The following is a 141428-nucleotide window of genomic DNA, read 5'->3' on the forward strand; positions in this document are numbered from 1 at the left end:
TTTCTTTCTCTTTTTCTTTCTTTCTTTCTTTCTTTCTTTCTTTCTTTCTTTCTTTCTTTCTTTCTTTCTTTCTTTCTTTCTTTCTTTCTTTCTTCCTTCCTTCCTTCCTTCCTTCCTTCCTTCCTTCCTTCCTTCCTTCCTTCCTTTCTTCTTTCTTTCTTTTTTATAGACTTTTTTTAAAGAAATTTTATTGAGATACAGTTAACATACAATAAACTGCATAACTTTAGAGTGTACAATTTGGTATTTTTTTTCTTATGAGTAATGTATATATGGCAATACCAATCTCCCAATTCATCCCCCCGCAACCCTCCCTGCTTGGTGTCCATATGCTTGTTCTCTACATCTGTGTCTCTATTTCTTCCTTGCAAACCAGTTGATTTGTACCATTTTTCTACATATGTGTTAATATACACATTCTAGGGATAAACCTCACTTGATCATGGTGTATGATACTTTTAATGTGTTGTTGGGTTCTGTTGGCTAGTACTTTGTCGAGGATTTTTGCATCTAAATTCATCAGTGATATTGGTCTGTAATTTTCTTTTTTTGTAGTATCTCTGTCTGGTTTTGGGATCAGGGTGATGGTGGCCTCATAAAATGAGTTTGGGAATGCTCCTTCCTCTGCAATTTTTTGGAAGAGTTTCTGAAGGATGGGTGTTAGCTATTCTCTAAATGTTTGATAAAATTCACCTGGGCATCCATCTGGTCCTGGACTTTTGTTTGTTGGGAGATTTTTAATCACAGTTTCAATTTCATTACTTGTGATTGGTCTGTTCATATTTTCTATGTCTTCCTGATTCAGTCTTGGAAGCTTATACCTTTCTAAGAACCTGTCTACTTCATCCAGCTTGTCCATTTTATTGGCATATAGTTGCTTGTAGTAGTCTCTTAGGGTGCTTTTTATTTCTGTGGTGTCCATTGTAACTTCTCCTGTTTCATTTCTAATTTTATTGATTTGAGTCCTCTCCCTGCTTTTCTTGATAAGTCTTGCTAGAGGTTTATCGATTTTATTTATCTTCTCAAAGAACCAGCTTTTAGTTTTATTGATCTTTGCTATTGTTTTCTTTGTTTCTATTTCATTTATTTCTGCTCTGATCTTTATGATTTCTCTCTGTCTACTAACTTTGGATTTTGTTTGCTCTTCTTTCTCTAGTTTCTTTGCTGTAAGGTTAGACTGTTTATTTGGGATGTTTCTTGTTTCCTGAGGTAGCATTGTATTGCTATAAACTTCCCTCTTAGAACTGCCCTTGCTGCATCCCATAGGTTTTGGATCATTGTGTTTTCATTGTCATTTGTCTCTAGGTATTTTTTGATTTCCTCTTTGATTTCTTCAGTGATCTCTTGGTTATTTAGTAGCATATTTTTAGCCTCCATGTGTTTGTGATTTTTATGTTTTTTTTTTTTCCTGTAACTGATTTCTAATCTCATAGCGTTGTGGTCAGAAAAGATGCTTGATATGATTTCAATTTTCTTAAATTTACCAAGGCTTAATTTGTGACCCAAAATGTGATCTGTCCTGGAGAATGTTCCATGTGCACTTGAGAAGAAAGTGTAATCTGCTGTTTTTGGATGTAATGTTCTATAGATATCTATTAAATCAACCTGACTTAAGTGTCATTTAAAGCTTGTGTGTCCTTATTAATTTTCTATCTGGATGATCTGTCTATTGGTGTAAGTGGAGTGTTAAAGTCCCCCACTATGATTGTGTTACTGTCGATTTCCTCTTTCATAGTTGTTAGCATTTGCCTTATGTATTGAGGTGCTCCTATATTGGGTGCATATATATTTATAATTGTTATCTCTCCTTCCTGGATTGATCCCTTCATCTTTATGTAATGTCCTTTCTTGTCTCTTGTGACATTTTTATTTTAAAGTCTGTTGTATCTGATATGAGTAATACTACTCCAGCTTTCTTTTGATTTCCACTTGCATGGAATATCTTTTTCCATCCCCTCACTTTCAGTCTGTATGTGTCCCTAGGTCTGAAGTGGGTCTCTTGGAGACAGCATATATATGGGTCTTGTTTTTGTATCCATTCAGCCAGTCTGTGTCTTTTGGTTGGAGCATTTAGTCCATTTACATTCAAGGTAATTATTGGTATGTGTGTTCCTATTACCATTTTCTTAATTGTTTTGTTTTTGTTTTTGTAGGTCCTTTTCTTCTCTTATGTTTCCCACTTAGAGAAGCTCCTTTAGCATTTGTTGTAGGGCTGGTTTAATGGTGCTGAATTCTCTTAGCTGTTGCTTGTCTGTAAAACTTTTGATTTCTCCATCGAATCTGAATGAGATTCTTGCTGGGTAGAGTATTCTTGGTTGTAGGTTCTTCCCTTTCATTACTTGAAATATATCATGCCACTCCCTTCTGGTTTTCAGAGTTTCTGCTGAGAAATCAGCTGTTAACCTGATGGGAGTTCCCTTGTATATTACTTGTCATATTTCCCTTGTTGCTTTTAATAACTATTCTCTGTCTTTAATTTTTGTCAATTTGACTACTATATGTCTTGGCGTGTTTCTCCTTGGTTTTATCCTGCCTGGGACTCTCTGTGCTTCCTGGACTTGGGTGGCTATTTCCTTTCCCATGTTAGGGAAGTTTTCAACTATAATCTCTTCCAATATTTTCTTGGGTCCTTTCTCTCTCTCTTCTCCTTCTGGGACCCCTATAATGCGAATGTTGGTGTGTTTAACGTTGTCCCAGAGGCCTCTTAGGCTGTCTTCAGTTCTATTCATTCTTTTCTCCTTATTCTTTTCCACATCAGTGATTTTCAGCATTCTGTCTTCCAGGTCACTAATTCGCCCTTCTGCCTCAGTTAATCTGTTATTGGTTCCTTCTAGTGTATTTTTCATTTCATTGTGTTGCATATCTCTGTTTGTTTGTTCTTTAATTCTTCTAGGTCTTTTTTAAGCTTTGCTTGCAACTTTTTGATCTTTGCATCCAGTCTTTTTTCAAAGTCCTGGATCATCTTCACCATCGTTATTCTGAATTCTTTTTCTGGAAGAGTTCCTATCTCCCCTTCAATTAGTTGTTTTTCTGGGTCTTTATCTTGCCCCTTCATCTGGTACAAAGTCCTCTGCCTTTTCATTTTCTCTATCTCTCTGTGGCTGTGGTTTTGAGTTCCACAGAATGAAATACTGCTGATACTGCTTAATACTACTGTCTGCCCTCTTGTGGAGGAAGCTATCTAAGAGGCTTGTGTGTGCTTCCTGATGGGAGGCACTGATGGTGGGTTGGGCTGGGTGGGCAGAGCTCAGTGACACTTTAATCTGCTTGTCTGCCAATGGGTGGGGCTGTGTTCCCACTTTGTTTGTTGTTTGGCTGAGGTTACCCAACACTGGAGCTCACAGGCTCTTTGGTGGGGCTAATGGTGGACTCTGGGAGGGCTCACACCAATAAGCACTTCCCAGAACTCCTGCCGCCAGTGTCCCTGTCTCCTCAGTGAGCCATAGCCATCCCCCACCTCTGCAAGTGACTCTCCAACACCAGCAGGTAGGTCTGGTTCAGTCTCCTATGAGGTCACTGCTCCTTCCCCCTGGGTCCTGGTGAACACACTATTTCTGTGTGCCCTCCAAGATTGGAGTCCCTGTTTCCCTCAGTCTTGTGGAGGTCCTGCAATCAAACCCCCTGGCTTTCAAAGTCTGATTCTCTGGGGATTCCTCTTCCCATTGCCAGCCCCTCAGGTTGGGAAGCCTGACATGGGGCTCAGAACCCTCACTTTAGTGGGTGGACTTCTGTGGTATAACTGTTCTCCAGTTTGTGAGTCACCCACCCAGTATATATGGGATTTGATTTTAATGTGATTGCACCCCTCCTACCATCTCATTGCAGCTTCACCTTTGTCTCTGGATGTGGGGTGTCTTTTTTGGTGAGTTCCAGTGTCTTTCTGTCAATGATTGTTCAGCAGTTAGTTGTAATTCCAGTGCTCTTGCAAGAGGGAGTGAGCGCACATCCTCCTACTCCGCCATCTTGAACCAGCTCCTCAGGCAGTTTTCTTTATGAATCACTCTCACAATAGGAATGTGAGATGTTAACTAAACTTATTGTGGTGATCATTTCACAATATCTATAAATCAAAACATCATGCTGTATGCATTTAACTGATACAGTGATGGATGTCAATGATTTCTCAATAAAACTGGAAAAAAGAGAAAGCGAGAGGCATGATCCTTTCTGCTTTACAGATGGGAAGCTGAGGACTAGTGAGGTCAATAACTCATTTGCTCGCTAAATGGGTGGTGGGACCGTCCTCAGAAGACAGATCTGAAGCCTCAGCTGAAGCCTTCACTGCAACACGAAACCACTGAAGTATTTTACTGATACTTTAAATAAATATGATCCATCTACAGGAAAAAAAAAAAGCCTGTAAGGAAATGCAGAAAATAGAGCAAAATCTTCTCTCCTGCCATATCAAAAGTCCCATAAAGTGGAATCACTGACTTTTTTTACCCAAGATCTAGAAACAAGCCTGGGGCTAAATGAATATTTTTTTAATGAGTGAGCCTTTTGGTGATGGAATTGGGTGACTTTCATATTCTTTGTAGACTTTGGCTTCTCTTAATTTCTCATAAAGAGCATGTATTTTTTTATAATAAAAACAATAAAACATTGTCAAAAAGTAGAATTATTTAATTGTATATGTAAAGCAAAATAAAAGCTCGTCCAGGTTGGTACAGTAGTTCCAGTCAAGAGACACTTTTAAAACATAAAGGCTCGCAGAGTACTGAATCTGATTCTCTGATGGGGTGGGGCTGAAGGTGCCTCTGACCTGTCTTGCGTGTGAAAGCCTCAGGTGGGGAGTAGAAGGTACTCACAGTAAGACCCAGCTGGTGTGTGCTGGAAAGGTGAAGCCCAAGGACATTTTAGCCAGACTTTGAAGGGGTCTGCTACACCCACTGATGTTGGAGACCCTACCCCTGGCTCTAGAACAGTGCTTAGAACTTTCTGGGTGTTTTATAAAGACACATTTGCAGTATGAATAAACAAGAGAATTGAAGTATATGGCCAGAGTTCCTTTTTCACCTAAGAGGCATCCAGTTCACTCTTGGCTTGCACATAAATTACTTGGCTGTTTACAATTATCTGTCACACACTAGAGAAGAAGAAACAACCCCGGGAGACTCATATTTTTGGAATCTATCACAGACTCTGTCACAGTAGAGCCCCCCTCACAGAGCTGTGGTGGGAATGAAATGTTTGTACATGGGCAATGTCGATGCAGTGCTTGGCCCAGAGCAAGGGGGAGAGAGAGAAAGAGAGAGAGAGAGAGGTTTTAAGGAATTGGTTCTCTCATGTGATTATGGAGGATGGCAAGTCCAAAATCTGCATAGTAGCCAATCAGGCTGGAGACCCAAGAAGAGTGGACATTGTAGGTCAAGTCTGAAGGTTGCCTGCTGGTAGAATTCCTTCTTGCTCAGGGGAGGTCAATCTTTGTTCTACTGAGGCCTTCAACTGATTGGATGAGGCCCATCTACATTATGGAGGGCAGTCTGCTTTACCCAAAGTCCACCAATTTAAATGTTTATCATCTCCCCAAACACCCTCACCAAAACACGCAGAAGAATGTTTGACCACATATGTGGGCACTGTGTGGCCCAGCTAAATTGACACGTAAAATTAACCATCGCACACGTCACGTGTTGGTAGGGAAGAGGATTGAGCACCACATCCTTGGGTTGCTTGGTTTCCTTCCTGGAGTGCAAACCTTTGACCTTGGTGCACAGACACCTGACTTGTATGTCCAATCTCAAGAGTCAATAGGCAGGAAAACGTGCCCTTACACACATGAAAGTAAACGCCTCTCACCATCAACTTTGGAATCGTGCCAGCTCATTGCTGCAATCATAAAAAAGCCTACCCTGGCATCTATCTAGTGAAGGCGCCACATGTTGTGGCACCAAAGTTTGTGAGATGGCACAGCTCACCGTGAGTTTGGGCAGATGGGCTTGGTTAAGTCTGCAGAGTTGAGCCGGGTGCCTACTGCTTCTCAGTCATTTCCCGGGCTTTTACTTACCTGTGCCAATAATCTTCTTGTTTCATGGGTCACTGCCTACCTCCCTTTAGCGTGAGGGACCCTGGACCCTCAATATCCTCCATGGACACCCTCTACTAAATGGAGCCAGGCCCTCAACACCCTCCACGTACACATTCCATCTCTGCTTCTGCCGTGGATGTGCTCAGTTTTGAGCCATGCGCAAGCATGGATCTTCAGGCCTTCCGCCCTCTGGTTATGCTGCTGACCTACTTCCTCCACATTTTCTAGAACAATCCACCTCACTGGTCCTCTCTCAAGTTAGCTCCTTTACTGAGCTACTCCTCCAAGCTGCTTTTGCAGCCCATCCTCAGGCCTCTCCTTTTTTGGAGCTTGGGTTATAAGTGGTGATGCAAATGGCAAGCTCTTTTCTTGGGTGTTTGAGCATCCTTGTTAAAGGGGTGAAAGTTCTAGCCCTGAAGTGACTCCTCTGGTAGTGGATGGGGTTCCTTCAGGGTCACATTGTTCCCAGAGGAGAACACTTTAGTTGTGTCCTAAACCCCACCACAGAGGCACTTTTTGTGCTTTGGTGGGGCCAGGCCTCTTTCATCCAGTCCTAGGCCCCTGGGTCTAATGGTGTCTCCCCAGGTGGCTCTGGCTTGGTCATGTCATCTCATGCTCTGCAGTCAGTACCCCCTGCTCCATCTTTGGCCTCCAATCTCATTCCTGGCCTTGTGTTTTCAGCACTGAGCCTGGGTTCTCTACCAGAAGGGTTTTATTTCACCCTTTGGCCTAGTCTGCTCTGGGTTGCTACACTGAACTAGCCCACCCAGGCAAGGTCTAGCCTCTTGGGTATCACTCTTGGGTCAGCCTGGTTGGCCAATTTCTTTGACAGCTGTGCCACGGCCTCTAGATCTGACTTCTCTTGTCAAATGTCTGGTTGCCATCGGACCCCATGATCCCATATGTCCAAGGCAACTCACAGCCAGTTAGCTAGTTCTCTAGGCCCAGCCTCTCAAACGCATGCACACACACACACACACACACCATTCTGTGTGACTGTCCTGTCTTTTCTTCCCCATCAGGTTTACTTCCTGTCCAGTTGGAGGCAATCGTAACTCCCTCATAGACGATTGTTATAAAGGTGAAAAGAGACCAGAGCATGGAACAGAGAAGATGCTGCCAACATATTTGGGATCTTCTGCCTCTTTGGGTACCCCCTTTCCCCTTGGAGCTGGGTGAACACATGGAAGCCCTCTGAGGTGACTGTGGGTACTGACCCTCTTTCCAACCTCCTGTCTGTGGTGAGACCTGCCTGCGGGAGTTAGTACGGCTCCTCTTGTACAGATGAAGGGACAGGCTCTGACTGCTGGCTGGGCAGGAAGTAAGGCTGATGAGACAGCCACCGATGGAAACAGCTCCTCCCTGCACCTGCTCACCCCTCTCAGAATTGCTTCCCTGCCTACATCAGCCTTGTTCGAGGACAGAAGATGCCCCAGCCAAATGTCTCTGGAAGGCCAGCTTCTTATCCCACTCTGTTCTTGGACAGAAGGACAGCAATGACCCGTCCCCAAGCCATTCCCCACCACACTTCTCAGGCTCAGGCTCTTTGATGCACAGTGTGGTGAATTGTATTCATTTTATTCACAACCAGCTAAGTTCCTGTGCAGCACAACCTGACCCCACCTCTACTCAGTTTTGGGATTTAAGACTTTGCCCACAAAGAGGTCTCTTTGAGTCATCTGATCTTCCACAAACAGCAAGAAGGGTCTGTTGAAGTTCACGGCCACGGGTACCTCCTTCATGTCCACGGGGACCTTCCACATGTCCACGTACTTGGCTGCATCCGTGGTTAAGCCATGTTCGCTCACCTCTATCTCGGCTTGATGCACGGCCTGGAAGAGACAGGTTCCCTCTAAGCTCTGGGAGTGAACTCACCTGGCTGGCCCAAGAACAAGCCAGGGTGGTATGCCCAGCGATCTCCTGTGGCCAAGACAGGGAGGCAGCCTCCCTCCACGGCCGATGGCAAGTTGGGGAGAGCTGGCTTTCATTCCTAGAAAACAGCCTGGGCTCCCAGTGGCTGGGTTCGCCATTGAAGGCCAGATTCCCTGTGGGTGGGGTTCATACTAGGGTTGGTAATTTTTGAGTTCAGACTTTTCCAGCATGGGGCAGACAGCTCAAGGTGTTTGCATGTTTAAAAGGGAGGAAAAGGGAATAAAACACAGAGGAAGGCTGGGTGGTCTGAAGGTTTAGCAAAAAATCCCATAGTATGACTGAGAGTCATTTCCAACACTTTCAAGAAGGATGTGATGAGAACTACGAGGGGGCTAGTTTTTCTTGTCTCCATCCATGCAAAGGCAATTTCCCCTCCATGTAAAAATGCTTGTGCCAGAACACGCATGTCAGCTCCTCTGATCTGCAAGAGGCCTGCTGCAGAACATGGCCATGACATTGTTTGCATTACTGGTGATGGTTCAACATCTCTCAAAGCCAGCCTAGCCCCCAGCACTCAGTGCACCCACCTGTAGAACCCACCTGCTGGGTGGGTTCTGTTTGAATTGGACACAGTAAGTGGTGCTTACACCCGTTGGTTCAAGGGAAGAACTGCATCCCCTTGGGGTCCCAATCCTGGGAACTCCATCCGATGTCTGTGAGTGACAGGTCCCTCATCTGTCAATTAAAGAACAGGACCCCTGCCCTGTCCCCGCCCCCAGGATCATTGGGAGACTCAAGCTAAAGAAACCATGAAAATGTGCTTTGTTATTTGTCAGGTGCTGTACCACCGTGAGGGATTGCGATTGCTGTTTATGTCCTGGGCAAATTGTTACAAGGTGGCCACAAAGCAGCCAGCCAGTTAGTGACCTTGGTTGAGTTATTGGAGGGCAGTCCCTGTGCCCACCGGCATGGGTAAAATTATCTCATAAATAAATGCTCTCTGGCATCTGGATGTCTAACTGGCATCCCGAGTTTAGCAGAGCCAGTCTCTGCCTGCTTCCCCAAACCACTCCTCTTCCATCTTTCCTGGCTCAGGCATTGCCTCCATCATTTCCCAGGCTCCAGTTTACAAACCCGACTCTTCCCTCCCCACTCCTCAGCTCTGTCTTCAGAAGGCACACAGAGCCTTCTCACCATGGCTAACCCTCCCTCGGATGCCCAGTGCCGCCTCCTTACCTCTCACCTGGGTTACCCGCCAAGCTTCCTAATGGGTCCCCCCCTCCCTCCAGGGTCATTGCCTATTCTCCATACTGCAAAAAGTGGTCTTTTGTAAAACACCTGTCTGCTCATGTCGATCTCAGTGGTCTCCCATGTCAGCCAGAATAAACCCCAGTCCTGTCCAGGGCCTGGGAGACCCTCGTGACCTGGCCCTGCCTGACTTCTGCCCTCACTTCCTACCAGGCTCCAACTCACTCACCACTCTAGCTGCCTGGGCCTTCTTGGGTTTCCTCAAAAATGTCAGGTTCACACCCTCTCAGGGTACACTTGTTATTCTCTTTGCCTGGAACACATGTCCCAGGTATGTGGCCCCTTTCTCCCTCCTGCCCTTCCTTCAAGCCTTGGCATAAAGGCCAACCCATCCATTCTCAAGCCTGCTCACTGCACCCCAGTGTGCTGTTCCCAGTTCTCTGCTTTGCTTTCTTCACAGGAAGTATCACTGCTGGACATAATACGCATCTGTCTGTTGGCGTGCTCACTGTCTGCCCCTCCAGACTGAATGGGACATCTGTGAGAGTAGGATGTTGCCTGGCTGGCTCATGACTTCACCCCCAGTGCCTCCAGGGCTTGATGCAATTACTTCTGAGTGAGTGAATGATGAAAGAACCCCTAAAGCCCAGGGCCCCAGGCAGATAACTATAACTGCTGTATAAAAACAATTGTTTTCCAATCAGGACTGTGGTGGATAAAACAGAGACTCTAGAAATTGTCCCACTCACCTCCAATTTAGATAGGGAAGCCTTCTTTATGATGCTCCAGGAGTCTGCTGTTGTAGTAAGCATACCTTTGATGTGAGTCTTGAGAAGGAGATGTTTTAAGTTTGTTTTGGAGGAGATCTTGAACTTGGGCAAAACTAAGTGCACCAATCTGTTGAGAATGAAAATGACAAGGAAGCTGAACCATGTCCCTCTCATGAGGTCCAGAGGAAGCACTTTGCTTAGGCTGAAAGACCTCTTTCGAGTAAAAAGGTAACAGAAGCATTTGTTCTCAGTGCTGGCTTGTGGGGAGATTAAAGATGCTGGGGTATGAGCTGCAATGCTGAATTTTCAAGCAACCACTTACTCAAAATACACCTTACTATTTAAACAATTCCCTTCACAAGCTCTCTATGCAAGAGAGGGTGAGGGTCAGACCAAGAGCATTCAGCCCTGAGTTCCTCCAACCCTCTGTCTGGAAACAGGGGCTTAAATTGGGCAGTGACCCTAAACGTGGTGAGGGAGATGGAAGGCATGAAGTCCCCTTGCCACAGGTAGAGCAGAGGGAGTTTTCACAGGAGAGGAAGTTCCAGCCTGGATGACAAGCTTTCGAACAGAGAGGACTTCTCCTTCTACAGATCAGCAACTCTATGACTAAGAGAGAGTGTCAGAAAGCGTAGAGCCAGCCCTCTCACCCAACATTTTGGTTGCTCACAAACCAACCCATTTTAGCCTATGTCAATGCGGTGCTGAGTTTCTGATTGGCTAACAAGCCATTCAGTTGGGTTCCTCCACTGCTCTATCTCCTCTGTCCCAACCAGGAACGCTGTGGGAGAAGATGGCAGATCCACACTGCTGTGGCCCTCAACTGTCGGAGTAAACACCATTTAGAGATTTCTTCCCAATCTACACATTTATTGCCTGAAGACCGTCCTCCCACCCCTGCCACTAAGATCAGTGGGCCACTGAAAATTGTGCTTTCACTATTTAACTTATCCACGTGTGATTGGACCTTGGTGGACATCATACCCAAGCTGGGTCAATTCAATTCTCTCTTCCAGGAATATGTAATTGGAACTGAAAGATGCTAGAGTTAGCATGGGGTGGAGCATTTGATTGAATGGAAGAGAGCCATGTCAGTCCACAGTGGTCTCAGCTTGAAATTTACCTGCTTAGGCTCCTTCTCTGCCCATCATACCTAATTAAGAGCCCTAATTAATCCTCCACCACTGAATTCTCTGTTGTCTCTACTCATTACCTCCTTAGCTTTTACTACAATTTGAAATTGCATATTTGTTAGTTGACGTTCTATACCTTTTCCACCAGACTGAAAATTCCATGATAACAGAGATGTGTTTGGCTAACTATCGTATTCCCAGCACTAAGCAGTTTCTGGTATGGAATAGATGCTCAGAAAATATTTTTTGGGTGAGTGGATCATGTGCTAACGTGTGTGTGAAAAGCTGGTTTGCTGAGCTACAGAGGTTTGAAGCAAGGACTAGTGACATCAAGAGAGATGGGATTCCAGGTGACCTTGCTGTCCCTTGTTCCAATCCCTCATGAGACCTGGCTGTGTTTATTTCCTGGGGTTCCATGAAATTCCCATGTATCTTTCCAATAAATTCCTCTCCTTTCCCACCTTGAGCTTGTATGAAGTGGGTTTCTGATACTGTACATGTAACCTAAAGAACCATAATTAAAAGTTTAAGGGACTTCTGGCTGGTAATGGGATTCAGGCTGCTACTCTTCCTCTTTGGTTTGTTTCATTTTCTACAGATACGCTAGGAAATAACCAGATGCAAAACTCCACCCCCCCCCCATAAGGCTTTTGCATAGAGAAAGTGAGGGCCGAGCAAAAATCCAATAGGAATATAGAATGTTCCTCCAGAATAGCATACCTGAAGTCATTGGCCTTCTGAAGTCTAGCTCGCTTAGCAGTTATCTCTTTTAGAGTAAAGTTGAACTGTCCTGCATCTGGGAGCACAAGAATTATGGACACATTTCCTTTCAAAGGCATCTTAACCATGGTAGCAAGCAGCTCCTCTGAGCGGCTGTAAATCATCCGTTCTGTCTTCCTCATCATGTCCACCTGCACTTTGGTGTTTTTATTCACAAAGAAGTCCTCCTTCTGCGTGAGGTTGGTCTGAAAAGCTCTTTCCCAAATGCCTGGGGGAATCAGGAAGGAAAAAGTCAAAGAGTAATCTGGTGGAAAATTTATCACCATCCCCAGGTTTGGGGATCCCAGAGGTCAGCGGCTTGGGAAGGAAGTAGTCTATTTACGGTGATACCTTGATCTTAGTGAACAGAATATTTAGAATTCTAGACAGTGCAATGGAAAGAAAGGCAAACACATGATTTTCAAAAATATTCACCATAGGGTATCTTTAAATCTGTATTTCTCAGAAGATGTTTACCAAAATACCTGCCTCTGGAACTAGAACACCCAGAAAGGATTTTATCATCAAATAATTTAGGAAACTTTGACCACAGCATCCCTTCTTTGAAAATTCCCACTACATTTGAGTGTATTAAGAGTTCAAAGAAGTTCTTTGGTAAAGAAATCTGTTTAAAATTTATTTAACATATTCAAGAAGGGAAACTTTTCATCTGAAAGACACATACCTGCGTACACAGGCACACCCCTGTGTGAAATCCTTTTTTAAATAATGTACTTCCCCAGTGGATTTTAAAAAAGATTCAAGATACACACAGTTAAAAAACCCATCTGTCACCCAGATTGATGGCCATCTGGTTTGGTCTAGAAACTCTCTGCAAGTGTTAGCCTTGCTTCTGACTCTATAGCTAGGCTTATGGTCCTCTCTGTTCTGTTTTTACTGCTTACCTTCTAAAGAGCGATATAGATAAAGCTTTTGAAAAGCTTTAAGAGGGAATCCTGCCAGAGAGTTCTCTGAAACATCCAGAGACATGATCCCTCCAAGATCATTTGTGGAGTACTTTCTATGTCCCAGACACCTAGTTTGGAACTGTGGGTCCAAATATAAATAATGGTCCCAGTAGCCTGAGCAAGCATCCTGTGGTGCAAAGCATTGTTTTATGAGCATATCCTTCACCTATCATGCAAAGAACAAACAGTCTTCATGTCCTGCTAGGAACCCTGTTTACTCCACAACAGGACACCTATTAATTGACTCATTCAAAGCTGAAATTTCTTGAGCTCAAGAAATTTTCAAAATGTGCCAGGTACCATACTAAGTACTGAGGTTATAGCAGTGAATAAAACAGAGGACCTCTGTGTCCTCATGGAGTTTACTTTCTAAGGGGGATACAGAGAGAAAAGCAACCTGCCACGGTAAATGATTAAAAGTATGATGAGCATTAGGGAAGATGCAACTAAGGAGCTGAGTGTTAACATGGAAGGACTTCCTCTGGAAGGCCAGGGAAGGCCTCCTTGAGGAGGGGGCATTGAGGTGAGTCTTAAAAGAAGAGAGTGCTCCATCTGGCAAAGAAGGGGAAGAAGAACATTCCTAGGGAAGGAACACCATGGACTAAGACAGGAAAAAGCAGGATGCATTTAAGGAAGAAGGGAAGGTCATTGTGGGCAAAGCATAACAATGAGCGGGATAGAGATGAGGAGACACTGGAGGCATCAGCAGGGCTCAAAGCACGCGTAGCCGGGTCTGGGAGGGATTGCATTCCAAGTGCAAAGGGCGCCATGGAAGGGCTTTAGGTGGGGGAATGATGTGATTTATGTTTTAAGAAGATTGTTCTGCCCTTTTAATGGAGAAAGGATTGGAGGCAGGCACAAATGGAAACAGAGTGATTAGACAGATGGGGCAAGTCATCTAGGCAAGAGGTAGTGGTGGTCTTGGCTATGAACGTGGTAGACCAGATGGTGAGAAGTGAACACATGCCAGATGAACCATGCAGGCAGAATCCATAGGACTTGCTGTGTTCTTGGATGTGGAGGCTGAAGGGGAGGTTTTGTCTGGAGAAGGTGGGTGGATGGCACTGTGATTCTCTGAGGCAAGGAGATACAGGGCGTGGTTGGGGGACTGTGTTCAAGGATATGTGAAACATCCCAAAAGAGATGTCAGTAGGCAGATAGATGAGTAATTAAGTCTGGATCTCAGAAGAGGTGGTCCAGACTGCACCTAGAGACTGGGGAATAGTCAGAGTACAGATGGCATTTGAGATCGTGAGCCCAGGTGAGGTGAGAGATAGTTTGAGAAGTCAGAAGAGGAGAAACCAGCAAAGGAGACAAAAGAGGCATGAGCTATGGGGTAAGAGGAAAGAGGGGGAGTCGTTGGGCAGGGAAGATGGAAGGGGATCTGCCTTGAAGAGGGGGAGGGGACAAACACTCCTTCACTGTGATGGGAGAGGAGAGTGAGAGGAGAGGTGTGTGAGCCTTGGGCAGCACAAGGAGGACACGCTGTCTGAATTGCTTTCTTGTCCCCATTCTGGCAGGAGGAGAGACCATTGGCTGAGAGCTCCTGGAGGAAAGAGACTGGTAATAATAAGTGGAGGAAGAGAGTATAAATAGATGCTCGTGAGTGGTAACTCTGATCCCACCTGAAGAAACATGGGCAATGTCAATATCTGTGACCAGGAATTTAAACTGATATTTTAGACACCTGGTGTTTGACCCTGAATTCAACACTGGACATAACTTCGAAAAGCATCTTATCTCACGCTGATTGACCTTACAAGACAAGTGAATTAACCGATGATCATGCCTCTGCAAAAAGATTTCTTTTTCCCTTTTTTACCAGCAAGAATCATCGCCTTTTACTCCAAAATGTCTTAAGCACTGCAAACGAGATGACTGAGAGGAGAAACACTGAAAAATGCTAGGCAATACAATGATATCAGAGTCAATTAAAAAGTTTTGGATCTGCTGGCTTCTGGGAAAATGGGATATACTGACAAAAATTATATTTTGTCTGACTTAAACCTTTTAGGAAATACAAGGGCAAAGATTACCCCAAATGGAACTTCATACACTTAATAAACCTCACCTTTGAAGAAAATGTAGTTGACAAGACACAGGACGGTCTGAGGGTCCAGGTGGGTGATTACGTCTTTGATTTTCTTATGTATTTTTTCAGCCACATAGTGGTTGATGGCCTTCTTGGTTTTTTCTGTATCTTTAAAGTCAATCACCTGGATGTCCACTTCATGTACCCTGTCTATCTCCTGCAGAAACATCTGGTTGATCTTCTTGTTGTTATTGATAAAAAGAATGTTCTCGTGCTTCAGTTGCTCCTGCTTCACTAGCTCATGCTGGTGCATGTCCAACACTTGGATTTTTCTAAGGTGAAGTCCCAGATCCTCAATGAGGTTGGTGCATGTTGTGGATTTGATCCCCAGGGAGAGGGTGGCCATGGCGATAGAGATGGCCACGGGGGAGAAGATGATATTCTCTCTGGGATCCTCAATTATCAAAGCCCTGAACAACTCTTGGGCAAATGCCTTAGAGCCAGCTTCCATCTTCTGGGAGAGAGATGAAATTTTCTTTAATAAGGCTAAGTTGATATCTTGTTGGGAGTCTTGTTGCTTTTCACAGAAGATACTATTAAAAAGGCCACAGAGGATGAGGACTAGAGACAGTGCCACATGCATTTTCCCGTGGGACATTTCTGCAACAATCCAGAGCTGTTATTGGGAGGAAGAGGTATACGGGTGAATATTCTATGGAATGTGTTCTCAATGGGATTGAAAAATGCTTATTCTTATCTGGGTGCAGTTCACCTGGGTGGGGTTGCTATTAGTCCTTAATTGGAGGATGCTAGCTAAGTCTAACAAGGAGAGTCTAATGAGGATTTTGGAATATGACTTCAGACAAATTAAAGATAAGTGACCTGATTTAGAAGGGTTCAGTTCTACCTCTAGCCTACACTGCAAGTGGGCCTTCTCCATCCACAGTGGGGTTTCTTTTACCTTTTTCTTTTTTCTTTTGCCCTTCTTCTTCCTTTTTTTTAAAGTACAGGGTTCATGACAAAATCCTGAAAAGTGTGAAAAGGAAAGAAACAAGAGGAGAGAAAGTGCAAAGATTGCAGAATCAAACACCTAAGAGATCTGTCCAGAAATACCCACATGGAAAGACAGCAAGTGTAATGCAATAGGGTGTGCTGGGGACTGTGGAAAATGGGCCATTGTGCTCAGGCTGAAGAGGCAGGTGTTACTCAGCTCCAGCTGTGATTAGTGGCAGTGCTGGGTCAGTGGTGCTGGATTTTTTTGTTTGTTTCTGAAGCATCTAGAAATCCAGATTTTTACATGAAAATTCAATCTTGTCAAAAGCAACTTGCTAGCAGCATGAAGCCCAGATGCAGACCAGCCAGATCCAGCTTGAGGGCTGCCGATGTGATTTCTAAAGTAAAGCCTAGGTGGTTCTCAGCTAACTTGGACATCAGCTGAACCAAGAGCCTGGCAAATGTCATCTCAGGATATCCTGGTCACCTCGGTTAAGCCTTCCCTGTATTCACAGCTACTGATTCTCACCTACTGTCAGGGAAAAATCCCTCTCTGTCCCAATATGTGCCCCCCTCCCGCCCCCTCATGATTGACTGAGACCAAAAGTCAGGCCTTGCATCTGAAGGGGGTGCCAGTGGTGGGATTTCTGGCCTCACCCACGGGAAAGGAGATGAGAACCATGACTTGAGTTTGTGTTCAAGTTTCACCTCTTTAGGGCAGGGCCATGTCCTCTCTTCTTTATTTTTCTATGATATCCATCTCAGCTCTGGGTACAGGGTCCACTTATCTGCATCATCACTGCCACCACTGGCATTTCTTGTCATGGCTACTGAAATAGCATCTGCTGTGGATTGAAGGTTTATGTCCTTCAAAATTCCCATGTTGAAATTAACATTATTACATTCAGTTAACTCTGAATGTAATAGTATCTGGAAGGAGAGTCTTTGGGAGGTAATTTGAGTTAGATGAGGACACGAGGGTCCCTTGGGTGTGGCCATATATTAGTGCCCAAATAAGAAGAGATGCCAGAGTGTAGGCTTTCCCCACTCTGTCCCTGTGTGTGCACCCTCAAAGATGAGGTCCAGTGAGGACACAGTGAGAAGACGGCCATCTACAAGCCAGGACCCTCACTAGAATCCAGCCATGTTGGCACCCTAATCTTGAACTTCCAGCCTCAGAGCTGTAAGAAATTAAATTTCTGTTTCTTATGCCACCTAGTCTGTGATATTTTGTTATCGCAGACTGCCACAACAGCATCTCCCCACTATCGATCTTTCCCGCCACCAAACTTTCTGGCCACCCTGTAGCCGGAGCGAGCTCCCCAACGTGTCAATCACTTCCTCTCTTGGTTCCCCATGAGTTTCAAGGGGATGGAGTCCAAATTCCTCAGGTTGCAGAGAAGCCTTGTCATGCCCTGGTTCCTGCCAACCAGACTCATGGTCTTCAGCAATCTGCCCCACTCCCTCATTGTCTCCTGCACGCCCACCCCTCCAAATGGCCCCTACCTCACACTGCCAAACATTGTTCCCCCAGACCTCCATCCTTCACCACTTCCTCCGTCCACTTCATCTGAGGTGGGGAAAGGGTGGTGAGAATGGAGGGCACTGTGGTTGAGGGAGGCAGGGAGTCAGAGGGGGCTCTGGGGTAGGGAGAATAGTGGATGGAGGAAATTCCAGAAAATATGCACACATGCTTATTATACTGGATCCTCCATCAACTCACCTAAGGCAGATGCTACTTGAACTATAGCAAAAGAGCAATAAGACACCTACCCATGTGGACCCTCATTGTCCCCAGGAGGAGACAGGTGACTTACCTTCCAGGGAAGCCTGCTGTTGTCTATTGCTGTTGTTCTTTGCATCTGTCAGTGATTTATTTATACTGCCGCTGGTGTAGTGAAATGGATAAACCCAAATTAATATTAACTTGGCCCAAAGATTGTGTTCAAATATTGTCCAGAGCAAACAAGAGCTGAATCATTTCAGTTCCCAGTGAAACAATGACCAAATTAGTGGATCGTGGTACTATTTGAGCTAATGTTCATTAAATTACTCATGTGTTATTGCAACAAACACTTACTTAGCTGCTACTAAGAGCCATGCTCTGGGCTAGGTACTGGGGCAACACGATGCTTAAGGCCTGGCCTCTATCCTTGGGGAGAACCCCTGACTTCAAGGACATCTTGGTTTTGAGGAAGAAACAAACATGTAAAAGGACTATGGGCTACATTTTGACTAGTTCACGAATAACACATGTTACCAGTAAAGGGCTGTGCGTGGAAAGAGAAGGGCACAGTTAATAATCTAGGACAATTAAGAGAGATTGAGTAACCTTTCCTTTAAATCTTAAAAAAAGTAGGCAGGTATCTACGTATTGTCAGGGAAGCCTGATGAGGGAACTGGGATGCTGGGGTGGGGTGGGGTTCCCTTGGAGGGTGGTGGTTGAGGCCGGGTTTTTTCAAGTCTAGGAGAAATTCACTTCTGGCATGGTGGAGTGAAGTGACTACCAAATCTTCTCTTCAATAGCAACTAAAGAGGTGGACAAAACTGTCAAAAACAACCATTTCAGTGCTATAGAAAATCCACCAAAAGCCCACAACAAACAGATAAGTGTTCATTCATGAAAAGTAGTAAATTCTGTGTAAGAACAGCATGAGTCTGTGGCGGGTGTGTCTGAGGGTGCTTCCACCCTACTCCAGCTCTGCCGGTGGGTGGTCTGACCAGAGTGGGGCTGCTGCTGCTGGAGCAGACTCACTTGCCTTGAAGCATTGTCAGTTAAAGTGATGATATTGGTGGCATGCAAAGGATGTGTGAGTGTGGGTGGGGGGCAGTGGTTCTGTTAGCCTGCAGTTGTGTTTGGAGCAATAAATGGACTAGTGGATTAGCAGGGGATTAAACAGGCAGTCCCAAGAGGTATGACAGTTACCAGGGACTTGATGAGCTCTCAGCATATGCCAAGTTCAAAGGAGCTTCTGCATGTGTGTAACAGAGTCTGGAGCAGACCCAGGCTACTCACACCTCCCTGGACCTTGGGGAAGTAAGAGAGAAAGGCGGAAAGTAAAATACAATGGTAACTGAGGTTTGAATGGGCTCATCAGCCTACATACAGATCTATCTTACAGATCTATCAGCCTACATACAGATCTATCAGCCTACATACAGAAAGCAGAACTTTTATTGGCTCAAGGTGTTTGAAAATAATTTCTGACCAATATGTAGCTGAACAATAAGCAATACAGACAGAGGGGTGACCTCTAGAAGGCAGGATTAAAAATAAAGAAAGACTGAGAAGAAACATCATTGGTCATAAATCACAGGGGAAACATACTTCACAGATTGAGTCCAAGCAAATTACTAAACAAACAAAAACAAAAACCTTCAAGAGGGAAGAGTCAGAATGCAGAATTACTGCTATATGCTATCTAAAATGTCCAGCATTGAACAACAAAAATTTGTGAGAAATGCGAAGTAAGAAAGTGTGAGGAAAAAATAAGTCAATAGAAGGGGTCTCTGAGTGTCCCCAGATGTCAGATTTAGCTGCCAAAGACTTCAAAGCAGCTATAATAAATATGTCAAAAGAACTAAAGGAATCTATGTTTAAAGAATGAAAGAAAAATATGAAGACAGTGATACAACAGATAGGGAAACTTAATAAAGAGGTAGAAATTATTTTTCAATGGAAATTCTGGATTTGAAGGTACAATAACTGAAATAAAAATTCACTAAAGGGCCCAGCAGTAGATTTGAGATGGTGGAAGAAAGAATCAGTGAACTTGAAGCTAGACCAGTAGAAATGATCCAATATGAACAGAGAAAGGAAATTTTAAAAATTGAAAAATAAATGAACAGAGCCTCATTGACCAGTGATATAACATCAGGCATACTAACATAAGTGTAATGGGAGTCCCAGAAGGAGAGGAGAGAGAGAGAAAAGGGCAGAAAAAATATTTGAAGAAATACTGATGGAAAGCTCCTCAGATTTGGTGGAAAAATGTTAATCTACAGATCCAAGAAGCTCAAAGAGATCTACAACTAGACACCATAATTAAATTGCTGAAAGTCAAAAACAACAAGGGAAAATCATGAAAGCAGCAAGAGAAAAAATAATTTACCACATGCATGGGAATAACAAAACAATTAGCTGGCTGGCTTCTAGTTAGAAACAATGCAGAAGGAATGCAGTTGGACAACATAGTTAAAGTGCTGAATGAAAGAAAATCCTGTCAACAGAGAATTCTATGCAGCAAAACTCCTCTTTGAAAATGACAGTGAAATAATAACATGTACAGATAAACAAATATTCAGAGAATTGTTGTTAGAGAACCTCCTTTACAATAAATACTAAAGCAAGTCCTTCAGACTGAAAGAAAATGACACCAGATGGTAATTTGAATCTACGGGAAGAAATAGTCATAAAAATGGTAAATATGTCGGTAAATATAGAGACTCAATGTATTTTCTCATTATTCTCTTAACTTCTCTAAATTACATAAGATTGTGTAAAGCAATAAATACAACGTGTTGTTGCATTTATAACATATATACACACAATATATATACAATAATAGCAAAAAGAGGGGGAGAAATGAAGCTGTACTGGTCTCAAGTTTTTATATTTTACTGAAATTAATACTATTTTGAAGTAGATTGTGATAAGTTAAGATGTATATTGTAATCCCTTGAGCCAACAAAAAGAAAAAAATTTCAAAGAGGAATTAAAGTGATACACTAAATTTTTTTACTCACCCACAAAGAAGGCAATAAAGGAGGAACAGAAAAGTAAAAAAGGCATGAAGGGGCAAAATGTGAGATATAATTCAAATACATTAATCAATACATTAGATATGAATGCACTAAACATTACATTGAAATGAAACCGACTGTCAGGCTGAATGAAAAACAAGACTCACCTATATGCTATCTATGAGAGACACAGTTTAAATTCTAAGACACAAATAGGTTAAAATGATGGGAAATGTTATTTAGGATAGTATACAGATTGGTCAACAAAACAGGTCTCACAATAAATTGAAAAGACAGAAATTGTGAGAAGTATGTTGTCTGACTGTGATACACTTACAACAGAAAGAAATTTGAAAAAGGCATAAATATTTGGAAAACTAACAAAGCACTTCTACATGACTCATGGTTCAAGGAAGACATCACAGGGGAAAGTAAAAATATTTTAAACTAAATGAAACAAAAATCAACATATCAAAATTTATGGGATGCAGCTAAAGCAGCTTTTAGATGAAAATCTATAAATTTAAATAGCTATATCTGAAAAGAAGGTGACAAGATCATTAAATCAGAAGAGAGGATTAGTCTTTTCAAGAAATGGTGTTTAGAAAATTGAGTATTTATATGCAAAAGTTAAACCAAAAAACTTATATCCTTACCTCTCAACAGATACCAAATTCAACTCAAATGAGTCATAGATTTAAGTTTGTATTAAAATCATAACATTTCCAGAAGAAAACAGAGGAAATTATCTTCATGACCTTAGTTTAAGCAAAGTCATCTTAGACTTGATGCCAAAAGCATGATCATACAAGAATAAAAAAATTGATAAATTGGAATTCATTAAAACTTTGGTGCTTTGGACATAAAAAAAAATGAAATATCTAGGTACAGACTGGGAGAATATTTTTGCAAAACATATATCTAATTAGAAACTTGTGTCCTGACTATGCAAATAACTCATATAACTCAATAATGAAGAGAAAAACAACCCAATTTAAAAATGGGCAAGACTCTATAGACATTTTACCAGAGAAGACATATGAATAGCTAACAAGCACATGAAAATGTACTCAGCATCATTAGTCATTAGGGAAATGCAAATGTAACATATGATGAATTACACTCCCAGTAGAATAGCTATAATAAAAAAGAAAATATCAATTGTTGATAAGGATGTGGAGAAACTGAAACCCTCATACATTATCACAGGTTGAAATGTAAAATACTGATACCTGCTACAACATCAATGAACTCCAAAAGCATTATAGTTTAGTGAAAGAGGCCAGACTCAAAAGACTACATAAGATACCATTTATGTAAGAAATCCAGAAAAGGTAAGTTTTTGGAAAGAGAAAGCAAATTAGTGGTGGCCTGCAGCTGAGAATAGGTATTAGGGTAGGCTGAAAATGGGCTTGAGGACATTTTTTGGTAGTTGAAATGTTCTAAACTGGATAGAAGTGATGTGCAGAATGTTATGAATGAACGAAAAATCATTGAATTATACAAGTACAATGGGTGGATTTTACAGTATGCAAATTATGAGCTAGTTTAAAAAGCTATTTTTTCAAAAAAAGAAAGATGAGCAGTGGCCACAGGCTTTGTGGGAAGGTTGATGGGCTGGGATTGCATGGACCTGAAGGTGAATACCAGAGCCTTGACTGGCGTCTGTGGGGCCACCTTGAGCAAGTGATTCATCTTTCTGAGCCTTAGCTTCCACCTCTGGAGGGAATAGTATCTATTTTGCAGCTTGTTCTTAGGGCTTGATGACTTAATGTATGTACGCAGTAGGCACCCAATACATGATGCTTTCCTGGCTGACATCTGACATTCTGTGGGGTTGAGTCCCCTGGGAGCCAGACGCTGTTCCTCCTGCCTGGAACCCTATCCCCACTCCTCCTCCTTCTCAGGCTAACTCAGCTTCTACCCACTCTTCAGGATTCAGCTCAGATCTCTCCTTGAGAAACCCTTTCCTGACAGCCACCCCTTTCTCCTTCCACCCGGCCCAGATTAGGCTCTGTGAACTCCCATCATACCCTGTGCTCACCTCTCAACATGCTGGCTCACAAAATATTGGATTCATTTCCTCCCAGCCTGTGAAATCTTTGTTGGAATAATCTGTATGTAATTCATGATTCTCTCCTTTGTGCTGGCACACAGCAGATGTACAAACATTCAGCAAATGAACAAATGAGTACATTACATTCCTTTGAGGGATGCTGTCTTCACGGACATCCCTCCTAAGGGCCATCCCTCTGTCTGTATGAAGTGGCTCCCAAGCTTGAGGTACTTGCTGGGAGGCAGGGGCTGAGCTAGAGGAGGGAGGGGCTGCAGCATCCAGCCCTCCCTCTGCCTGGACCCTTGTGTATGTTGAAGAGCAACAGTGGTCACCCCTGTGCCAAATGCCACTGAGTGTCACACCTGATCTGCAGTATCTCATTTAGCCCTCACAACAGTCACACCAAGGCAGGTAGTATTATTACTTTTCCTGTGTTAGAGCTGTGGACCCAGGCTCAGAGAGGTTCAGTAACTTGCCCGTAGTCACACAGCTAGTAGGGGACAGAGCTGGGATTCACACCCAAGTCTACCTGACATCATAACCGTGTTCCTAACCCAGAGTCCCCTGGCCAGTCATCTCTTTTTTGGTAACAGATCCTGGACTAAAGGGGTAGTGAGCAAATATTCAGATATAAAGGCTTTTTAAAATTCTTTAAATGCTTCCTCTAGTCTTCAGCAATGACATTATTTATCAAGAAGGGCAACATCGACCTCCTTTCTTAGGTAAATTTTATTTAAGTTCCTTGATACAGAGAGATTTTAATTTTTGGCTTCAACCAATAAATAAGCCCCGCAGTGTTTCATTTTAAAGCTGGGCCTCTGAACACATTTTCTGTGGGATCTGCTGAGCTGGGGGTGGGAGGGTATATTAGTACCAGAGATCAGCCCCACACGGGAGCATGAAAAGGCCCCCCCACCCCGGGTTGTAGATGGTCCTGAGTTCTGAGTGGGACAGAGGATGCTGGGCACACTGTGAGGGATGCTCTGGGGGCAAAGTTCTGCACAAATGTGTGCCTTTTCTTCTCAACTCCCAGCTGGGAAAAGAGCTAAAAAGAAATGCCTTTGTTGTTTTAAAATGTTCCTGATTTGGAAACAATAGGAGCAATGACATTAATGGATAGCCTGCCCTGGGCGCTGACAATTTGCAAGGCATTGTCCTGAGACTTTCGTTGTTGAGTCACATCACCACCCAGTGATGCAGGAACCCTGGGTTTCAACCGACCGACCGTGACTGCGAGCCGGAACTGGAGCATTTTGAAATACTCCCCCCCACCCACCCCGCCGCGAGCTTCACCCCCTCCCCAGGTTCGTCTTGCCTTTTCTCCCCCCTGGGCTGTGTTAACTGTCTTGCACGGGGGTGGAGGTGGGAGAGGTCACATATGCCACGTCCCCAGGCCCAGGTTTTCTGCCTGCCTTCGTCCAGTGCACTCGGGGGGCTTTCTCAGTGCTTGCGCCCAAGTGAATGCTTTTGAGTCACATCAATAGCTCCAGTTTCTTGTCCTAAAATTTCGTTAAGGGCCGTGTTGAACCATCACCTACAGTATCTCCCCCTCCTCCACTCGAATTGTAAACTCCACGAGGCAGGCTCAGTTCCTTGCTGCAGCCCCAGCTTCAGCGTTGTGTTTGGTCTACAGAATGTGCTCAATTTGCCTCAAGGCCTGCATGTGGAATTCACTGGGCAAGTGACTGGGCAGGTGGAGAAGCAGCACCCACCTAGAAAAGCCGGATGTTCCAATGTCTTGAGTGGTCATGCTTCTATGATGCCCTTTAAAACACTCCAACACAGACGTAAGGGAGGTGGCAATTGTTTTCATGTACATTCCAGGGATAGTTAGTTTGTTAACAACTCAGTTAAAACAACTGAGGAATCCCGTTACTAACAGACACTGCGGGGGACCTAGCCTTCAGAAGAGGCGGCTGCCATGCTCTGGCTGATAGCACCAACACCAGGCTGACCTAGAAAACCGGATCAAAAGCCATGTTAATAGTGGCAGGGCAAGAATAAAGAAGCAGACGTAGAGAACGGACTTGAGGACACGAGGAGCGGGGGAAGCTGGGATGAAGTGAGAGAGTAGCATTGACATATACACACTACCAAATGTAAAACAGATGGCTAGTGGGAAGCTGCCGCAGAGCACAGGGAGATCAACTCGATAATTGGTGATGACCTAGAGGGATGGGATAGGGAGGGTGGGAGGGAGGCTCAAGAGGGAGGGGATATGGGGATATATGTATAAATACAGCTGATCCAGTTTGTTATACAGCAGAAGTTGTACATTGTAAAGCTATTATACTCCAATAAAGATCTGAAGGAAAAAAAATAAGGCTAATGGATGGTGTGTAAAAAAGTGATTTTCCAATGATGAAATGACTGGTGTGGGAGATGTATGGATTGGCTAGAAGTGCTGTTTCTTTCTCTTTTTTTAAATCTTTATTTTATTTTTTTTTGGCTGTGCCTTACTGGCACACAGGGTCTTAGTTCCTCCCACTAAGGATTGAAACTGTGCTCCCTGCAGTGGAAGCATGGAGCCTTTCATGGACCACTAATGAAGTCCCCATTTCTTTCTGTGTAAAGAACTTGGAAAAGAAAATGTGACGCCCCCTGGCACATCTGAGGTGGTGTGGGACACTGGTGCCCCCAGAATCTGAAAAAAAAAGGAGTCAGAACAGCCTGCCTGGCAGAGGAGGGTGGGGGAGGGGGAGGAGGGAGGAATGTGGAGTGGTCTCTGCCTGACACCTGTGGCCACTGCACCCTCTGTGGCTCTGATTCTGAAGAATCAGAGTAAGGGAGCCAGGCCATTGGCATTCCCAACCAGCAGGGAGGAGGCTGAATGCAAGGGGTGTGTGTACGTGTGTGACAGCATCAGAGCCAGGAAGGCAGCAGCCATGACTATGGAAAATCATTGCACAGACTCCTCACAACCCACACCTAACCCTTCATTTTCCTGTTTGAGAAACTGCCCTGCCCCCCACCCCGACAAGCCCAGACCCCTTTCCTTGGACAATAACACCCTACACAGTCTGACTCCCTATACCTCTCTGACCTGGGTTCTGCATCCTAGCTGCAAGGGAGTCCTGCTGTCCCTCCAACACACCTGCTCCCTCTGGACTCAGCCTTTGTGCTCAGAGAAACACCCCCTCGCCGTCTTGTTTCCTTCAAATCATCTTATCCTGTGCCTTCACAGCACTGACCATTAACTGCAACAATCACATTTATTTATAGGTTTGGTTTTACAGTTGTGGTGGTGGCTGTCTGTTGCCCCCGCATAGGCTCAATTGGCCGGAGACCTTGTCTGTCTGGTTGACTCCTAGCATATAGTAGGTGATCAATAAGTTTGTGTTGAATGAATGGATGAATGAATTCTTGCAGCCCCTGAAATGTCACATATTAACAACCCACCACTGCAAGTTAGCTGATAAGCCATCTTTAGATGAAGACCCTGGAGGTGTATGGGAACACTGTTGCTGGCTAAATTCGCATTTTGGGTTTATTGAATTTATAACTGTAATTCTGCAATAAAGGTGACTGACCTATATGTCACCCTTTCCAGGGGCTCTGAGGACTGGAAATACACCAACCCAGAATTGTTCCCTGAAGCTACCACCCGGGAGGACTTGTGGGAGAGAAAGAAACTGGGGGTTAACAGGGTTTGGTTTGAGATGGGGGTCTCTGCTGCCTTTGATGACTGGGTTGAGTGCAGCTGTGCTGGGTTGGGTGGAACCTCAGAGCAGAAGGCAGCAGGCTCTTCCGTCACATCAGGGGCATCAGGCAGTGTGGATAATCACCTTCTGTGCATGTCAGTGCATCTTCAGATGACAGGCCTTTTCCCATCTAGAGCTTAGCGGGGTTTTCAGCTTTCCCGAGGAAGACCGTCGTCCTTTGTGGCTTTGCTTGTAAGCAGCAGCATGAAGGACCTACTGAAGGAGATGGTGGAGTAAGAGAAGCCATCCTTTGACTGGACTGTGAGCTTGGTGGCGGTGGCTGCTTTGGGCTGGGTCCCCTCCTCACTGACGTCTAACACAGCCCTGTGAGCCACCTGCCAAGGGAAAAGCAAACATCAGCAGGTCCCATGCAGACACCTTTATTTACTGACTTTCGGTGTTTCTCCTAGCAACGGGGCACCCCCCTTGAGAGGCTCCAAGGTGATACCTGGCATTAGGTTTGCTCAACTAACTGCAGCTGTTGTGGTTACTGGTCCGTCGGCTGTTAAACACGGAGTTCAATGGTTACAAATACAGACCGGAAAGACCTGGTTTGAGTCCCAGTTCTGCCACTTGTTGTTGTAAAAGTTATGTGGGTGCCATGTGCTTCTCTTTTCAAATCTATAAAAGGGTGATCATAACTGCATCTCTCCCACAAGTTTATCCAGTGAGTTAAAGACCGTACAAAGCAAGTGCCCATGAACTTGCTAGCAGTCCTAACTGCTACAACGATTGCGTGGGAGACCTGGGTTAGGAGTCACGAAATAGTGGATCCCTGCTTGGTCTTCTAGAGAAGAGATTAATGTACTGCTCAGCTGCAGGGGGCTGGAGAACTCCCGACAATGATAATCAGTGCTTTTCTTTTTCTTTTTTTTTAAATCTTTTTTAAAATTTGAATTGTAATCATTGTGTTTCATATGTGCAGAAAAGCATATCATGGGAAAGGTCCATCAGGGTCATCGTCTTCCAGCGGGACCTCTCTGCATTCTTTCCATGAACACCAGTAACAAAGATCCCCTTCTGTGGCCCAGGACCACTTCTGACCACTATAATCTCTTACCAAAATAAAATCTTGGGTCAGGAAGCAGAAACTGATATGTAGACGGGGCTGGGCAGGTAACCCCCATGAGATGAGGAGATGTCTTGTAAGAGCAGGGGGCACGTGGGGAACCCAGAAGGCATGCTTGGGCTGACTGTTTGGGCTCAGTGTTGCTGCGTGGGAACTGGGCTTGATGACTTGTTTCAAGAGAATCAGAATCTAAATCTTTAGGTCCAATATTTTACATTTTAGAAGTCAGCTCTTTTCCTCCCTCCATCCCTCCCTCTCCTGCCATCCTTCCCTACTCCCTCCCTCCCTTCCTTCTCTCTTTCTTTCTTTCGGCTGCAGACCAAACACAACTCATGGCCTATGAACAGCTCACACCAAGGTCATAGGCCATAGCCAACTCACAGTCTATGACCTTGGTGTGAGCACCTAGGCTTCAGGGAGGTGAGGTTGAACACCAGGGGGGACTGCTCACCTGCAGCAGGTTTGGGGCAGCAGCACTGCTTGCTGAGGAGAGGTCTAGTTCTCAGAGCCCTGTGGTTGGACCTAGGAACATTTATTTGAAGAGGGATAAAAGATACCTGTGTATCAGTGGTATGATGGCCATAAAGCCACGGCCTTGGCAGCCATGAGATCCAGCCCTACTTCTGTTACAGAGAAGTCACTTGGCCTCTTGGGGCCTCTTGTTCCTAATCAATAAGAGGATGGTGCTCCCTGAGCCAGTCTCTACAGGCCCTTCTGACTCAAGCTTTCATGCAAATATGCTAATCAACCAACTCACTTTGGAAACTTGCAAGAAGTCTTTCCTTGCGATTGCAGAAAAATCAGCGTTTTTGCCTAAGGCATTCTGGATGCCCATCTTTGGGAGGATGGTTTCCAGGTCATAGGAGGCAGAAATGGAAAATTTTGGAATGAACACCTCTAACCACCTGTGGGAAAGAAGAAAGGACAAGGTGTGATCACAAGCCCATGGTGACCATTCTAGGTGGCATTTCCGGAGACTCTGCTCTTCCTCCAGGTGCTGGTTGCTGCTGGAGGGATCAGCACATCCCAGACGGCCAACTCAGGTTGCTCTGGGAGTAAGCCTCCTGGATGAGCAAGTCCAGCTTTGAAGATACAGAAGATGAAAAATGGGCCCCCTAATGAAGTAGGGGGCAGAGCTGAGAAGGGGGCCCAGCAAAGGAGACCATGGCAGAGGCCAATGGGAGGCTCTAGGCAGCGATGGAAGTGTGTCTACCACCTGGCCCAGAGTGTGCCGCCCACTTGCTAATCCCTGAGAGCAGCAAAGTCTAATAGAACATTCTGCAAAGTTGGAAATATTCTCTATCTGTGCTGTTTAATATGGTAGCCACTAGCCAGCCCCATGTGGTTATTAAGCAACTTAAATGCAGATGGTGCCAAGAAGTAAATTTTTAAATAACAACATCTATTAACAGCAGCATAGCCCTAGAGTTTGGCCCACTTTTCTCTTCCTCTGCGATGGTTCTTCTGAATCAAGTGTGGATAGCTCACATTTACTGAGCATTTACTATGTGCCAGGCATTGTCCCAGGCACATTCATCAACATTATCTCCATTTTAAAGATGGTAAATCTCAGTTTTAGTGCTTTTCCCAAGGCCATGAACTTAGTGAGTCACAGAAATGAAAGCACAAAAGTGTTGGATGAACACTTAAATTCCTCATTCGGGGACTTCTTGTGACATCTAGCACAAGGGACAGCTCTATCTTCCCTGTTACTATCTCCTGCACTGGTTTGGCCATCTCTGTCTTCTCTCTGCTCTGTCTGCTGCTCTTTAGAGACCCCCACCTCTACCCTCAGTCTCCGTGTTGCCTCCTCTTCCTCTATCCAGGCCTGGCTGCAGTCTGAGAAAAGAAGAAACCTCTGAAACATCCTACTGTATCTCTTGATCCACAGTTTGCATCTTTGTGAGTGCTGTTTCCTTTACCAAGATGCCCTTTGCAAGCCCCTATGTCCTTTCCATACCTCATGTCCTATCCATACTTGTGGCTCAAATGTGCCACCTCCTTGAAGCCTGTCCTCAATCCCAGCTGAAAGTGATCTTTCTTTGCTCAGAAGCACCTTGGAACTCTGCCCACCCACTGACCTTTGTCTTTCTTGAATTACAATTATCCCTAAACTACATTTTCACTCCTCCTAGGCTGTGAGCACCTGGGAATGATTCTAACAATGCCAAGAAAACATGGCTAAGAGATTGTGCATAAGACTTTGACGTGACTTTTTATCTTGAGGTTAACATCCTTTTCATACTCCCCATAATAACTACAGAACTACCAATAACATTACGATTAACTAACATTTATTGAACACTTACTATCTCCCAGGCATTCTTCTAAGCACTTTACAAATAGTAACTTATTCTATTCTTTCAACAACCTATAAGTTTGATAATATTATTATCCTCATTTTATAGGTGAGTAGCAATGTTTTTTAGTGTGTGTGTTTACGGGATAATTCTATGGAATTCAATATCGGATTGGCTGATCGAGTGAGCTCTATCAGCACAGAATACCTATGGTAACATCATACTTTTGCAGTGACCTATTAGCTACATGACCTTGGGCAACTTGCTTCCCCTTTTGGAGTCTCTATTTCCTTTTCTGTGAATGGAGGTGATAACACTTCTCATCTGTCAGGTGATTGTGAAGTTCAAGTGAAAGCATGTCTGCACAGCCTCAGGTTCACTCTCCAGCATGTAGCTGGTGCTCTATTTGCAGGAGTGATTATTCAACAGCTGTTATCGTGACCTTTGCCTCATCCTTGGATGTACACTGTCACCTGATTCAGGCCACAGCAAATTGACATAGATACCCACCTCTTCTGGAGTAAGCGGCTCCACTTCCTCAGCATCCTGGCTGACAAGGCCTGTTCCAGCTGCCTCATCTTGCCCTTGCCAGGGGGGACAAAGAAGACCATGGTGTCTCCACTGTAATCCATCTGCAGCACAGAGCTGTTCAGCTCTGGATCCACCTCAAAAGCAAACTGTTCCACCTGGTGCATCATTAAAACGTGCACAGGGGTCCTTTTGCCCACCAGGAATGGAAAGCTTTAACTTTTATACGCGGGGTTAAAGGGCTTCTCCCACTTGGCTAGCACGAAGAGAGAAGAGAGGTCTTTATGTCAAAGTACAATTAGTGAGGTGAAGACAGCAAGAATGGTGAAGTGAGGGCCTCTGAAAACTCTTTCTTCCATGGAAACAATGAGAAAACTGCCTGCAATGGTCAGAATTAACTTTTTTAGAACTCTGGAAGTTAACCAAATGCTTTCAGAAAATTGAGGAACAATTTATTAAAGAAAAACAGCTAAATCTTGGTAAGATCAGTGAGCTTTATGGTATTTTAGCTTGCCCTAGTTCCATTTCCCACTCCCCAGCTCTTTTGTAGCCTGTGAAAACAATGGCCTGAGTTTGCAGTGAGATATAGCAGCCTGGCAGTCACTGAAGGGAAAAAATAGGGCTGGAACCCTAGAACAAAGTTGAGGACTGACACTAGCCAACTTCAAGACTTACTATAAAGCTACAATAATCAAGACAGTGTGTTATTGATAAAAGAACAGACAAATAGATCAATGGGACAGAATAGGGAGCCCCCAAATTGACCCACATACATACAGTCAACTGATCTTTGACAAAGGAGCAAAGGTAATACAATGCAGCAAAAAGTCTTTTTAACAAACAGTGTTGGAATAACAGACATCAATATGCAAAAGAAAAAAAAAAAGAATCTAGACACAAAAAATTAACTCAAAAAGAATCACAGACCCAAATGTAAAATATGAAACTATAAAACACCTAGAAGATAACACAGAAGAAAAGCTAGATGATCTTGGTATGGCAATAACTTTTTAGATACAACACCAAAAACATAATACATGAAACAAATAATTGATAAGTTGGACTTCATTAAAATTAAAAACTTCTGCTCCATGAAACACAATGACAGGTAAATGAGAAGACAAGCCAGACTGGGAGAAAATATTTGCAAAAGATACATCTGATGAAGGACTGTTATCCAAAATATAAAAAGATCTCCTGAAACTTAACAATAGGAACACAAATAACTGGACTTAAAAAATAGGCCAAAGGCCTTGGCAGATACTGCATCAAAGAAGATACACAGATGGCAAAAAAACATCTGAAAAGATGCTTCACATCATATGTCATTGTGGGAATGCAAATTAAAACAACAGTGAGATACCACTGCAAACCTATTCAAATGACCAAAATTGGAAACACCAACAACTCCAAATGCTAGCTAGGATGTGAAGGAACAGAAACTGTCATACATTGCTGGTAGAAATGTAAAATGATACAGTCACTTTGGGACACAGTTTGGTGGGTTCTTTCAAATACAATTGTTCTCTTGCTATATGACCCCACAATCATGTTCCTTGGTATTTACTCAAAGAAATAAAAAACTATGTCTACACGAAAACCTGCACATATTTTTTTATTTTATTTTATTTTTTTATTTTTTGGGGGGTACACCAGGTTCAATCACCTGTTTTTATACACATATCCCCGTATTCCCTCCCTTCCTTGACTCCCCCCCCTCGAGTCCCCCCCACCCTCCCTGCCCCAGTCCTCTAAGGCATCTTCCATCCTCGAGTTGGACTCCCTTTGTTATACAACAACTTCCCACTGACTATTTTACAGTTGGTAGTATATATATGTCTGTGCTACTCTCTCGCTTCGTCTCAGTTTCCCCTTCACCCCCCGCCCCCTCCCATACCTCAAGTTCTCCAGTCCATTCTCTGTATCAGCATCCTTGTTCTTGTCACTGAGTTCATCAGTACCATTTTTAGATTCCGTATATGTGAGTTAGCATACAATATTTGTCCTTCTCTTTCTGACTGACTTCACTCTGTATGACAGATTGTAGTTCTATCCACCTCATTACATATAGCTCCATCTCATTCCTTTTTATAGCTGAGTAATATTCCATTGTATATATATGCCACATCTTCTGTATCCATTCATTTGTTGATGGGCATTTCGGTTGCTTCCATGTCCTGGCTATTGTAAATAGAACCTGCACATATTTTTTATAGCATTTACTCATAATTGCCAAAATTTGGAAACAACCAAGTCACCCTTCAATAGGCGAATGGATTAAAAAACTATGGTACAAGCAGGCAATGGAATATTATTCAGAGATAAAAATAAATGGGCTATCAAGTTATGAAAAGACAAATAGGAAATATAAATGCATATTACTAAGTGAAAGAAGCCAATCTGAAAAGGCTACATACAGTATGATTCCAATAATGTAACATTCTGGAAAAGGCAAAACTTTGGAGACAGTGATGGGGGAGGTGGTGGGGGAGGTGAATAGGCAGATCACAGAGGTTTTTAGGGCAGTGAAGTACTCTGTATGATATCGTAAGATGACTACATATTATTATACATCTATTCAAATCCACAGAATGTAAAATACTAAGAGTAAATATAGACTATGAACTTTGGGTGCTATGGTGTGTCCATGTAGGTTCATCAGCTGTAACAAATGTACTTCTCTGGTGGGGGATGTTGCTAACGGAGGAGGCTATGCATGTGTGGGGGGAGGCGGGATACAGGAAATCTCTGCACTTTCACTTCAATTTTGCTATGAAACTAAAACTGCTCTGAAAAAATAAAGTCAACTTAAAAAAGCTATCAATAAAAACTTTTCCTGAGGAAGTCCAAAGACTTTATTTTTTTTTAACTCTTATCGGATCTTTAATAATAGACATTTTTAAGTGTTTTGCCATTTACAGAGTTATTGTTTTACCTAGATGCTTTTACAAAAATGTTCCTGAAGGGGTATATCATCTTCAAGGAGATTCATGGAAAGGAATTTTGACAAATACACGTTTCTAATAACCTTAAGACCATAAACCTGAACTGGGTAAGAATTTACAGAACTCTAAGGAAAAAATAGATTCATAAAACTGCTAACAAAAGATCAAGATCAACAAGAATTAATAATATGGGACTGAATGAGTCGATAAGGATGATTATGATTTTTGTGACTTTGTTTTATTGCTGGTTCTTTAATGTTTTGCTTTTCCCACATTTAAGGAACTTTTTTCTCTTAAGCGTCTATGACTTACAGTAATTTAGTAAAATATATCTTTGTGAACAAAGCTAAAACAGATCCCTCCAGAATTCAGAAACATTTAGTTTCTTATTTTCTTGACAATATAGTTATTTGCATAAGTCCAATAAAAATCTGTTCTCCTTGTAACAGGACACGACTGGAAACACTGGTTATATTACCAAAGCTTTGACGGGAATGTCATATTTGAGAGATGTGCAGAGACTCAGATATGATCCGACAGCTTTAAGGAGCTAAGGCTGACTTTAAGGAGCCAATAAAGCCCTTTGGGAAAACTGGCCTGGAACCTTGCTTACAAGATTACCAGCAATCTTACCAGGTGAGTAAGGAAGGTCACTTCCTGGCAGGGGCAGGAATTTCAGGATATTTGGGGGACCTCCATAAAACAGGATTCACTCAAATCTACAGGTATCGCCAGGTGAATCCGATGGTGTTGACCTAAAACAAAACAGCCAGTTATTTTACCAGCAAAATGGGTATATATGGGAACAGCAAAGAATTGCAATTTGGGACATACAACCTATGGCAAATCACAAGCAAATCCAAAGAGCAAAGGAGAGAACCATTCTTTTACAGAGGAGAAGGGGGAGCTGGGAGGGGCTGTTATAAACAAAGCATCCATTGGAGGAAACTGGGAATTTGAAGTGTAGTGGCTTTTCATTGGCTGAGTTGTGGCAGTCTCTCATTGGCTGGGCTGTTGCAGGGCAAGGAGAAATTCTTCCTTCCTCCTGCTGGGTAGTAAGTAGCAAACTTCTTCTGTTGGAGATGCAAAAGTATTTCCTGTTGGGTCTTCTGGTGTTGGAGGGTTGCCTGCAGAGGTGGGGGGCAGCTGTGGCTCACCACAGGGACAGGGACACTGGCGGCAGGGGCTCCAGCAAGTGCTCATTGGCATGAGCCCTCCCAGAGTCCCAGACAAAGACTTTAAATCAGCTATTTCAAACATGTTCAAACAGCTAAAGGAAACATATTTAAATAAAGGAAAGTATGAGAATGATGTCTCACCCAATAAAGAGCATAAATGATGAGATACGTTTTTAAAAAGAAACAAGTAGAAATCCTGGAATTGAAAAGAACACTAACTGAAATGAAAAAAAAATTCTCTAGAGAAGCTGAATAACAGATTAGAGCTGGCAGAAGGAAAAAAAATAACTGGTGAACCAGAAGACAGTGCCATTGAGATTATATAGTCAGAGGAACAAAGAGAAAAAAGAATGAAGCCAAGTGAATAGAGCTCAGAGACTGTGACAGTTCGTAAGGCATACCAATACGGACATAATGGGATCCCAGAAATAGAAGAGAGAGAAAAAAGGGGGAAAGATTATGTGAAGACATAATGTCCAAACATTTCTGAAATTTGATGAAAAGCATTTGTGTACAACATTCAAAACTCTCAACAATATCCAAATAGTATAAACTCCAAGAGATCCATAACCTAGACACATCATAATCAAACTTTCAAATGTGAAGCCAAAGAGAGAATGTTGAAAGCAGCAAGAGAAAAGTGATGCATCATGTACAAGTTATCCTCAATAATATTCACAGCTGATTTCTCATTGGAAATCACAGAGGCCAGAAGGTAGTTGGATGGCATATTCCAAGTACCAAAAGAAAAAAAAAACTGTCAACCAGGAGAATTCTATATTTGGCAAAGCTCTCCTTCAAAAGTTAAGAAGAGGACTTCCCTGGTGGCACAGTGGTTAAGAATCCACCTGCTAATGCAGGGGACATGGGTTCGAGCCCTGGTCCGGGAAGATTCCACATGCTGCGGAGCAACTAAGCCTGTGTGCCACAACTATTAAGCCTGTGTACCGCAACTATTAAGCCTGTGTACCACAACTACTGAAGCCCACATGCCTAGAGCCCATGCTCTGCAAGAAGAGAAGTCACAGCAATGAGAAGCCCACGCACCACAACAAAGAGTAGCCCCCTCGTCTCAACTAGAGAAAGCCCCAGAGCAGCAACGAAGACCTAGTGCAGCCAAAAACAAAGAAAAAGAAAAATAAAATAAAAATAAATAAATAATAAATCTTCAAAAAAAATAGTTAAGGATATTGGAAATTAGGATATTTTCCAATAAACAAAAAGAGATTTTATCACTAGCAGACTTGCCCTATAAGAAATACTAAAGGGAGGCCTTCAGGAAATGATGCTATACAGTAACTGGAACCCACATAAACAAATAAAGAACAGCAGTAAAGGAAATTACATAGTTAAATATAGAAGAGAGTATAAAGCATTTTTGTTTGCATTTTTCTCTATCTTATTTAAAAGACACCTGTATAGAGCAATAATGATACATCTATGTCAACAACTACACAACTTATGAAGATATAATTTGCAACAACAACAGCATAAAGGGAATGAGAAGGAATGAAACTATTTAGGAGAAAATTTTTCTATACATTAATCCAAACAAGACTGTTATAAATTAAGATACTAATTGTAACCCTTATGGTAGCCACTAAGAAAGTAATTAGATAAAATATTGAAATAAATGATAAGGGAATTAAAATGACACACTAGAAAATATTTCTTTAAAGCAAAAGATGGCAGTAATGGTGAAACTGAGGAACAAAAAGACATAAGTGTATACATATAAAAGAAATAGCAAAATGGCAGACATAAGTCACACCTCATATTTAATGTAAATAGATTCAACTCTCTAATTAAAAGGAGAGATTGGCAGGATGGATTCAAAAAATACATGATCCAATTATATGCTGTCTACAGAGCAGACAATAAGCACATGAAAAGATGCTCAACATCATTAGCTATTAGGGAAATGAGTATCAAAACTACAATTATATACCTCCTCATACTCATTAGGCTATAATAAAAAAGATAGTTGACAAATGTTGGTGAGAATTTGGAGAAATTGGAACCCTAAAGTGTTGATAATAGAAATTTAAAATGAAAACAAACAAAACCCCCCCAAAACAAACAAAAAAATGGTGCAGCTTTTGGAGAAAACTGTTTTCAGTTCCTCAAAACTTTAAAATTACCCTATTATCTAGCCATTTCACTTCTAAGAATATCCAAGAAAATTAAAAAATATATCTCCACAAAAAAGCTTATTCACTAATGTTAATAGCAAAATTACTTATAATGGCCAAAAAGTGGCAACAGCCCAAATTTCCAGAAAGTGTGTATGGATACACAAAAAAAGTGGCATTTTCATCCAATTATATATTGTTCAGCCATAAAAATAATGAGGTACTCATACATGCTCTATGACAAGAACAGACATTGAAAACATTGAAGAAGCTTATTTGACTAGGAAAAAAAGAGGAATAGAACATTAAAATCAAAATCAACCTCTCAGAGCCTTGCCTTTAAAGAAAATGTGGCTCACCAGGACCATGGCTGTCAGAGGTTCAAGATCTCGGATTGGGTTCACAACCTTGCCTTTGATCTCCTTCTCCACATAGCTGTTGATCCTCTCCTGGGCAGTGGAGGTGCTGGAGAAATCTGTAGACAAAACTTCCAAATCATATAGCTTCTTAACGTTGTCCAGGAAACTTTTCTGCAGCTGTATCTCCTTTTTGATGAAAAAGACCCTCCCCATCTTCAAGTCCAAGTCCTTGCTGGAGACATTGAGGGACTGGACCAGATGCTGGAAGCCCCGGCGGATGGCAGACTCTGGCGTTTGTGTGAGGTTGAACCCCAGGCTCCGGAGGATCTGGGTCTTGGTGGCTGAGTGGGTCCCAAGGGAGAGCATGACCAGGGAAGCAGAGACACTCATGGGGGAGAAGAAGATGTTTGGACTCAGAGGCTTCAGTACCAGCCTCCGGTACAGATGGAAGGCAAAGCTGGTATTACTGGAAACCACCTGGGAGGTGGGAATGATTTTTGTGGTAGAAGGGTGGGCAGATCCTCTGCTGGGGGCACATTGGAACACAGAGGCTAACGACTAAGAAAACTTGATACAAGGAAGATGCCATTTTGGAATGAAATAAATCTGCAAGAGAGAAAAGAACCATTGAGGGGAGGCAAGCTGAGGGTCCAACCCCTGAATCGTGACCTTGCAACACCCCACATTATCAGCAATAGGATGGGGACAAGCAGGACCGTTCACAGAGAGTAAGAGCCTGTAATCTCATTGGATCTTCACAACACCCTCCTAGTGTAGATGCGATTGTTGTTCTTGTTCTACAGATGAGTAAACAGACCCCAGAGAGGTGGTGTAACTAACTCCAGGTCACACAGCTAGTCTGTGTTCTGCCTAGGATTCTAAATCAGGTCTCAGATCCCATGATCCCAAATCCAAATCCCGGATCCTACGCTCTTTGCTTTTTCTGCTTCACAAACTTATTTTTTAAGAAGTGAGACAGTGAATCCAGATTGCAAAGTCCCAATCTTAGCTGCCAGAAGTGATCTCTTACCCTTTAGAGCTCCCTCCAAATATCCTTTGTCCCTTTTGTGTAGTGCTAATCATTTTCGTTTCTTTTTTTCTAAAGATTTATTTATTTATTTATTTATTTATTTATTTAATTTTTGGCTACATTGGGTCTTCGTTGCTCTACAGGCAGATTCTCAACCACTGCGCTACCAGGGAAGTCCGAGCTAATCATTTTCTCACCATGGCTGCCTCTCTCTGGTGAGAGGCATTTGCTGGTGTGTTGATATCCCTCAAAAAGTGGAAACCCAGAGCAGGAGGCTGCCTGCAGCTGCGGTTCTCCAGATTCCTGCTCCCCCCACAAGCCTCATCCCTTAGGACAGGCACTGGGAGGATTTTAGACTAAGTGACCCAACAGCAGTTGGAAACTCCAGTAGTTTTGGAGTAAGTCAGGGTTGGGCTTGTATCAACTCTGACATTCACGATGGGCACGTTTTTAACCCCTCTGGACTTCAGTTTTCTTTTCCTGCTCTGTGACGTAGGGCCAATTATCTGTACCCTGTAGAGCTGTTCAGAGGACTGAGAGCAATAGGGTCCTTTCCTGTGTTGGGGCAGTCCTCACGTGATAGCCACGTTCCCAACAACCTCTTTGTTGAAACTAAATTTATGTAAATTGGATAACATTTTATCATACCAAATATGACTAAAATTAGAGGAAACTATATGAGGAAACTTTTTGCTGAATGAGTAATTCCTTTAGGAAACTGCAAATTTCTCTCCATTTCCATTTATCTGATTTAGCAGTTTTTTGATTTGTAGCTTTGTGTCTGATTAGAGTTGAGTTTTCTCTCTAAGCTATGCTCACATAGATCCACCCACCTCCTGGACTCTTCATCCACAAGTCCCAAGCTGACTCGCTGAGCTATCCCCTACCCTGGCCCCAGTGGACATAGATCAGAGCTGCTTCTCCTTCATGGCTCTGGTGATATTGCGTTCTTCACTTGGGAGCGGGGCGGAGGGACAGGCTTGCTGCTGGATGTTTGTGACTGTGAGAAGGGATGAGGTTGAAGGCCAAGAGTGTCAGCTGGGCCCAAAGGGAAGGAAGTTGCTGCCAGGTACTGGGATGAGGCACCAGGGAGCACCGGGCCATCCTACCAGGGATCTGACCCCCATTCTGGGGAGGTCTTGGTGGGGTGGGGCTCTCCAGGGCACCCGTTAACACCCTGTGCCTCCCTGAGGGCCCACGTGCCCATCAGCAGACACGGCCTTGCTGGAGGACTTCGGACTCCATGCCCCCAATCCTGCCAAGTGGGGATCTTGGCTGAGTAGGGGCACCCCTTGAACTGGTAGCCTCTCAGTGGTGTCGGCTGATACGTGTCCCTCCCCATCAATGGCATGCCTCCAGGTGACCTCAGGCAAGTTGCTGCTTCTCTCTGGGCCTCTGGGAGGAGTTCTTAAAGGGCTCCTTCCTGGACAGTCTGGGCTCCACGTCCATGGGCCTCAAGATCAGGTCCTTGTGTTCTTGGAAAATCTCTGCAAAAAAGCTCATTCCATTGGCTTTTAAAATCCAATCTCCTGGGACTTCCCTTGTGGTCCAGTGGTTAAGACTCGGCACTTCCACTACAGGGGGCTCGGGTTCGATCCCTGGTCAGGGAACTAAGATTCCACATGCCTCGCAGCGCGGCTGGAAAAAAAAAATCCCATCTCCTTCCCCGCTTGGCCTCTCTCCTCCCAAACTCCTGTCCACCCGAGGCCGCGCCTGCTCTCTCCCAGCCCCACAAACACCCTTATCTCTCTGTGGTGACACAACTGTGGCCTGGGGGTATGTGTGCATCCTGCCAGGAGCTTCGCCTGATGGAGTGACAGGGACGCTCCGTCCTCCCTGTGCTCACCCCCTCTGGGCTCCTCCCACCCAGCCCCTACTGCCTTCATCTCACCCTCCACAGGCTCCCAGCTGCTCCATCTCTCACTGTCTCCCAGCCCTGGTCACTAACCACACTGCAGACAGCCTTAGCTTCCTCCAGAGGCAAATCTCGGGTGTCACCCACCTGCGTGGATTCCTCCATGGCTCCCCACTGTCCTGGGGAGGGATGCCCAACTCCTGGCATTCAAGGTCCTTCTCCATTGGGCCCCAACTTACCTGTTCCCTCCCCTCCCCCCCCAGCTTTATCCTGCAACACACAGCTGGTCCTGTTTCCCAGAAAAGGTTGCATTTTCCTCAGTCCACCCACCCTCCCCTGTCTTCATTTGCCTCCTTATCCAGCTTGGCTGTTAAAGAGCTTCATTTCATTCCCAATTCTATGCTCCCCGGGGCTGCTGTGTCTGTGACATGTACTTCTGGCGAGGCCCCAAACCTGGAATGACCCACCTCTCTGCTCCTTCTCTGCCAAGTGCTGCAGGGAAGGTGGATCAGCAAGGCAGGCTGGCCCACTATGAATTCACAACCACCCACCCTTATTTGCCTGGCAACATAGCTCTCATCAACCCACTCTCCCATGGACTATGGGGAATCTCTCAAACTTTTCCTTTTCCTTGAGATGAACTCCTCACTGTGCCACACACATATGTGCACACGCGTGTGTGTGCATGCACACACACACACGCGTGCACCAGAAAACTTTGCCTCCTACCTCACATAAAAGAGAGACCCTCAGAAAAGGGACTGCCTTCACCTCCCCCGTTAGACATACCCCTGCTTTCCCCAGCACCCCCCTCCCCCACTGCTTCTAAGGTCAATGTCCCTCCCCAGACTCCAGAAACAATGCTTTATCCCCATCTCAAGACCCTTACACCCCATCTTTTCTGGATTTAAACACTACTTCTCAACTGGATCCTTGCCACTGGCAGTTTTTAAAAAATTAATTAATTTTTTTTTTTACTGAAGTGTAGTTGATTTACTACGTCGTTAGTTTCAGGTGTACGGCAAAGTGATTCAGTTATATATATGTATATATCTGTTCTTTTTCAGATTCTTTTCCCTTATAGGCTGTTATAAGATATTGAGTAGAGTTCCCTGTGCTTTACAGTAGGTTCTTGTTGGTTACCTGTTTTATATATAGCAGTGTGTACATGTTAATCCCAAACTCTTAATTTATCCCTCCCCCGCCCTTTTCCTCTTTGGTAACAATAAGTTTGTTTTTAAATACGTTCAGATCTTGTCCATTAAGACAAACCACCACTAACAGCAACACATTCCTTTCTAGGTATTGCCCCATCTTCATCCTCCCTATCACGAACCAAATCCGCCAGAGCTATGTATTCACGGCCTCACCTCCCACTCACTCCCTGGCCCACTTCAGCCTGGCTTCTGGGTCCACAGAACCAGGACGAGCCCATGAGCGTACCCAAGTTCTCATCTTACCTGACTTTCCAGACTAAGCAGTAGTAAACAGAAAACTGGACAAAATATATGAAACAATTGAGACACTAAAAAAGTATGAAACAATTCAGACATTGGACAACAGGCAGAGAAGGGAAACAAATGAAGCAAGATCTATAATTTTTCAATTTTCTGCCTACAGGCACTCCCTGTATACAGGGAGGTGAACCCAAGGAAAACATGGCAGGTTTGCTTAGAAGACAGGCATCAGAGTTAGAGAACGCTGAGAAAGCTACAATTCGTGCAGCAAAAATACACATTAGCTTAAATCCAAAGCTAAGTGCTCAGCTCTGCACGCACAAAGTGAAACTCCACACGGTTGGTCAAAAACAAGAACAAAAACAAACAAAACCCCTGCTGTTAAGATGTAAGCAGAGCAATTTCCAGGATTCACATAGACAGATATAAGGAGATATTTAGGTTATGACCAGCCAGAGTGAAGAGACCTCTTGAACATTGTGGTATTCAGTAGACACCCTGGAAGTTCTGCATCTTGACATTAGGCTGAATTAAGTTTGGTTTAAATCTGCTCTAGGCACCCTAACAAAACATGAAAATATGCATTGACAGAATAAAGCAGTTTTGTAGGTAATTTAGTTCACTGTCAAAACCAATGTCAACATACCACAGAAGAAGACAACAAAACCCAGATCAAAAAATTGTAATGCCACAATGTCTGGCATCCAATCAAAAACTGTTAAATATTCTAAGATATTGGAAAATGTGACCCACTTCCAGAAGAAAAATTAGTCAATAGAAACAGAGATATGACTGAAGTTATGGAAATAACAGACAAGGACTTTAAAAAACTATTTAAATATGCTTAAATAATATTCTCCTGATGAAGTGGCAATCTTTTCAAGATCTTTTAAAGATATTTTAAGGCCACAATTTCACAAAGACATTTCGAATCTAACTTTAACATTATAAAATTTTTTCTTATTTATTTTTAATTAAAAAAACACCTCCCTCTGTGTATGCATCATGCTTCAAACCCATTAATAAGCAATGGCAGTGTGACACCAGAGAAGGGCAAGAACATGGAGAAATGCCAAGTGGGTGCTGCTGCACAAGCTCCTCTGAAAGCGCCAGTGGAGCAGGAGCACAGGACTTTCTGGCACCACAATATCTAAGCACAGGGGAGCAGCAGTCCCCTGGAGGAAGCTGAAATTCACAATGATTATCTCAAAATGAATCAAGGGCCTAAATGTGAAAATATAAAACTATAAAACTTCTAGAAGAAAACATAAGGAGAAGATCTTTATGATCTTGGGTTAGGCAAAGATTCCTTAGACATGACACCAAAAGCACAACCATAAAAGCAAAATCAATAAATTGGACTTCATCAAAATTTAAAACTTCTACTCTTTGAAGGACCGTCGTAGATGCCTCCCTACCAGTTATGTCGGGCTCCTTGCGGTCCTTTCTGGTGTCCGAGGTCGTCTGCTGGTGTTCAGTTGGTTCTCTGTGGGAATTATTGTGTCTTTTGGTGCATTCCCAATGCATCTGTGGAGAGGGATGGATTCCACGTCCCTCTACTTCGCTGCCATCTTTATTCCTCTATGAAGGACGCTATTAGGGGAATGAAAAGACAAACCAGAGACAGGAAGAAAATATTTCCAAGTCATATAATTGATTAAAACACTTATAACCAGAATATGTGAAGAACTCTTAAAATTCAGTATTGGGGGAAAAAGCCCTCAATTTAAAAATAGGCAATAGATTCGAAGATACATTTCACCAAAGACATACAGGTGGCAAATAGCACATGAAAAGATGCTCAAGATCATCAGTCGTTAGAGAAATGCAAATTACAACCACAATGAGATACCACTACCACTAAAATTAAAAGACTGATCATACTAAGTGTTGATGAGAATGTGGAGTAACCAGAACTCTCACACTGCTGGCAGGAATGTAAAATAGTACAACCACTTGGGAAAACAGTCTAAATATATGTCTTTATGTGATTCAGCCATTACATTCTCAAGCCATTGGAAAGCATGTGTCCACACAAAGACTTGTACACAAATGTTTACAGTAGCTTTATTTGTAAACAAATACTAGAAACAACCCAAAGGTCCATCATCAAATGATGATAAACAAACTATGGTATATCCATTCAATGGAATACTGTACAACTCAGAAATAAAAAGGAATGAACTATTAATAAACGCAGCAACACAGATGAATCTCAAAATAATTATATTGACTGAAAGAAGCCAAACAGAAAAAGAGTACACTGCATGATTCTACTCCTACAAGACTCTAAAAAATCAAACCCTAAGCACAAAAAGCAGATTAGTGATTGCCTGGGAACTGGGGATTGAGCTGGGGAAAGGCAGAATGGGACAGGAGGAAACTTTTGGGAGTGATGGCTATGTTCATTATCTTGATTGCAGCAATGGCTGCACAGGTGTATATCTATGTTTAAACTTATTAAAATGTATATTTTAAACATATACAATTTATTGTATGTCAAAAAATATGCTTAAACAATAAAACATTGATATAATGTGAGAAAAGTCAAATGCATGAAAAAGAATCAAATTGACCTTTTAGAGATGAAAAATTCAGTATCCGAAATGAAAAATTCACTGACTAGGCATGTGAGAAAATTTAAATTGTAGAAGAGGTCAGTAACCTTGAAAATAGAGCAATAGGAGCTATCCAAACTGAAGCGAGCAAACTGGGTGAAAAAAACAACAGAGTCCCAGTGACCTGTAGGGCAAAATCAAGTGGCCTAACATATGTGTGACTGTAGTGGGTGGGGGAGGACAGAAGAATCTTTGAAGAAATAATGGCCAGAAATATTTGTGTAATTTACCTTATATAAATTCTACCTAAGAAAAAAGAGACTAAATACACTAAAATGAAAGGAATGCAGCTCTGCCATTTCTTTCCCTATGCTGTATGATCACACATGATTGCCAGTCTGTCTAGATAGCCTTCTCCCCTCTCCCCACCTGACAAACTCCTTTCCATCCTGCCAGCTCCAGTTCCAAATCACCCACTCACCAAGTATTCCTGGATCTCACAAAAGTCTGCCCCTCCTTTTACAAACACTTGGAGCATACCACAGCAATTTACCTTCCTACGTGTCTGTCTCCCTGGTTAGATAGTCTAGACCCTGTGTGGCTTCCTTCAGGGCAGGGACTCTGATCAGGGAATGATGGGGAGAAGAATATACAGATGACGGAGGAGGCAGTGGGAGGAAAGGTGGGAACCCCCAGGCTCTGCTGACTCACCAACATCTAGGGACTTTTATAAGAGCTACAGTTGGTGAATGGTGGAACATGGGTTGACAACCTGAAAGAATATGGGATTTTCCAGTCTTGGCTAATTGTCAGGAGAGAATGTAGTCTTGTTAAAATTCAGATTCCCAGGCCCTGCCTAGAACCACGGAGTCAGACTTTCCAGGGAAAGATGAGAAGGCTTGGGAGTGGAGAAAGCTGGATACTCCCTCTCCTGATGACTTCTGCCCTGGCCCCAGAGAGAAGCTCTCCAAGATCACTTCTGGCTCTGCGCTCCTCAGCTGTGGAGGTTTTGGACTTCCTGGAAAGCAAAGGCCTGTTTCTCCCCAAATCATGAGACAATTCTTGCTGGATCAACAATAAAGCAGGGGCAGACCCCTATCTATGGTCCCATCAAGACGGAGGCTTATCCCAAGCCTGTCCTCCAACAGGGAGCATCTCCTGCCATGTCCTGGCCGCCCTAGACTCTTCCTTTCTAGGCTATCAGATCTCTTGCCTGCCGCACGTATCTTTATGCTTTGGTCCCATTCCTAGTTTATGAAGATCTTCATATCACTTCATACACTTTTCTCTTCCTATGTATATATTGAATGTATTCTTGCTGTTAACTGTGGAGCAGATTGGGTGCCTCAAGGCTGATCTTGCAATGCCATCTTAACCAGAAGTGACCCTTCAGAGCCTCCCAACAAGGACCCAACATTACTCACTGTGGACCTGAGCACCTGTCTCAAGGGGAGGGGCTCCCCAGAGCTCCTGACACCCTCTTTTGCTGCAACATTGCTCATTTCTTAGCCTGCCTGGATGGCCACCTGACTTTCAGGCATTTGAGCCAAGCTGAGGGTGGAGATGGGGAAGGAGGGTAGATCTAGACAGATGCCCAAGCCCTGAGGAGTTTTTTTTTTTTTTTTTTCCTGACTGTTCATCTGTTTCTGGTTGGTTTTGGAAAGGAGGTCTCTATTTCAACGTTATGAAACACACAGACTTCCCACTCCGGAAGGGATCTTTCTCCTGGGGGGGCCTTTTCCCCAGCCTATTCCAGGAATCTGTGAGTCTTTTGTTCACATCATGCCAAGAAAAACAACAGCCAAAATGTTAGCTGTGCTGGAAGGACACGCAGCTTTCATGGAAGAATACACAGTACAATTCCCTCCCCAGCCTGGATGCCTTTAACAGGCATCACAAATATGGATGGATACCTACCAGGTGCAAAGTTGATTCACATGCATCACATCATGTAATCCCCCTCAAATACCCTGTGAGATAGACAGGACGACCCCCACTTCACAAAGAGGAAAAACTAAGGTTTGGGCCCCATTAAGCGCCTTGCCTAATGTCACAAACCAAATGCAAGACAGAGCTGGAGTTTGAACTTCAGCCTGTCTGACGCCAGGGCCTCCTGCCAACCTCTAGCCTCTTGAAGCCCCTGCCAAAGTCTTTAAAGTGAAAGGCCATTAAATGCAGCACAGTATCTTGGGTTTGAGCCTGGAACAGACAAAAGGTTATTAGTGAGAAAAACTGTTGAAATCCAAATAAAGTTCAGTTAATAGTCATGTACCAACATTAGTTCCTTGTGTCAGATGTCTCGTGGTTATGTAAGAGGCTAACACTGAAGACATCGGAGTCAGGGGATGTAGAAACCCTGTACTATATTCACAACTTTTCTGTAAATCTAAAATTGTTCAAAAATTTAAAATTTATTTTAAGAAAGAAGAATGGCCAATCAGGCACATAAGTCACGAACACAATTCAAATTTGGCCGGAGACACCAGGGCGGGGGGTGGTAACTTCCATGAGCTCAGAGATTAAACAACCTCAAGTGCTTTCTGCCCGTGGCATGGACACACGCAGTGACAACATTCTTCCTTTACCAGCTCTCCTTCCTGATCTCCTCAAGGACGAAATCTCTCCTTGGTGCCAGCATATCTTTACAGCCATTGGATGACTGCTAACTTTCCTTTTTAAAAAAGTAGAGCAGGTTTCAGGTTCAGAGGCTGCAGGAGACAATCTTGGTGGAATTTAATCCCAGGCTTGGTTTTGTTGTATATTTTTACAATTAATTTTTATTTGTGTCAAATTTTTTTTGGTTTTCTACATATGGTTGTGATATTAATTTTTCTGCTTAAACAATTTTTTTTTGTTTTTTTAAACTGCGACTCAATTTAAAGATCAGTCTGGAGTAAATAATGGAATGAAAGAGATGGGGATTTGGCCACAATCATAAAAGTGGTTCAGGAAAGAATGAAAGTTGGGAAATTAAGTGGAAATGGAAAGCACGTTTCACAAAGAGAAAGGATGCCTTGGCTTTGGACTCATTGTCACACCTGACCACTGACGTGGTGACCCAGGAAGGTGGGAAGCACTCTCCTGGCTGGGCCTGAGCCAGAGAAAGCCAGCCATGGGACCCTAAGCTCTCTCCTGGCTTTTCCACGGTACCCTGTCTGGCACAGACTCAAATGCTCCAAAACTATTTGTTGACCAAATGAATGCATGGAAGAATGAAAATGCAGATAAAACTTTGAAGTCAGTTCTGTCATTTCCAACGTGAGTGTCAAAGTATTGTCTGAGATAGAAGGGCCTTGGGGCACCCTCCAGGGCCACCCCATCATGCCACAAATGGGAAATGGAGGCCCGGGAAGAAGGAGGTGTTTGCCCGAGCCACACAGTGTGCGGGAAAAGCAGGGCCGGGAAGGAGGGTTTCTCACCTGTGATTATTCTCACCAGCACGCCAGCCTGTCACTTCTGGTGTGTGACCAGAAGAATGACCTCAGCCCAGGCAGACAGGAAACCAGCCTCCTGGCACCTTGCGTGTGCTTGAAAAGCCATCTGCTCGGAAGCTGCACAAAGGCTTTCTGCATTACTTGGAAGGTCAAGTTGGATCACATCCCAGGGGACTTTTTACCCTGGGATTGAGATGTTGAGCACTTTCATCCTTGGCTGAGGCTAACTGCTCTCCTCTCGTCAAGTACACCCATTCGTGGGCATCTCCTGGGCCAGAAGACTCCAGACATGCATCATGCACCAGAGACCACAGAAAACAGAATCTCAGCGATGCCATCTTCCCAAGGAGGTGGACCTGACCACCACCAGTCCCTCCAATCACCCTGACCTGCTCCGGGCAATGTTCTTACGTATTTATTACTCGTATTGCTTATTATCTGTCTCGGTCTCCCAGCTGAGAACTACCACAAGGGCAAGGAGTTTGATATAATTTGTTTTCTGATACATCTCAGCCCTGGGAACAGTCCCTGGCAGAGTGGACACTCAGCAAATGTTGGCTGGGTGGATGAATGGATGGATGGACACACGTTCCAGAGTCCCAGCTCGGTGGCTTTCTAACTGTGGGGATTTGGGCAAATTAAGTGATCTTCTTGAGCCTCAGTTTTTTCATCTGTAAGATGGAAAGGCCACACTAAATTGAAGGTTCAGGTGTCAGAGGTTTGGGGAAAGGCCCTATGCAGTGCCGGGCTCCTGAGAGGCATTTAGGCAGTGCTGGTTACATCAAAGTCAAAACATATTGATTAGATGATGAGGTCTGTCAGTCCACAAACATGTGGCCTGGTAAGGTTTCTTAGAAGAAGTAGGAGTCGGCCTTTTCTGGAAGGTTGAGTAACATGCTGAAAGAAACTGGTGGGAGGGGGAGAGTATGGGGAACAAGGGGAGCGTCCAGGTGGGGTGGGATGGCAGGAGCAGAGGCAGGGAGGTGGCGATGCAGAGGGTGTGTTCCGCTCCGCAGACCCACATGAAGAAGCAGGCATGGCTGAGCCCCACGGCAGGCCGGCCAGGCTAAGGCATGTGGCCTTCCCTCCCCGAAGACAGGAGAGCTCTGGAGGGGGCTGTCCACGTCCAGAATATGGATGATTGCTGGGCCAGTCTTTCTTTTCAGCAAACACGTACAGAGCATGTTCTCCATGACATGCACTGGCCTGGACCCTGGGGACACAAGGACATCTAGTCTGCAGCCACAGGGACACATAACACATGGGTTTATCTGGGTCAGCCTCCAGCTAAATGCCTGCTAAAGCTCCCCATAGTCCTCCAGTTAGAGAACAGCACCCTCCCTGCAGCCCATGAGGCCCTGGCCTACCTCTCCAGCCTCACTGCCCACTTCCTCCTGCCTTATTTTGTTGCTCTGGCATGTTCATCTCATTGTAGTTTTTTGTCCACACCACCTTCCTACCCCAGGGCCTTTGCACATACTGTCCCCTCTGCCTGGTACAATTTCCCTCTGCTCCCCACCCCAACTGCTTCCCCCTCTTTTTTCCCCAGATAGAATTTATTTCTGTAGTGAAGAATGAAAATATGGCTGTGAAAGTAGGAAATCATGTGGAAAAATATTTAAGAGGTGCAACAGTCCTTTTTAAAGTTAATTAAAAGAAAGATGAATAAAGCAATAAGACATTAAGCTTCATTTCTATTTGAAACACTAACCAAGGTTTTATATATTATTAACTACATGAGGAAAAACACACCCATATGCAGTTTTAATTAATAGCTATGGTTCAAAAACAGACAGGCTCCCAGAGTTCAGAGCTTTTCCCAATTGTCAGGTTCCTAGGGCCTGAGCCCCCAGACTGGATCAGACCCTCCTGTGACAAACTCTTAAAGCACCTCATGACTGCCTCTCATCATGTTCACTAGAGCTCATGACTGTAAGTTTATGTGTGTTGTCACTCGATTCATGGCTGTTTTTTCACTGGATATTAACTCCATGAAGGCAGGGGCCAGGTCTGTTTGTATCAGCAACTAGCCCAGGGATTGCTGCTTCATAAGTCATTATTTCATGCAGGATTGCTTGTAACCCAGAGGCTGGTGGAAGGGAAATTCAGACCCAGGAGCCATCACAATTCGTGGAGGCGAGTACTTTATTGAAGGGCTGCTTGGTAGAGAAAATTCCATAAAGACGTCATAATGGATTGGGCATCGAAGGATGAGTAGGAGCTCGTTAGGCAGGAGGTGGGCATGCCCAGCAGAGGGAATAGCACCTTTCAACAAATGAGGGGGCGCTGAGGCTCAGAGGCTATTTATTATTTATTTATTTATTTATTTATTTATTTATTTATTTTTGGCTGCACTGGGTCTTCATTGCTGCTCGCGGGCCTCCTCTAGTTGTGGTGAGCGGGAGCTACTCTTCGCTGCGGTGCTCAGGTTTCTCATTGCAGTGGTTTCTCTTGTTGTGGCGCACAGGCTCTAGAGCGCAGGCTCAGTAGTTGTGGTGCTCGGGATCAGTTGCTCCGTGGCATGTGGGATCTTCCCGGACCAGGGATTGAGCCTGTGTCCCCTGCATTGGCAGGCGGACTCTTAACCACTGCACCACCAGGGAAGCCCCAGGTTCAGAGGCTTTACATGACGTGCCCAAGTCACCCAGCTACTTAGTGGCTTACCCTCCTGTCCCGTGTCCCCAGTGGCATATGTTGTGCACCTGAGCTGATCCCTGAGGGTTTTGATGTTCACCTGGTATCCTCCCACCCCCAGCCCCCAGGCTGGTGCTGAGGAAATGGTAATGGTCTGCAAAGTGCTCCACGAGGGTCTTTTTATCCCCGCTTCTGTGTCCCAGGTACAAGATCTCAACGTTCTCTCCCCCCGCCCCAAAGAGAGGCTGCTTACTCTGGTGCTTCTTGAACTTGGCACGTAGCAACCTGAACCAGCCCTATCCCTCCCCAGGCTGCCTTCCCTACCAGCTTGTGTGGGGGTTGGGCCTCCGGGGCCCTGGGAGTGCTCAGGACGGAGAGGAGGAGGTGCTTATTGAATACACAATACACACACACACACTCCAACCAGGACAAGGCAGTTCTCTTATCTCGGACTAAAGCTGAGGAATGACTAGCCCAGCTGCAAGGTCTATGTGGAAGCCCTCCCTTCCTGCCCCCAGACCAGGTGGCACAGTTGTCTGCTGCCTGAGGCTAAGCACGAGGACATAGGGAAGTCACTTTACCTCTCTGAGCGTCAGTTTCCACACCTGTCATATGAATGTCCATTCTAGCTGCCTGTGGGGTAGCTGTGACCAGAACACAAAAGGCACAGGGAGCTGTGAACTGCTAGGGGATGGCAACTGGTGCCAACTCAGACTTCTTCGTGCCAAGCCAGTGAGGATCCCCTCCTCCCCAAACACCTTCAGTATGGGCTTTGGGAATTCACAGCAGGAGACAAAGGAATCAGGTGCTTAAAGAAACCTCACCCTCCCTACTCTTGGCCCAGTGAACGTTGGTGCCCCCTCGTGGTCATAGGCAGACCCTGCAAGGCCATGCTTTCCAGGGCAGGTGCACAGACTCCATTCACTCTTCAGCTGAGCTTGCTGACAGGCTCAAACCCCAGGCTCTTCACTTTATGCCTGAAATAGTGGCTCTGGGGTCAGACAAACCTGGCATTGAGTCCTGGCTGCTGCTACTCTAGGATGCATCCATCTAACGCATGGACCAGCCCCACTCCTGTTTTGCCATCCTTCTGGACGCTGGGCTGAGCCCAGAGCTCCCATGTGGACTCTGTCGGGGAGATATCTGTGTAGCTCACATTGCAAACACCCAAAGTCAAGGGCTCACAAAGAGGAACTGACTTCTAAAGCAGTACGCTAGTTTCCTCGGAGCCCTAGAGGAGATCATTTTCTATTTCTATAGGGAAAGAGAGGCGCAGAGAGGGTATGGCTTTCCCAAACACACGTTGTTTCTAAGAGCTGAACCCAGGTCTCTCTCACTCCGAACCCCAGGTACTCTTCTTAGCTCAGCTTCCCCATATCATCCACCAACAGTCAGCAGACCTTGGGGGCGTTGTTTATTAAATCACAAAACCTCTCCACCCGCTTGGAGGGAGGGGAAAAGACCACGTCCAGTGGGTGGGGGTGGGGCATCTAATCCTGACATTGGAATGGGCAGAGAAGCGGCTAAGGGAGAAAAATGGTGCCCAGAAGCCAGTGGTGCTGCCTGTTTGGACAGTGGTTTGGGGAGCTTGTGATAATGTGAGGTTAGATGAAAAGTCCTGTGGTCACAGTCCCAGGGAGACAAAGCGTATTCAACCCCAGGACATAGCTGGGGTCTGTAGCAATTTGGATTTCCCCCTTATCTCTTAGAAGGATTAACGATCTTTCCAAGGAAGAGCAGGTTGTTCATTTCATTCTCCCTAATCATCAGCAGAAAGCGTTTGTTCATCTTGACCTCGAGCGGTGTCTCCATGGGCAGTGTCTGTGCTCCGGAGCCCGCAGCCGCTTCTGTGCCCTTCTCATCCATCTTCAGGATAGCCTTGTGCACTGCCTGCAGGAAACAGGAGTGAGATCAGTGCTTGTGAAGCCACTCAGGGGCCCTAGATGGGCGAAGGCCAGCAAGAGGTCCAGAGAGGGAAAGACCTCTGCCAGAGTCACCCAGTGCAGCAGTAACTTGGCTGGTGCCAGCTGCCCCAGGCCTCCTGGCTTTTCTGCTGTCATCACTGAAGGATACTCAACAAGCAGATGCAGCCTGAAGGAAAAAATGATGTAGGGGGAACATCAGCTACAGGGATGGAGACAGAGTGGGTCTGCTATGTTTCTTATGACTTTACAGGGAAGCGTCAATGGTAATAATGGCAGAAGGGCTATGCTGAACTTTGATGGAAGGGAGGTGGTGGCATCCCTGGCCCAAAGCCTCCAGTCCCCTCCACACTCCTTTCATCCTCCTGGTGGAATGTTAAGAGGGAGTCTGATTCCAGGGTAGCTGCTGGAGATGACTCAGACCCCAGATCCACCCAAAAGGCATCAACCTCTGTGACTAAGTAATCAACACTGGGAAATTGATGGGCTTCTGTGAAATATTGATACATTTCATTCCATTCTACAAAGCGCTAACAATTTTACTGGCAAGCCAATAGCTGATGTTTACATAGAGAATCGCAGCTATCAACACACCTGACTGCAGGAAAGAAACGGGCCACTGAACTCAATAAAGGCCTATAGGAAAGGGGCAGGTGGCATCGAATCTTTGTGCAAAGCCTGTGACAGGAAAACTTTTAAAAGCCATAAAATTCTATGAACCGTCTTTCCTCCTGTTGCAACCTGGAAAATAAAGTTGAGTGAGCGCCTGCTGTCAGCGCATCTTGACAACTCAGATCCCTCCCACTTTGGCTTGAACTTAGCCCAGCCAATCCCCACCCCCTAGGACTCCAGCCTTAGGCCATGCTGCTTTCCCGACTGGAAGATCTTCCCCACACCTGTCTCTGCTTGCTGAAATCTTCCCCGGTCTCAATGCCCTTTGAACCTAAAAGTAGGGTTGCCAGATAAAATACAGGATGTCCAGTTAAATTTGAATTTCAAATAAATGATGAAATTTTTAGCATAAGTATATCCTATGCAATATTTAGGCTATATTTATACTCGAAAGAAATTCATTCATCGCTTATCTGACACTTGAATTTCGCTCATGTCCTGTATTCTGTCTGCTAAATCTGGACACCCTGCGCGGAGTGGTCCTCTCTGACTGCCGCCAATAGGCAGGTGCTCAGCCTTGCTGGAGACCACGGGGTGCTTTGCTTGCTTATGTCTACGTTACATAGAAGATGTTCACAACTTACTCCTCACAAACCAGGGTCGGTTCTAGGCCTGATGAACATTCCACGCCTCCATCCATTGTTTGTAGCATTGAATCAACTTCCAAAGTAGGACCAGGAGATGGATGGCTCCGATTTTAAAGACTAGGAATGTGAGGCTTGGGAGGTTACGTGATTTGCCCAGGAACACAAGGCTGGTTAGGGGCAGAGTGGGATTCGAGCCCAGCCCGACTGGTGGGTGAATTCTTGGTTCGTACAGCTGCTGTGACAGTGGCTCTGACCTGGGGCTGTATGAAGGCTCCCTGTGCTGGAGGGGGCCGTGTCCAGGCCAGGCAAGCTTACCTCACCCACTTTCAGGCTTTGATGAGGGGAGATCCTGGTGAGGTCGCCGCGTTCCTCGAAGATTTTGGTGATACCCAGGTAGGAGAGAGTCTTCTTCAGGTCGTGGCTACCGGTGATGAACATCCTGGGCACAAACACAGCTGCGACCCTAGGGAGTAGAAAGTACAGAGGTGAGCAGCAGGGCCCTGCTGTTTTTCCAGGCAGGCTTCAGGATAGATGACACTGAGGCATTTGTCCTCCCAGCCCGTGAGGTCTCAGAACTTCTCTCCACCCACAGAGTGACGAGAGGCTCCTTAAGCCTGGGACGGGATTTTAAAACATCCATGCTTTCCGAACTGTGTTCCTACTTCCTATCAAAACTGCCTGCACCCTCATCCACAGACATGTGCTCGAGGCCCCATGTCTCAGGACCCCTTTGGCGCAGCCATTGAGGGTCTCCCCACTGTACCCTCAGCCGCGTCCACGCCCTGAGCCAATCCTGACCCCAGCAATCTGGTGCTAGAGGCGGCAGGGCCCTGAGATCAGAAGCCAGGCAGAACTGGGCTCCAATCCCCTCTGCCTGCCATGAGCTTTGTGACTTGGAGCAAATGATCTCCTCTCTAAGCCACTGGTATGAAAATGGTGGTGATGATCATAGCATCCATGGGACCAGAAGAGGGCTAAAGCGAGTGCGTGGAAGGTGCTCAGTGGAGTCAGTGATCTGCAAGTGTTCTCCCCTTGGTCTTCAAGGAGCAGTTTCACATCCTCCGTGGTTGGGACCTGGGTTAGCCTCCCTGCCCGGGGCCTGGGGTCAGAGGTCCTGAGGCACCTGTGGATGCTGGATTCCTGTCCACTTGTTCATGGACCCCATTTCTTCTTGCCTCTCCAAGGACCTAATTCCTGACTACATTTCCTTTTTCTCCAGCACCATCCATAAATGGCATCTAGTGGCTCACACTGGGGGCAGACCGCAGGCTCTAGCAACCCTCATCCTCAAAGCAAAAGCAAAGGACTTCTCTGGTGGTGCAGTGGCTAAAAATCCGCCTGCCAATACAGGGGACATGGGTTCGATCCGTGGTCCAGGGAGATTCCACAGGCAGCGGAGCAACTAAGCCTGTGCCCCACAACTATTGAGCCTGAGCTCTAGAGGCCGTGAGCCACAACTGTTGAGCCCATGTGCCACAACTACTGAAGCCCAGGTGCCTAGAGCCTGTGCTCTGCAGCAAGAAAAGCCACAGCAATGAGGAGCCCGTAAACCACAATGAAGAGTAGCCCCCGCTCGCTGCAACTAGAGAAAGTCCGTGTGCAGCAACGAAGACCCAACACAGTCAATAAATAAATACATAAATAAATAAGTAAATAAATTTATTAAAAAAACAAACGACAAAAGCAAAAACATCTCCCTTGGCCCCTAGCCATATGTCCAGCTTGCAGCCCGTGTCTTTTCTTTCTTTCAGAGCAGAAGTTGCCTCTATCTCTGTCTCCATGTCCTCCTATTATTGCCTCAGCCCATTTCTCCGGAGTTGCTGCTGACCTTGGCTTGCTAGAGCCAGTAGCCAAATCTCACAAAGCAGCGCTAGACATCATCTCCTTTTCCCTTTTGAAGCGTTCCCACCTAAGTCCATGCCTCTGCTATCCCTCCTTCGCCGGCCACTCCTTTGTCCTTTGCTGGCTCCACATCCTCGCCCATCTCTCATCCCCATAGTGTTCCGAGCCTCCCTGGTCCTCTTCTCTTTAATTTCTTTTCTCCCTCCTGAGGCATCTCATTCTGTGTCATGGATTTAAACACCAACAGTAAGCCCAATAACTCTCAAACGTATTTTTCCACTCATCTGTTCATTCAACAAATATATTAAGTGCCTACTGTATACCAGGCTCGGTTGTACAAGCTTAGATACATCTAGAAGAGGCAAAAATCCATGCTTTTGAACTTATGCCCTGCTAGGAAAGACAGACAATAAAACCACACAAAAAACATGTAACATAAGCATAGATATATGAACTGGTAGTCTCAGTAAGTGCTGTGGAAAAAAAAATACAGATTGACTTAGGGGGAGCAGGAATGTGGGAGTAAAGGGAAGATTTGAGCAAGCTCTCAAGGGGGCAAAGGAGTTTGGCAAGTTATTTTTTTTCTTTCTCTTTTTGGGTGGTTATTTTTTTTCTGCGTGAAATGGGGAGCCATAGTAGGGTTTTGAACAGAAGAGTGACATGGTCTTGATGTGGGTTTAAAAGGATCATTTTGTCTGCTCTGTCAAGCATGTACTCTTGGTGGTAGGTGTGGGGACAGGAATTGATGACGGGAGACCCTTTGGAAGCTAGAGAATGCAGTAGTCAGATGCTGGGAGCTGTAGAGATGGTGAGCAGAGGCCAGAGTCCAGACATATTTTGAAGTAGGGCTATTGGGATTCCCTGGTGGTCTAAACAAGGGGCTGAAGAGGAGAAAGTGATCAAGGAGGACTCCAGGGCTTTTAACTTGAGCATCTAAAAGGATGGAGTTGCCACTGAATAAGATCAGAAGCTTGAGGAGTTTCCGTGGGGGGAGATCGGGATGTTCATTCTGGACGTGTTGAGACTAAGATCTCAGCAGGCACTGGGGGAGATCCTGGGTAAGCAGATGGATATGGGAGAGAGGACTGAGGCTAGGGAGAGAATGATGGACATAGAGATGGTGTTGAAAGCTCTGAAGCTGATGCACACACTCAGCGGTGAGTATCGATGAAAGAGGGGCCTATAGAGCGAGCCCCATGGCACTCAACCCTGAGACCTGGAGGAGAAGGGGGTAGTGAGGGAGACTGAGCAGGAGAGAGGTGAGAGGAGCCACGAGATTGTGGCGTCCCGGAAGCCGAGTGAAGAACACCTCTTAAGAAGGTGGGGTAGCCAGCTGGGTCAAATGCCACTGACAGATAGAGAAGGAAAGTCTGAAACTGACACTGGATTCAGCCACATAGATGCCCTTGCTAACCTTGGTGATGGAGGTCTCTGTGGAGAGATGAGTGCAAAAGAGATGACTGGAATGGGTCTAAGAGAAGATGGGAGGGGAGGAGCTGGGGAAGGTAAGCAGAGGCAACTGTTTCAAGGTATTTCCCTGCAAATGGGAAGCAAAGAAACGGAGCAATAATGGGGGAAGTGAGGTCAAGTGAAGAATGTGTTTTGATGGGAGAAATGAGAGCATCTTCCTATCTGATGGAAACAAGTCAGTGGAGAGCAAAGACATTTACTGATCTAGGAGAAAAGGGAGTTTCTAGGGTGATATTTTTGAGTAGTGAGAGGAGATAGGATCCTGGGTTAATGGGGAGGTTGACTTTAGTTCATGCCAAAGTGGGAAGGCAGATGCCGGAAGGCGGATAGACATCCCAGTAAATATGTACATGTGTGATGGGGTGCTCAGGCGGGAGTGAACCCTTGAAATTTTTACCAGGAAAATAGATATTTCAAAGTCATCAGCAGTTTGGTGCCTCCTTTGGTGGAGCTTTCTATTCGCCTTTAAAGCTGAGCCTTTCCTCTGGGGAACCCACCATGGCAGGTCTCTGTGAAAAATCAAAGCAGACGTCTTTCTTCTGAGCAGACAGAAGAGTCCAGGCTCAAGTCACCCACAGCCTAAATTCCCAAGTGTCTTGCACAGACAGGTTATTGGGGTATGTCTTTTAGGTGTGTGTCTGTTGACTTGGTCACTTCTCCTGGGGAAAGTGTGAGTTTTCTCTTCAGCCTCTCGTAGAACACACACACGAGTCCATCCCCCTGCCCTCCCCCAGAGAGGACCAATGCAGGGGTCTGGACTTGACCACTTGTCCTTAAGACCAAATGAGCTCAGAGAGTAGGAATGTTGGCCTATCATTCTGATGAAACAATTTCCCCCTTGGGAAACATGGGCGAGACCACTGCCCTGCATGGTGATATGGAGTTTCCCATGAGGGGGTGGGCATTACTGGTCTCAGTCATCCTGGGGCCAGAAGTGACTGGGGAGGCAGGACCTCAGCTGGGGTTAGAAGAACACCTCTCCATGGTACTTCTGGCAGGAAGGCCTGGCTTCAAGGCACGGAGATGCTTGGAGCAATCCTAGCATGGTGTGGGGAGGCAGACCAGCAGCTAGCTGGAAGGATGCTCTGAAAGGGACCCTGAGAGCAGCCTGCACTTGGACTTCATGAGAGGCCACCTCCATGCCCTATAAGTATCCCAGGGCCCAGACTTGCTGACCTGCAGGAGATCTCAAAGGGCTTATCCAACACTTGTGTGGAGGAGCAAAGGAAGGAGGGTGGACCCCTATCCTGAAACCAGAGAAATGGTAGCAGTCCCCCAGGAACATCTGTGTGTGGTTAGTGGTGGCCTTGTTATGGTCTCAGCTCCAGGGGCTGCAGAGGGGCTTGCTGAGGGGAACATGAAGCCCCAAATGGTGGCTCCAGAGCTTCAGCCTGTGGGAAATTATCTGAAATGACTGGGAGATGGAGATAGAGCTCTAAGGATGCAAGTCCCAGTGACACAGCTGCCAGGTCTCAAGCCACTATGATTTCCATACTAAAGGACATGGGATCTGCTGGTGTCCACGTTTCACGAGGCTTGGACTTCTGGGTGAAATGGGGTGGGGGACCTGCAGTGCTTCCACATTCTTTTCCCCTTACATATCCCTCAACCCCCTAGGGAGGTCCCCAGGGCATCTCTGTGAGCAATCCCTGCATTAAGGGAGCCAGCGCCTTCACCTTCACCCGATGAGCTGACATCCTAGGATTCTCACCTGAGGGTAGGAGGACCAGATTTGCAAGACTCCTGTCATTCAACAAGGCTGATGTTCAACAGATCTGAGAACCTTGCAACTCTGCCTCTTCAACCCGTTAGAAAGGGAGAGAGAAAGGACCTCACTGTCTTGGTGTGTCCTCTGGGGGGGGCAGGGGTAACACTGTGCTCAGGCATGTTTAATTCTCTCAAGGGTCTTGTGAAGTTGGCATAGTTATGGCCTAGTCACAGATGAGAAAACTGGTCTCAGCCAAGGTTGGAACCCAGACTCTTCTTTCTGTCTCAGTGGCCAGACTCTGACAACCTGAGACCCCTGTTTTGCAGCAGGGAGAATCAGGGGGTGTTGCGTAGAATGCAAGGTGTAGCAACCCTCTTGGGATCAGCCTGCCATTTAGTCTGATGCTTTTCCCTCCCCTCCCCCATCCCCACCAAATAGTGACTTTATCTTAAGCATTTAGAACTAGAATTTCTCTCCCATGGGTTTGCAGCTAAATCTACCAGGCTGTGTCAAAAATTATCCTCACTCCAGTTATATTAAAACTTCTGTTGGCCACACTGTCTTATCAGCATTTTCCATTCAAGGCTACTGTCTCCCCAGTTACTGCTGTCAAGGTGTGAATGTATTACATTAGTTCATTTGTAACTGCGATGTGAGCAAAAATGGATGTCCCACTCGTGATTTGCATGGAAGAAGAGCAGCGTGCAGTGATTCCTGAGAATGTACCAGGTGCCATTATTTATCGAAGACTGTGCGCAGTATGTTTTGTCATGAAGAAGTGTGTATGAATGGGTAGAGAGATTCAAGGAAGTTTGCACAAGTGTTAGCCATCAAGAAGGAGCTCAACACCCGTCCATATCCACGGGTGATGACAACATTGCGTGATCACGTGAAATGATTCTGTCGAATAGACAAGTGACAGTTTTCTGGGATTCTCAAGGGCCAGTATTGGAACATTATCAGGAAAAATGTTTAACAATCAACAGTGCTCATTACAGTGAGATGCTTATTGAAGAGCTAAAGCCTAAACTTCGGATTAAAAGCAGAGGACTGCTATCCAAGGACGTTGTGATCTTGCATGACAATGCATGCCCGCACACTTCTGCCCACACTGTTGACACTCTGCAAAAAACTTCGTTTTGAGGTGTTAAAGCATCCTCCCTATAGTCCTGATCTTGCTCCATCAGACTTTCACCTGTTTGGTCCCCTGAAAGCAACCCTATGAGGACAAAGATTCACTTCTGATGAAGAAGTGAAGAAAGCTGTGCATTCATGGCTTGCAGCTCACCCTAAAACATTTTTTTTATGAAGGAATATGAAAGTTTGTTGACAGATGGAAAAGGGTATTGAAAAACAAGGAGATTATGTTGAAAAATGATGTATTTGTCTTTTCTAAAAGTCAATTAAAATAAATTCTACAGCCAGAGTGCGGATACTTTTTGACTCACCCTCGTACACATCTGAGATGCATTCTGCAATTCCTCCAAGGGTGTGTTCCCATGTGAAGGAAACTGCATTGGTTCAGTTACACCCATAGATAGTCCATCTCAGTCCTAGTATCACCTCTACCTCTCTTAGAACTCTCCTCATCTACTGACAGCATGTTGGGCATGGCAGAGGTTTTCAATAAACACCTTTTGGATGGAGAATGATGATGGGGTCAAAGTGGAAGAGATGCTAAAGGACCAAGGAGGAGGACATCCTGACATCATTCCTACCAAGGGGAGGCTGCCCTTTCCACCTCATAGACCCACTGAAATGGAGCAGGACCCTGTGGTCCTTGCCCCCTATGTCCTCTGCCTGCCTTTCTCCTGTGGAAAAACTTTAGGCAAAGAATAAGTTTATCAGAGAAGTGGGAAAAGGCAGAAACAAAGAAAACAGTCAAATGAAACCAAATAATAATAGTTTAGTCATTAAGCAAAGTCACGGACTTTTAGTTCCTCCTCAAGGGCTACAGATAATATTCTGAACCATATCTGTTGAGCTGTCGCATAGATAACTGAAAGCCCCACCAGGTGGAAGAGGTTAACTACATGATGACCAAAATGTAGCCCTGACAAAAGTTGTCACAATTCCAAGAACTTGCCTCAAAGAAGTGGGAACAAACCAACCCTGGAGCTAAAGGCTAACTGTACTTAAACAATAAAGATGACGCTGATCAGACCACCACATGACCAATTTCAAGATGACTGTCAGAGCTGAATGTGCCGTTTCTCCATCGCAGCTCCCTCCCTCCATCTATAAAAGCTCTTGCCCACTGACTGTCAGTTGTGGGGTGAGGAGTTGGCCTTTGGACAGGAGTCTGCTGCCCCCCCACCCTGCCCCGTTGCTGGCATCCAAAAGAAAGCAAACTTTCCTTTCCATCAGCTTGCCTCTTTTGGGCTTTTGAATGGCGAGCAGCTGGATCCTCACTTTTGGTGATACCACCATGACTCCTAGCTGCCACAGACCCTGTTCTAGCCCAGCAAATTTCAAGGCACCTTGCAGGTCTACACTGACATCAGGCCCCCAGGCCTTAACTCTAACTCTAGCTCTCACCTTTTCCTGAGAAAAGCTATCAGTGCCTGGGAGGGATTCTGGAGACTTACCTTAAATTCGTTCTAACTTTATGTTTTAAAAGAAAAGTATTTACTTACTTTAGTTCTTCAACTATTATTCATATAACTTACTTGGGACACACTTCACTGGCTTTATTATGACACCGCAGTTGAAAACATTGTATGTGCAATGTACAACTCATAGCTCCCTTTGACACCCCAAGTGTTTGTCCGCACAGTTTCCCTCTGCATGGGATTCTGTCGCTCCTCTCCCCTCCATATGTACCGCTATTCAGCCTTGAAGATGTAACATCAATGCCACCTACTTCGTGAAGCTCTCTCTGACCACCACCCCCCGCCAGTTTTTGCTTCATCCTCTGCACTCTAATAATGTTTAAGCATCTGTATTTCTCTGACTCCTTTTCTAGTCTACTTCCTACTGAAATATAAGTTCATCATGGAGCCCAGAAAAGGGCTTATCCACAGGGTAAGAGCTCAATAAATCTGGGATAGAAGAAGCAAAGACAGCAGAAGGAGAGAGAGGAAGAAAGAAGACACTGCATATGTCAGGCACCCCCTTTACCTTTTTATGAGTAGTTTCTTCCATCTGGCAAAAGTGTTCATCCCCAAGGCTTGCTCCACATCCTTCATTTTGCCCTCATCAGGAAGAATGAAGACCGCTGTGATGTTGCCCCGGTAGGGTATTTCCAGGACAGTACAGGAAAGCTGGTCATCATGACCAACTTCATACATGCCCATGTGGAACATCATGGGCACCTTCACTGCCTTGTTTCTGTCCAGAATGAAGTCTTCCTCTTTAGTTGCCTTTGGATCAAACTCATATTGCCACCTGGCTTAAGATGAAAGAAGAACAAAGTGACATGAGTGTCCTGAGGGAGAAGAGCTTACTGGATCCAGTTAACCCCTGGGTCTCTGTTCATATGGACTTAAGGAAGAGATTTGGATACTCTGGGATCTCAGAGTAGGTCCACAGGAATCCTTGACCTCATGCCATGCACTGTAGACTTCTGGTGAAGTGGACTTGGTCCCAATTATCAGTTCCCAATGAAACCAAGACTAGGGCTGTTGACTGAGAGGGGAGCTTTAGACTGTCCTAGGCCCAGGTGCTCCTGAGGCTAAGAAAGCCTGTAGATTCTGTTACAGAAGTAGGAACTGGATTACACTTAGTGGGGGTTATATGGGTCTGATGTGAGTAAAAATTCTCATCTATTTTAAGTCAGCCCAGGATGAGCCACTCTCATGTGAGACTAAGAAAACTAAATTAACAGGCTGCCCTTGGGAGTGTGCTGAAGAGGAGCGAACCCCTAAAATTGGGTGTTTTGACTCCTACTTTTTGACCCTGAGGACCCTTTGATGGCATAAACTTAGACCTGGGTCTTTCCACACTGCTGCTCTCAGAGCCCCCAACCTGAGGCCCTTAGGGCCAAGTCCCCGAGTTCAAATTCCTGGCTTTATTGTTCTCGAAGGATGACCTTGGACAAGTGTCTCAACCTCCCTGGGCTTCTGCGTCCTTACCTGCCAAATGGGGATGTTGATGGGAAGCTCCTAGGGCTGCTGTGAGGCTAGGAAAGGCAGCACAGCTCAGCGACTGTGTGTCATGAGTGCTGAGCGGAGGTCGGTCATCATCAGCACCATGGTCATTGTTGCTCTGGTTGGAATCGAGGGGGTGTAGGGACTCTGGGGAATTCCCGATTCTCCATTCTTACCTGCTCCGGGTGGACTGAGATTTCAGTCTACCATTACCACTCCTTTTTTTTTTTTTTTTTTTTCTCTAGCCATCAATCTCCTTGTGGATTTTGGGACTGCTGAACTTCTGTATCCAGGACCATATTGCTGACAGCCCAGCAGTGATCTTGCTTGGTCTGAGGGATGTTGGCCTCTCATTCTCACCTACGTTGGCCAATGTGTGTGTGTGTGTGTGTGTGTGTGTGTGTGTGTGGTGTGAGTGGTTGTGTATGGCGGTGGTGGATGAAGTTTGGATTTGGGAATATTTTTCCATCTTATTTTTCAGAACCTCAGCCTCAGACTGGGGAATCTATAACATGAGGTAAGAAGCCCAAGGCACCTACCAATGTGATCATAATCACCATCACCAACACCATGGCCATCTGGGGCGTCTACTTGGGGTGATGGAAAGCACAGCCCCCGGGTCAAGAGGAGTGGATTCTAGTCCTCACTTTCGTTGGCTGGCTTTGTAACTCTGAGTATGTCAGTTAACCTCTCTCCGAATTTTACTTTTCTGATCTAAGAAACGGGGAAGAGAATGTCACTCCAACCTCTATAACCAGTGTTGTGTTAGGATAATCAGTAATAATTAAAATGTACTTGTGGAGAATAGACTTCAAAAAATTCATTTCTCATTCATTTTCACTTTGAATTCCAATAACCAACCTATGAGCTATGTATCGAGGTACTCCATTTTCAGATAGGAGAAGTAGGATTCAAAGAGACTAATTACCTGTGACTTCAGGGTCACAGAGCAAGCAAGTGGACAGCCCATGTATTTAATTCAAGCCTACTGGTCATCCTATCCTTTTCATGCCAACATGCCCTAAGCCTTACCTCTAAAGAAAACATAATTGATAAGAAGCATCACAGTGCCAGGGTCTATCATCTTGATTAGGTTGCTGATTCTCCCCTGAGTTTTCTGGCTGACATAGTCATTGACCTGCTTCCGAGCATTTTCTGAGGTCTGGAAATTGGTGGGAACAGTGTCTGCCTTGTACAGTTTTTTGACATCTGTCAGAAACTTCTTCTGTGGCTTTAGCTTCTGGTCAATAAACAAGGCATTCCCGACTCTCAGCTTTTGGTCCTGGTTCCACCGGTTCAGCCTGTGGATAAGGTAATGGAAGCCTTCATGAAGGTCTTTCTCGGGTATATTCCTGAAGTTGAAGCCTTCCTTGATCTCGGCCAGGGTGGAGTCCTGGGCACCCAGAGACAGCATGGCGAAGGCCATAGAGATGCTCCAGGGGGAGAACAAGATGTTACTGTCAGGGCTGTTGAAGGACAGCTGCTTGAACAGCTTGAGGCCAAAGTCTGTATTTCGCTCTGCAAGCTCCTGAGCTGTCCTCCTTCCCTTCCTTGCTTGACCCTGACTCACAACTTCATTATTCTCTGGAGAGAAGCTAGGCTTCAGAAGACCTTCCACGGTAAGAAGGCCAGCCAGAAGCAGACCCAGGCCCAGCACAGGGTTCATTTTCCTTGGAGATTGTCCTGTTGAGTAGTAGACCCGAGGTTAACAGAAAAGGGAACAAAAGAACCCCATTACCCCTGTATTATCCACAAGGAAGACCAATGAAAGAAGAGATACAGTGACCAACATGTGCTGTGCATAGCAGTTTGTGAGTGCTTTGACATCCATTACAGCATTTAGCCTTTGCAATCACCTCGGGGACGAGAAATGACTGCATAAATGGGAAGTCTGAGTGTAGAGGATAGCTCTTTTTTTCCCCACCCCTGTCTTATAGTAACAGGACCTCCGTTCCTTTAAGGAACTGCTTCCTCCTCTCTATTGGATCACAATAAGAATACCCCATGGAGGGGGCATCTGACCCAGACTAAGCCATCATAACACTCCATTCCCCTGCCACACTGATTAGTTAAGAAATGAGAGGGTGACAAAAGTCAGATCAATTAGTGTCTTTCTTTGAGAAAGCAAAGTCCTCTTAACTCTGGGGTGACTGGCTTGATGGTAAAGCCTTGGACCTGAATGTGGACATGACATCCACACATAGAAGGAAAGACATGAGAGAGAGATGGAAAGAGAGAAATAGGAAGACATATTTGATGACATCTTTGGAGTTCCTGGATTGAGCTTTACTTGAAGCCCACCCACTTCTGTTTTTCAAAGTTGTAAGAGCCAGCAAATATCCCTTTTACAGCTGGCTGGCTTGAGTTGGATTATTTTTCCTTACAACCAGAGAAAAAATCCTTTATCTAAGACCACATGGTAAGTGCTAGATACCCACCCCAAGATAAGCCAGGTCTCTAGCAAACTTCCTTCCCTAGACTTTTCCAGGGAAGAAAAGGGGGAAGTGTCTTGGAGAGAAAAAGCCAAATCTGCCTGGCTCTAGGACTGCTGTTTCTTTCACCACCTCTCAGCTTTGACATCTCCCCATAAGGCTGTAAGCTTTTGGGGGACAAAAATTTCATTTTCTGTTTTCCTTTAATCTTTAGCCATTATGCTGCAGAGAGCTGCCAAAAGTGTGGTATTCCAAAAAGCTTGTTCATTTCTAAAGTTGGACATGTTGATGATTTTTTAGACCAACTTATATCAAATAAAGGCAGATTTCTTTGCTTTGTCCTCTGTTATCACTTCCTATGCTTGTTCCTGTAATTTACATCTTTACATACTGGTAATCTACAGGAAATATTGAGCTGCTCAACAGTAAAGGCTATTCTTGGTGGTTTTAGATTGGGTTCCTGAGAAGCAGAGCCTGAGACAAGGGTTCAGGTATATATTGTATAATGAGGGAATGATCTTAGGATGAGCCCCTCAGGAAGCAAGGGAAGCAGGGCTGGAATGGGAAGGATCCCAGCAAGGATGTGGTCTCAGATAACATCTAGTCTTGACTGGATCCACAGTAGGAGGGACCTGGAGCATGGACCCCCTGGTGGCATTGACCTTCTGAGGCAAGAGGACTGGCTTTTCAGAGGGAATCAGTCAGTGGCTGTGGTCTGGCCTTCAGGATGTAGGGCTTAGGGCATCACTTTCTGGGTCAATTAGCTCCTATTAGCCAAGGTAAGTTTTCTGGAGAGGAGAGGGCAGCTGTGAGCCAGTAGCAGCCGACTCACAGCATCACCAGCCCCAGGGACCTGGGCCCAGCTGAGCTGGGTCCACTGCAGTTAAATCCCTAGTGCCCAGCACCAAGTAGGCTCTTTCCGACTGACTGAAGGAGAGCATCAATAAACAGGAGCACAAGGCCCGCACCTAGGGGCTCCCCAAATCCCCACGTTCTTTGTGCCCCCAAACCCTCTATGCCAGGTCCTGTGAATACGGCCATCATCACAGCAGACATGAGTCTTCAGGGAGCTTGTGGCCCACTGCTGGAAAATTCTAGTAGATCCTACCATTGTTCCCCATGATCCCTTTCTGTCTTCCTAAGGAAACTTCACTTTTTTTTTTCAGATGTCTACCCTTCCCTCAGGCAGCTCACATGCCTCAGGGACAAGGACCCCATTTCCAGCTCTAAGGGTAGCTCTGAATGGGGCAGGGTAACCTCCACTCCCCTGCTAGTGACTAGTCCCCGAGCCAGGCCTAATCCAATCGGTGCACTGCGAGTTTCGGCCCTGAGAGTTGTTCAGGGAGGGACACGGGACTTAAGTGATCCAATGAGGGTGTATTCAGGGCTGTTTGTTGGAATTTTGGGGTGGTGCCCTCGCTCTGCCTCTGGATGCCGTGACCAGGGAGATGTAGACACCAGGGACTACTATAGCTCTTTGTCCCACGAGGGGAGTGACTCTAGGACAGAGTGACTCAAAGGAGTCAAAGGAATGACTCAGAGCCAGAACACAAAGAGGGTGCATACAAGGGCTTTGCCTAGAAACTGGAGCTGGGGCCCCAGGGTAAGTTCACCTGGAGCCTGTCCTACCCCTAGACTTCCAGTGATGCTAGTGTGAGTTATGTAGTCAGCTACTTCCAAGGTGAAAGCATCCTAACAAATACGAATTTTTTTCTTTTTTCTTCTTAAATCCTGGGACTACCAGGCGGACAGGAGTCCTGGCTCTGATCTTGCACTCAAAGCTGTGTGACACTGCAGAAGGGCCTTCCCCTCTCTGAGTCTAGGTGATCTCTAAATACCTTTCACTCCTAATGACTCACTGTTTAGTTAAAAATTAAAAACAGCCAGTGTTGAACCAGGGCTCTAGCGGGTGTCTGAAAACAGATTATAGAAATGAAGATCAGTAAAATCCCTGAGGTTTTTTCAGATAAAGGAAAGAAAACAGAAAGTGTAAAGGATTCAATCTCTCAGGTTAGTGGGTTGGGCTATACAAAGTCTGCCTGTGTTAGAAATAGAAGCTTCTCGTATTTAGAGTAGCCGGCTGCCTTTGTGTTCATTATTTCCCAATGTCTGGGAGTGAAGTCAAGACACGGCTGTCAAGGAGCTGAGAGAACATTCTAGCAGCAGGGTGACCAGCCAGCTGAGGTGCAAAGCAGTTTAAGCAGCTTGCCCCAGGAACTGAGTGTGGGTCAGTGCAGGACAGGGACAGAACTAGGAGCAGGGAAGCGAAACTGCTGGAAACCCCATCCCAGAAGCATTTTCTGGCACAGACGGCTCACATACATAGTTCTACAGCGATGCCCGGTCCGTGATCCCTGAAGTGTTTTCCTGCTTCACCAAGTTTCAGGAATAAGAACTGATTATGGAAATAGAAGACTGGATATTGCTCTTCTCTGGCTGCTGTGTTTGTTCTGTGGCTCCCAATAAGCCTCTTTACCCTCCAGAGCCTCAGGGTCTTCATCTATTAAATGGGGAGGGGGGGATACCCTGACCTTCTCCCCACTAGATGCTGCTAATCAGCTCGCCGTCCCCACACCTTAGGACACAGCTCACACCCTGCCAGGCCTCAGCTTCCCCCCACCTCTATGCACCTGTGTTGCAGTGGTCCCCACGGGTCTCCTGCTCAGGCCCACTCAGTGCTGACAGCCTGGACTTCCTCTCCTCCAAACACCCCATGCTAGTGCCATTTCTGGTCCCTTCCACCTGTCATCACAGGCACTAAACTGACCCAAACTTGGGAGATGGGTGTCATTCCCAGATACCCGAGTAGGCTAATTTTTAATCCTATCAATTAAAATACCCACAGGACTGGTTATTTCCCAATAAATTGATAGATTGCCCAAGTTGAGCAATTCTTTGTTCATTTTTATTTGGGAGTGTGTGCATTTGGTAGTCACTTGAAATAAAGTAAATAAAATATAGAAGGAAAAGAACAGGATAGAAACTGAACTCTGTGGGCTACACATGCAGCAGATAACGCTGTAATCATAATTTCAACTCTTTTCTAGCTATCCTGGTTCCACATTCACAAGTAATTTGGGAAAATAATTTTCTTCTCTTATGAGTAGATGAAGTAGCATGGCACTGATTCAGAAATCATTTATCCTAAAGACAGATCCAAACCAGGTATATTCCAGGTTTTATAAACCATTTTTGCCTACCCCCCACCCCCAACGCTGTCCTGCCAAGCCCAGTAGTTGGAATCCCCTTATCACAGTGATTAAGGGGTGGGGGCAGCAAGATATGATACCACTTTTGAAGGTAATAATATGTGTGATTTTACACAGTACTTTCATAATTATTATCACCAGTAGTTTGAGGAAAAAACACCAACAAATGGAGCACATACAGGGTACAGAAGAACTGCTCCATGTATGGCTGTTTGGAACCATTGGCTTCAGAGCAAAAAGACCTCCCCACACCCTCCCCAGGTCATCTGTGGCCTGAGTGTCCACTATCCTATCTCTCTTCTCTGTGATGAAACTGAGTGGCAGGGAAAAGTTTAGGTGGTGTCCATCCTTAAGCCAAGGAGACTAAAAAGTTTAGGATGTTTGGGACCAGGTCTCACCCCTAGTCACTTGAGCCCTAATGAGCCAATGTCCACCAGCCAGAGGGCCCCTGCTCAGTGAGGGGGTCTCTGCCTGCACAGTCTGGACACAGGCGTTCTGCCCCACCCCGAGGAACCCCAGGACTCTGAGACCCCAGCCTTCCACTAATCCTTTCTGCAATTCTCCATAGATTGCACAGTACCTGGATAAACTCAGAAGGGAGCTGAATCACCCTTCCTAAAGATGGGCCTTGGTATCCCAAAAGATCAGCACAAAAGCCCCACACTTGAGGAGACATCCCAGGCATGCCTTGTGGTCCAACCTGCTTTAAGGGATTGATATTTTTATAAGAGCTCCCTCTAGACATATTAGATGTTATTATTTTTCAAAGCAAGTTTAGAACTAAGTGGTGGTGAGACACATGCTCTTTCCCCCGATGGAAGTGAGAGAAGACCAACCCATGAAAGAATTCTAGTGACTGTGGCAGTAGATTTTATCCTCCTTCCTGGGAAACAAAGAGGATGGAACACAGGTCTATTATCTCACCTCCGCATTTGCCCTGGAGATTTCTGCCTTCATTCTTTTAAGAACTGTTTTGATCCTTCACTCTGTGCCAGGCACTGGGACAATGCCTAAGGAATGGTCCATGCCAGTGCTGCTGACTGGCCCACAGTCTCCTTTGAAACCCAAGCATGGAGCTTTCTCTCTTGAGAGGCGATGCCCACAGCCAGCCCTGCAGATTTCTGCAAATCCTCAAGCACTTTCCAGCTCTTTGTCTGGCCTGTTCCCTCTGCCTCCAGTGACTTCAGTCTAGGATGAGGGACTATGTGGGTTGCAAAGGTTGAGTGACCATTGACTTCAGGCCACTTGTGCTATAAAGGGAAAACGGAGGCCCAGGGTGGACAAGGGAGAAATCTGAGGTCGAAACATGCATTTTGATGGATCAGAATGGGAATCCAATCCATTAAGGCAACTATGCAAAAACATATGAAATGGGCTGCTTGGCCTCACATTCTCCATGAAACAGTAAATTGATGGATACAGCTTCTGTCTTTGGGGAGAGATAAAGATACACAGACAGCTCATAGACAAGACTGACCATGCCCAGAACTATAGGGCAGGGCCAGACCCGATTTGGAGGGGCCTCCTTCTCTCCCTAGACAACCCCCATCCCCACACCCACCAAGGTTTTTCCTCTGGAAAAGCAGAAAAGATAGACATTCATGAAATTGACCAGGGCCTCACCGCAGAGCTGCCCAGTGCACTCTTCAAAAGAGGGGTTTCCAAGATCTGGAACTCCTCCAGAATTTTCTTCTAGACACCTATCCTGGGACTTTACTGTACTTTCCTGTAATCTGAAACAAACTTTGTGTGGAATAAATGAGAAGCCCTTGACCCTTTCAAAGGAAGGACTTGACCCTTACAAAGGGAAGATATCATACTCACAGTACATTCAGAAGAAATCTACGGAGCCAGCCAAATGGATCTGCTTTTCTTGCTTTATTATTTATACTTCCATGGCCTCTTGGAAAATTAGATCGTAGGCCAATAAAATTAGCTGGGCTGATTGGGCAGGTGATGGAGGCTCAGGCAGCAGTGGCCACGCCACTTCCGCAGGGGCTTCTCCTCATCCCTGGAGGCAGCTGCATGATATTTAGACCACACCCACTGGGGTGCAGCTTCCCTCATGAAGTCCATTCATATCTTTTGCAACTACTCTATTTCCCAATCACGCTGGCTCTGGAACCTGGAGCATTCTACAGGTAGATCAGCTTGTAGTTCTGATGTTAAATATTCGACCCAAATATCACCACTGTCATCAGTGGGAAGAGGTTGATACCTGGGTTTTCTGGGGTCATTCTCTTTATTCCCCATTTCTTTCTTTTGCTGATTTTTTTCAGGTACTTTATAGTTGTCAATTCTATCTGCTTAGTTCACATGGAGTCCTTTGAGGGAAGAGAATTCAGAGAGAGATGAACAGACAATTAAATGCATAGTTTCTGTTATGGGGTAACAGGAATCAAAAATTCACATCAAAGTCTGTGATCATTCAAAAAAATTACAGATTGTTTTCTGATTGCATATTTGTCGCACTGGCGTAATTAGACTAGGGTTGGTTTTCTCCCTGTTGGCTTTTCTGTATTTTCCAAGTTGTCCTTTAGGAACAGGCATTACTTTAGAATTCATTTTTAAAAGATTCAAAATAAGATGGAATTCTTGTCTTCAGATTTATCAGAGGGTGGTGATGATGTCTGAGAACATTTCAGACCCACTGATCCCCGAATGGAAGAGCAATGAGTCCAATGGACCTATTTGCAATTCTGCTTTCACTAATGAACGCTAATAAGGAAAAAAATCATTCAGATCTTTCCTTCCTCATTTGGAGCTGCTTCATAATAGATATTGCATGACCATAGCACCAAGAGTTGCAGACAATGTTTTTCTTCTTTTGGGATGCTACTTGTAGCAAACGTGACTTTCATCTCCAACAATGTATGGAGCAGATAACCCAGTGATGCATTCTAGAAAAGAGGTGACACTGGCTCTTTCCTGGGCTTGGTTCAGCCCTGGATGCACTCACGGACCAGACCAGCCAGGCCATGGGGATGTTGGGTCTGGAGCTGCGGGAATCAGGAAGAGCCCCTGAAGGGGGGCCTTGTGCTGCCACCTTCTCTCACCCAGGGAGGCGGGCCTTTCTGTCGGGATGCATCTGGGTCAGACCCATGGCAGATGAGGTGAGGGCCTCCCTATATGGCTCTGTTCACTGAGCCCCTGACAGAAGGATGGGTTGAGGGGAGGGCGCTAGCCCCACGGTGATGGAGGCTGACAGCAGACCAGGCAGATGCTGACCCAGAATCTGGGTCAGGAAGGTAAGAACCCTGCCTGCTAATGACAGCGTGAGGCCTGTGGGAGTCTGTGAGCCACACCTGCTTGCTGCCCCAGACAGGTTCTGATCTAGGGCAAAAACTCCCACAGGGACGCATGGGAGAGGCTGGGAGGGACAGCACCGGGGCAGGTGGGGACGCCCGCTGAGCCAGACTGGGATGCACTGGGGATGCCCAAGTACAGACAGCGCCCAGAGGCCAGTAGGTCACAGGTGAAGGTAGTCAGGTTGGCTGGAGGCTAGGCCAGGCACTAAATCTCAGTAAGGAGCCGTTCACCCTTGCAGAGAGAAGAGCTCTGATGGAGTCCTCCATTAGCCAAGGTAGCCCTGCAGGCGTGGGTGTCAGTGGGGAACATCAGGGAGATGCCTATGGGAGGACCAGCCCCCACCCACCACCATCAAGGGACCACAGCCTAGACTTAAGGCTGCCCTGACCACCTGTGGATAAAGGGATTTGAGCCTGGTGTCCATCAAGGGCTGGGAGGATAAAGATGACAGTCCAGTCTGAGGACACTGTGGTGAGCTGATGGATGAGAGGCAGTGGCCTGAGGCTGGGCAATGGCCTGAATATGTTTTTACAGCATGGCCATGGCGAGGGGTGAGAGAGGAGCAAGGGGTTTCCAATTTCACCCTCGCTTTTTGGTTCTCCCAAATGCTGGGCCTATGAGAGGTCTAGGAACATATTAATGACCATGCCACGCCCTGACTCCAAGAGCCCAAGTCTGGTGGGAACACAGGAGAGCACAGAGATATAGACAAGCTTGGTAAAGGCTGAGGTAGAGGTAGTTGTGGGAGGTGAGAGCATTCCAGAGGCACCTGGTCCCTCCTGAAGTGCTCGGGATGGTTTTATAGATGGGACAATCTTCAACTGGGTTCTGAAGGATGAGTAGGAGTTCTCTAGGTGAAAACTGAGGGCAAGAGTAGCACAACAAATATCTTGAAGCCTAGAGAAAATGACTGTGTGATCTAATGCCTCTAGAAAATGTGACTTTGGGCTTATGCTTCCCTTTCTGCAAAATGAGAATATCCTAACTTTGAAGTAGTTGTCTCAGGCCTGGGAACACATTAGAACCATCTGAGAGCTTTAAGAACATTCATTTCCTGTATAGTCCTCCTGAGATTCTGATTTAGTTAGTTTGGGATAAAGCCAGCATGAGGGTGCTTTTAAGAACCTGTCCTGGGGACTATAATAAACCTCCAAGGTTGAGGTTCTCTGCTCTAAAGCAATAATTCCCACCTGCTGATGTGGGAAGGTTCTGGGACATCTCTGAAAACACTGAGCTTCCTTACACGACCAGATATCAATCATTGCTGTAAAGCTATAGCAATTAAGACAGTGAAGTATTGGCACATAGACACACTGCTTGATAAATGGAACAGACTAGAGAATGCAGGTCAGACACACCCAAGAAGAACCACCTGCTATGTGACAAAGGAACCACTGCAATTCAGTGGGAAAGGATGGTCCTTTCAACAAATAGTGGTGGAAACTCTGAATACCTACATGGGGACAAAAGGACTCTGACCTCGTCTCACTCCACATACAAAACTAATTTAAGAAATCATAGACCCAAATATGAAAGTTTCTAGAATGAACCATATAAACCGCTGATATTCAATGATATATTCACCTTAAAAACTACAGTTGTCAAAAAAATTAATCTTCTAGAAGAGAGTATAGTAGCATATCTCCATGACTTTGAGAAAGCAAAAACGTCTTAATTGGCACACAAATCACATTAGCCACAAAAATGTGATGGATTGATCTTCATGAACATTAAGAATTTCTGTTGACCAGAAGTCACCTAAAAGCATGCAAAGGCAAGTCACAGATTGGGAGATGGTACTTACAAGATGTTTGTGTGATAAAGGACTAATACTCCCTGATTTTTTTTTTAATTTTTTTTAAAATTTTATTGGCTGTTTTGGGTCTTTTTTGCTGCACGTGGGCTTTCGTTTATTTCTCAGTTGTGGTGAGTGGGGGCTACTCTTCGCTGTGGTGCGCGGGCTCCTCATTGCGGTGGCTTCTCTTGCTGCGGAGCATGGGCTCTAGGTGCCTGGGCTTCAGTAGTTGCAGCACATGGGCTCAATAGTTGTGGCTCACGGGCTGTAAAGCACAGGCTCAATAGTTGTGGCGCATGGGCTTCGTTGCTCCGCGGCATGTGGGATCTTCCTGGAGCAGGGATGGAACCTGGGTCCCCTGCATTGGCAGGCGGATTCTCAACCACTGCGCCACCTAGGAAGCCCACTCCCTGGTTTTTTAAAATTTCTATAAATCAATAAGGAAAAGACAACTTAAAATGTAGACAAAGACTTGAACAGAGACTTCATCAAAGAGGATATGCAAATGGCCAATAAGCATCTGAAAACATGCTCAACATCATCAGTCATCAGGAATGTACAAAGCCAAAACCAAAACAACAACCCACAACCAGATACCACTACCCACCCACTAAAACTGCTGAACTTAACAGGACTGACAACTCCTGGATGTGGAAAAGTAGAACTCTCTTTCACGGCTGGTGGGTGTGTAAACTAGCATATGCACTGTGGAAAACTGCTTGGCAGGAGCTAGTAAGCTAAACCTAAGCTTACCCATTGACCCGTTCATATACCTCTGGGTGTCTGCTCAGCAGAAATGAATTATTGTGGGTTCACAAAACACAGGTACTGGAATGTCTGTAGCAGCGTTATGTGTTAGCCCCAAAGTGGAAGTGACCCAAGTGTTCATTAACAGTAGAATGAAACAAACAAAAAAAGATTCCAGCCACTGTCCCAGATGATAATTTCCATTTCCATGGGTGACGCCACAATTCTCTGTTATTCTCAAGATCCCAATAGACGCTAGTGACAGATCAAGAATGTGGAACAGTACAGGGCCCAAATCACATTAGAACATATTTAAGTGGACATCCAAGCAATAAGGAAAGGCATGAGTTAATAAACACACGACTTTATTTTTTAAATCAAGCTTTAGTGGGAGAGTCATAGGTGACTGATTTTTTAAAAAATGAACATTTTTTTTTTAAGATTTTTTTTGATGTGGACCATTTTTAAAGTCTTTATTGAATCTTGTTACAATATTGATTCTGTTTTTTATGTTTTGGTTTTTTGGCCGCGAGGCATGTGGGATCTTAGCTGCCTGTCCAGGGATTGAACCTGTACCCTCTGCATTGGAAGGAGAAGTCCTAACCACTGTGCTGCCAGGGAAGTCCCTGAATGTTTATTTTTAAAGCAACTTCTAATAAGATCCTCGGTTATGGCAAAGAGGTTTCAGTATAAGATGTTGAAAATCTTTCTCCCAAAAATCTAAGCAGGTAAGAAAAAAAAAAAAGAAGAGAAATATAAACATAAGTCATAAGAAATTTAGGCATTGAGTGATACAGACATAGAGACAGACTTGTGGTTGTCAAGGGGGTGGGGGTTAGGGGAGGGATGGATTGGGAGTTTGGGGTTAGGAGCTGCAAACTATTACATATAAAATGGATAAACAACAAGGTCCTACTATATAGCACAGAGAACTATATTCAATATCCTGTGATACACCATAATGGAAAAGGATATGAAAAAAAAGAGAAATTTAGGAAGCATTCTGCAAAAACCATTACATCCAAGATGGCATTTCGAAACTATGGAGATAAGGTAATCAATTTTATAAATATTGAGAAATGATCAAATCATTTACAATTAAATTAAATTACAATTAAAATTATTGAAGGAAAATATTTTCATACTGTTAGAGTGAAGAACAGATGATGAACAGACCCGGGACTCAAAAATCAGGTCTTCTGGTTCCTAATCCCTGGTTCTAGGACATCTCTGGGGGGCCATAAATGAAGTCAGCGGCCACAATGCTTTTGTAGCCAACGCTGATCCCTGGAGCCCCTCTCCAGACTGGTGCTGTAGCCCATACAACCATACGTGGGGAAAGATGCGGGATGCCTATTTGAGCGCTCACCTCAGCCCTTAGTTCTCTCTCCTAAGACATACACACACACACACACACACACACACACACACACACACACACACACTCCTAGGTTAATCTCCCTAGCCCCACCTTTCCCTTGGTCAGTCTTTTTTTTTGGCCTTCCGCAGGTCTTGCTGCTCCCAGCCTCCTGGCCCTTTCCCTCTGGCCCTGCAGCCTCCCAGCCCCTCAAGCCTCATCTACAAACTGGGTGGGCCTCTGCCCAGGACCTGCCAAGCCTGCCTCCACCACTCCCACCCCTTCCCTTGGATCAGCCTGGCCAGCAGTCCCTGCAAGCATTCACGCCCAGAGAGCAACAAGTCTGGTTCACTTCTCACCCCTCAGAACAGCTCAGACCTGCTTCTCCTTCCCTTTCCCAAACAACACCTAGCACTGTGCTAGGCATACCTGAGGGTGCTTGACGGATGCACCACTGGGGCCTGGCTTGCTAGGACCGAGTGCTTGGCACCCAGTAAACCTCAGAGAGAAAGGTATGATTCCTCCCCCAGGGCAGAAGGACGAGGATGCTGGTGCCCTGGCGCTGTGTCAAGTACCAGTCACATGACATGGATGTTTGCTTGGTTCCTGCCCCACTTCCCAGGTGCAGTCTGGAAGCAGGCAGTCTGGGAGGTCTGGACACACGAGCCTGGGCCTGTGTCCTGGGATCCAGACATAGGCGACCCATGATGTACTGGGTGATGGGAAGCCATCCCTTGTCCCAGCCCCAGCTCTCAGTTTATCCATGTGTTCAATGGGGGCCAGGGGGATGCACTGTATCTATGGCTACCCCGAGGTGGCCAATCTCTTGCAAGTCATCATGAAACTATGCCTCACTGGCACAGAAGCTGGTGCCTTAACAGAAATCCTTGAGTGTGCCTTACAGAACAGCAGACAAAGGAGCAGCTTGTTAAAAACCCCTCTGCTTATAACCTGCTTTTACTGAGTAAGCTGCTATAATTTTTTTCTGCCTTTAATTGCATACCCTCCAAACTTCATGTAGCCTAGGTAACATATCACAAGACTTCTTAACCACCCTTAGAGATAACACTTCTGATGTATGGGTCACAAAAGTAATGGGGGACTTTAGCTGTTTTTCAGGAGCTTGGAGCCAGCTCTGGCCCAGTACAAGCCGGCCAAGATTGTTTGGGACCATTGACCCCAAAACTGGGCCTACATGGGTGTCTGATAGAAGACTGGTCGATGTTGGGGGGCTGAAAACTCCACCCCATATTATGCTCAGCACTTCCGTTTTTGAACATGTAACCCATGAAGAAGCATGTGACCCAGATATGCCTGCGAAGAACACTGATTACTTCACTTTTTCCCTCCTGCCAATCCCCTTTCTCCACACTGAAGACCACCCTGCTTCTTTATCCTATAGATACCACAAGCCTCTCAATTTTGGGGGTGCAGATCTTCAAGCCTCTCAACTTTGGGGGTGCGGATCTGAGATTGGTTCTTCTGTTTCCTCACTTGGCTGCCTTGTGAATAAACTTTCTCTGCTGCAGACCTCAGCTGTGTTTTCTGTGCATCGGATAAACAAGGCTCAGTAACAATGTTGTCAATCAATTCCACTTTAAATAACACAGACCCAAGTCTAGCCAGGGGTAGAGTCTAGTATAACAGTGAGAGGACAGAAGATATAGGAACAGAACATTTCAGAAAAATCTTCATGGGAGGAAAACTGTAAATGGTCACCCTTCCCCCGACACTCTGCCCCCCAGAAGATCCTAATCTAAGGTTTTACTACTTTAGGGTAAGTCCACTCTAAGTGTTCAGATCTCAATTTCAATCTGGGAGCTGCTGATTTAACCCCTCCCCTTAAACAATCCTCTTGATACCCACTGAGTGTCCTACAATTCAACTCCATTCTGACACTATGTACCAAGAGACAGCATCCGATCCCACAGGTAAAGGGTTCAGCATCCCCTCTCCCACACTTCAGATGCCAGTCACAAGTCCAAGTAGTTACCTGTGTTTCTGACCAACTAATCATAAATCAGAGTTTCCCAAGACCCCCTCTTTGGGTCTGACTAATTTGCTAGAGTGGCTCACAGAACTCAGGAAACCTGTTTACTCTCTAGATTACCAATTAATTGTAAAAAGATATAACTCAGGAACAGCCAGACAGAAGAGATGCACAGGGCAAGGTCATGGAGTTTCTATGCCGTCTCCAAGCTCCACTCTCCCCAAATCTCCCTGTGTTCACCAACCCAGAAACTCCCTGAACCCTGTCCTTTTGTGTTTTCAAGGAGGTTTCATTACACATTCACGATTGATTAACTCATTGGTCATCGGTAGCTGATTCGACCTGCAGCCCCTCTCCCCTCCTCAGGGGCCAGGAGGATGGGATGGAAACTCCCAACCGTCTAATCACAGGGTTGGTTCTCCCGGCCCGTCATCCTTAGGTTACCAAAGGGCTTTCCAAAAGGTACCTCATTAACATAATAGAAGACAATGTTATTGATCTAACCGCAGGATATTCCAAGGGTTTTAGGAGCTCTATGCTGGAAATTGAGGAAAAAGACTAAACACGTATTTCTCATTATATTACAATATGACACCTGCCAATTTGATTTCGGCAGTGTGTGCACATGGCCACACACACAAATGCACACACACATATATATATTTAATTCTCACAAGTCTATGAGGGAAGGACTGCTGTCACTCCCACTATACAGATTAGAAAACTGAGTTTTGGGATAGAGAACAATCTGTCGAAAACCATATGTACAGATGTACATCCTCGTAAGAATATCTTGATATAAAAGAAAGAAAAAGATTAAACGTAGATACCATTTGTGGAAAAAGTTTGGAAGAAATTGAGGAAACATTGGGACTCTCTCCACAGCTCCACACAAAGTCATTGCTATGAAGTTCTGAGCTCTTGAGAAGAGTTTACAGCATCTTTGTCAAACTCTCCCATCACACTGGGCTCGGGGACGGAAGGAGGAGAGAGGCAGGGGTGAGCAGGCTAGGAGAAGGGAGGGGGAACAGACAGGACAGGCAGAGACTCAGGTGGGGTGAGCTCACTGTTACCTGCACCCATCGCAGGTGCACAATGAGTGAAGTCAAGGCTTCCCCCAAACCCCCAGCAGCATCCGGCTCCCCCACCCACTCTCAGCCCCACTCTCAGGGAGGTACTGTGACACTGAGGTGCAGCTCAGGTCCTCAAGTCAGGGCGACCTAGGTTCTAATCGTGATCAGTCACGCATCAGCTGGGCCACCTTGCCCAGGTCACGTCACCTCGCTCTGCCTCACCGTTTCCATCTGTTCAATGGGATCATAAAAGTACTTGCTTTGCCACCTCCACCAAGATGTTAGCAGTGCTAGCAAATGCAATTGGCCGTGTGAAGCTGGCAACTTGATAATACTTGGTAATAATAACAGTAATTCATAATAATAGTAGTAGTAGTGATAATGCCACGCAGAACAGCTGGAAGCCGGACAGCATGGCGGCACACCGTGGGAGCCGGTCTTATTGTTTGATCATTATTACGTATCATTTAAATTATTGTTTTATGGTGACACTGGTCACGGAGATGGAGCCCCAGAAGGCAGAGCGCCTCCAGAGATCCTTCCACAGCTCCTCGCCCCACCCACCGCACCTCCCAGTGGCAGCTGGCACACTCTGGCAGCCTTGGACCTTCTGGACTGGGCACGAGGTGTCCACCACAGGTGCGTGGGCGGGGTTGGGTGCCAGAACCAGGAGGCAGGCACTCTCAGCCAGACCCTGGCGGCTGTGACTCACCTCTCAGGCTGGCAAAGGTGGGGAGTAATGTTCTGAACCTAATACTGGGTGGGGGTGTGGGGGAAACAGGGCAGAGCTGGGGCAGGGCGGGACCTGTGTGGGTCTTTGGAGGTGGCTCTGAAGCCGGATTTGGGCATGGTCGCTGACCTTGGGGCGGGATACGATTTGGGTCGATGTAGGTGCCTGGGAGGAGGCCTGCAGGTGGACCCAGATATTCTCTGGACCAGTGCATCTGGTCCCAGGGACTTGATCTGGGCCAGTGTAGGTACTTAGAGGGCGCAGGGGAAGTGCAGGGCTGAGGAGCTTCTGAGGTGGTGGCAGCTGGTGGCTAGAGACAGGCAGGGAGTGGAGCTTTGACTCCACGGTCATTTGAGTCAGGGCTTCAGTAGCCACCGGCGCAGGGGCGTGGAGTCCAGTCCTTGGGGGGTGGGAGTGGGCAGGGGGACAAGAGTTAGGTTGGGTGTCAGGACAGGGAGAAGGAGCAATAAGTCCAGACCTGGAAAACGGCTCTGATCGCCTAGCATGCTCCCTGGAACTCTTTGTCACGAAGACTGTTTTCTCCCACATTCTCACTCTGGCGGGGGATGGATTGGGGAGCTTTTTGATCCGGCTGTTCTCTCTGTGCTGTAGTCTTGCTCCATCTCCCTGAATTTGAAGCACACTCACTTGGCTTATTTCATTCATAGCCTTCAGCACTTCTGAAATGGTCTCTTTCACCTGCCTGCCTACTTCTGCATGGCTGGCCTTTGAGCGTTTGGATACCAGCATCTTGAGTACAGAACTTGGCACTGACCACAGCTGCACCCCCAGCTCTTGGAACAGACTAGATGTGTGCTCAGGGCATGGACCCATGGGGTGTTGGGATACTTGAGTGAGGCTGGGGACTTGAGACTGACGTGGACAGAGACTCATGAGATGGTGTCGTGGCAGGAAGATGCTGTGGGTTTTGAGTCAGACCCGGTTTAAATACCTGTCTCAGCTACTAGCCAGTTACCTCAGCCCTGGCAAATCCTTGCGACTCCTGGAGCCTCTGTTTCCTCATCTGCATCATGCAGGTGAAATTGCCCACTTCCTGGGATGGTTGAGAAGAGGAGCGAGGAACCCAGCTCAACAGAGCTTTGCAAGTAGGAAATGTCTCAGCTCACAGCATCCAAGCCAGCGGGAGATAGTGGGTCTCAAGAAGGCCCAGGATGCAAGAACTGTGACGTGAGGCTGCCAGAACCTTCCACCTGCCCTGCCCTTTGCACTGGTTTGTGTGCCAGCTTTCTCTCTGCAAACTGGCTTCCTCTGTGATCAACCGGACTTCCATCAGGGCAGCAAAACCAAGGTGAAGGATGGGAAATAAGGGATTCTTCCAGGGATGAGGTTCCTCAGGGTTCTGGGAGCTGGTGAGAAGTCCATGGAAGGTCCCTGCATCTGGCGGCCAGCCTGGGTCATTGCAGGTCAGCAGCATGGGCAGCTGGGAAGAAGCCCTGGGCATGAGGTTGGGGCAGGTGAGGACTGACCAGAAGCCAGGAGGACGTATCAGAGCCCCCATCTGTCGCTCCACCTGGGTGACACAGCCACCTGCGGAAGGAACTGGTATCCCCATCTGGTGGGGATGCAGAGAGGCCAAGGGAGGAGCCACTGTAGGGATGCTGCTTCATGATGACAGGGCGCCCCTGCGGGTGAAGCCAGCAGCCCCTGGCACCCATGCCACCCTTCAGAGGATGTTGGCTATCATTTAACCTCTGACTTCCAAACCTCCCAGATATTTCTCTTGTGACCAACCCTTACCTGGAACCACACAGGAAAGGGAATTCTGGGTGTGTGGTCCCTTCTCAGGTCAGTTGACACATCTGGCTGGAACTGTCACCCCCAACATCCTCCCAGGTGTGTATCTTACAGTTTCTGCATGAGAGAGTCTGCCTTAATTTTCCCTGGTCCAAATCCCTAATCTCAGGGCCCAGATCCTCCCTGCCTGCTTCAAGTGTCCCGCCCTGGGCCAAAAATCTCTGGACAAGAGGTCAGGGTGGCTCCTGCAGCCATCTGGGGTGGGGTGGTTTCCATAAGTAGGACAGGAAAGATGAAATTCTATGTCACCTCAGTTATTACACACACACACACACACATTAAATTAGTACAATGGGATAATGTAGGGGAAGAAATAGCACTAAGAAGAAGGTGGCCAGTCTGCTGACCATAAATGTCAATGAAGTTGTCCTTTGTGGGGAATAACCCACAGCTCTCTGGGGCCCAGTAGCCAAGGACCAGAGAAAGAAAGAAACTTGACCGCAAATAGCGCCCCAGGTCTCCGTGGGTGCATCTCCTTCCCTCCCTTGGCCCTGGCATCTGAGCATGGGCATGATGTCTAATACAACTTGGCACTCTTGGCAGGAAACACAGCACAGATTCAAGCGTGGGCTTGGGGGTTCATTCTAACCACCGCTGTCTCCTTATTTACCATCTGTCTCTTCAAAGTCAACAGGGCAGCTTTTACAGGTTTCTTTCCTACAGGAAAGCACCACCCAGCTTCCTGGTTACATCCTTCTTTAGCTCTCCTTCACTTCATTCATTTGCAAACGTGTATTTGGCACCTCCTGGGTGCTGGGCACTGGGACACAGCCGCAGGCTAAGCTGACGTGGGCCCCATCCTTGTGAAGATGAAACTGGCATCAGGGAGAGACACTCATCACCATGACCACCACTGGTCCAGGGTGTCCGCCTATTTGGGTGCCTGCTTACCTGTGTGTTGACTGTTTCTTTCTTTCTTTTTTTTATTGGATTGGTATTCCCCTTCCCTCCCCCCAGTACTGAAGCTTTGCTTTTTCCTCCCCTAGGGATGAGACATCTTCCAGATTTAAGATGATTGCTCAGCAGACTGGGCCCATGGGCTCGATTTGGGTGTGGAGCAGGCTCAGTTTCAGATAAAGGAGAACGGGATTCCAGCCTTTCATCCCCTCAGATGCCAGCCAGACATCAGCCAAGAAGCAGGTAAGGACTGTCTACCCAGACACTGGGGGGCCTCTCTCCTTGTCTGGGGTTGGGGGACTCTCAGCTTGTGGTGACAGTTCAGGCTGACACGCAGCTTTGAAATGTGTGGAAATGAAACCCATGAGCAGGTTCTAAACCTCAGGGGCCCCTGGCTGGGAGGAGCCAATGGGCCCCTAGTGTTCCCCTGGCTGGTAGAGGGAGCGGGGAGGAGAAAGGGAGAATACTGACAAGAGAGAAGTCTGTCCTTGCATTTAAGCACGGCACAAAGAAGGCAGGTTGAAAGCGTGGCCAACAGCAAGTACATCAAATTACGTGTCAAAACCATCCCAAAGTACATAACTCGCCTGATGGCCTGGTATCTGAGCTCCAGCCTTATGGCTTCATCCTTGGGCCACAGACAGTGCTTTGGAAGGGAGAGAGCATGTTTGGATGTCAGACCAGCCTGGCTGCAGCCCTTCTTAGCTGATGTGTCTGGAGAGTTAGCCTCTCAAGCTTCACTTTCATCTGAGGATGGACTTCCTACGCCCACACAGGGCTGTGATGAACAACAATGATGGGACTATCGAGTTTAGGGCTTGGAAGTGATTTTTATCAGCAACCACAAAATAGATAATCAGTCACAACCTCCTGGGTTTATTGTGAGATTCGATTTGTGGTTTTATTCATTGCTATATTCTTGGACTTTGCACTTAAAGGACACTCAATAAATAACTGCAGATTAAACTAAAGAATAAACCAATGAATGAATGTGATTTTCTCATTAAAATCCCCTTGCCTTTGAAAGAAAATCCAAGTTTTTAAAACAGCAACAGATAAGAAATGCTGTGTTGAAACATCCACACCTACCACCCCCATCCCCTCAATCCACCAGCTAGTTCAGCTTCCTCTCCCTTCTCTACACTCTAGAAGGACCAAATCCTTTGCCTTCTCCCCACCCACCCCCCTCCTCCCCCCAACAAGCCCATCCTGTCTTCATGCATCTGGGCCTTGGCTCGCAGTAACTGCTTCCCATTCAGCTGGGAGATTCTTACTCATCTTCAAAATTCAGTTTAGATATCACTTCCTCTAAGAGGCCTTTCCTGAACCCCCTTCTTCATTGCTCCCAACACCGTGCTTCCCTGCACTGGGTCCACGGTCCTGGGGCTTGCTCTTATCACTGCCCGGATCTCAGTGTAGAAAAGTTATTGTTTTCAAGTTTGTCTCCTCATTGAGGACATGAGAACTCACCTGTTCTCTATTTCTCCCTCCCTTCCTCTCTCCCTTCCTTCCTTTTTTTCATCCTTCTTCCCTCCCTCTCTTCCTTCATTCTTCCCTTTCTCATTTGCTCATTTTCATTCAATGATTCAGGCATTTTCCCCATACCTGGCACTAGGAATACAGTAGTTCATAGGGCACCAGAGACTTCGCCCCCATGTAGCTTGTATTATGGTGATGGTGGAGGTGGAGGTGATGGTGGTGATGCTGGTGGTGTTTGTGGAGGTGGTGATGGAGGTGGTGGTGGTGGAGATGGTGATGGTGGTGGTGGAGGTGATGGTGGTGATGCTGGTGGTGTTTGTGGAGGTGGTGATGGAGGTGGTGGTGGTGGAGATGTGATGGTGGTGGTGGAAGTGATGGTGGTGATGCTGGTGGTGTTTGTGGAGGTGGTGATGGAGGTGGTGGTGGTGGAGATGGTGATGGTGGTGGTGATGATGGTGGAAGTGATGATGATGGAGGTTGTGGTGCAGTGCAGACAGTCAACAAATCCTTATTCTAATAAATATTTAATTACAATTTCTGGCTGACAGAAAAAGTTCTGTTTTATCCATTTCCTCTTCTTGAAATTACAATATGTTTCAATCTTAGGGCCCTCAGCTTTGACATGTTCTCGGTCATCTATCCCCAAGTGGGAATGAAGATTCGGAAGGGAGCCAGGTAGACTTTGACAGACATGTGGGAGCTATAGCAGAGATTTCCTAGAGTGAGACGGGGGGTGCCAAGATGGAATTCCCTCCCTCGGCCTGCCCTCCACTACCATTCATTCATTCATTCACCCATTACAAGTTTTTACTGATGGTTTCTCTGTGGTAGCCTCTGGGGATACAGTGTTAAAAAAAAATTCCCCCATCTTGCCATAAATGTAGGTTTTCCCTAGAAAAAGTACAATGGTTCCTCCTCCTTTAATTGGAATCCAGTGGGAGAAAGGTCTAAAATTCACCTCTAGGTTTGCTACACCAAAGTCTGCTGATCTAGATAATGAAAACCCCAAACTTGGAAATTTAAAGGAAAAAAAAAATACAGGCATGTAATGCCTTGGCTGAACTCCTTGCTTGAGTGGCAAAGGAATTGAGGTGACAATCAGGGTGCCAGGAGTCTTGGGAATCTTTGGGGCTTCAGGCTTGGGCTTGGCAGGAAGTAAGGGGAAGGAGAGAAGCAGACCAAGGGGTCCAGGAGGGCAGAAGCCCCTCTGGGACTTGGAGAGAGTGCCCCTGTCCGCACAGGCAGGGGCAGGGGTGTCAGGAGGTGCTGAGCACGAGCACGTGCTCTCCAGGTTGGTGCGTGCAGCCCGATGGCTTTTCTCCCCACTCTGTCTCTAATCGAAGGGGTAAAGTGTGTCAGCAGCTCTCATCTCCCGCTTAGAGGGTAACAGCCACAGCCATATGGGTTTCTTTGGAAGATGAAAGCTCCACTCTGCCTCTGGAGGATTGAGGTAGAAAACAGCTTTCTCTGTCACTTTTTGGGCTGCTTGTGATCCTGTTTCCTTTCTGTCCTTCCCAGCAGTTTCTAAAGAGATGCCCTAAGCCAACTTTCCCTTGAATTTCTCTTTCAACGGGACTTTGATTCTGGAGCGGTTACATAACATCACTTTCTAAGGGGGCCCAACCTCCCACCATCAGTCTGCCTGGATGACCTGCTCCTGTTTCCGAAGCAGCCCCTGCAGGTGCCTGGTTCTCTGCTGCGGTGCTAGGTCTTCAAAGAGAAAGCAAGGGCAGCTTCCATCACTGGGTAAGTGCTTGTCCTCCCAGCTGAGCTTTTTGCAGTTCACCACTCCCCCATGTGTTGGCCACTACCCACCTTTCCAGAAGCATTCCTGCTAGCCCTACACATGTCTACACTGCAGCTCAATGCTGCACATCCCTTCTCCTAAACATCAGGGGGCTGCACTGTCTCTTGGAAACTCCTTCCTGTCCAGCTCCCTACAGCTGCAGACAAATAGACCCTTCAGGTCAAATTCCACCACCTTCGGAGAGCCTCCTGGATTCCCTGCAGTTAGAAGAGGCCCACACCCTTCTCTTCCCCACTGTACATGACTTGCACGTTTCCTAGGGCATGGATCACAGGTTGTTTGCTGCTTGTCATTTGCTCCCTGTCCTGGTTTCAACACCATCACCAGCAACAGCACCGGTGACCCTATGAAACTGTGTGCCCAGCCCAAGTCTGGTGGACATGGAGACCCACTGCCTTCAGCCAGGGGGTGTGGTCAGCAGACAGAGCCCTGCTCTTGGCTCCTTCACCCAAGCAAGATGGGGATTTAAAGGTCCAGCCAATTCAGCCCAGGATGGACAGACAAGTCTACTGAACAATGTTTCCTCTTGAGCTCCGGGGTTAGCCAAAGCTTTGTGGGGTTGGCACTGCAGTTCCACTTTCTCATCTGCCCCCATCCTGCCTCCTCTCACTTCCGTTCACCAGTGTTGATCCCCACGAAGCATCTTCTACACAAACTCCAACTCAGCACCCGCTTCCCAAGAACCCAGCCAGCAGCACTGGGCCTTCTCTTGGGCTTCTTTGTTCTTTCATTCAGCAAAGCTTGACCCAGCTCCGACCACGTACAGACACTGTTCTGAGCAATTGAACTTTGGCAGCAAACAATGTGGGACTTAAAGGTATGTGGGGAGAGAGACTAGAAACAAGCAAATAAATGAACAAGATAATGTAAACGCTGTAAGAACGGACAGGTAATGGATCAGAGAGTGACTTGGAGGTAACCACCCTGGATGGAGAAGGAGGGTGTGGAAAAGCTTCTCTGAGGAGGAGACTTTGATCCGAGTGCGGAAGGTTGAGAAGGAGCTAGCCATGGGAAGTGCTGTTCTTTCCAGTTATTTCTGTCTAACTGCCCTGGACATCTCGCCAAGTGCTCCCAGGCCCCCAGTGGCCTCCCCTGTCCCTAGTCCTTACTACACTTCTCTGCCTGTGTTCATGACCTCGGGGGACGCCACCCCTGTCCACCAGCCACTCAGCCCAGATCCTTGCAGTCACCATGCCCCCTCCCTCTCCCTCTTTACCAGGTCCTGATGCCACCAATACTCTGGGGCTACCACACCCCTGTGCCAGCTACATGCTGCCGGCACCTGCCATCAGCTCTTGCAATACTCACCTGACAGGTTTGTCCTTCTCCGTCTGTCACCATCCTCCTTGCTCTCGAGGTCCAGATCCAGCCTCCTTCCTTTATAAGCCCTCCACCTGACCCCATGCACACCTGCCTCACAAAACAAAGCACTCCCAACTCTGGGGTCACGCATCACCCGGTGTATTAATTTGCTGGGGCTGGTGTGACAGAGAACCTCACACTGGGAGGCTTGAACAATGGCAGTTTATTCTCTCACAGTTCTGGAAGCTGGAAGTCTGAGATCAAGGTGTCAGCAGGGCTGTGCTCCCTCGGGGACTCTGGAGAGGGTCCTTCTTGCCTGTCCTAGCCCCTGGTGGCAGCCGGAAGTCTTTGGCGTCCCTTGGCTTGCATCTACATCAGTCTGATCCCTGCCTCTGCTGTCACATGATGCCCTCCTGTGTCTCTTCCCATCCTCCTCCCTCTGTGCTTGTCTGTCTCTGTGTTCAAATTTCCTCTTTTGGGAAAGATGCAAGTTACATTGAATTAGGGTCCACTCTAATGGAGTCCTTTTAACTTGACTACCTCCGTAAAGATCCTATTTCCAAATAAATCACATCCTGAGGCACTGGAGGGTTAAAACTTCAACACATCTTTTCAACCCAGGACACCTGCCAAGCTTCTACCTTAGTCTTACACACATCTTGGCATAATCTTCTTCCAATGGGGCCACTCCCCTCCCTCACCCCCTTTTCAATATCAGATTTGCAACAGAATTTTTTTATTTTGCAGCACATTAAAACAATTTTATATCCAACTCAGATATAAAACACAAAGTGGAGATGCTCTCTGATGAAAGGGGAGGGTGGTGAGTATCAGAGGTAACCTCCCTGGCCGTGGCACCTTCACTAGCTGGCCTCTGAGGTCTGGGGTGCCGTGAGCCACAGTGGAAAAGCACTGGCTGGACAGCAAGACCCTTGGCAATGAGCCTGGGCCTTGGCCAATGGGAACCCTAGGATCCCAAGCCAGTACCCTCACTTCCTCAAGCCACTGCCCAAACTTCAGCTTCAGAGATGTCTCCCCTGATGACCTAGTGACAAACAGTAATGCCCTGCTTTCTCTCCCCCCACTCTATTCTGCCTTATTTTCCTCCCTAGCACTTTCTCCATACTTATTTATTTACTGTCTGTTCCCCCTGCACTAGAATGTAAGCTTTGTAAGGACAGACACCTCCTGGCTATTCTTCCAGTGGCCAGAGCAGTGCCTGGTAGGTAGTAGATGCTCAGTGAATATTTATGGGATGGATGGATCACCTTTTCTTGTAACAACTTTATTGAGAAATAACTCACATTCCATACAGCTCAGGCATTTAATGTGTGCAATTCAGTGGTTTTTAGCGTGTTCATCGAGGTTGGGGAGACACAGTAGACCATTATCATGAGATGTCCTACTCTGAATGATACCAGACAAAAGTACCTACTTGATACTAGCATACCAGTTTATTAAATATATTAGTGCATGAAAAAGAGAAAATCAGGATTTTGGATTGTGAGACAAACATAGACATGGAGTTTTTTGTGGGTAATATTTCTCTCTTATTTTGTAAGAAAGCATAGGTATTATACTAAGAAATCAAATAATGCACATAAGCTGACACCTTATGAATAGATAATAAAAGTTGTTATATAATAAAATACAGCAAATTCATTAACTTAAAAATATTAGGGACTTCCCTGGTGCAGTGGTTAAGAATCTGCCTGCCAATGCAGGGGACACGGGTTTGAGCCCTGGTCCGGGAAGATAACACATGCCATGGAGCAACTGAGCCCGTGTGCCACAACTACTGAGCTTGCGCTCTAGAGCCCTCGAGTCACAACTATTGAGTCCATGTGCTACAACTACTGAAGCCCGTGTGCCTAGAGCCTGTGCTCTGCAACAAGAGAAGCCACTGCAATGAGAAGCCCGCACACCACAACTAAGAGTAGCCCCCACTCACTGCAACTAGAGAAAGCCCTCACGTAGCAATGAAGACTCAACACAGCCAAAAAAAAAAAAAAAAATTAAACAGCTGTAGTTGATGCCTATTGTTTTTATTTGCTGAGAACCCATATCCAGAAACTTCCCCTTTCCCATCTCTGGATGTTTATCATTGCTATGGCAGCCGCCACAATGGTCCATTGTGTCCCCAGACTCTGCACATGGCTGATTAGTTCCAAGTGAGCTCCAGATGCAAGCTGGGCCCAGCAGAATCTGGACTCCAAACTAAGCCACGATTCATCTGACTGCTTTCCAGAATAAAAGAGATGTGAACTTGGAGCTCTTGGTGGCTTTGCTCTGCCACGTGGACTAAGAGGGAATAAACTGGTGGATGGTAAGAGAGAAAAATAAAACAATGGAAGAAGAAAATGGAGGTGAGGAGGAGGAGAAGGAGAAATAGTTGGAAGAGGAAGAGAGAGAAAGAAGAAGACAGATTCGAAGCACCCAGGATGCTCTCAACAGTGCTTAGGAGATGAGTTATTTATTACCACAATAATGCTGTGTAACAAACAACTGTAAAACTTCAGTGGTATACGATCAGCATTGGTGGTATGTGCGTACGGAGTCAGGTAGGGGACTGGGTGCTGTTGGTTTTTTCTGGGCTCGTTGGCATATCTGGAGGTTGGCTGACTACTACCGAATCTAAGCTGGCTTCCCCCAGGATGCGGAGTGACTCAGCTGTGGTCCACATGGCTCTCATTCTCCTGTAGACCCGCCTGGGTATCTTCTTCTCCTGGTGATGACAGAGGCAAAAGAACTCAAGTGGAAACATGCAAGGCCAGGGCTGAGAACTAGCAACCTTAACCTGTTGGCCAAAGTAAGTCTTGTGGTTGAACCCGGAACCCGAGTGGAGGGCACTGCACATCGATGTGCAAAGTGCATGTGTGCAGGGAGGGGTGAAGAGTCGGGGTGATGTTTGCAATCTACACCATGGATGCTTGACTGAGATCATGAACACGTATAAAAACGAGGACTTTAATGGTCCCTATTCTCAGTGAGATGCTCAGTAAATGTAACCTAGTGTTCCGATACTTATCATGCCCTTGAAGTACTTCACAGACCCCAATACCTAGTAAAGGGGGTCAAAACTATTATTTTCACTGCTACAGATAAACTTGCAGGAACTCAGGGACTTTCACCCTGTCAGTCACACAATTCCGAGCCCTCGCCTCCACCTCCTGCTATGAACTCACTTCAGATGCATCTCATTTCTCCTCTGCACTGACAGCGGTGATGGGCTATTCATTTCTATAAGTGATACATCCTGCCTGGTCTCCCCTCGACTCGCAACCCTTCCAGATTACTCAGGGCCTCCAATCACAGTCTATGCTTCAGTCCAAATTCTTGGTCCTTTTCAATATGGTCCCAACCTGCTCTGGCCTCTTTGCTCGTTTTTCTGCCATTTCTACCCTGTGGGTCAGTCAGATGGGAATCACTGCCCATGCCCTGCCACGTTTGACAAGCCCCACTCTCCACACCAGTCACGGGTTGGCTGCTAATCTCCAAGTCATCTTTTTACTCTGGAACCCAGACTCCTTCCCAAACATTGCCGGCGGCCATAGCGGTGGGAAAGAGTAGGGTAAGCTGCACATGCTCGTACATCCTGTTCCCAGAAGGGACCCGCATCACTTCTGCACTTATTTGAATGTCCAGAGTCAAAACAACTTTTCCCAGGGAGGGGGCAGCAGGTCTAGGCTCAGAATCCCTGAACCTTTTTGTTGGGAAAAAAATTTAAATAGATTGGAAAATTTTGTCGCCAAGTGTTTTCGAGTGTACAGATATGAGGATATTTGCAGGTGACACATTTACATGGCTTTCAACAACAACACTGCATAACCATAGAAATGTTTCCATACATCTGTTTTTGAGAGATTTTTCAATGCTTGAGGCTGGTTTTTATTTGCTTGTCTTCCGAAAACTGTTACTTTCTCACTCATAATTAAAACCTCTTTTATATCAAAGAGAGATTTTTTTTTTGGAAATCAATCCACTTGGAAATGAGACCCATTTTTTACTGCAAAGGAAAAAAATCAACAAATTTGAACACTTAGCCTGTGTAAAACAAAAAAAAAATCCATAACTCTTCCTTACGAATTATACTTTCAGGTACTTTACATAAGATAAGCAGAAAATTTCTGTGTGGTATCAAAGCTTTCAGTATAATTATGATTGAATTATATCTTACGACTCCTGAAGATTCAACCTGAGATATTCATTTCATAAAGCTCATTATATTGATAGTATCTTTCACATAAAGACTTTGAAAATGACACTCTTACTATGAAGTGTGTTTTGATAATATAGTATAATACGCATTGGTAATATATCAATCGTTTGCTTACACATATGTAAGGAAAGAGTTTCATATGTGGTGCTACTTTTACAAACATACCTCCCCCAAAATTCTTTGTATCTTCTAGTCTAAGCAAATACTGCATCTGAGCCCACACTCTTGCCCCGTAAAAATATTGTTTTGACTTAAGAAATAACATGATGTTGAAAATATATATTCTCCAGTACACCTTTCCTTTAGAGTTTCACCAAAAAAGTAATATTTTTTTAGGCATATTTCACTGCCGAAACAGAGTCTAAGAATCTAGCAAACATCGTAATTTGAGACATATTAGTCTCAATACTGTCATCCAGCTACAGAGCAAACCACCCACATGAGGAATTTGTTTGATTCAAATCCCTGCTTTGGATCTTCAGCAATGTTTTCTCTGGTTCAGTCAACAGTACTTGCTGACAAATGAGTTCATTTTAGTTTGTTGCCATATTATTTTCCATGCACTAGTTCAGTCATTTTTCTAAGACCAACAGTATGTGACCTTTTGTTTTCATAATTGAGAAAGATACCTAAAAAGAACCTTCTCCTGGGAAACTGGTCACATTATCTTTTTTGATCTAGATCCTGGCTATTTAGATGTTTCATTTTGTGAGTAATTAATGAATTGTACACTTATAATAGGTGCTTCTTTCTGAATGTGTATTACACTTCAATAAAACATATTTAAAGAGATTTCTAAAATGTGTTATTAAAATGAATAGCATTGGAATTTCCCTGGTGGCGCAGTGGTTAAGAACCTATGTCCCCTGCCGGGGGCATGAGTTCGAGCCCTGGTCCGGGAAGATCCCACATGCCTCGGAGAAACTAAGCCCGTGCGCCACAACTACTGAGTCTGTGCTCTAGAGCCTGTGAGCACAACTGTTGAGCCCATGTGCCACAACTACTGAAGCCTGGATGCCTAGAGGCCATGCTCCACAACAAGAGAAGCCACTGCACTGCAGTGAAGAGTAGCCCCCACTCGCCACAACTAGAGAAAGCCCACGGGCATCAATGAGGACCCAATGCAGCCAATAAATAAATTTAAAAATTTATAAAAAAATAAAATAAAAATGAGTAGTATTTTGTAATGTAACAGATTGAAATAACCATGAGTTTAGACAACACTGAAAAAATGTAGAGATTGGTCTTAGTTTTTAAATAGCTGGCTCATTGTGATGATTCCACACAATCAGAGCTAATATTTCAAGGAACGACATCTGCTGAGAGTCAACCTTCTAAAATTGTGTTCAGCTGCAAGTAAAACAAAACTTGACCAAATAACAGCTTAAACAAAGTAGAGGTGTTTTTTTTTTCTTTTAACAGAAAGATGACAGTTTTTGCATTGTTTCAGCAGCTCAGAGATGTCAGGACCAGTCTTTACCACTGTCTTGTCCTTTCTCTCAAGATCACAGTAGAGCTGCCACACCTCTCGTCATCACATCTGCATTCCAGGAGGGAGGGAGGGAGCCACAAGGTGGAAGGGCATTGCCTATGTTAGAAAAAGAAAATTCTCCCCCAAACCTTAGAAGATGTCCCATTATTTCTCTTTAGCCAGATTTCTGCTCGATTATCATCTTTAGTAACAAGGGAGACTGGGAAATGGAGCTTTTTTGTAGAGCACATGCCTACTGCTTATAAAACTGGGGTTCTGCTAGCAAGACAGGAGAGGCTGGCTGTTGGAAAAGCACTGAACAGGGTCACAAGGTGAGGCCTGGAATGGTTACTGATCATGGGTATAAACATATATTTCAAAAGGTCTTTGAGGCATTTTGAGCACTTTGGCTGATGCCTTGTGAGATGTGGTTTGGCCATGAGAGCCCTGTGTGTTGGGGCTGATGGAAAGCCAGTGCTAGGAGCAGGAGTAGGCCTGAGCAGCCTTTGGGCAGATGGGGAAAAGGCATTCTGTCTAGATGGACACAGCCCCACACTTGGGAGGAAGGACTGGCCAGTGGACTGTAGATGGATTTCAGCCCCCACCTGTCTCTTGCCTGAGTGCCCTTGTGCAGTTCACAACCTACACAACTATGTGCAGCAGCCTTTAGTGCAACACATGTCAGTTCTGCCCTTTCTTGTCTGTACAGTTCTCTTTGCATAATTAGTTTTATTATCCATAATCCAGAGCTGCTCTGTAGGAATCTCTAAGTGGGTTATTCATGTTGTGAGGATTAGTTTAATTAACCCCTGGGTAATATATTCTGTCAATGCGCAGAGCCAAGCACCCAGAAACTGCAATGTGAACCAATCATCAGAAACTGAACCAAGGACCAAGGACAGTACTGCCCCTTGCACCCCATGGGTTGTCCCCCAAGCAACATAACTTGGATTCTGCACGTGGGGTGTGCCTGGCTGCCAAGTGACTAAGTAAGGGAGCCAGTGTTAACCGATGTGTTACATACACGTAGAGCCTCATTTCATTCTTTTTTATTAAAACAGTAAAAGGTAAACAAAGTTCTAATATTTTCTTCCTGTCCCCAAGGGATCATCTCACATGCTTTGATTTGGGGACCCTGAGACCCCTATAGAGCCAGGTGTCTGCTCTAATGAAGGTTACATTCTAATGAGGCGAAACAGACAGCAGATAAACAGGCACAGTGGTTGCAGGTAAAGATCATTGCTTTGAAGGGACTAAACATGACACTATGATTTGGAGTGATTTTGGGGAGAGGGTGGGCAAAGCTCTTTCCATGGGGGTCCCCAAAAACCTCCTGAGGAGGCCACTTTGAGCAGAGACCTGCACAGGAAAGGACCCACCTTGGAAGGGTTCTCCCAGCAGGGGCAACAGGACATTCAAAGGCCCTGAGCTATGACCAAACTTAGTATGTTGGGGGAACAGAAAGAAGGGTAGGGAGGCGGAACTGGAATAAGTGAAGGGGAGGCTGGCGGGAGGTGAGGCAGGGAAGGAGGTAGAGGTCGGGTCATCTGATGCTCTCTGCGTCATCGGAAGGACACAAGACACCATTTCACATGAAACAAGAGGCCTGTGGGCCATGGTGCGGCTGAGCTCCTCCTCCCCAAAAACTGGCAGCAAAGTCTGCATTTGGGAGCAATGACTGGGACTGGCATTGCATCCAAGAGCCTTGCATTGTCACTGGCATGTAGGGGACTTAGTGAGGAACTGGGGGAACACAGGGCTGTCTGTCCTTCAGGCGCACGCCTGTATCATCTCTTGTCCAATGTACGAGTAAATGCCGCCTTCCCCTTAGCCAGGCTTCAGAACCCCATCTCCGGTGTCCTCCTCATCCCTGTCTGTCTTTTCTGACCATGCTCCCATCATGTGTATCCACAAGGAGGGGTCGCCCTCCATAGAACCCTTTGCTCCAGGCAAGGTTAGAAACAGGCACAGATTGGCATCTCTCTTATCTAGATTCTATTCTACTTTTAATGCAACTATCTTATAGAAATGACCCAAGCAGAGTAACACTGAACACCTACTCTATGCCGAGCAGGTGATGGGCATGATTTAACTTACTCCTAACAACAGCCCTACAGGACAGGTGTCCCCATGGATAAATGAGGAATCTGAGGCTTAAAGAGCCAACGGACTTGAACTGCCCCCAGCAATTCAGAATCAAAGCTGCGATTCAGCCCCTGTTCTGCAGCCCTTGAAGATGGCAGCTCTTCCAGCAGCCCAGTGGGATCCGGAGATGCTGGCTGGCTTCAGAGACCTCAGCTCAGATGCCTCCTCCCCAGAGGGGACCTGCTGTTCTCTCTCTGACAGTTTCCTTAGCTCTGCCCCCACCCTCAGGGCAGCTATGCGTTCTCTGACCCTCTGATGACCTCCCATCACTCCCTTCCAGCTCCTGTCCCTGTTTTTGTTATCTCAGCCCTATCCAAGCAAATGACAGCAAGAGGGCCCCGTGACTCCTTGGCGGAGAGGGCAGAGGGAATGAACACTGTCACCCACCCAACTGTGTTCTGACCCTGCCTCACCCCTGGATCCTCAGGGACTTTATTAAGCCTTGGTTTCCCCCCAAAAGTTGGAATCAGTCAGCTCTTCTCCATGTTGGGCTTGGCGACCCCTTGGAGAATGTGATGAGGGCTGAGGGTCCTTTCTGCAGATCAAGACAGAATTGAAGGACCCCAGGTGGGCCCATGGGGAGCTGACGTGAGAACCTCTCCTTGCTCGGTGAGTCAGACTCAGAGATGCACGGGGATGGGGAGGCACGGGTGCAGGTCAGACTAATGAGTAAAAGACAGAAAACCCTTAAAACCCGTGTTGATGTCTGTTGCAATATTGTCAGGTGGAAAAGTTAGCCCAGCCAAGGTCATCTGTATCTGGTAAAAACATGACAGGGACAAGAAAATGAGGGCAGTGTGGGTCTGAGGCTAAAAGTTCCAAAGGTTTATCAGCCTCAGAACCTTCAGGGATGAGGGAACTAAGACAAAAAACAAACAAAACAAAATAAACAAAAAAACCCTCACAATTATGCTTTTCATAGAGAGAACACGATGACGTCACCTAATTTGCCACCCAGCAGGTGTCGACTCTTCAAAGTTTAGGAACCACATCCCCATTCTTTACCTTGGGAAACATGTCCCCCAGCGATGCAAGGGAGCATTATTACTCCCATTCACAGATGAGCCACCTGCAGCTGGTATTTTTTTTTTTTTTTTTTTGGCCGTGCCTCGCGGCATGTGGTATCCTAGTTCCTGGGCCAGGGATCAAACCCGTGCTCCCTGCAGTGGAAGCACAGAATCTTAACAACTGGACCATCAGGGAAGTTCCCTGAGCAACCTGCAGTTGTGAGGAAGGATGGGACGTGGCCAGGCTGAGCAGTGGTGAAGACTGAAGTCAGAACATATTGGAGTGTCTGGCTTCAGATACTCCACAGATGAAGGGTGAGCATGGAGGTGGCACCCCTGGAGAGAGAGCACCTGCACAGAGCAACCTGGGCAAAAGTCGGGGGAGAATTGCCCAGCAACTCCTCAAAAGCAGAGTTCTTTGGAGGAGTAATTCTGGCGAGCAAAGTGTTCTCCGTCTTGTAACCATAAGATGAAATCACAAAACTCATCTACATCTGCTATTCTTCGGACACATAGTCCATGTTTTCCAGGATGCTCTAAATGCATCTGGATGTTTGTTTATCTGTTTTATGGTGAATTAATTCCAAGAACTTATGATCTATGAGAAAAGTCCTCTCTAATGGAATCTTTTCCTCCCAGTCTTCAGATCATCTATTCTAGGATCAACAAAAAGGCTCAATTTCTGATCATCTGATTCTGCACCCACAGCAGACATGACTAATTGATCCTAGGGCTCGTACCTGCTGAGCCCAGCACGTCTCAACCCCGTGCTCCAGGCAGCCGTTAACATCTGATCAGGAGGCAATGCCAAGGTGCACCTGTCGCTATTGCCCATCTCCAGACATGGAGGGGCCGATTCAATCCAGTTCAGGCAACTCTTCCTGAGCACTTCTGCTGGATGCAGGGAGAGAGACAAAGAAATCAGACCCTCTGCCCTCAAGCATAGGTACTTATAAACCCTCATCACAGAGTTTTCACCTCATCTTATCACCACATCCTATAACCATGCTGGGAAGCCACCAAAATGTTAAGCTCTCCCTCTGTGTCCTCAGTTTACCCATCTATAAACCGAGGTTTCTCAACATCCACACAATTGACATTCTGGGCTGGATCTTTCCTTGGGGAGGCTGCCTATGTACCACAGGGTGTTCAGCTGCACCTCTGGTCTCTACCCACTAGATGGCAGCAGCAACCCCTCCTCTAATTGAGACCGTCCAAAACGTCTCCAGATGGAGCCAAAGGTTCTCTGGGGGGCAAAATTCCTGCCCCCTCCCCCTCCAGTTAAGAACCAGGGCACTAAAGCCCCTTTCAGAACCAGATGTTCAGGGTAACCCAGGGCACAGAGAAGATGAGGATCCACAGAGGCCTGGGAAGGATTTCCGCGCCATCTGCTGGCGACTCGAAGCCTTGTCCTCGCCAAGCCTGGTGAGCTGCCCTGGCGTCAGCCAGAGACTCAACCTGGGGAAAGGGCTGGAGAAGAAAATGGAGAATGTAAGACTCATGTGTGTGCTTTGTATACGAGTCACAAATTAGGGCAGAAACCAAGGCTGACGGGGTCCTTGGTGAAGAGATTTCGGCTTCTCTACCCCTGTGTTTCTCAATGGGGACAACTTTGCCTCCCAGGGACGTGTGGCTATGTCTGGAGAGGTTTGGGGCCATCACAACTGGGTTGGGGCAGGGGATGCTATGAGCACCTCGTGGATAGAGACCAGGGATGCTGTTAAACATCCTTCGTTGCCCAGGACAGCCCCACCCCCACAACAAAGAATGACCCAGCCCCAAATGCCAACAGTGTCGGGCTGAGAAACTCTGCTCTGAACAGAGCACTGAGCTTCCCAGCGTGTTCCTTGTCTCCTGGGACCGACCCTGGGCCTGGGTGCACACGTACACTCCAGCACATCCCCGAGAAGCCTGGGGAAGTGCCCCAGAGGTTATGGGGCGTTTGAAATAATGTGTGGTAGCAGGATTGCTGGTTGGGGGTGGGAAAACAAGGAGAGGCTTGCTTAGAATCCAGCCAGCAGGGTTGTTTTCCCTCTTCATGAGGCAAGCTGTCCACAAGCAGCACGTATTTACAAGACGATTCCTGCAGACGCAGCCCCAGGCTGAGTGGACAAATGAGTTGGTCACTGGGGCTGGCGTTTCTGAGGAATGCAGAATCTGGAGTTAGAAAGACCAGATTTGAACATTGGCTGTGCCACTTTCTTGCCAGGTGAGCTGGAGAAAGTAGCTGACCTCTAGAGACCTCAGTTTCCTCATCTGTAAAATGGGTGTAATACCAGCAGTGCTAAGCTTACACAGTAGCTGGGCTCATTTGGAGGAAGTAAGGGGGAGAGGGAGGGGCTGGTCGGCCTCACCGTCAGCTCACACTCAGGATTGGGACCGCCCTTGGGTGCCATCAGCTCAGCTGCCAGCTCAGCTGCGCCCCAGGATGGGGTGACTGTCACTGCCACGAAGGTGACAGCTCCTCCCTGCCTTTGCCTCTTCTCTTCCTGCCTCTGCATCCCCCGCTCCTCTGCAGCCTCGGGGCTCCTGGGCCTCAACACCCCACGCTAATGCACTCTGTGCCTCCCTGAGAGAGAGGGTCTCACTGGTCACCCGGTCATTGGCCAGGATCTGCAGCTTCCTGTGGCCCCCAAGACCTCTAGCCCCTGTGGGACAGGGAACGAGCTGTGGGTGAGAACCCCCCAGCCGGATCCATGGCAAGGTACTCGGTGGCACACAGCAGAGTCACCCTTGGCAGGGCTGAGGGCACGGCAGGTGCAGGTGGGGAAGGAGGCGGCACGTACAGGAGTATGTGGCCACGCACGTGCTATGAAGGGCAGGAGGACGCAGTCAGTGAAAGGAGATCCCGGTGATGGGAAGAGCAGTGGCTTCTGAAAAAGAAGGAGGTGCACCGGGAGCATGGCGTCTCCACTGAAATGCGCAGGCTGACGGGGTATCTGAGATCATGTCCACACGCTCTGTGTTTGGCCAGAACTTGGAGATTCACAAAGCTCTTTTCAGCTTCCTCTTCCAGCTGATCCTCAGAAACCCCTCTGTGCTTGGAAGGATGTCCTTATTTTCCAGATGTGGGAATTGAGGCTCAGCTGGGGAAATCGCTTGCCCCTGGACTTGAAAACAGCAAGTACCAAGGCCAGGCCCGCCCGACAGCAGGTCTGTCTAACCGCAAGCTTTGTACAGCACAGCTGCCTGGGGCCAGGGCCACTTAGGAGGGCGGATGGAAGCATCCCCTGCGTAGCCTGGAATGTCCCCTTCACGGCCTGGAGCCGCAGCGCATTAGCACTTGCAGAGCATGGGCTGCTACTTGGCTGCTGCAGTCGTGCTGAAGCATCGTCCCGTCTGGCGGCCTCTGCGTGGAGAGCACAGGCGTGTTTGTGGGATCGGGACGGGGTGGGGGAGGATGGGGGGGACTCCTTGGTACTATGACAGGAGTAAATCCTCCAGTGAAATCCTCTGCTTCCCTGCACCTGCCTCCTCCTCCAACAGAGGATGGGGCGACCCCAGCCTCAGCAGGTCAGGGGTAGCTGCTCAAAGCCCCCCCCCCCCCACCCAGTTCAAGTCCTGCCGAGACAGAAATAGCATTCGGTTCTGGAAAGTTCTTCCTGGAGAACAGTGGCCTTCGCATGGCCCTCTCTCCCCGTGTGGGGCCCTCACACTGTCTATGCCAGAACGCGTGCGTGTGAGGCTGTGTCTTGGAGGCGGGCTGGGGTGGGGGGGTAACCACTGCGTCTGTCAGCTGTCTCTGCCTCGTTGTCTGTAGATTGCAGGTCTGGGTGTGTGGACACAGTGACCAACCATGTGCGTCTGCAGGGCTCTGAGTGAGCGCGGTGCCACAGCCGCAGCTCACCAGGCCTTAATTAAATCCCTCTGCCCAAGGTCTGGCCGCCTCCCTCTGAGGCCTGTTTTCCCCCTGGTTTCTTGTGGGAGGAAAACCCAATTATATTAGCACCTAGGGGTTCTGTTCTTACCAAGTCGTAAGTGCTTTCTCCTCTCTCCTGCTCTACGTGTGTGTGTGTGTGTGTGTGTGTGTGTGTGTATGCACACACATGAGCTCATACATGTCATATAGAACTCATATATGATATAATATAAATCATTCATGTCTATAGAGAGAAATGGAGATTCTAGAGACAGAGGGTGTATAGGCCTCTGTGTAACCAACTACAGACAACGTGTGTGACACATACAGAGGAAGGGGTGAGGTTGAAAGCCTGAAGTATTTAAGTCTAAATACAGATGGAAATAAAGGCCCCCCAGAACCTCGGTGCCAGGCTTCTCTTTGTCCAGTCTGCCACGTTGGGATCGGCTGCGAGGTTTGCGAGAGACCTGAGGGGCATCCTCTAGTCCTCAGGGCACACGCTCAGCTCCCTGATGGCCCAGCAGGGCTGACCCCCTTCCCACTGCTCCAGCAACTTGCAAGCCCTGTTGGCATCACGTTGCCCTGGAGACTGGGTTGAACACACAAATCCCCAGACGAGGGGTATCTGGAATGGGGTGAGTGGTGGCCCACAAGGAGGTGTGTCTGTGTCTTAACCCCTGGACCCTGTGAAGGTGACTTTATTTGGAAAAAGTCTGTAGACGTAATTAAGTTAAGGATCTCAAGAAGAGATTATCCCGGGTTATCTTGGCAGCTCGAAACCCTGTGACAGGCGTCCTTATAAGAGAAAGGCAGGGTGACATTTGAGACACAAAGAGACTTTTGGGAGAAGTCACGTGATGATGGAGGCAGAGATTTCAGTGATGCAGCCACAGCCAAGGAACGCCTGGTGCCTCCAGAAGCTGGAAGAGTCAAGAAAAGATCCTGCCCTAGAGCCTTCGGAGGGAAACTGGCCCTGTCCACACCTTTTTGACTTTTCTTTTTAATTACAGTTTTTTGACAGTTTCAATGTATATTTTACAAAATATTGGCTACACGCCCCCTGCTGTACAATACATCATTGTAGCTTATTTTATATACGATAGTTTGCACTTCTTAATGCCCTACCCTTACCTTGTCCCTCTCCCATTCTCTTTCCCTAAGGGTAACCATGAGTTTGTTCTCTATATATGTGAGTCTGCTGCTCTTTTCTTGGCCCTGTCCACGCCTTGACTCTGGATTTTCTTGCCTTCAAAGCTGTGAGAAAATAATATTTATGTTGTTTAAGCCACTTAGTTTATAGTGCTTTATTAAGCAGCCCTTGGAGACCAACGTAGGATCACAGCCCAGATCCCGCTCGGAGGACTCTGTCCTAAGAAAGAGATGGGGAATGGACATGCATTTAAGTCTAAGGACGACCCCCCTCCCCCAACCCCACATAATCTCCCAAGGCCGAAAAGGAATTCAGAAGTAACCGAAATGTCCAGCGGCAGGGGATTGTCTAAATAAATGACAGCTGGTCCTGAAGAGGGGATATTACGGATGTTTGGCAGAACGCTTGAATGCAGGTGATGACACAGTCTGATGCTGGCTGGCAAGGGCAGGACATGAAGCTCTGTGTGTTAGACTGAAGGATGTGAGTTGCTGGCGCTTGGCGGTTTTTGACCTAAACATCCACAGTGATGTGAAGGAGCATCTAGAAGGAGCATCTCTGACTCGGCGCTGGGGGCTGACCAGGAGGATCAGGAAAGAGAGGGCCTCTCCATCAGCAGGAACAGGAGACGGCATCCCAGGTGGGGCAACAGCGTGAGCTAAGGAAGCGAGCAAACCAGCGCATCTGCTGCCCTGCTTCTCAGCCCGATCCTTACCTGGACGCAGTGGGCTGGACACACAACAATCGGAAGGCTCCCCTTTTATCATCCTCCCCCAGCCTGGACCTGAGACAGGCCTCAGCACACAGCCCTTCCTTCTCTCCCAGTGGACCCGAGGGAGGTGGCTCCTCAGCTCCCTGCTCTGGTCATCCTGACAGCCCTTCTCCGCATCCTGGGAAGAGGAGGGGGAGGGTGTGCAGCCAGCAAGAGCTGGAGACGTTCCCAAGGGAGAAGTTAGGGGCTGCTGTATGAAGAACCAGTGTCCTTGCCCATGTGAGCACTGAAAACCATGTAAGAGAACGCAACCCTTGTGACTTTGGTCTCTAGGAAGCTTAGCAGCAAACAGCTGTGTGAAAATTTCTAGCTTGAAAATATGCACTTTCTTTGACTTCCCAGCTGTGGCTTTTTTTTTTTTTTCCGTTAATTGACTGTGTCTTTGATAATATCTTGAAATCAGGCAGGGTAAGCCCTCCAGGTTTGTTCTTTTTTTTAAATCACTTCTTTGATTAGCATTCTGACTTTATATTTTTCCTGATGGAGTATCTGATTTTTTAATTTTTAACTTTTAAATTTAAATCTGGGGAGGTCCCCTAAGCCAGCCTCAAATCCTTTAATGAATCATGTGTGACATAAACTTTTTTTTTCCTCCCAAGAATGCAGAGCTGGAAAAGGCCTTGAGGATCTGCTAGCACCAAGGTCACTGCAAACTGGCAGCAAACAGGCTGAACTGGTACCAGCTGTATTGTTTGGAAAGGACAGATTTAAAAAACATTTAAATTAGGGGCCCACATTTTAAAATTGCGATGCTTCACGTTAAAAAAGAAATCCAGATTTCTAACTCCCCCAGGATGACCAGAAGGTCTGTTGGCACCATCTTTAGATTGGGCACCAGGTCCATCTAGACCTTCAACAGATTTACCGAACATCTACTACGTGGTGGACGTGGCCCTGGGTACCGACGCTTTCCCACGACGCTCCTGTAAGTTATCTCTTATCCTGTTAACAGCCTGGTCCCTGAGAAGGTCCAGTGTGCAGCCCTTACTGGTCCAGCCACCTCCACTTACAGATGGGGAAACCGAGGCCAGAGAGGGAAAGGAAACTGCCAAAGGCCACCCAGTGACCATTGACCATTAAGGAACTGAAACCCAGGCCTCCTGACTCCTGTTCCAGCTACCCAGCCCCCCTCGCTGCCTTCAGCTGGGGGAGCCTGTTACTTCCACACCTTCCTGGCTCAAGTTCATGTCATCAGCACCTTCTCAGCAGCACCGGCAGCCCCCGCTGACCAGGGCTCCCTGGGCATCTGACTAATCAGAACCCACGAAGCCTGCCATTTGAGTGACACTGCAGCCTCTTTCGGGTTTTTTCTTTCTTTAACTCACTGTGATCCAAACATCACCAGGCACAGCCAGCCCAGCCATCCCTGCACTGAAAGCAGTCATTGCAACTGACGCAGAGTTAATTGTCAGCTAACTATCTCTGATGCGTTGGACTTCCACCCACGCACCCGTGGGAGGTTGGTCCCCCAGCCGGTTCTCCGCCCCCTGCCCCAGCTCCCTCTGGTGGGGTTTCAGTGGTGAGTGAGGAGTGAGGAAGAGGGACCCCACTTTCTTTTCAAAAAGGTGCTTGTGGCAACGGGAGCTGTAGATTCAGAGCCCCCTGAGGTGGCTCAGGTGCCCTGCTGGCTGCCTCATCAGGGATGCCCTGTGTGATTTGGGCATCGCCTCAGCCTGGACTTCCGCCGTGGCCTGGACTCCCAAGCAAGTTTGCATGCTTGTCCCTTCTCTTCACACAGGTCTTGGCTCAAATGCCACCTCCTCAGGGTGGACTGCCCTGACCACCTACCCCTATACAAGTCTGTATCTCCTCTTCACCCTGTGTTCCTTCCGGCACTGAAAATTCTATTATATGTTTGTTTCCCATCCCTCACCTGGACTAGGATGTAAGTTGCATGAGGGCGGGGACTTTATCCTCCCCAAGGCTCAACTCCCAGAGCCTTGCATAGTGCCAGGCACATGGTAGGTGCTCAGTAAATGGCTGACGACTCAGCAAATGCACGCGTGCCTCCTCTCCAGCCCCCGCCTTCCTCACCCATGAGAACATCACCTGTCCTGTGTGGTGTCCTGCTACTTAGTGTCTGCCAGGTGACCTGTGCTTCAGAGTTCTTCAAAAAGAGAAAGGAAAAAGAACTGCTCTAGAAAAGCCCTAAGTAAGGGGCTGTTTGGAAGGTTCACTGTTACATAACAAACCACCCCAAACCTCAGTGGTCGAAAACAGCAATCCCTGTCTCACTTTTATTGGGGTTTGCTGGGTGGGAAATTCAGGCAGGGTTTGGTCAGGTGGTTCTTCTGCTCTACATGATGGCTGTGGTCATTCGTTCAGCTGTGTTCAGACTGTGGCTGGGCTGGGCTAAGAGGTCCCTAGAGGCTTCATCTGCATGTCTGGTGTCACAGTGCTCCTCCATGTCACACCTCCCTCTCTCTCTCTCTTCCCCCCCCTCCCCATTTGGTTAGCTTGGGCTTCCTCACAGCATGGTGGCCCCAGGTCAGCCTCCTTACACGGCAGCTGGCTTCCAAGAAGGAAAATACCAGAGTGTGAAAGCAGAAGCTGCTGATCTCAAGGCTCAGCCTCAGGAGTTTGCACAGCATCACTTCTGCCCCAAATTATTAAGATAAGTCACAGGGGAAGCCCTGATTCAAAGGGAGGGAGGGGAAATAGACTCCACCTCCTGATGGGAGGAGCACCACAGACTGCACCCATATTTAATCCATCACAGGGACTGATCCCTTCCCAGGCCCTGTTTAAAAGACCTGGATAAAGGCGTACTCCAGGGCACAGGAGCGAGGACTCACCCAGTGCCACCAACTTGAAGAATGTAATTATTTACAACATGACAAAGTCAAATAATGGGCTAATACAAAGGAAGGGTTTACTGCTCAGTAAGCCCTGTGCAAACTCTTACGAAGCACAAAATTTGGGGAGAATATCAGCCCAACTTAAGGGATCAGCATCTTGGTATTCACAAAATGTAAATAACTCTGCCAGCCACATTCCCTTTGCTTGCAGAGTCTTAGGACACTTTGGGTTGCTTAGACAAATCAAAAAAGAGAATTTATTGGAAGGATGGTAAGGCTGTTGGAGAACCTCATGGAATCCAGGGGAACGTGGAGCAAGTGGACCACAGAGGGGACGACTCCAGGGCTCAGCCACAGGGGTTCGGACCTGTCTAGGCTCGGCCATAAGTGCAACTCACAGTTATGCCACCAGCTCCAGACCGGGGGACGGAGGCAGAGGTCTGGCCGTGGCCCTGGGGACTGTCCAGTATATTGGAGGCAAATCCTAGAGAGGGGAGTTTGTGGACAACCAGAAGCAGAATGAAGCCCGTTTCGGTGGCTCAGCTGCCACAATGAAGTGCCCCAGACTAGGCAGGTGGCTTAAAAAATGTTGTCTCACAGATCTGGAGGCGAAAAGTGTCAGATCAAGGTGTCGGCAGGGTTGGTTCCCCTGAGGGCCACGGAGGGTGATTCTGCTCAAGGCTTCTCTCCTGGGCTTGTCGATGGCTGTCTTCTCCCCACATCGTCATGGCCTTCTCCCTCTGTGTCCTGTGTCCTAACCGCCTCTTCTCATAAGGACACCAGTCATATTGGATTAGAGCTCCAACTTCACAAGCTCACATTAACTTAATTACCTCTTTTAAGACTCCTGTCTCCAAGTATGGCCACATTCTGGGGCACTGGGGAGGTGAGAACCTAAACATATGATTGGGGGACACATAATTTAGCCCTTAACAAACTCCCACCTAAAATCTGTTTTGGATGTCAAGACTGACACCTCATGTGCACTCAGAGGCCATGGGAAGCTTTGCTATTCTCATGAGACTTTCTGGGGAGGGCAGGGCAGGCTCCCAAGCTGGTCCAAAAATGGCCCTAGAAAGCAGGGATGGGAGGCCAGCTTGGGGTTTTTACAGTGGCTGGTGGGAGGGGCTGGCATGAGGATTCCCGTGCATGGATTGAACTACCAGTGGGCTTTCTCATCGGGTTGCCCAGATGTGAGGCAGAAGGGAGCGCGGGAGGGATGTGGCATAGAAGCCGTCAACCGTCAGGTACCAGAAAGTGGAGTGAGTCTCCATCACGGCATCCTGCTGTAAACCCTTTACATTTGCATAATCGTTCATAAAACCCTGGCCTCCTTTACCGCACTATCCTTAACATCCCTAAATGCTGAGACCCAGGTGGCTCTGAGCTGAGGGGTACAGAGGGGCTCAGAGTCTAGACTCTATGTTCCGTCTGCCTGTGGTTAGACTGGCGCCGAGTCAGCAGTGCTTGCAGAAGGGCCTGGGGTGGGGCTGCGGGGGCAGCTGGAGCCATGGGAGGCAGGGAGACAGAATTTGAAGGACTCAGCTGGCCCCTGAAGAGCAGAAATCCCCATCCTCTCCCTTTCCTCTTTGTTCAGAGTGACTTTTACCTTCCGGAATCATCTGCTCAGGATCAGAGAGAAAATCCTCATGGCTAAGATGATACCTGTTCTGCACAGTCAGACAGAGGAGCCTAATGCCCTCGAGTCAAACCAAACCAGGATCAACCTAAACGCTCCCCTCTTCCATGATGTCGGTCCTGTCTCTCCCCTCCAATCACTTGCTCTGAGGCTTATGACTGTGCCTAGGGCTGCCTCATGCTGTTGCTGTTCTTGGTCACACCTTGTCTCCTGTTCCCTAAGCTCAAGGTGGTGTCTTGTGCACCTGTGTGTCCCCAACGCCACCTCTCCCATCCTCTCCCACCCCCTGTCCTTCCCTCCCTGACCCCCGGGCACACTGGGGTCTTTGCGCTCATCAGCATTCCACGATTCATTCTTCTGCATAACATTTTTTCATGCTGTTCCCCTATCTAGAACACTGTTCCCCGCTCCAACCCCTCTCCTTTAACTTGGTAGCTCCTCATCCTTGTCAGCTCTGATGTCCCTTCCCCAAGAAACCCTTCCAAACCCCGTCCCCATCCGCGGCCAGAGTAAGTCCCTGTACGGTCAATCCTAACTCCTGAACTTACCCTTCACCACTATATCCTACAGTGTGTGGACCCGGCCAATGAGAATGTAAGAGCATTGCTCACATAGCAGGAGCTCAGCAGGGAGCTGGATGATTAAATGCATGAGTGAAGGAATGAATGAATTCAGAGATCCACTGAAGTCTTCCCCCTGAGCCACTGGGTGTTTCTATTTTCCCTCCAACCTGCAGTCAAGTCTGAGCTCAGGAGAAGACGGAGCCTGTGGTGGTATGGACAGAGCTGTGTGTAAATTTTTCTGAGCCCAGTCCTGACATTTACCTGCCTTGGGCAAATTCTGTTTCTCTCTATAAGAGGGGGTGTTTGGCTAGATGAGCTAGCTTTAACACTCTTTCAGAACAGCTGAGGGCTGGGGTGTAGTTTCCCAAGCACAAAAGCCATCTTTTCTCATCCAAAGTCCCAGGGCAAGAGTTTTAGGAATCCTGCACCTGACATCAGAGAGGAGGCCTGTGCGGTTAAGAAATGGTAGTGAGCCCTCTGGTGGTGAAACATCAAACTTCGGGGAAATCACTGAGGAGCTGGTTAAAGGGCAGATGCCTGGACCCAGCCTATGCCACCCTTCATGATTCTGATTCAAGAAGCTTGGGGAAAACCTGTGACTCTCTGCTTTTAACAAGTTCCCCTCTTATGAGGGACCCCAGGGCCACATATAAAGAATGTTGGTCTTTGGCAAGAGGCAGCCCCCTCCTTTCTGACAGTGACAGTCAAAAGTGGAGGTTGCGATTTTGGGCTTTGGAACCAGAGATGGCTGAGTTCAGATCTCAGCTCTCCCACTTACTAGCTGTGTGACCTCAAGCAAGACATTTGATCTCGGGGCCTCTACTCCTCTCCACCACTGCAGGAAGGGAAGAGGGAAACCGACATGGAGCTGGGCGCACTTAAGGACGCCATCCATTTCCCTCCTATGAGCCTTCCCAGTAGTGATCACTCCTAATTTGACAGACACAGAAAGTGAGGTTCAGAGAGGTGGAGTGACTTGCCCAAGGTCACACAGCTCAGTGGTGGCAGAGCATATCCGAACCAAAACCCAACCTCTGTCCAGAGCACTGCAGGGACAGGAGCCAGGAACCAAAGGGCAGTCACTATGTGCTCACCGTGGGGTCAGGCTACCTGTCGCTCCAACTGTAGCCAAGCACATGCTGACCCCTGGAATCTGTTGCATCAGCCTCTAACTCCCTTACGAAGGCAGACTAAGTAAGCAAAAATCCAAATTGTGGACTACTGAAAAACGAATAATTTTCACACGCGTGAGACCAAAAACCAACAAGCATCTTTCCTTCATTCATTCCCTCAGTGAATATTGTTGGTGGCCCCACGGTGTGCCACACCCTGTGCTAGCACTTGGATTACAGCAGTGAACAAAACCGGAGCTGATGTTCTAGCAGAGTGACAGTTTGTCCAAGCAGAGAAAAAACAGTCCAGTGTACAAATCCTACCTCAGAATCTGAGCTAGCAACTTCTCTGGGCTTTAGATTTTTCATGGGATAAGGATAAGGATAGTACTCTGTGTGTGTGTGTGTGTGTGTGTGTGTGTGTGTGAGAGAGAGAGAGAGAAGATGAAGTGACATAAGAGTTCTCACTCTTATCTGGAACATCAAGTTCCTCTCTAGTCCTGGTGTTGATGCATTTGTGTGGTGTTAATTTGGACACACCCCTGAACCTTCTGAGCCCGACAGCAGAGCTGGGATTTGGGCCCCAAGCCAGCCGAGTCCGGGCCTGTGCTGTGACCTGCCCTGCCTCGCTCAGGGCTCCCGGCCCTATCTCACTGCTCAGTGGTGTGTATTCCACTCAGTTCTGCCAAGTACCCGGAGACCCATTCAGAAAAGCCCACTAGAGGAAGCCTGCATGGTCTAGGGCATCTCATTCAGGACCCCAAGGGCCGCATCACTCCCTGTGGTCCTTCCCCAAATGGCCTGAGAAACAGCCGGACAGCACCCCTATGTGCAGCTGTCCCAGCATGATCCAAGGGTGCCGAGACTCCCTGATTACTGGAGAGAGAGCAGCTTCAGCTCCGTGACTAGAGAGGAAACATACGATTGGATTCCTGGACCAAGGATGTATCGTTTCCCACCCTCGCTCCTGGGATGCAATGTCTTTGCTGTCCACCATGTGACATCTTAGCGAGTTACATCACAGAACCACGCAGCTATAAAGCTGCCAGTCTCCTCAGAAATCGCGTAGTCCAGGACTGCACACTGCAGGCCCGGGGTGGCATCCGGCCCCCAGGTGGGTCTTGTCTGGCCGCAGAGAGCCGACTCCAGTTCTGTGCGCCCACCATTCCCCACCGTGTTGCCCCAGATGCTGCCTTCCCGGGTTCGTGAAGGTGCTGGAGTTTGCTGCCCCTGGCCCGGCCTGACTCTTCATTTGCAGGGGGTAAGGATGGGGCTGCAATGGTGGTATGGAGCAACAGAAACCAGAGAGGGGGGGATGGTTGTACTTAAGCTCACGCGGCAATGGAGAGGCAGAGTGGAGACCAGACCCACTAAGGGGCTCCCTTGAGCTGTAGGGAAAAGCAAGTATCAGACAACCTCAACACACAACACAAACAGGAGGGGGTGAACTCTCTTGCGGCCCCCAGGGGGGGAAAGGGGGTTCTCCTGAGAGGAGGTGAGCTAACTTGCAGTGAGATTTCTCTCTCTATTGAGACTCCACACTGTGCCCATGGATCTGTTCATTAATAATTACCTAATCAGGGAGGCGGCAGGAGGTGCACAGAGGTTTCTTCAATCTTCCCCGGCTTCATTAACCCAAGCCACATCTAGAGCTCAGACAGCCGCCCGGGGGCCCCTCCAGGATTGACTGCGCTGTGAGTAACCCCAGGAGGGTCACAGTAGAGACTAAAGGGAGGATGACTAACTGTCCCGGTTTGCCCAGGACTGGGAGTTCTGGGACAAGACTTTCAGTGCTAAAACTAGGAAAGTCTTAGGCAAACTGGAACAATTGGTCGCCCTAATTAAAGGTGACGAAGTCTAGAAAGACTCCTACATATGATTGCACCAACTTCTTTGCTGCACTGGTGGGGGAATTGGTGCTGAGACCCAGAACAGCCGCCCCCAAAGCCACACGCAGTCGGGGACCCAGGTCTTCTGGCTTCAGGTGCTTTTGGAGAGCTTCTGCCAGAGGGGAATTCTGGGTAATCTCACTGCAAAGCTGGAGAGAAGTATATGGTGGTGGGAGGGCAGGGGCCGGTTGTTACAGGTTGGTAGGAAGCCATGTCGTGGGGAGCGGTCACAGTCACAGCAAAGTTGATTAGATGCAACAGTGACTGTATGGTCCCCACAGCCAAAGATATTTACTATCTGGCTCTTGATAGGAAAAGTTTTCTGACCTCTTGTCTGGGTGAAAGATGATGGAGACTTGAATGAGGGTCATAGCAATAGAGGGGCTAAGAGATTGAATGGGGTGGGGTGGATGGGAGGCCAGACAGATATTAGGGATGAAAACTGGGTGCTGAGAATCAGGCACTAGTAGCGCCATTGATGCGGCAGAGAAGATTTGGTGGAGAAAATCGAGCATCCTGTTTGGGGCAAGTTAAGTTCATTAGGTAAAGGGACCAATTCTATCCCTGGCACTTTGGACAAATCACGCATTGAGCATCAGTGATCTCATCTGTACAGAGCGATGATAAGAATACCAAGTTCTACTGACCTCTACCTGGATAAGAGGGTCAAACAAAATGGTGTAAAAGCCATTTTGCAAACTGTAAAGCACACCACGTATGTCTGTGGGGTAGATGCTAACATAGCCTTTGGCGATGAGCACCTCTGATGCGATTGGTCACTGGGCTGAGGAAATAAATTCATATGGTGCAAGACACCCCAGGCTGAGAGTCCGGAGACCTGTGTTCTATCTAGCTCAGATATTTACTCATTAGGTGACTTGGTTAAGTCACTTTTGGAGTCTCTGTTTCCCCATCTCTGTAATGAGAAAGGAGTCCAGTGCTGTGCAGAGCTCACAGAGATGGGAAAGGAAAGGAGATGGTGGACAAGCAGCTGCTTTGTAAATCCTCGCTATAGAATGTCACAGGCACCACGCACGCAGAAGTACTGGGTGTTTGCCAGTCCCCTCAAGCCCATCTGCAGGAATTGAGGATGTCACTTATCACCCTGGGGTCCTGCCCTCTGCCCGGCTTCTCAATGGGGTTGGGCCTTCTGCTGGAGAGTTTCCTGAGCACGTTCTTTCCTCCTGTAGACCTGAGCGCACGGAAGATGTATCTTGCCCACTGCCTGCTCCTCCTTCTGGCTGGACTACTGGTCCTGTCTCAAGGTCAGCTGCACCCTGAGCTCCATGGCCAGCGTCACACCCACCGCCCCCATCAGGAGGCTCCCGGCACAGCAGAGGGCTCCCCCAGCCTCAAGGTCACCGCAGGCAATACCGCCTTTGCCCTTCGCTTCTACCACCTGTTGGCTTCCCAACCCTACGGAGACAACATCTTCTTCTCCCCGCTGAGCATCTCCTCTGCCTACGCCATGCTGTCCCTGGGGGTCCGAGCACACAGCCAGACCCAGATCCTCGAGGGTCTGGGCTTCAACCTCACGGAGGTGTCAGAATCCGATATCCATCGGGGCTTCCGGAACCTTCTGCACGCTCTCCACCTCCCGGGCGATAGGCTGGAGATACGCGTGGGCAGCGCCCTCTTCCTGCGCCCGGAGCTGCCGCTTCTTCCGAGCTTCCTTAACGACTCCGCGACCTTCTATGAGTCCAAACTCTTCCGCATGGGCTTCGAGGACACTGTGGGCACAAGCAAGTTTATCAACGACCACGTCAGGGCGGAAACTCGTGGGAAGATCGTGGATTTGGTCAGCACGCTCAGCCCGGATACCGTGATGGTGCTGGTGAATTTCATGTACTTCAAAGGTAAGAGTCAGTTCCTTGGTGGATCCTACATATTCCCTTTCCCTGTAATTTATCGAAGGATCACATATCAGAAAGGAACCCCCCTAATCAGTAAGCAGATGGATTGGGTCTGATAGGGTTGAGCAGCCTTCAGAAAATTTAATGTTAAGAGTACCAGATATTTAGGTTTGTGTAGTATTAAGATTTCCACCCCTTCCTATCTTTAGACGTATTTTCTTATTTTTTTTTTAATAACAGCAATGTATGAAGCGCATTCTACCCCATGGCGACAAGTTGAACTGCTGGATTCATAGCCCCGTCGGCCACTTACCAACACTGCAAACAGGGCAGGTTGTTTGCTTGAAGTGAGGATGTAAGAGACCCTGCTTCAAAGTTTTGTTTCTGAGGATCAAATGATGTCACATATTTGAATACTCCTTAGAGGAGGGCCTGAAGGGATCAGGCAAACTACAGCTCCCAGCCAATCCCAAAGGCCACCCGTTTTTGTAAATAAAGTTTTATTGGCACACGGCCCCACCTACTCGCTTATGTTTTATCTCTGGCCACCTTCACAGGACAGAGATTAGTAGCTGCTACTGAGACAGAATGATGTGCAAAGCATAAAATATTTACTTTCTGGCCCTTTGCAGTAGAAGTTTGCCGACCCTTGACCATTATATATGCTCAATAAGTAGAGTATTTGTAATTAATAACAATTTTGAAGATACATAGAAGTATAAAAAAAAAAATAGAAGTTGCCCAGAATCCTACCTTCCAATGTTAACATTTTAACCTAATTCCTTCCAGTCTTCCTTCACACACATATGCTAATAGAGTTGACATCACAGGTGGGGACAGTTTTGTACAATGTGTGTCATTTAGGGTTCCATCCAGAGAGGAGAGTTACCACGATTGGTAAGGGAAAGGGGGTTGTCATAGGAATTAGACCTGGCGTGTCTGTGGGAGGGGCTGGGGAAGTGAAGGTCTGGAGGAAGAAGAAGTTGGAAGGACAGAGAAAAAGTCACTGGAGCCGGTGGACAAGTTGGAGCTTATCGGGAAATCTATATGCCGGGCACATCCAGTCACCAGAGTGGGTCCATGTAGGGGGAGCTTGTGGCGAGGCCCAGACCGAGCAGCTGGTGGTGGTCTGGGGACACTGCTGGCCAGCAGGGTAGAGCTGGACAATGAGCTTGGTGGAGAGCACGGGGAAGCTGGAGCACACACCTCCTCCTGTCGGTCCATCATCTTGTCTGCCTTCCCTGGGTGCTGGCTGCTTCACATCTGCCTCCCGAACTCATACTGTAACTGCCTTGGAGCTACAGGAAACAGATTCTGGGAAACAGTTCCAGACTAATAATCCAGCCAAACTTCTCATTGCTTGCGTTTTACATGTGCAATTTTCATGCACCATTGAAAACTTAAAATTTTTTTTTAAAATTCTACAGTAACTATACCTTCATAGGAAGTCGCAAAGTTGTACAGAGAGGTCCTGCGTACCTTTCACCAAGGTTTCCCTAGATAGCATCTTATGTAGCTGTGGTGCAATAGCAAAACCAGGAAGCTGTCATTGGTAATAATCTACAGACTTAATTCAGATGTTGTCAGTTTTCACATGCACTTGTGTGTCTCTGTGTGTTTGTAGTTTTATGGTATCAAAAACTTTATTTAGATCTCATCTTAATGGCTGCATAATATTCTATTGATTCCATTCCATTTAAAATATAATTTACATGGATAGTATACACCATCACACCACCCAAAGTGCTGACTAGAAATAATGAAGACTTTGGTGCTCTCTTCCTGAAAGAGACCTAGTTACAATTGGGTTAGTGCTCTTGCACAAGAAAGGAGGTTCTCCAGAAATAGACGGGACATACACATCCTGCCCTCTGAGACATCTGCCCCATCACTCTGGGGACATAAATGTAGCCCCAAGACTTCAGTTTAGGTCACATGGTATGAGCAATGGAACAACTGTGGCTTATCTTCAAGGATGAAAAGTACCTAGGAGAAAACAAACCAGAGATGTGCAGGATCTCTGTAGAGAAAATTATATTGAGAGATATTAAAGTGGACAAATAAAAACCTAAGTATACTGCATTTATGAATAGGAAGACTTAATGTGGTAAAGTTGTCAGCACCCCCACAATTGATCTAAATATTTTAATGTAATCCCAACAGATTTTTAAAAGATTTTTTTTCGTGCCAATTAACAAGCTGATTCTAAAATGTATATGAGAGAGCAAAGGGCTAAGAATAGCTAAAAATGGAGAAACTGCGTTCTGGGGAGCAAGACTGGTTATAAATCTATATTAACTTAGACTGGGATTTCCTAGGTGGCTCAGTGATTAAGAATCCACCTGCCAATGCAGGGGACATGGGTTCCAGCCCTGTTCTGGGACGATTCCACATGCCGTGGAGCAACTAAGCCCGTGCGTCACAACTATTGAGCCTGTGCTCTAGAGCCTGTGAACCACAACTATTGAGCCCATGTGCTGCAACAACTGAAGCCCAGGCACCTAGAGCCCGTGCTCCACAACAGGAGAAGCTACTACAATGAGGAGCCCGCTCACCACAATGAAGAGTAGCCCCCGCTCACATCAACTAAAGAAAGCCCCTGTGCAGCAACGAAGACCCAACACAGCCAATAAATTAAATAAATAAATAAATAAATTTATTAAAAAAAATTTAGACTGTGTGGTACACATAGACCAATGGAACAGAATAGAGAAGTGGGAATAGAACCCAGAAATGGCTCCATGAATATACAGACATTTGATATTTGACAAAGCCTGTATGATAGAACATTGAAAATAAAGTATAAATTTTTAAAAGTGGTCCTGGGACAGTATCCTTATGGAAAAAAATGATTTTGTACCCCTCCATCCTACAGATCATAAGCATTCATTCCAGGTGAAGTAAAGTCCTAAATGCAAAAAGTAAGAGTAAATCTTGTAGATGATATAGGGGAGTATCTTTATGACCTGGAGGTGGGAAAATTTTTCCTAAGCAGGATGCAGAGATCTAACCATAAAAGAAAAAAATGATATGCTCACTGCATCCAAGTGAAGAATTTCAATCATCAAAACACACTATTATGGAAGTGAAAAGACAAATCTGAGAGAAAGAGAATGCATTGGCAACACACACAATTGATAGATGGCTAGTGTTCAGAGAACTGCAAATCACTAAGAAACATCCCTGTAGAAATATGGGTAAAAAATGTGAACTAGCGCTCAACTAAAAAACCAAAACCAAAAAAATAAAAAATAAAAAATAAAAAACCAAAAAAAAAAAGAAAAATAAAAAACCAAAAAACTTCTAGTTGATCCATAAACATACAAAAGACTACTCAACTTTATTTTAAACCAGGAACGTGCACGTCAAAACCACAATGAGCTACCACTATGCAAGCATCTGGGTTGGCAAAATTAAGTCCAACAATTTCCAGTAATTGGTGAAGATATGAAAAAATTGTGCTGATATCCTCTGGGGTCTCTCATTTTAGAACTTACCTGAGCCCCCAGATCCATTCCCCAGGCAGGTCAGGTGTTGAACTGATAGGATGGTGGGGAGGGTGGTTCTGGAGTGATGGAAGGGGAAGCGTTCCCTGGCTGGAGGATCGGCTTGTTGGTCCACGGATGCTCTGTACCTTCTTCCCTTCTTCCCTCCAGCTCTGTGGGAGAAACCATTCATCCCCTCGATGACTGCTCTCCACGACTTCTATGTTGATGAGGGTACAACAGTCAAGGTGCCTATGATGCTGCAGGATACCCAGCACCACTGGTATTTTCACGACAGATACTTGCCCTGCTCGGTGCTGCGGATGGATTACAAAGGAAACGCAACAGCCCTTTTCATCCTTCCTAACCGAGGGAAAATGGAGCAGGTGGAAGAGGTTTTGACTCCAGAGATGATAACGAGGTGGAACAAGTTGCTCCGGAAGAGGTAATCCATCAGGGACCACGCGATGCTGAGTCTGCAGCACTGTCTGTCACGTGGATGCTTCCAATGAAAGCCAGTGCCCCAGAAGGGAGCAGGGGGGTGGATCGCCAAATTGTGGAAGAAGTCTTATTTTCTCCAAGACTTTACATGGGTTTCCTTAAATAAGGAACACACCTATTGTATCCAAAACATGATCTCACTCTCATCAGTGAAAAGAGAACCAGACTAGGAGTTAGGAGTCCTGGTTTAGATGTAGCCCTTGTACTGCACAAATTGGGGGTGAAGTGAAATTGGCTCTCTGCGGGTCCACCCCATGCAATGAATGGGTAGATTTCCATTCAAGAAGGTTGACTGAGCTGGTGTAGAGAGGTTTAAGAAAACCCCATCCACCCACCCCAGAAAATAGCAGGGAAGCTTTCATGTCACCATGAGGCTATGAGTAGGAAAAGTCTCCATCCACATGTAAGAAAAAGACCTCAGGCCAAGGCCATATGCAGGTGGGAAATTCACACAATGTGTGTGGTGGAGGAATTCCATCCAAAGAAATCAACAGGTCTCGAACAAGTGAAAAGCATGGGGCCCCATCAGAGACAAAGGCAGAACTGCCACATGGGGAGACTTGCATCTCCCTGGGGACTTGGCATGTCTGCAGGAAACAACTGCTGCTGAAGACGAGCTCCCAAAGGAAGGAGGTCCTGCAGATGGCAGGCCCTGAGGGCAAAGGAGCCTGGCTTTAAGCCACTGGGAGCACTTATCTGAGGGGGCCGCACAGGCAGATGGTGTTTGTGACCACAGAACTCAGGTGGAGTGGGGGCAGCTCGCAAGCACAGTCAAGGAGGGCACAGCCCGGCTGGGACCCTTGGCTAGTTCACGAGTCCAGTGTTTTAACCCAGTGCCTCTCTCAGGTATTTTTACAGGAAGCTCAAGTTATATATCCCCAAGTTCTCCATTTCTGGCTCCTATAAATTAGATCAGATTTTGCCCAGGCTGGGCATCACGGATCTGTTCTCGCAGAGGGCTGACTTGTCTGGCATCACCGAACAGCTAAACCTGCAGGTGTCCAAGGTAAGTCATCGATGGATATCAACCCCTAGAGATCTCGGAGGGAACCTCCACCTCCTGGGAGGGACTGGGTAATGGGTGCTCTCACTGCCACCACCTGAAGTCTCAGAATCCGAGTTTTACTCAATCATCCACAGGCACGAGGGGGCCGAGATCCAACCCAGCATGTGCTGGGCGTGGCGCATGGTGCTGGGCATACAGGGTTCATCAGGTCCCTGCCCTCAGAGAGCTCTCCCAGTCAAGTCCAGGAGACAGCACCCTCATAGATCATGACAACTGAGAGTGACGATCGTAATGACAGAAGCCGAAGAAGGATACAGATGTGTCTGGGTTGTGTGTGTGCGTATCATGAATTTCTTAGACCAGGGGAAGGGGCCAATGACCTCAGCTACATAAGGCAAAGGTGCACTAGAGGGCAGAGTCTTGGGTTTGAGAGCTCAAATTCCAGTTCTGCCTCTTATGACAGTCATCAGTTACCCAGTCTCGGAGTTTATTTTTCTCATCTCTAGAATAGACATAATACGTTGACCTGATAGGATGGTTACAAAGACGAAAAAGAACATAGGCACATAGTATGTGCTCAATTAATGATCACAGTGGTTATTATATAATTGAGAGGTCATCCAGCTCAATAATCCCCCCCGTGTAGAAATTCTTGCTGTGATATCCCAACGAGTGGCTTTGATCTTCAGTGGTCTCTGGTTCCCTTAGTCTTCCCTAAGCCCCGATTCATGCCCTCTCAGAGGTAACAGTTGTGATTTCTTTCCCAGAGTTTCCACAAGGCCATCCTGGAAGTGGATGAGGTTGGCACCCAGGCTGCAGTGGCCACCGGCGGCTTTGTCACCTTTTGGTCCCGGCACAATCACGAAGTCCTTCGGTTTAACCGGCCCTTCCTTGTGGGGATCTTTTCCACCAACACCCAGAGCATTCTCTTTCTGGGGAAGGTTGTCAACCCCACGAAACCATAGCCCTCCCAGGGCTGGCCTGTCTGTTACAAGCAGGAGGGGATGGCCTGGAGGGCTGGGTGTGGCAGCTCTGGGTTTGGAGTGGGGGACGCAGAAGGTGCTGAGGATCTGGGGCAGAAGTTGTGGGTGAGGATGAGGGATGCGGGAGGTACCAGATGGGTGTAGACTGGACAGCCAGCTCCTCAGGGCTGTGCCACCTCAGATGGATCATCTAACCTCTTTAAACAGGTTTCCACCCTGGAAAGTGGAAGAAACCACCCCTACCCCCTCCCAGGGTAGCTGTACGGATTAAACAAGATAATGCCTGTGAGGAGCCTGGCTCAGTGCCTTGCATATGGTAGTTACTCAATAAATGCATCCCTTTCCTAACCCTCTGGGGTTTGCCTTGTGGTCCCCCGGGACGCCTGGTCCCAGACACAGTGGTGAGACATTCCAAGTTCCAGTGGGTTCGTGAGGTGTGTGCAGAAGGGGGTAGCGGTGTGGGCAGCCAGCCACCTTGTTTCAGAGTAGCGGCTCGGAAGGCTTTGGCAGGGAGAGCACCCACCCAGGCAGCCGCCACAGAGACTAGAGACTGAGGCTCAGAGAGGCAAGCCATTGCCAGGGGCAGCACAGCCACTGCCCCACCTGTGGCCATGGGGTTGTGGTCAGTATCTCTCCCGGGATAGATCACTGTGGCCACGGAAGGCACTGCAGAAGCAGGAGAAGTAGGAGTCTGGAGGCCTGTCTTCCCATCCCTGCTCTGCCACTGAGGTGCTCTGGGCCTCCTGCAAATCTTCTCCCCTCTTGGGCCTCAGTGTCCCCACTTGGGTAATACAGGCTGGTCCAGGTGGCCCAGCTCAGACCGTCTTTGAGTATGTGTGGCGAAGTCTCTGAGGAGGGACCACCGAGCGTCTGTGAGAATAAATCTCTCCCCCTCCCACAGGAGGAGGCAGGCTGACAGGACCCGGGTGTGTTTGTCCTAACCCTCAGTGATTTCCAGCAAATGCATTTCTCTGGGCAGGGCCTAGTGGGTTGTTTGTTTTGATGGTGAGTGTGTCTGAGGCAGAAAGTCTCACAGTCACAAACTCAGAGTTTTCACTGGTGATGGAGGAGAGCGGGCTGAGAGCCACCTCTGGAGCTGACAATTGTTCAGCAGTCAAAATATTCCAGGGATTGTGTGACATGGTCCCAAGCCCAAAAAATGCCACAATGGCAGGAATAGGCTCATTGCAGGAAACCAGGAAACCAATATCTGGAGCAAGAGACAGACCCCTTTTTTTATGGTGGAATAAGCCATTGTGGAAGGGAGTGGGGAGGGGATGGCTCTGGGGGTCTCTCCCTTCCTGCCGCTGCAACATGGCTCTGAGCTGGACAGGACAGCCTCGGGAGTCACTGACAGAGAGGAGGTCCCACAGGAGGAAATTGCTCAGCAAGACCAGCCCAGCACTAATCATACCAGCTCTGGACTACAGAGTCAAGGGCCTGCAGTGCTTAGCACCAGAGCCTCCAAGGCTCAGAGGCATGCACGCCCCCCTTGCTATCCCTCGGTTTAATTGGTCCATTTCCCCATGTACCCGCTGGGATGTTGGCTTCTGTTTTTCAACAGCCAGCCAAGAAATAAAGTCAGGGGGCTTCCCTGGTGGCGCAGTGGTTAAAAATCCATCTGCTAATGCGGGGGACGTGGGTTCCAGCCCCGGTCTGGGAAGATCAGGGAGCAACTAAGCCCGTGTGCCACAACTACTGAGCCTGTGCTCTAGAGCCCACGAGCTGCAACTACTGAGCCCTCAAGCCACAACTACTGACGCCTGTGCGACTACAGCCTGTGGTCTGCAACAAAAGAAGCCATTGCAATGAGACGCCTGTGTACTGCAATGAAGAGTAACCCCCACTCTCCACAATTAGAGAAAGCCCGCCTGCAGCAACGAAGACCCAATGCAGCCAATAAATAAATAAATAAATAAATTTATAAAAAAAAAAAAAGAAGAAGAAGAAGAAGTAAAGTCAGGCCCAGGCTGAGCCACTCCCCAGTCTGCCCCTACAGAGGCAGGGGGTGGGTGGATTTAAGAGTCCCAGACAAGCCTGGAAGAAGATACAGGCCTAGGGTTACTATGGCAATGACACTGCTAGGGTGATATGGGAAAGTGAAGCCCTGGTATGAAGAAGGGGAGAAAAGAGGGTCAGTCCCCCCCCCCCGCCGTTTAGCCTTAAGAGTAGTGCCTCCTTATTTTGCTTAAGCTCACCCCTCTCCTGCTAAACAGTCCTCAATGGCTCCCTATTGCCTACAAGATAAAGTTCAAACTCCTCTAACTGCAGTCAAGGCTCTCCCTGATCTGGTCCCTGCCTGTCTCTCTTGCCCCAGCCCCTCCTCTTGCTCTCATGTACCCAATAACTGCAGTCATGGAAAGTCTTGCTGTCTTTCCAGGTTGCCCATATTTTCCCACCTTCGGGCCTCTGGTCCTCGCAGATCCCTGTTACCCAGAATGCTCCCTTCCCCATCCCTGAGTATTTACCAGGATTTCCAACAAATGCCTCCTCCCCTCCCTAAGGCAGGCTGTCATCCTACCACCAAACGTGATTGGCTGATACTAATCTCTACCCCGCATCCTGGCCAACACCGGTCCCTCAGAGGCAGGACCCTGTTCACCCCGCACTCTCTTCACCCACCTCAGTCTCTAGCCCCAGCGCTCATCCTATGGTCTGGCATGTGGCGGAGGCCCAACACCGATAGTTGGTGATTGAGTGATTGAATGAATGGATGGATGGAAAAGGCTGTACCCTGAGCAAGGTCCCCGAGCTGTTTGTTCTGCCTCACCACCCCGTGACACATTCCCGGAATTGATTGGGTAAATATTTAGTCCAGCTTCTCAGATTTCAACATGCCCTTTTGGAGCATTAAAAAAAAAGAGATCTACGGGGCTGTATGTGACCCTTGTTTTGCTACTTGGGAGGCACGCTTCTTTGGGACCAGAGTCCAGCATCAGAGGGGTAGGCAGGCATGCTAGCAATTTCCATCACGCTCCTCTGGCAGGAAAGGCGAAGTCTTTCTGTAGTTTGTGAGGGCAGGGCACAGAGAGGCAAGTGAGTTTCATGAGTGTCATTTTGGAGCCTGGGGGACCCAGATGTCAGTGGAGGGACGAATTGCATGGCCCTCGTAAGCAGGTGCGGAGAGAAGCGTCGTGGGTTTATTTGGTTATTCATTCTCTCATTCAACAAAGAGTTCCTGAGAGGAGACTGGCCACAAGCCAGGAAGCCAGAGGGATTTCCTCAGTGGAGGAGGAGGCGCTTGAAATTTGGGGTGAGACAGAAAGGCTGCAGTCCCAGCTTCTCTGTTACCTGTGCTCAGGGGATGCTCTTACCTCTCCGGATCTCAGTTTCCACACCTGTAAGTGGGCACGTAATGCCGCAGCAGCTATAGCACTGGGGGGTGGATGGACATGGGCTTCACGGAAGATACAGGCCTGGTAGCCCCTGGCTGTGACTGAGCGTGTGAATGTGTGAACATGTGAAGGGCAAGAGGGTGTCTGTTCCATCCCTGGCTGCCTGGGAAGGTTAGGCGTCCTTCTCTGAGACAGAGCAGATCTGACTAATGGTGTCCAAGCTCTGAGCGCCTGCAGTGAGCCAGGCACAGTGACAAGTGCTTTCCAAGAGTTACCAAGAGGCCACAGAGCATCTGAGCATAGGACCTGGACTTTGGAGACAGGATGCCTGTGTGTGAACCTGGACTCTATGAATTACTGCGTGTACTAGTTGGTTAGTGTATTAGTTTTGCTCTAACAAAGGACCACAACTGAGTGGTTTAACAACAGAAACGCATTGCTCCACCCTTCTGGAGGCCAGAAGGCCAAGATCAAGGTGATGCACAGTTGACTCCTTCTGAGGCTGGGAGGGAACATCTGTCCCAAGCCTCTCCTCTGGCTTCTGGGGGTTTGCTGGCCATCTTTTGGTGTTGCTTGGCTTCTAGATCTCTGCCTTCATATTCACCTGGCATTCTCCCCGTGTGTGTGTCTCTGTCCAGATTTCCCCCTTTTACAAGGACATCAGTCGTATTGGATTGAGGGCCCACCCTAGTTTAGTGTGACCTCATCTGAACTAATTACATCAGCAATGACCCTATTTCCAAATAAGATCACATTCTGAGATACTGGTGCTTAAGTCTTTAATTTGAGGGGGACACAGTTGAGCCCATGACATGGTGTGGACTTGGGCCACCCCTCTGTGCCTCCGTTCCCTCACCTGTGAAATGGAGATGGTGTTACCTAACACATAAGCCTATTGTAGACTCTGGATGAGCTTCTGTATGTAAAGCACACAACTTTGCTGTTCCACAAATGTTTACTATTGTTATTTTGTTATTTCATTTTATCTTTTATTTCATTTTATCTTTTATCACAACTCTCCTCTAGAGCAGGGTCACAACGTCACATGCCTACCTGAGCTGGCAGATCACCTGAACAGGTAAAGTGGGCTGACGGCGGTTGGGACCAGGCAGGTGGAATAGTAAAGGCCCCCGTTGAAAGGCATTTCTGTTCCACAATGTCACACACACTCTTGGGGTGACAGAACCTAGTTCTGCCCAGGGTGAAACTCACGTATTGGGGGTGGTACTCTTCATTGTTCTTGATGTCAATGGAAAAATAAATCTAGCATGGCTTACCTGGTCCTTTAAATTCCAATGTTCTGGCCACTGGCCCATCCTACTCTCTCATCCCAGTTGTCATGGACTGAATTGTGTCCTCCAAAACTTCGCATATTGAAGCCTGACCCTCCAATGTGATTATATTTGGAGAAATAGCCTTTAGGGATGTAATTAAAGTCCAGCGAGGTCATAAGGATGGGGTCCTAATCCCATAGAACTAGTGTCCTAATAAGAGGAAGAGACACCAGAGCTTGTTCTCCTCTTCTTTCTCTCTCTCTGTCCCCCCATATGTACAGAGAAGAGGCCACGTAAGGACTCAGCAAGAAGGCACCACCTACAAACCATGAAGACAGATCTCACCAGAAGCTAACCGTGATGTCACCTTGATCTTGGACTTGCAGACTCCAGAACTGTGAGAAACACTTTTCTGCTGTTTAAGCCCCTGTAGTATTTTGTTCTGGCAGCCAGAGAAGACTATTCCATGCTCTGAAACACCCTCAAAACTTTCTTCTCCAGATGTACCCATTCTCAGCCCCCTTCCTACAGAGCCCTGTTGAGTGGATGTGAGAAGTCACGGATTGCCACGTTTCCCAAATTCTCAAGATAGTCCTTAAAATGTAAGCCTGGGACATGGTACCTGGGGTGTCTCCATGGACATGTACATGGGCTGGAGAATTCCTTTAGCATCGGCTTAGTCCCATCTTTCCCATGTAGGTAGTTTCGTCGGGAACCCGTTTGGGGGTATTAGATTAGTTTCCCATTGCTGCTGTAAGCAATTATGACAAACATAGTGGCTTAAAGCAAATTTATTCTGTTACAGTTCTGGAAATCAGAAGTTCAAGTGGGTCTTACTGGGCCAACATCAAGAGGTTGGCAGCGTTTGCTTCTGGAGTTAGGCCCATGGCCCCACATCCCATTGTTTTCCTCCTCCTGCTTCCCTGATCACATCACCTCCTCTGACTATGATCTCCCACCTCTCTCTCTCTCTCTCTCCCCACCCACCCCCCCTGCTTCTTTCACTCTCTTATAAGAAAGGACCCTTATGATTATGTTTAGGACCTACCTGGGAAATCGGCAATAGTTCCTTCCCACCCCCCGTTTCAAGATCCTTAACTCAGTCACATCTGCAAAGTCCCTTTTGTTATATCAGGTCACAGTCACAGGTTCTGCGTATTCGGACGTGGATATCTTTGGGGGGCTGTTATCCTTCCCATTACAGATAGTAACATGATTTCATCCCTATAGAACATAGTTTGGGAATCTCTAGGCTATGAGATAAGGGACTCTTGCTTGTGTCACATGGTACAGTGGACAGAAAGCAAAACCTGGACAGAAGGGGCCTAGTTCCTGCCTGTTAACACCTCTCCCTATCAGCTGTGTGCCTTTGGGCTGATAACCTAACCTCTCACTGCTTCCGTCTCCTCACGGATTCGTGGGGAAGCTGATGCCCATCCTCGAGGGCGTTGCCGGGGCAGTGAGCCCAGGCAAGCACCTGATGCCTGGTGCTCATATCCAGATTAAGGCAAAGCTCAGCATTATAACCTTTGCAGGGTGGTTGTAAGGACTAAAAGAGATCACGGGCCAGAGCTGGGCCCAGAATCATGGAGCGAGGAGGGGGATGTCTCAGAGGTCGCAGAGGGACCCTGTTTGCTGAGCATCGAGGTCACTTCATCTAGGTAATGCCTGGCTCTCTTTTTCCTCGACCAACTTCACACCCCACGGTCGCCCACATGGCCACACACTGTGTACCCTGGTATTAGGAAGCCCCAGGCATGGGGACCTTGGAAGTGAAACAAGGGTTGATCCAACACCTCAGCACTTGGAAATACTCTTGAAAGTGTGGGCCTGAGTTTTGAAGCTCCAATTTCAAGGTAGAAAAGGACAGCCCAACCGAGCCCACAGAAATCCTGGAGACAGATCTTTGCTTAGCAAAGAGCACTGGCCTTGAAGCCGGCAACCTGGGCACTCAGCCCCACTCTGTCCTCAACTGATGCACGTCTCTGAAAAGGCCCTTCATCTCTCTGAGCCTCAGCTATTGGTGCAGTAAGGGGGGTGGGTACAGTGATGCCTCATCTCAGCCACTGTGAGACCCTCTCAATCCATCTAATTTCCACCAGGATCTGACTGTAGGGGTCCATGAATCTAGGAAGCACACAAGCCTGTGAAGAGCTTGTGTCCTCACTCTCCCAGATCCGCAGCCAGTGGGCTGCAGGAAACAAAGGGATCAGCCTGGAGGGAGGTTTGAGAGGATGTCCTTTGCCTTGTGTCTGGACTGCCAGCAGCTGGTCACCTGTCCAGCCTGGTCTGCCTGGGGTGCCTGTGCCTTTGCTGGCATACGGTCACCCATGTGAGGCTTTCGAGGCAGTGGGGGTTGGCCCTGGTCAGAGCTCAGGTGGCTTTGGCTTGGAAAGCCTAGAAGCCCTGACAGGACAGGACAGGATAGGACAGGGCAGGACTGGCTGGGGCGGGGCCAGGGGAGGGAGGGCGGAGTCAGGGCCCCGCTGTGGTCAGTGACAGATGCTGGCTTCAGTCCAGCCAGCCCTCTGCTCTTTACCTAGCCCAAGCGACCGTTGCCTCCGCTGTGTACACGCTCGGCCACCGGACAGAGTAAGTACAGGCACCGTGGACGGAGGGCCCGTGGGCTTGGGGGTGAGGAATGGACTCTGGAGTTACGGGGTTTGGAAGGCTTAAAAATGTTGGAGGTGTCCCGGGGTGAGCAGGACACAGTGGTGGGGGGGGAGCCAGGGCCTCTGAGGCAGCAGAGGTGGGACCCCCGCCCTCCTACCCCGGTGCGGTCTTGGGGAGGATGCTAAATCTGGCCAAGCCTCAGCTTCCCCGTGGATAAGATGCAAATTATCCCCCCCCCCACCCCGCACGGCATGGCTGTGAAGATTAAATACAGCGGTGGTTTTCACCCAAGTATGATTTTACCCCCCGGGCATATCTGGTATGTCTGGAGGCATTTTCCGTTCTCATAAGCTGCTGTTGGCGTCCCGTGAGTAGAAGACAGGGATGCTGCTAATCGCCCTGCAATGCAGAGGACAGCACCCCCCCACCCCCCGGCCCCCCAACGAATGATCTGGCTCCGAATTCCAACGGCGCTGAGAAACCCTGAACTAGGCAGCAGGGATAAAATGTCTGGTACCCAGGACGTGCTCGACAGACCGTAGCTTCTATTGTTTTCTGTGCCTGGAATCTTGGACCTTTAGAAATCAGGAAAAATGTTCAGCTATAATCTGTTTCCCTAAGATAAGGCTGCCCTGTCCGGAGGCTGCCCCCAGAGTGGTCTTTAGAGCTCCAGACACTATGTGGCCATTTGTTAAGTAAACAAAATGTAGACGTAAAGTGCATGGAAATTTCAGTTTTTCTAAGGATGGGGCCTTTGGCATGAAAGGCAACAATAAAAGGGAAACTGCTCCCCTGGGCCAACATCCTTAGTGACAGATCAAGAAAACACAGGTTGAAGAATAAAGGGGGTGGGAGGAAACTTTGGGAGGATGTGTTCATAGTGTCAATGGCGGTGATGGTTTCAAGGGTGTGCACTTCTCTCCAAACTCATCCAATTGTCTACATTAAATATGTACACCTTTTGGTATGTCCGTATGACCTCAACAAAGTGGTTTTAAAAGAGAAAGAGAAAGGAAACTGAAGTTATTCAGGGTCAGTTGGCATGCTAGCTCCAGGACCACGAGAGCTCAGCTCTGGATGCCCAGCCTGGCTCATTTCCACCATGTGGTCTAACACCTCTGAATTACAGAGAAGGAGACAGAGTCTATTCATCCATCCACGCATCCATCCACTCATCCATTCATTCCACAGGGGTGCCTGAGCACCGCCCCTTGACTGAGAAGTGTCACGGCAGGACCAGCACAGATGAGGGTCCCTCTCTTACGAGCACATGTTCTAGTGGGGGAGAGGCCAGGACAAAGGAAGTCAACAGCACACACATATGTAATTTCACTTCTGTAATTGATGGAGCCATGAGAGAAACAATCAAAGGGGCCGTTACAGAGAATAACGGTGGAGAGGATGCGGCCAAGCGTGGACAGGGTACCACCAAGAAGTGACAGATAAGTGGAAGCCTGGACCCAGGGAGAAGCTGGTCCTGGTGCGAAAGGCGGAGAAAGGGTTCGAGGAGGGAGAGCAGTGTGTGCAAGGGTCCAGGACTGGGACGGGGCTTCTGTGCTAGGAATTGGAAAACAAGAAGTCTACCCTGGGGGACAGAACTGGTCAGGTGAGGCTGGTGAGAGCCAGACAGAGCCAGGCACATGCAGCCTGGTGGGTTATCACGCAAATCAGTGTTCAGTTTTACCAAGCCAGTGGGCAGCAAGAACATTCTTGGGCAGGGGAGCTCCTTGACAGTGTTTGTGATTGAAGGGGACTCTTTCAGAATGTACTTGTGTATGTAGAATGGCTCTCAGGGGCAGGAGAAGTGGGGTCCAAGTGAAAGGAAAAAAAAAGACTTCCATCAGGATGGTGGCAGGGAAAATGGGGAGAGGCAGGCAGATTTCGGAGCTAGAAACTGACAAGTCTTGCTGATGGTCTGGAGATGGGGAGGGAGGTTAGGAAAGCTCCCCAGGTCACTGATTCCTGGAAGCTCTGTCCCCGGTCTTCAGGATCCAGGGGAAGTCGTGATTTTGTCTTTCCCTCTCTTCCTGGACTCCACATCTTGCATCTCCTTGTGTAATTAGCAGAGAGTGGACAGACCCTCCTGAGCCACCCGCCTCCCACAGCGGAGTCCAAAGTCAACCTCAGTGGGACTTTGTTGCCTAACATTCGGAATAAACAGCAGCAAGTTTCTGGTCTGGATGTTGGGGGACCAGTGGGAGGACTGACCAGGGCCTGCCTACCCTATGCCCACCGTTTGCTGCCACAAGTCCCTTTGGTCTGGGGTGCCAGATGAAATTGATCAATCTGCTCTCTTCCCTCTGACACGTGGGGGCATTTCACAGACACACTGGTGTCAAGGGCCCAGGAGAGGGTCAGCCAGGCCCGGCTCTGCCAGCACGCAGTGGGGGCTGGTGTCCTGAAAGACAGGCTCACAGAGCCTGGAGCAGACTACCCACTGGCTCAAAGTTGGCACAAAGTTCTGTAAGTTGTCTATTTGCACCAGAGGCCCAGGAGTGTAATGGCAAAGTAGGAAACCTGAAATGAGCACCAGCCCCCTGGCCTCCACTTTCTCAGAAGTAACCTCTCTGACCCTCTGTTTCTCCTTCTGTCCAGTTGTGACAATGATACCAACTCTTATGTTTCTGTGGAGGAGCAGAAATGAGCTAATTCAGATGAACAGGTTGGGAGAGGCCCCGGGAGACTCACCGGCCACCACAGAGGAGGGGGAACGATGTGTCATTTCCCAGAACCTTAAAAGTGAGCCAAGAGGCAGCAGGTACACCAGTACGCGGAATCTGGGTTTTAACCTGGTTCCATTACTCACTGGCTGCGACAAGCTATTCCATTTGCTGAGCCTCAGTTTACTTGGCTGTAAAATGGGGCCAATAATACTTTTGGTAATGAAATGCAGTAATATTTATACAGCGTCTGATAGGTCCTTAATAAATAGTGGCTTCAATAAGAGGGAGAGAGAAAGCTAAATGGAGCAAGGTTTTCTGGATCCCAAACCTGCAGCCGAGCAGAACCTGAGGGAAGCTGAGCCCCTCCTTTCTAGGGGGACTCATGGGGCACTTGGAGAAGCCGCTCTGGTCCATCAGATCCCTGGTGTTTCGGGGGGCAGGCAGTGGTGGGGGCACAGGACCAGACCTCTAGGTGTTTATGAAGAAACTGAAGCCTGAGAGGGAAAGGGCCTGGCCCAAGGTCACCAGGCTACAGGGACAGGAGGATGGACGACTGTAACTCTCACTGCTGTACCCCAGCCAGCTGCCCCTGGGCTCCATCCAAGCAGGAAACTCCTCTGCGGTCTGTGGCTATTCTTTGAAAGCATGTGGTTTAGAGTAAGTATCAGCTCGGTATTAATCAGTGCGGGGGAGCGGGGGGGGGAGTTGGGGAGCCGAACGGCTCCTCCAGCAGCGTCCTGCTGCACCGATGGATTCTAACACTCCGCAGAGTAAAGGACAGAGAGCTCACACCACCCACCCGTGTCCTTCAAAGACCTCCGTGAAGGCCACTCTCAAAGTGGGAGCAAAAAGGGAGTGTGAGCACAGGCAGCCCAGACTGTGTTTCTTAATTCTCTGCTGCGTAGGGGCTATTGGCGGGGACTGCAGAGGCCGAGAGTACAAGATCGGGAGGCTGTGACGCAGAGCGGGAGGATCCGGGATCTGGGGGAGCTGGATGGTGTGGCGGTTCAGAGCGTGAGCTTTGAGGGTCAGAACTGGGTCTGAGTCCAAGCTCTGTCGCTACCAGCACGCGCCTCAAGCTCTCTGAGCCTCAGATGACCCATCTGTAAAACGCAGCCAGTAACAGAACCTGCCCCCATGGGTGGGTGTGAGGCTAAAGGAGTTGATACATGTCATGACCCAGCAGCGGTGGGCGCTGGCCATGCACCTGGGCCTCCCTTGGGCACGGGGACTGCTGAGGCCGCTGTATGTGTTTCAGGGTAGCTGGAGGTTCTGCAGACAGAACATTCTAAATGAACTTCCTTGGTGGGTGCAGGTGCAATTTGGAGGCCGAGGTGGTGAGCGTGACCTGCTTGAGTCCCTCCATTTCAATCAGACAGAGATGGCCAGGTCTGCTGACCCCCAGGCTCACTGGTGTCCCCTCACCAGCCATGTCCAGTGCAGCTGTTTGGGGCTCTTTGGAGTTTGGTTTTGCGTGGCTCTGGGACTCTGTGGCTGTGCTCGCCCTGGGCCTCGCGGACCTGAAGACGTGGTGTCCACAGGGGGAAGAATACCCAGTTGGAGGGGATGCACATGGAGCGAGAGCTCTCATCAGGGGTCAGTCAGGCCAATGTGGGAATTAATTGTCTGGCCGCCTCCAGGCTCCCATGAGAGCATGGGTGTGAGAGCATGTACCCCACGGTACAGCTGGGGAAACGGGGGTCTCAGGTGGGACTTTGGCCAGTCGCTGCCACACTGACAGCTCACACTTGGATGGCGTGTCTGCACCGGGCACTGCTCTAAGCACATTACATACACTGATTCATTAAAGCCCCAGCCACCCTGGTGGAGGTTCTGTCTTTACCTCCATCGTACAGGTGGGGCAGTAGCGTGGGTATAACTGACTTGCACCAAGTCACACTTGGAGGAAGTAGCAGGGCTGAGATTTGAACCCAGGCTGCTGGGCTGCAGAGTCTGCACTGTTCATGGAGGGTGGAAGGAGGGCTTTAGCAGGCCTGGGCACAGGAAGTGTTTCTGGATGGAGAGGAGGGGTCCAGGAGGGTGGACATGAGAGAGGAACGGGAGGGGGGACTAAGGATGGAGGACGAAGCTGGAATGATGGAAGACCCCCAGGGCCCACCTGAGAGGCTGTAGAGAGACAAAAGGAAGGCGAGGGCCTCCTTGCCTGGGGGAGACACAGAAGGAGAGGTGCCTGGGGGCTCAAACAACACACCTTTATGGTCTCACAGTCCTGGAGGCTGGAAGTCCAAGATCAAGGTGTCGGCGGGGCTGGTTCCTCCTGGGGCCTCTCTTCTTGGCCTGCACGTGATCGTCTCCTCCTCCCTGTGTCCTCACATTCCTCACATGGTCGCCCCTCAGTCTCCGTGTGTCTGTGTCCTAATCTCCTCTTCTCATAAGGACACCAGTCACATTGGATTGGGCCCCACTCTAAGGACTTCATTTTAACTCAATTACCTCTTAAAAGACCCTGTCTCCAAATACAGCCACATTCTGAGGCCCTGGGGGTTAGGACTTCAATGTGTGTATTTGGGGGACACAATTCAGCCCAACCCAGAAGAGGAGGGAAGTTGGGGAGCCCACATTAAGAGGGCAGAATTTCCTCAAGGGGGGAAGGTACCTCTGATGAGGGACAGGGTGGCTCTGCGGGGTCCTGGAGCAGCCCCTCGGGAAAGAGAGGGGAACTGATGGCATCCTGTGTTCGCTAATGAACCACAGGAGCCTGGCACCCTGCCCGCCACACCACAGAGCAGATGCCCCGAATGAATAGGGACGGATCCAGCAGTGTGGCAGGGACCACCCCGGGTAGTTGCTTGAGCTCATAAAAGTTCTTGCAAATGCTACACCTGGGGAAGGAAGTGAGGGTTAGGGGCCATGTATGGAAATAGGCTGCTAGTTCCCTGTAACCTCAGAGACGCTGACCAGGCAGAACACAGGAGAACCCTCTGCCTTACATCCCATCGCCCTGTAACACGTACCTCAATGTGGATGAAAGGAGGCTTCTTGCCCTGGTGGCCAGTCCCCACCTGGGGTCTCACTCCTTTGCCTTGCCCTTCCTTGCCCCACCATTAGATGTCCACGTCCCCAAATCTCTGTGCTCCAGCCCCTCTTGTGCTCCCTAAATCCTCACTCCCAGCCTCTCTGGTTCATCATCGCCCTTTGAGGCTTCTTGGTGGTGGTGCCACCTCCCGGGATGTCAGCCTTGCTCGTAATCTTCCCATCCTCTCTCTGAGAGGATGCACTCGCTGCCCACCCTGAGTGAGGTCATCTTCCCACTCTCCCTTTCAGAACAGGGACAGCCACAATGCGGCTCTGCCTCCTCCTGTGCCTGGCGCTCCTCAGCCCACAGATGGCCACCCTCCGCCGCCCCCAGAAGAAGAGACTCCAGGAGCTGCTGCCGGCAGTTGCCACAGTGGCCTCTGGCAGCAGGGACTTTGTCTTCGACCTCTACAGCACCTTGGCCACAGCTGCCCCCGGCCAGAACATCTTCTTCTCCCCTCTGAGCATCTCTGTGAGCCTGGCCATGCTCTCCCTGGGGGCTCGGTCCAACACGAAGGCGCAGATCCTAGAGGGCCTGGGTCTCAACCCGCAGGAGGGCCGGGAGGAGGAGCTCCACAGTGCCTCCCAGTGGCTGCTGCGGGAGCTCCAGCAGCCCAGAGACAGCCTCCAGCTGAGCTTCGGCAACGCCCTGTTCACCAAGCCCACGATGCCCATTCAGGAGGCCTTCCTGGGCGCCATGAGGACGCTGTACCTGGCAGATACTTTCCCCACTGACTTTGAGGACCCTGAAGGGGCCCAGAAGCAGATCAATGATTATGTGACAAAGCAAACGAAAGGCAAGATTGTGGACTTGGTTAAGGGCCTGGATGGCACCGAGGTCATGGTTATGGTGAACTACATTTTCTTCAAAGGTAAGGCCCTTGGGCTTGAACCTGAACTTTCTCTTTTCAGATGCTTTTGTCAAACAGACACAAAACAAAACAAAACAAAAAAACCCCGAACCAAAACAAAACCAATTCCCGCACACATAGAAGAGTGGGAGTGGATTTAGTCCTTTCTGGTCCCTGATGATAGAGTGAAGCTGACAATTAGCTGGGTGAGACGGTGGCTTCTTACTGTGGAAGGTGACATGAAAGACCCTGGATGCTGTTTCCTCCACTGGGGAAGCTCTGGTTCCTGTTTGGGTCCCTGGGGACACTTAAAGCCCACAGCTTCCACACAGGCTCTGAACCATGAGTTTATGAAGGTCATGATGCCAAAGAAAGTGCCACCATGGCTACTCAGGGCAGGACTGTGAGCTTTAGAAGAGCCTTAGAGGGCATTTCCCAGATGCCCCCTGGTACCCATATCCTCACCTCCATGCCCTCCTGTGGGCTGTTTCCTCAGCCGAGAAATCCCAGGACAAGAGGCTGTTCCCCTGGATCTCTCCCCTCCCCAAGAGCTGACCTCCCCATCTTTATCTCCCTGGAATTTCTTGTAAATATCCCTACTCATCTCAGCTTGTTCGCCTGCTTCTTCCTTCTAGATACTGAGTCCCTGAGCACCCTGAACAGGGCCTGGCTGAGGATGGGGAGGGTCAGGGAGGGAAAGTGAAAGTGGAAAATAGTTAAACTGTTAGCCAAGCCCCCTCTTCCCAAGGTCACAGATGGTATCACGCTTGGATTCTAAGATTTCTTGTCCCCTGGTCCAGGGCTAGGCTTCGGAGGACAGCTGTGAGACAAGCTTTGTGGGGCATGGGGGCAGGATCTATGTTTAATAACTACTAAGAAGATGGATACAATTACTTGTATCACTTAGAACAAAACGTCCCATACAAAGCAGACAAAGCAGAAAGCATAATCACAGAATTCCCAGCAGGGAAAAATCATGTTTTTTTCAGGAATCTTACAAACATTTTTCCCCAAACCTGGATTAAATCCAATATTGGGAAAAGAGTGAAAAAGAGAATAACTCATCCAGATATAGCGTAGCTTTGTCAGACATCAGACATCCATGTTAGTTACCCTGTTCACTGGGATGTTTGACCTTGAGTACCAACATCAGATATTCGAACAAACAACATCAGGGGTAAAGGGTCTCTGAAAACATGAAAACCAACCTCCCTGCTTTGCACATGTGGAAGGAAAGCCCCACAAAAAGTTCAAGACTGTCCCCAGAATTTAGAAGGGACTTGTCTTTATATTCAAGACATTCAACAGTCACTTCTGCCAATGAGACGGCTCCAAAGAGGATGCTCTCTGTTTGATAGGTTTCCTGTCTGCACACTTTTCATTGATAGCTGAGAATTTCTAATTCGTTTTCCATTTTAATCTTAGCTAAGTGGGAGACAAGCTTCAACCTCAAAAGCACCCACGAGCAGGACTTCCACGTGACCTCGGAGACAGTGGTCCGGGTGCCCATGATGAAACAAGAGGACCAGTTTTACTACCTCTTGGACCGAAACCTCTCCTGCAGGGTGGTGGGGGTCCCCTACCAAGGAAACGCCACTGCCTTCTTCATTCTTCCCCGCGAGGGCGAGATGGGGCAGGTGGAAAATGGCCTGAAAGAAAAAACAGTGAGGAAGTGGCTCAAGATGTCTGTGAAGAGGTATTCACACTACTCCAGGGCCAGCCTGCTGCAGCCCCGCAGAGCCACACAGGCTGTGGTGGGAGGACTCACCCGGCCCAGGAGCTGCCTCCAAGCCCAGAGGCATCATGTGAAGTCCCAGTCCCCCGGCCTGACCCAGCTGGAGGGAGCAGGGCTGGAAGCTGGGTTTCCTGGTGGGGCCATCAGAGTGGGCAGTGACCTCTGGGGACAGCCCAGGTCCAAGTCCAAGTCCAGAGTAGGATGCGTTCCATTCTAGGCAACCGGTGGGAGGAGCGTTAGGAAACCAAAAGGAGATGGCAGGAATATGAGCTCAGTGAACCAGTGCTCTAGGAGAGTCGAAGAAAGGTCCTCTTCTCTTCCCAGGCAGCTCGAGCTTTACTTGCCCAAGTTCTCCATTGAGGGCTCCTATCAGCTGGAGAAAGTCCTCCCCAAGCTGGGCATCAGAGATGTCTTCACCTCCCAGGCTGACCTGACAGGCGTCTCCAACCACTCCGGCATCCAGGTGTCTGAGGTGAGCCCAGAAGCTCCTGAGAACCTGCTTTCAGAAATTTCTATTTTCTACTCTATTCTATTCTATTCTATGCTATGCTATGCTATGCTATGCTATGCTATGCTATGCTATTCTATTCTATTCTATTCTATTCTATTCTATTCTATTCTATTCTATTCTATTCTAATTTATTATTCTATTGTATTATTCTATTCTATTCTATTCTGTTCTATATTTTCTTTTCTTTTCTATTCCTTTCCATCCCATTCCTCATTCCAAGTTATTCCTCTCTCTCTCTCTCTCCTCTTTTCCCTCAAGAAGCAAAGGTTTCACTTTGCATCTTGTCCTCTGAGCAATGGGAAACCATATCCAGGACTGAGCTTTGGGAGAAGGTGTCTTATCTTAAGCAATCAAAACTAAGAATCAGATGCGAGCTCCTTCACTTACTAGCTGTGTGACCTCCAACAATTACTTGACCTCTCTGAGCCTCCTTTGTCTCTATAAACTTGGAGAGTCACACCCTTTGTTATGAGATGCAGTGAGAATTCAGTGAAAGACACACATGTGCTCATCTCTATGCCCTGGTGCATGGTAGTTGTTCAATCACATCATCTCTTATCTGCGTCATGGCTCAGGAGCACAGAAACTTTGATCGTGATGCCGCCAGCAGAAACTTGGCTGTTTCCCCCGATGGCACCTCCCAGCCCCTGGTGGCTCAGTGACTCCTGATGTCTCCCCTGCAGATGGTGCACAAAGCCGTGGTGGAGGTGGACGAGTCGGGAACCCAAGCGGCTGCAGCCACGGGGACGATCTTCATGTTCAGATCTGCCCGGATAAACTCTCAAAGGATAGTATTCAACAGGCCCTTTCTAATGCTCATTGTGGAGAATGGCAAGCACATCCTTTTCCTCGGCAAAGTAACTCGCCCTTGAGATAGGGATTTCTCCTGAAAGGCATGGGCTTCCATAGTGGAAGATGAGGGTGCACCGTGGCCATCTGTCTGCTGGGAGTTGGTGATTTACACAGGTTTAGTTGACTAATGAGACTTCCACAAATAATAATAATAACAATAACATTGACTGATGATTGCTTCTTTTCACATGATTGCAAGACAGGTGCCTTGGAGAACATTTGGTTTTACTCTCACCTTTCATCAGTGGAGATTAGTGCTGAGATCCAGAGAGGTTGGTTGACTTGCCCGAGGCCACACAGCATGTTAGTGGAGAGAGAAGCCCAGAATCCAGTCCAGGAGGGTTGCTCCAGTAGATATTTCCACCAGGAAGTGTATTTCCAATCCTGGTTCTCTGCTTGTCTGCAATACCAGCTACCAGTTCATCATGGTTTGGAAAGGACGATGGAATGAGAGTATAAAATGGGGCTTCTCTCCTAGCTGTGTGAATTGGGTAATACTGTCCCTCTCTGGACTGTGGTTTCCCCATTATACAGTGAAGGGTCAGGTCAAGGACTGAAGGATACTTGAAATCACATAAAGAGGCTACACTCTTCCCCACCAATCACAGTTGATTTCAATGTATTCAATTGCCACTCATCTTTTAAGAAAAGCAGGTGAACAGCAGGGTGGACATGGCCATCCCAGGATTTTTCTGTCCTGTGGGTTAATTTACAACCTCATGGGCTTGGCTGGGAGTGGGAGAATGGAGGCCTGTCGCAAATACTAGAGAATCAATTGAAAACCCTGATGACTAACTGTGGATTTTAGTGTCAGCAGTAACAATAAAGCATTTTGCAAACACTGGGTGTCATGGTCTTTCTAGAAGTAGCTCTGGGAACGGTGACGTTAATAGCTTACCATGTTCCAGGACTGATGCTAGGCACTTCACCTGGATGGTTGCACTTACCCCTCAATCTCCTGTGCCAGGCAGGCACTCCTATTATCCCCATTTTACAGTTAGGGAAGCTGAGGCTTGTAGAGAACAGGTAACCTACCTAGTCACACAGCTCCTCAGTGGTGGAGGCAGGATTGGCTCCAGGACCACACTCTCAACTCTGGGCTCTGCTGAAGAGGAGACATGACCCAGAAACAGAAGCCCAGGTCAAGTGCATCCAGGCACCAGCTCCCCTGTTATCCAGGTATGCTCACTCTCCTGACATGAGGAAGGCCATCACGCTTCCTCATCCATCAAGTGAAGGGGATCAGACACTTTCAAGAATCAGTGAATGAATGAGTGAATGAGTCCTTCCCTCAGCCTCAGACCATCCCCTAATCAGCTGCCCCCAAGTCTGACCCCTGAGTGCCTGTCACCCCACCGTGCATGCCCAAGGCTAGCTTTCCGTGAGCCTGTGCCCAGCGTTCTCACACCAGAGGCTGGACCATATGGCAGGTGAGTGTCCCTTAGAAAACTAGCAGGGTCAGAATCCCAAGCTTTGACCATCCTTCAAAGTACTGAGCACCTACTATGTGCCAGCCGTGGGGATACTGTGCATCTGTGATGTCATTAATTCCTCAACAATCCTGTAAGGGCTATCTCGGCATCCCCATCTCCCAGAAGGAATCATAAGTGTTTGCCCAGAGCCCCCCCTGCTGGTGACGGTGTGAGGCCCAAGCTTGGGGACCCAGATGGCACAGGGGTCAGCTGGTGGCAGGGTAGCCAGCTTCAACCAGAACGAGATGGCTTGTCTGCATTTTTATCCGGGCTTGGGAAGCTCTGGAGGATGGGACCTTCTCGTGGGGCCAGATCCACTCCTGTGTCTTTTCCTTTCGTAACACGTGGTCTTTTTTGGCAAATGTTTCTCTCAGAGTTTACTCAGCCAGTCCAAAGTCAGGGGGAGGTGCTGGCTGTGCCACATGTGTAAGGCCAAGGTCCAGTGCTGTCTAAAGTTCACTCAGCAAACAGTCACAAAACAGCTCCCACGTAGGGGATCGGGCCGGGCTTGGGGCGGCTGATTTGGGGTGTCATGGAAGGAAGCTCCGAGCTGGGAGTCACCACAGGTCACGTAAGTCAATTGTCACATGATCCTGGGATGAACAAATTCATATAGCAACTCAGAGAGAGAGAAGGAGAGTTAACTTCTGAGGGGTCAGGAAAAGTTCTGCCAAAGAAGTGACTCTGAGCTGGTCTTGAAGAACATGTAGGGCTTCACAGACAGCAGATTTGGGGACAGGGCTGGGACTTCCAAGCCCAGGGAACAGCTGGAGAGAGCATGAGGCTGAGTGAGCTGCAGTGTGGATGGGAAGTCGTGGAAACTTCAGCCTGGACCAGGGCAGGACATGGGAAGGAGAGCAAGGGGGAAAGAGGGGTCAGTGCTTGCGGTCCAGTGACAGGGACCATGAACACTAGGTCCGGGTTTTGTCTCTTCGCTCTCATCCTGATTTCAGGGTAATTTGGCCATCCGCGCCACACTTAAATCATTCCCTGGACTCCTCCCTGCCCCTCACTCTCCTACCTGCACATCCGTAGATGCCTCACTCATCCCTCTAGGGGGCGCTCACACCCATCCGCACCTGCTTCTCCATCAGCTCCATCGGCCTGGCCCTGGGATTGACCTCACTCATTGGTTAAATAAAGTACCAGGTCCATCAGGTGCCCGCATTTTAGGCCTGGCTGTCCCCCTCAGGACCCTTTCTTAGCCCCTGTATTCATTTGCCAGGGCTGCAATAACCAAGTCCCACAGACGGGGCGGCTTAACTGCAGAAATGTTTCATCTCGCAGTCCTGGAGGCTGGAAGTCTGAGATCAAGGTGTCATCAGGGCTGGTTCCTTCTGAGGGCTCCCTTTTGTGTTTGCAGACGGCTGTCTTCTCTCTGTGTCCTCACATGGGCTTCCCTGTGTGTGTGTGTGTGTGTGTGTGTGTGTGTGTGTGTGTGTGTCCTAATCTTCTCATCTCCCAATCTCCACCAGTCATATTGGATTGGGGCTCACTCTGATTTTAACTTAATCACCTCTTTAACGATGCCATCTCCAAATATAGTCATGTTCTGAGGTGCTGGGGGTTAGGATTTCAACATATGAATATGGGGGGGACACAATTCAACCCATAGCAGTCACCCCACCTTTGAGTGCCTTGGCAGCTGTTGCCAAGTTCATTCGTGTTCTTAGGAATCCACTTTCATTTCCCCCTGTGACCACATGCACACTGGGGCCCTCCCCTCGTGGACTTCACGTTGGCAGAAAGCAAAGGAACAGTGCTAGGGTCCAGGACTCCCTCCCCTACCACTCCCTGCAGAAACCCAGACCAAATAGAATGAACTTGGTATCCAGAGGAAGCACTTCACGCCCCACTGAGCAGCCTTGCCCATCCTACACTTGTCTATTTAGCTCTCTCATCAAAAGGGCTTTGCTCAGGGGGTGCCTTCAGGGAATTGGGCCGGGAACTAGGATGAGGGTGTAATGGTCAGCCCAGCAGATGCGGGCTCAGGCAATAACCAGGCACACAAGCAAATAAATAGAATTACAAACTGTAATGAGGGTAATTCTTTTGTCCACGGATGTTTGTTGAATATCCCCTGGCACTGTTCCAGGTGCTGGAGATAAATGAAGAAAACAACAAAAATCTCTGCTCTGGAGGAGCTACATCCTAGTATGGAGAGACAATTAAAAAAAAAGAATAAAATAGAAAAGAAAAATACATCGCATATCAGTTCATGACACGTGCTATGGAGTGCGAGTTTGACAGAGCACAGGACGTAAAGAATAGTAGCGCTAGGTGGAGAGACCTGACATCCATGACCTTGGGTGAGGTACCTTGACTGTATGGTCAAGGTCAACTTCACCAGTGATGTGTCATGTTATTGTCTCATGTCCTCTGATGTGGGGTGATGAGAAGGGAGCATCGCCTCAGTGGGATCTTCCCCCAAACACATAAATTCACTCTGATTGTGAGAAAACACCATATAGACCCCAGTTGAGGGACAGTCAACAAAATACCTGACTAGCAGTCCTCTTCGAAAGTGTCAAGGTCATGCAAAACAAGGAAAGCCTGGTGCTATGGACTGAAGGTTTGTATTTCCTCAAAATTCACATGTTGAAATCCTCACCTCCCAATATGATGGTATTAGAAGGTGGTAGCACTGGGAGATGACTAGGTCATGAGGGTGGAGCCTTCATGAATGGGATTAGTGCCCTTAAAAGGAGACCCCAGAGCTCTCTCTTGTCCCTTCCCATATGAGGACACGAGCAGAAAAGAGCCCTCACCTGATCTCCAGCCTGGATGTTCAGCCTCCAAAACTGTGAAGAGTAAATTTCCACTATGTATAAGCTACCCAGTCTGTGGTATTTTGTTATGGCAGCTGGGACAGATGAAGACACCTGAGAAACTGTCACAGGCCAGGTAGAACTAAGGGGACCTGGAAACTAAGTGTAATGTGGTTTCCTGGGTGCGATCCTGGAGGAGAAAAGGGACATCAGTGGAAAAGCTGAAATCCAGACGAGTCTATACCGTACCAAGGTTCACTCCTTAGTTTTGGGAAAAAACCATGGCTACACAAGATGTCTATGTCACAGGAGCTGTCTGCACTGTCATCACAACTTTTCTGTGTATCTAAAGTTGTTTCAAACTAGACAGTTGACTTGTTTAGTGAAATGTTAAAAAAAAAAAAGTGGTGAAGAGAATAGGTGCGGGGTTAGGGTTATAAAGGCAGAAGCAGGAGACCAGTTAAGGAGGAGAAAGGGTGCTTAAGAGAGACAGTCAAGGACCTTCTGCAGCTGGGGGTCCAGAGGGAGCTCTGGGGTGCTGGCATTGAAGCCGAGATCTGCGGGACAAGCAGGGGTGAACGGAGAGAATGTTACTTTGCACAATATGAGCGAAGACCAGAGGTGGGAGAGTGTGTCCTGTTCATGGAACTGACAGGGGACACGGGTGGCTGGAGCCCGGGAGGCTTGCTCTTCACCAGCACCTGTTAGGTTGTGCAGGGTGCTGGGGGTGAGGGCGGTCCTCATAACACTGGGTGGCACTTGGATGCCACCTACTGAATGTCTGGCACTGCTCCTAAGTGCTCTGCATATATTAACGCAGAGGCAGAGAGGCACCTGCTCAAAGGGCTGGGATAACAACCAGGTGATGTCAGTGACCCTCTCCCGTTTCCTTTGGAGCCGCGCCCCAGAGCTGACCATCTGCCACCTTTCCCCAAGGAATGAGGTGGGAGTGAGGTGGCCTCGAGGTGGCAACAGCTGCAGACACACAAGCGCTTTGGCCACTTGGGAGAATCCAGTACGAGAGACCACATGCCATTCCTGATGCTGATTTTCCATGAAGACATACAGAGTACAGATGATGAAATGTTCCTGCACACGCCTGCATTGCTGACTCACCCGTATGTGCTCATGTGCGTGCCCACAGCCTTCTGGAGACGGGTGGCTTCTCAGCAGCTAGTATAGCTGTAGCCTCCAGTTGAACGAGGAGCTGAACATTTGCTGTGTACCTGGTGGGGTGGGGTGGGGAAGAGTCTTCTCCTCTCTGGGCCCCTGCTTCTCCATCACTCTCCCAGAGAGGCTGCTATCAAACATGCGTGGATTTGATCGGCAGGTACATGTTCCTTCATGGGTGTTGAGGGGCCCAGGCAGGTTAGGAGTGGGGTGTGGTTGGGAAGGTGGGTCTGGTGGGTGTAGGGTAAAGGAGTATGAGCAGGGCCTGGCCTCTGCTCCCAGGTGTGTTGCGTAAGCACAACACTGTCCATTTCCCCCCGCAGCCTGATGGGGGGATGGTAATAAGCCCCAGGTCATGAGGATGTTTGAAGGCTTGGGGGAAACCAGGCAGGGGGAGGGGCTCTGGCCCTACAGCAGCGTTTCTCAGACTGTGACCAGCATCACCCAAGCAGCTTGTTAAAATGCCTATTCATGGCTCTTACCTGAAGAATCAGTGTGCTTTCACAGGCCCCTCTGGATTCAGATGTACCTGCAGGCAGGAGAGCACAGGGTTATCTGATTAGCCTCAGGCCCCAGGGAACCCACACCCCCTCCTCCCTGCAGCTGCCACCATCCAGCTTCAGTGCCCTAAGAAGCTCCTGCTCTGTGCCCCGAGGGCTCAGACACTTTAGAGATTTAGGCATTTCTCCAGCTGATCCTTGCAGAGCCCCAGCCAGGTAATAAACACAAACCCAGCCGCGTCCTCAGGACTCTGCCCAGAGGCCCCTCCTTGGCGGAGCCTTCCTGACTCCCCCAGAGCCATCTCTGGGCTCCCATCCCCCACATCTCTCTCATTGCTTCCCACACTGTATAGGTACCATCTCTCTACATGTCTGTGTCTCTCACACACCAGGAAATCCCCGAGGGTTCGCCCCAATGCCTGACGTGGGCCTTGGCCCAAAGTGGGCCCTCAATAAATGTTGGGTGAATGAATGAAGGGGCTAAGTGGGGGAGGTTCCAGAAGATTCCATGCCTCTGCAAGTCCTCAGGCCACTGCCTAAGACCCCCTATTCGTTGAGACCCAGATCCTTATCTGAGTGCACTGTGCAGGTAGTGCTGCTGGTGACATATAGGACACCCAGATAAGTAGGAATTCCAGACAATGAATCGCTTTTTAGCATAAGCATGTCCCAGGAACTGTGGGGTATTTTTGTTTGCCAAATCCAGCAACTCTGTCTGTAGGGAAAAAGGGTGAGCAAGAAGGAGCTGTCCCCACGGCCAGAAGCCAACCGTGCTCCTTGCAGAGCTAAAGGGAAGTCATCACGTCACGGGGACAGCAGGCAGAGGCTCTTGCTGTAAAGGGAATGGGAACCGGTTTGGAGGAGTCAGGAGAGGGTCTGTTCCACGCAGAAGGATCAGGGAGTCCTTCCTGCCACATGCTGTGCAGCCTGAGGTAAAACAAAGGGGTTGACTCATGCATGATTGCATCAAACCGAAGCACAAGACAGAATGTTCTCAGAGCTCCCCTTGCTTGTAAAGGGAGTTCAAACCCTCCCTTGTCCTGGGATAAGTTGAGACAGCTCTTCTCTAGGGAATGCGCTCGGGGACCTGTGTGTCCCAGCTGCAGATGTGGGGGGGGGGGGGGGGCCAGACCACATGGGAGCTCCTGGACCAGGTGATGGAAGGGAGGCCAAGGGGTGGAGGTGGAGGCTTCAAACACAAGAGTGCCCTGAACAGCCTGTATCCCTGAAGATGTTCTGGGGACCTTGCAGAAAACAGACAAGGAGGGAGCAGGAGGGGAGAAGGGCAGACAGCCCAGTGGTCAGTGACACAGGGAGCAGTGCCAGCAGCTGGAACCAGAATGTAGGCAGCAGAGATGGAGAGTAGGAAGTGGGTTCCAGGGATGTGGAAGAGGGAGATCTTGCCCTACACCAGACGGGAGGCTGGAGGAGGGGGGAGGATCCCAGCTTCCTGTCCGAGCTGAGGAGATAGAGGCAGCGTTCACTGAGATGGGGAGCAAAGGACAGTGTGGTGGGGGGTTATTTAGGGCATAGTCGGTAGGATAGATCACCAAGGAGAGAGGCCAAGGGGGACCTGTGTCAAAATTCTGGTTGCCAGAAATCTCTGAAACATGGCGAGGGCTGCAGCACCCCAAGTAAGAGGAGGGAGGTGACCTATGGGACAAAAAACTCTGCAGGTGGAGACCACCCTGCTGGGGAGAGTGGAAAGCCCTGTGATCTAGGAGAGGGTCTCAGGCCAGACCAGGCTGCTGAGGGAGAAGAGGAGAAAGTAGGAGGCATACAAGGGCTGCTGGTCAACAGCACCTACATTAACCAAGGGTCCTGCAGCTTGCGTGTGCCTTCATGTCCTGGGATCCCCCACATCAGAAACTATTACCACCCACGTGTTATTGAATCAAACTTGGGTCCACGCGCCTGCACCAGTGAAGCCGTTCCGACACCAGGCTGTAGTAAAGGAAAGTGCAGGGTTTATTGCCAAGCAAAGAGTACGGGCAGCTAGGGCTCAAAAGACCAGAACTCCCCGATGACTTTCAGGGAAAGGTTTTTAAAGCCAAGGGAAGAGAAGGGGGTTGGGGGGGGTGCGTGGTCAGCTCACAGACATTCTTCTGATTGGGAATCAACATCATCAACCTTCTGCTTCCAACTGGTCTGGGGTCCATGTGCTAGTGGGCAGCTTATAGTTA

At 47.6% G+C, this 141428-nt stretch overlaps 5 protein-coding genes and 1 long non-coding RNA gene across 15 annotated transcripts; 3 read left to right on the forward strand and 3 right to left on the reverse strand.

Annotated features, from left to right (window-relative positions):
* Window positions 1-7653: 7653 nt before the first annotated feature.
* On the reverse strand, window positions 7654-15468 carry LOC130852304 (uterine milk protein-like). The gene is made up of 4 exons (XM_057733234.1): window positions 14850-15468; window positions 11772-12039; window positions 9898-10045; window positions 7654-7860 (listed from the first exon to the last, which is right to left on the reverse strand). Exons 1-4 carry the CDS (start codon window positions 15466-15468, stop codon window positions 7654-7656), a joined length of 1242 nt encoding a protein of 413 aa, XP_057589217.1.
* A 10965-nt stretch (window positions 15469-26433) lies between these two features.
* SERPINA9 (serpin family A member 9) lies at window positions 26434-37318 on the reverse strand. The gene is given in 5 exon segments (XM_057732642.1): window positions 26434-26470; window positions 26472-26638; window positions 28130-28277; window positions 30183-30456; window positions 36793-37318. Coding segments are annotated over 5 exon segments (1038 nt in total). The 5' UTR covers window positions 37205-37318.
* Window positions 37319-51181: 13863 nt separating this feature from the next.
* On the reverse strand, window positions 51182-69729 carry SERPINA12 (serpin family A member 12). 2 transcript variants are annotated; one of them, XM_057731850.1, is made up of 5 exons: window positions 69537-69729; window positions 63104-63754; window positions 61104-61374; window positions 53279-53426; window positions 51182-51672 (listed from the first exon to the last, which is right to left on the reverse strand). In XM_057731850.1, exons 2-5 carry the CDS (start codon window positions 63735-63737, stop codon window positions 51481-51483), a joined length of 1245 nt encoding a protein of 414 aa, XP_057587833.1. In that variant the 5' UTR covers window positions 63738-63754; window positions 69537-69729; the 3' UTR covers window positions 51182-51480. The 2 variants fall into 2 exon arrangements, with proteins under 2 accessions (XP_057587833.1, XP_057587834.1); XM_057731851.1 differs by lacking the exon at window positions 69537-69729 and adding an exon at window positions 69336-69445.
* An 8784-nt stretch (window positions 69730-78513) lies between these two features.
* Window positions 78514-90970, forward strand: LOC130852710 (uncharacterized). 7 transcript variants are annotated; one of them, XR_009053441.1, is made up of 4 exons: window positions 81258-81421; window positions 81515-81668; window positions 84423-84650; window positions 85335-90970. It is a non-coding gene; the product is annotated as an uncharacterized LOC130852710 (long non-coding RNA). The 7 variants fall into 7 exon arrangements; XR_009053439.1 differs by lacking the exon at window positions 81258-81421 and adding an exon at window positions 78514-78622 and having other exon boundaries at window positions 84423-90970; XR_009053437.1 differs by lacking the exon at window positions 81258-81421 and adding an exon at window positions 79077-80022 and having other exon boundaries at window positions 84423-90970.
* A 16837-nt stretch (window positions 90971-107807) lies between these two features.
* SERPINA4 (serpin family A member 4) lies at window positions 107808-116830 on the forward strand. 2 transcript variants are annotated; one of them, XM_057732420.1, is made up of 5 exons: window positions 107808-108009; window positions 109828-110493; window positions 114147-114420; window positions 115323-115482; window positions 116250-116830. In XM_057732420.1, exons 2-5 carry the CDS (start codon window positions 109845-109847, stop codon window positions 116445-116447), a joined length of 1281 nt encoding a protein of 426 aa, XP_057588403.1. In that variant the 5' UTR covers window positions 107808-108009; window positions 109828-109844; the 3' UTR covers window positions 116448-116830. The 2 variants fall into 2 exon arrangements, with proteins under 2 accessions (XP_057588403.1, XP_057588404.1); XM_057732421.1 differs by lacking the exon at window positions 107808-108009 and adding an exon at window positions 108374-108442.
* A 4857-nt stretch (window positions 116831-121687) lies between these two features.
* On the forward strand, window positions 121688-134176 carry SERPINA5 (serpin family A member 5). 2 transcript variants are annotated; one of them, XM_057732423.1, is made up of 5 exons: window positions 121688-121928; window positions 129636-130258; window positions 131663-131933; window positions 132297-132444; window positions 133167-134176. In XM_057732423.1, the coding sequence occupies exons 2-5, from the start codon at window positions 129652-129654 to the stop codon at window positions 133353-133355; spliced, it is 1215 nt and encodes a 404-aa protein (XP_057588406.1). In that variant the 5' UTR covers window positions 121688-121928; window positions 129636-129651; the 3' UTR covers window positions 133356-134176. The 2 variants fall into 2 exon arrangements, with proteins under 2 accessions (XP_057588406.1, XP_057588405.1); XM_057732422.1 differs by lacking the exon at window positions 121688-121928 and adding an exon at window positions 123589-123666.
* Window positions 134177-141428: the final 7252 nt, after the last annotated feature.

This window comes from Hippopotamus amphibius, chromosome 4 (assembly GCF_030028045.1).
Source record: "Hippopotamus amphibius kiboko isolate mHipAmp2 chromosome 4, mHipAmp2.hap2, whole genome shotgun sequence".
Lineage (NCBI taxonomy): Eukaryota > Metazoa > Chordata > Mammalia > Artiodactyla > Hippopotamidae > Hippopotamus > Hippopotamus amphibius.

What these genes read in the sequence shown, in the direction of transcription:
- LOC130852304 (XM_057733234.1), bottom strand. Translation starts at nt 15,468, where the DNA reads ATGTCCCACGGGAAAATGCATGTGGCACTGTCTCTAGTCCTCATCCTC. An exon ending in CAACTACATTTTCTTCAAAG is followed by an intron (nt 12,040 to 14,849) that starts GTGAGGTTTATT and finishes TGATTCCCCCAG; the next exon opens with GCATTTGGGAAAGAGCTTTT. An exon ending in CTTCCCTATCTAAATTGGAG is followed by an intron (nt 7,861 to 9,897) that starts GTGAGTGGGACA and finishes TGTCTCTTCCAG; the next exon opens with GCCGTGCATCAAGCCGAGAT.
- SERPINA12 (XM_057731850.1), bottom strand. Translation starts at nt 63,737, where the DNA reads ATGAACCCTGTGCTGGGCCTGGGTCTGCTTCTGGCTGGCCTTCTTACC. An exon ending in CAATTATGTTTTCTTTAGAG is followed by an intron (nt 61,375 to 63,103) that starts GTAAGGCTTAGG and finishes TTTCATCTTAAG; the next exon opens with CCAGGTGGCAATATGAGTTT. An exon ending in AAAGCCTGAAAGTGGGTGAG is followed by an intron (nt 51,673 to 53,278) that starts GTAAGCTTGCCT and finishes TGTTTCCTGCAG; the next exon opens with GCAGTGCACAAGGCTATCCT.
- SERPINA4 (XM_057732420.1), top strand. Translation starts at nt 109,845, where the DNA reads ATGTATCTTGCCCACTGCCTGCTCCTCCTTCTGGCTGGACTACTGGTC. An exon ending in GAATTTCATGTACTTCAAAG is followed by an intron (nt 110,494 to 114,146) that starts GTAAGAGTCAGT and finishes TCTTCCCTCCAG; the next exon opens with CTCTGTGGGAGAAACCATTC. An exon ending in AACAAGTTGCTCCGGAAGAG is followed by an intron (nt 114,421 to 115,322) that starts GTAATCCATCAG and finishes TGCCTCTCTCAG; the next exon opens with GTATTTTTACAGGAAGCTCA.
- SERPINA5 (XM_057732423.1), top strand. Translation starts at nt 129,652, where the DNA reads ATGCGGCTCTGCCTCCTCCTGTGCCTGGCGCTCCTCAGCCCACAGATG. An exon ending in CTCAAGATGTCTGTGAAGAG is followed by an intron (nt 131,934 to 132,296) that starts GTATTCACACTA and finishes TTCTCTTCCCAG; the next exon opens with GCAGCTCGAGCTTTACTTGC. An exon ending in CCGGCATCCAGGTGTCTGAG is followed by an intron (nt 132,445 to 133,166) that starts GTGAGCCCAGAA and finishes TCTCCCCTGCAG; the next exon opens with ATGGTGCACAAAGCCGTGGT.